The following is a 130,881-nucleotide window of genomic DNA, read 5'->3' on the forward strand; positions in this document are numbered from 1 at the left end:
GTTTTTCGTTTCGCTTGGGGTTTTTCTCCCCCAAAGAAAAACATCTGTAGGCTGCAAACGCGTTTTTCCCCCCTGGGCTTAGGCCGTGCGTGTGGCAGCTCTGCGTCCCCGCCGGTTTCTGGGCAGCTCCCTGCGGCCTGGCAGCGCGGGGAGCAGCGGCCCGCTCCCTCCAAAAGCCAGAGAGGCGGGGACAAAGCTGGCCTTGGTGTCAGCAACCTCTGCTATTCCAGCCAAAACGCCACGTCGGAAGACAAACAGCATTAGGACAGAGCAAACAAAGTACTGAGAAATCATGTGCTGAGGCTGCTGGAGCGGGCAAAAATTTGGGTTTGGTGTGCGTGTTGCTGGGCTACGTCATGCATCAGTTCCATTAGCAAGCGCACAGCCCTTAGAAACTGGGCTTGGGAAAAGGTATGTCACTGATTTTTGTCCTGAGATAGAATACTGAGACGGCTTTTTGTTGGTTAATGTCTACGTGGGTCTACATTTCATTATCAACAACTTCAGGAGTATATTTTCCAGCTTTCTGTATGACGCATCTCGCAAGCGATCCGTGGTGCGGGGCGAGAGCCGTGGTGTCCGGCGGTGGGCTGGGTGTGGCGTCCCCGCCGAAGGCAGCCGGGCGCCGGCGGGCGTTCCACACATTCTGCCTGCCCAGCGTGGCACTGCCTCGGTACGTAACAAATCCCCAAACGCTGGGCTGAAGGAAGTGCTCCTTCGGTTCTGGAGAAAACAGCTGCAGTTCATGAACATCACGCAGATTCATAGACTTCCTCTCTTACCAAATTTTGAGGGGAATTTAATAATTTGATCACTTGAAAGTAAATATTTCTGAAGAACAAAATTAGATTAAATTCTTGAATCTTTGTTTGTGAAACACCAACAGTAGTAACCCAGCAATACCTGTAAATATACAATGTAAAAAAAACCCTGTTACAAAGTAGCTACGGTTTCTCTTACTCTAAAATAAAGTTCATGATAGTTGTCATGTGTTACATTGCAACACCTTAAAATGCCATTTTGCCATCCTGTCTTTCGAAACAATTTGCATTCCTTTAAATACACATACTGGGAAATACCTGTGTAAGAGTTTCAGAGCAAGATGTAAAACCATTCCAGAATGCTTTTGGTTGGGAAAAGTGGCAGACGAGCCAGCAGCGGCTGTGCCGCTCGTGGTGCTGACTGCTGTGCCAGTGGGAAGCTGCGAGTCCCGAGGGGTCTGCCTGGCCTCTGTCCCTGCGGGGGTCAGGTCCTGCCCCCTCCGACAGCCCCGTCGCAGCGCCCACAGGCTGGGTTAGGAACAGCATCTCGGGCAAAGTAGCATGCATAAAAACAAAACGATCAGTACTTCTCTGACAGTGCACTCACTGTGCACAAGTAACGCATCTACCTCCAGCAGATCAATTCACAATTACATTATCTGCATTACCTCTGGGCCCAAGTAAAGGAAAATCCCAGTGCCACCTCCTCTAAACCGATCTTAGGTAAGTGGTTAAGCTTTCAACCCCAATAAATACTTTTGATTTTCAGGCTGGAATCTATGTAAAGCCAAGCCTTTTACTGCACCTTTCGGAACTGTTATCCTGATGTGTAAGGATACAGTCAAACAAGAAAGGTATAAACACATATGATGGCATTTTTTTTTTGTTCATCTCATAGTCAAATGTTGAAACAGGTTGCCCAGAAAAGCTGTGGAAACTCCATCTTGGAGATGCTGAAAACTTGGCTGGCCCTGGGGACGCTCACCTATGCGGCTCCCGCTCTGCATCAGAGCTGAGCAGAGGACCTCCAGAGGTCCCGTCTACCCTAAATTGCTCTCCCAATTCTAAACCTTTCCTTGTATTGGAGCTGCCATCCTTCCTAACTGAGAAACGGCTGGGGTAGAAGGAATGAAGTCCAGCTGAGCAGAACACTAGCAGTAAAATTTACCAGCAGCAAAATTCTGCATGGGCACTACAGCTCAACTGCACTGACCTTACTGATGCTATCGGGAGGTCAGCTGTGCCACCAGCAAACGCGCATCTAAAGCATGGGGCGTGCATCTGAAATCTGGGAGAGGGGATCTGCCCCATTAAAAAGCACTGAAAAGTTGCAACCATTTCAAACTGAGCAAACAAAAGAATTCTACACCTACCTTGACTGTCATCGTCATACCTGCAGATTTCCCATCTGTTCTAATGGGAAATCAGATTCCTCCTGCCTACCCATGCCTCAGATTGTCTGCATTAATTCCCTGATGAACAACTTACTGCACTTAAAGTAACTGTTCGTAATTTTTAGCAAGTTCCGCTTATTTAAGTGGGATTCTTATAAATTTTTATTACTTGGGCATTTCCTTTTAGCAGTTAAAAACAATACTAGCAGAAAGTAGGTACTAGCCAGAGCAAGGACCAAGTCCTGCAAAGAACTGGAGTACTGACATTTGGTGTGCAGTACTGCCTTCTCTCATGAGCATTGGCTATGGAAACAAAAGAAAGTTCAACATTATTGTGTTTTCTCTGCTGCTTCACATAGCATTGTCTTCATCCTCTGCATGGTTTTAAATGTTAGTTTAAGCATTTAGATTATTCCTCTATGCAATAGGCACACAGGAAATAGCTCGGTGAAAAGCTGCCAATAGCTGAGTCTATAAACACCATTTGATCTGTATCTTAGAAAATTGTTTCCATTCCAAACTGTGGTTACAAAGCACATTTTCTTGTTGGCAGCTGGATTTTTTTTTTAAGTCCCTATGCATCCTGTATTTGCCCAACAGAGTTGGCATTGATCACACACAAAAAAACCCTGCAGATAAAATAACATTAAGGATCTGGCTGGAACTAACTTGAGCCAGCGGAGTAAGAGTCAAAGCTGAGCTTTTGTTTTCAGCTCAGCCTGTTTTGTTCAGGAGCTGCGAAGCGCACAGTGCTGGACATGAGTCCTTTTACTCTGCCATCTACAGAAAGTAAAAGCTACATCAAGAGGATGGGTCTGGAGCTTGCAGTGACTTGAAGAGGCTTCTTATTAGGAGACAGGCAAATATTATTTAGGACTGGTTAAACAGTGTGACTTTAAGCAAATAGAAAGCAGTATTCTTCTGAAGGTACAAAGAGAAATGTTTTTAAGGTTTTTTTCATTAACAGACTGAGGTTTCGCCAATTACTTAATCTTTTTTGAGTTGATGACATGAGAATTGTAGATGATTGCACAAGCAAAAAAGTCCAATTTAAGTTGGAAAAAAAAAGGATTGGTGAGAAGGATGTCCCTGGTGAAGAAGCTGATGCACAGGTGGCAATGTTTGGGCACAGATATAGCTGAATGATGAAACTACACAGATAAATAGCTCCTAATAAAAGACTGACAAATAACCTTTACAGCCTTGCTGGCTGTTTCAGAGATCAGCTCTGCCTCGGCAGTTACATGGGAGAAGCTGTGCTTTCCGAAGTACGCAGGCATTCGTTTCTGTATAAACTCAGGGACTGGTTTTGAGCTACATTGGTCTGAGTTTGGAAAATTCCATCCCTCACAGCATCCAAGGCCCGCTGCTGTACCTGAAATAAAAGTCACATATTAATTTAGGGTGTAGCAGTGTAAAGATACACTGTATTTTACTTCAGTGCGATTCGTTCATGGGAGTAAAACCAAAAGTGTCTGGCAAGGTGAGTGAGTCTCCTTTTCATTAAAGCTTCGAAATCGGTATCTTTCTTCTCCCAAGACCTGTCGCAGACAGGGGGATAAAGTGACAGCTATATGACTAAAGTGGAGCTGATGACAGCTGGGAACTGGAAGCATTTGAATGCCCCAATAAAATCTATGAGCGCTCTTTTTATTGAAAATGTCTGCCTTCCTGACATCGAAATGGGCTGAAATAAGAGTCTCCTGAAACCCTATCAGACAGCTAACAGCCGCGTGCATTATCCCTAGCCTGCCAAGCGACTGATCTCTCTCAGATGCAGGCACCGCTGCAGTTACCCATACCTTTGTTACCCCCAGACCCTATTTTGAACTGGCCAGCCAAGGCACCCCAGAGGCCCACGGGGTCCAGAACACAGCTGCTTATCTGCTTAGGGAGGCAAACCAATGGGAGAATACACTATTTATATTCTAAACCTGAGGAGGTTTCTAGGCAACAGGCTGGACGAAGCTGAAGGTGTTTGTTACCAGCACGGCTCCACCACCTGCTCCTTGGTCCACGGAACCATTTGCAGTTGGGGCTGCGCTTTTTAAAAGCAAATTTTAGAGACTCCAAGAGCAGTCAAGCATTTGGCTCAGACCACTGAGTCCCTTCTAGAGCGCGTCCTTGCCAGAAACCTCCTTAACCCAAGACTGCTTTAAGAGGCACTGCTGTCAAGATCTTACGCCCACTGCACCACATCTGCATCGGTGTTGCTTGGCCATGTCCAACCAAACTTGGTGCTTTCTCACAAGGAGCTAACAGACCTCTGAGAAGCCACTGCCACCATCAGTTCTCCTCTGACTCTTGTGGCATGGGCCACCTGGGCTCTGGCGTTGTGGCTTGTAGCGTCAGGATGGTGGCTACCCTGCCTGTATGTGAAGTGCTGAGCCCATTGCTCCCAGTGTCATGGTCTACTTGTCTTGTTAAGCTGTAATTAAAATGAAGCAGGGAAGGATGTGAAGAGCCATGTAAGGTTAGCCTAGAGTCGAACGAGCAGTGTGATGGAAATACTTCTGTTCATAGCTGTCAGCGAAGTTAAGCAGCAGGAGCGTTCACGGCTCTGCCTTATGTGTGGTAATTCATGCTCCTCTTAGTATCTTGCACTTATTTTTTAAGTTTGTAGTTGTCTTTTTAAAGAATGCAAGCTAACATCCCTATGAGCTTTTCAAACATGTCCTTGAAGTTCAGGGCTGTCATTACCACCTCTGACTGCAATCTTAACAGCATGCCAGTACTATTGTAGGATGCCAGTCTCACTGAAGATATGCTAAAAATACCGAAGTATTCTGGATATTAAGAAGCCAAAGCATTACCCATACAGTAAAAATAGTCGGTATCATGACCATCATCACCATCACCTTCTCCTAACATGGAGACAAAACCAGCAGATTGGTGCCACTCCACCTTGGTCGAACTGAAAGTAAACACCAACAAAGAGTGTAATATGTTAGAGCAAAAGAAAGACTCAAATTTATGCTCAAAACACTAGAAGATCCTCTGCGAAGGAACTGAGATCACTCAATAAGCATTTCTCTGTGTCTTTTCTCCTATCTCTTTAGGCCAGGGATCAACTCTGTGGTCCTGCTGTTTCTGCCCCAGGAGGGCAGGGAAAAAGCAGAGCTCTCGCCCACCTCCACCTATGGTCTGTCTTCCCCTCGGCCTCGTGCCTTCACAAAGTCTCTGTCATCATTCGGTCTCTCACAGTATTTGACTATTCATCCAAATTTAGATCAAATGTAACATTTGTGAATCTCATCCCCTAACTAGCCGGAGCCGTAAGGTTTTTGAGCTGTGTCTGGTAGCAGCCCCTGTTAATATTGTAGGGGGGTGCTGTACCGGCTCACAGATACTTAGCACAGCCCGGCGTCTGCCAGCCCACACAACAGAGTCCAGGAGATGCTGCAAGGTACATCTGCCATAGATCCCATTATGCACAGGGTCCTAAAACCTGCTGCGTGTGCAAAATTTGTTTATTAAAAATCCTGCAAAGTTTAACGCTGTAAGAAGAATATCTTGAATGGCCTCAAATTACCTAACAACAGCCAACAAAATGCCAGAATGGGGGAACACATTTAATGAACATGTTCTTAGGGGAATCCACTTTCTTAAAGTTCCTTTCTCCAACTTCTACCATTAGAAATAGCAATATGTTTTTTTTTTCATCAGACTCAAAACTGAGTTTCAAGTCAGAGTAAAGTATAGAGGACTTCTAAATGCTGTAAAAGGAAAGACAGTATTTAAAAAAAGAAGTGGAAAGGTCCTTAAACTGGCAGACCAGTCCTTTTTAAGAACTGTATATAGTGTGCTGTTCTCAAAGTACTTGGCTTAAGACAATCACAAGGATGCCTTAAAGATATGTTCTTATAATCTTAAATTTGAAGCAACAGATGTTTTTTCTGTAGGCAATATCTGCCCATGACTTTCACATGTTGAAAGGATCTAGTCTATTTTTCTCTTTTATGTAAGCTAAATAATTTTATTACTCGAACAACTTTATATGTGTGCATATATGACCATTTCATGATAGTCATCCTGTATGTTACAAAGCCAAAAAAATGGAAAAAAACCCCAGAGAAACCCAGCATATCACCTCGGGCTGCTGAGAGATCCGTGGAATTTCATATGTGAAATATTCGCTTCTTTCTCTCTGTTGTGTGTGCGTCAAACAGGGCAATCAGAGAAGCGAATGCTAAGAAACTATGACAATGAAGTCTGTGCATGCCATCAGCGTGCTCATACTCGGCTTCTTTGCAGAGTCTGAACAACGCTGCTTCACTACAGTGGCTGCAAAGTAGAAAAACAGTCTTGCACAGCTACACAGGTGAGCCCTGGAGTTTCTTTTGTGTCTCCTGGAGTGCACCTAGCAAGTAGAACAGAGAAAAACTGTGTTTCACAGGGAAAGAAAGTTTTGTTTAGGCCTGGCACTATGAAGGACGTGTTTTGACCTAATGGGCTTCCTTAAAATGTGAGGAAAGATGCAGCAAGGAGAAGACGAGTACTTGATGCTGCTGGCTCCAGCAGGGAAAGTCCCTCATTTGCAAACCTGCCAGGGTTGCTGCCTACTGCCTGCCGACAGTTTGCTCCCAACACTCACTTATTCCTGTGATAACAAGGAATGAAAAAAGTGCAGCAGCTAGTGGAACGGTAGTATAGACAAGCTGCTCTTAATTATTAATGTCCTTTAATAATATTTAGTCACCCCTGGAAGACACAACAGAATCCAAGAAAATGGAAGTGAAAAAATGTATTTATAATCTCCTGTGTGCTCCTTTAACCACACATCTCCTTGTTTGTTCATATTCAGACCAATCTCATTCTAAATATCTCAAGTTATATGGCCCTGCTATTACCCCAACGGTCTAACCAGTCACGTGGTTAGGAAGTATTTCCAAACATTTAACCCAAATGTTAGTCAGCTATTCTATCTAGTCGTGTCTCATGTGATGTGTCAGTGTGATGTCCTGCTAGTCTTCCATGCTTGCTCAGACGCTGGCGAGTGGTCCTGGGCAGCATCTCTTCCCACCCAGCCGGCAGACCGCACAGCTGGCGGCAGCCCAACGGGCAGAGGCAACACTAGCCGCCGGCACAGAGGCTGTCAGCCTGTCCAGCATGGGTTCCTCCGACTTTCCAGGAATATTACCGGGACAATAAGATGTATATTTAAATGCATTTAATCTTTCACATAATTTACAATAAATTTGCTTTTCACTTGGAAATATTTTCTGAGTGGGAGTGGAAAGTCCCTGTATCTCAGCTGATTACAAAGGCTACAAAGGCTTCTGTGCTTTCTCTAGTGGGCCCTCACAGTAAGGGCACTCTTCAGGTGAGATTTGTTATTGAGAAGTGTGAGCTACTGAAAATATTCAAAATATTTACATTCTTTAGTGGATAGAAGCACTACTTTATCCTAATCTCTTCTCTAATTACTTGAGTTTCCAGCCATGCCACAGCATAATCTGTGTAATGCCCACAACAAAGACCCACAGCACTTTAATACAACAAATTTCAGATGGATATCTCAACACTGGGGATTCTGAAAGCCCAGGTATATTTACTAGATTACATCCCTATTTCAAATTAGATTTTTCTTTGTTTAACGTCCCCACACACCTTCCTTCTCATTGCTAAAACTTGTTTCCTAAATGCCGTATTCTTCTCCAGAATAAAAAGACTCAACAGTATGTAAAAATCAAGTATTTAAAGTTAAACTTCTGGTTTTTTTTACATTGAGCTGTAAGATCTAAAATGATTTTTTTTTAATCTGTTTTTGGATGGCTTCAATTTTGTGTGTTTCCAAACACCGATTTCTTCTCTGAAACATCATCGGGAAGACATTTTCAATGTTGTTCCACTTTTGTCTGGCAAATCCCCCTTTATTTATATAGAAAAGAAAAACAGCTAAACAGGATATACCGAATGCAAAAACAGAATTTGCATGGGAGGGACAAGGGCAGAAGGAAGTCTGAAACTAAAATTACTCCAACCGGCTTTTTGAAACTGTGTTTCCAAGGTGACAGAAACCCCTTTATTGCAAGGTTGCTCATTTATCTTGAACAGTTGCCAGGATTTTGATCTAATTTTCAGTTCTGAAGAACTAAAATTATCCTCCTCCTTCTCAAAATAAAACTCAACCAACCAAATGCAGCAAAACAGATTTTAACCACATAGTGGCTTCCATCTTTATGACCAACAACAAAGTAAAATCAGGTCAAATTGTAAAGCTGCCAATTTGAGCATCCCTTTGGGAAGATATTTTCCCAAATAGCATATTCTAATTAGGCATATAGTTCACCAAGTATCACAGGCTAAATTATGCGCAAAGACCCCATTTCAAGTTTTCAGCTCTTCTGAGCTGACATGTTGTGCCCTTCTGGGACAGACAGGACCCTTCCTGGGCAATGGTTGGCAGGTCAAGCCTGCAGGCTGAGAAAGGAAAACCTTGGGGACGCACACACACACACAGAGTGAATGGGTTTCTCCAGATCTTCATATTTAGGGGAAAAAAAAACACCCTAAGAAAACACCAAAGGCTGCCTCCTGTGCTGCTCTTCAAAACAGCCGCAAACCTGACAGTTCATTTCAGCAACATGACCAATGCAGTGAAGCCAATGCTTTGTTAACTACAGTATCAAGTCTCAGAGTTTTAACACCTAGAAATTGCCAGCATTCAGAGCCCCCTTTTGCACAGCATGTTTTCCTTCTTTAAGGACAAAAACTGTAACATTCAATGAGTTAATAGTCTAAACCAGCATTTTTTATCTTGTTAAACAGCAAATGGGCTTAATGAAGACCCTTAGGTATTTACCTGCTTTGCCTGAACAACCCCAGAGAATGACACCCCCAGTTTACCTCCTCTTTTCCCCTCAGCGCATCCTTACCCTCTCTTACTCTGGCACAGCTGAGAATACTGCAGGGTTTTGGGACAAGTACCATGACAGAGCTCCATAGAAAACTGATTTGCCTGCGGTGGGACCTTACCAGCTCTAGATCTCACATCCACTGCAGTCCTCACACACCTTTTCCTTTGGCCTTGGAAAGGCCCTGAGCTTTGCCACCACGCAGGAGCAGGGCCGTCTCTCTCTGTTTGCTCTTGGGTGGGTGAGGTGCAAGCTGCAGCGCTGCTATTCTTGCCTTCCCTCGTCCCCATTTCGACAGAAGCCCGTGTCGCCAGGAGATAGCATGCACAAGGAGGCAACGCACAACTGGTCCCACTGACTGCCTCCACCTCCTCTGCCCACCCACTGAAAACCAGCTCGTGACTCACAGAAGCATCCCAGTCTCCAGTGGCGTTTCTGGTTCCACACATCGTTTGAGAAGGACCACAGCTGTTATGGATGGATGTTAGGAAGGACTGCTTCCCAAGGAGGCATTTCCTTTGCCACCATTACTGCCCATGCTCAGCGCCGTGGCTGCTGCTGCCATAGAGACCAGCACCAGCTGAAGAAGAATCTGTTCTTTCCAGGTATCAGGGCCTCCTACAGAACTGGTTGATGCTCGGCTTTTTCACTATTCAGAAGTCCTCATGTTGTAGTTGTTAGAGACTACTGGCAGGCACAAGAGCCAATATCAAAGCAAGCATCGATTTCTCACGCAGAGGCAAGCCATAGTGGTAGTGACCATAGCTGCCAATACTGGAGTCCTGCTTGTGCTCTGCTGGGAAGCAAGACAGAGTGCACAGCAAGCAGGGTGCGAATACACAATCGCTCTCTCCGACTGGCTCTCTTCTCAGGTAACATGCAAGACACCAGCTCTCCCTGCTTCCGCAATTCAGGGTACCCCCCCAGAAGCCCGAATCAAACTACTTGTTGTTCTCTGTGCCAAGTCTTGCCAGCAGTTAGCATGCAATATTTAGGAATCCCATCAGGAAATTGTACTCAAAGCATCAAAGGTGAATGATGTATTTTTATATGTCCGACTCAGCAAGCACGTCTGAGCTATTTGTCTGCTGTGAAGCACGCTGAATATGGCCTCTGTATTTCTGTGTGAAAAATACACCCATCTCCTCTGCTTGTCCGTAGGCGATACAGAGAGGGAAGCTCCAAAGGCTTTTAGCCCAGTCAGCAGGGGCAAGCCCTATCTTACTAATGCAGCTATGACAATGCAAATCTATGCATCTCAGGCACTTGTAAGATGCCTGTCATACTGGCTTGCACTCTCCCTGTCAGATTTGCATACAAAGTATATATTTTTGAAATACATTCACAAATGTTCACCTGAAGCAGAATTTTTCTTTGCCTGTCAGCAAAGAGCATCTGGAAATGATCAATCTCTCTCTCCACTTTGCCCAAATGTCCTCAGGGACAAATTCGTCTTTTAAGACAACTATACTGAAATGAAAAAAATGCTTTTGTAAGCTTTCTAAATTCAGATGCTAGAAAGTTTTCCTGAGAAGAAAGCATAGGGAGGGAAAAGGGATCCATTCTTTCTCATCCGTATATTATGTGAATATACAGCTTCACATACAACAGACTTTCCATTGCCTGTAGTGGGATTCATAGGTCGCCAAGCTTCATACACATGTAGAGGTTCTTGCAGGAATGAATGCAGCATCTCTAAGGAGAGTTATTACTGGTCTGGAAACAGTGGATAAGCAGTGATCAGTGCTGCAATTCACTCTCCCTCTCATTCTCCACCACCCCTTGTACTTAATATAAGAACCAGTGAATCAACTAACAGAAAAAAAAATCTAAGGTGATGAAGAAGCTGCATTTAGCAGGCAATACTGGCATGCTACCAAGAGCACAGCCCTTGAATCCAGTTCACACACAGTTGTGTTTTTCCCAGCGAGGCGTGTTTTGGGCGTGCAGGCGCGTCCCGGGGACAGTCGGGCTTTGTGCGTGCAGTGCCCTGTGCACAGGCAGGGTGTGACTGCAGAAGTATTTTGGTTTGGATCAGGAGGTTGCTCTTGAAGTGACTCTCCCTATCAGCCCGGCAGACTCTGCTTGGGTTTTCAGAGTGCACCAGCTGGATTCCTCTCAGGTGACAGGCAAACCAGAAGGTGCACTCCGGGAGGGCACTGAATGCACTTGGGCTGCTGCTGGGCATAGAGTCTGTGGGAGCAAAGCAGAGCTTGCCCACAGCACGGACTAGTTCACATTACAGTCACACTCCTATTGTGCTAAATGACTTATTAACGTAAACGTAGCCACAAATTAAAAAGTATCCTGTAGTACGGTATCAGAAATAGGATTAAAGGGGTTATATTACATAGAGCTTCGCAACAACCCCATAGCATTAACCAGGAGGGTCAGTAAACCTGCTTATTCTGCAATAAAAACAGAAGAACTACTTATTTAACAAATAAAACCCATATGCAATATAACTGAGAAAACCAAACAAATGTTCAAGATGGAACTGACTTTCTGAAATGGATCTCTCCCAAGTACCAGGAGAGCCAATTTCCCAACAGCTTTTATTTCTGGTTCTTAATGCTCAGGTGTATATGCACAGTCATCTGGGATATAAACACAGCACTGGTGGAAAACCCTATAGAGTTCCCTGGGAATTAGTGCTGTTACTATATGTGACAGCTTTTCAGGTTAACTTCTGCAAAATGCTATTAAAATCTACGGAACATCTGCAGAAGTAGTAAAAGCAAAAAACAGGGTCTACAAAATATTCCCAGTGTAAAAATGACCGCTTTGTTCAAGTCCCTTCATGTTACTTACTAAACTCTGCATTTCAGAGCAAACAACGAAGACAACTGCGTAGCCCCCAGCATTACTGCTTCGCAGCAGACAGAGCAGGCATCAAGTGAAGTTTCCACCTACCATGGGGCGTATTCAGCCCCTGGCAACATTTGCCCTTTAAACACACCACATTAGGTATTTCCACAGTGAACAAGACAATAAACTTTCAGCTTGGTATGTTGCCAGAATCCTGTGAAAAATTAAATGAGGTCTTTTAATTAAAAGCCTAAAAACATATAGTGGGTCAGTTCCATCTCTAGGACCCCCATTTTTTCTCTCAAGTGTAATGGCAGTTTTTCTTCATTCCTTCTGAAGGGTCTTGAGGAAAAAGTTGGGTTTAAGGGCTAATTCAACCTTTGAGTGAGCTGTAGGGCCTGACTGCTAATTCCTGTCCAGAGTTACCCCAGTGCAGCAGCTACACAATCCACAGCAGAAGTCTGCTCCAAGGAAACTTGGACTCAGTGCATTGAAGCAGTTCTCAGACAAACTGTCCTCAGAAATTATGTCTTTTGTTATAATTCCATCATTTTCTTTAGAATTAATTTTTTACAAAATACTATAAAATTATTTTTCCCTTGATTATGCCAGAACCAGAGAACCAAGGCAAATCCTGAAATAAATTACATTCCATGACTCCGAATATGTCATCTTAAGCCATTTACACCCGTATTTACACAGGAGCCCTTGCACCATACAAACACAAAACTACAAACCACAGAGTGGCTCGAGAAGGTTATATGCTTCCCTGAAATGGAGAAGAAAGTTATAAACTCTCTTGTTCAGCCACATGGTTTTTGCTGATTTCTACTGATTCATTAATGCACTAAGTTGCCAACACCAGAAGAAAGGCTGGCGGTGCTCGTTGCGTTGCTGTCTTCCCTTTGAGCATCCCAGCCTTATTTTTGTAAATTTCTATGAAAGAAGCTTATGAGTCCAAATTAGATAAATGCAACTTTTCAAAGATAATTATTCTTCAGTTTCTTATTTTGCAGAAATCAGGTTTTTTTGAATGTTCTTAAATTTAAACCAACCATTACTCTTTCAGTCACATGATGATAAAATGTTGTTCTTGGGCTTTTCTCTAGTAAGTTAAAAACTTTGAAATGCCATAATTAGTTTGGCCTAAAGAGAAATTTAGCATGACTTTTAACCATTTATTATTTTGATACTGGTTTTCCCTGCTTTCTTGCAGACAAATACACCCAACTAAAACTGTGTTTGCCAAATAATTTTTTTGTTGTGATCCATCAATGTAGGAATTATTTTTGAAAGAGAAAAGATTACAGTAACTCTCCCCAGACAGCATTCAAAAAATATTTGAATTTTACAGTGAAAAACAATTTAAAAAGCTGTTGTGCTACTAAGAAAATCTAGAGCAAGATACCAAGAAAGTGACCAAAATAGATGTATACTGTTTCAAGAGACACTTAATCAAGTATTAGAAAGAAAATCAGAAGAAAATCAGGGTCTATAGTTTAAAGCAGCACTGAAAATTCTGACAGAGATTATGCCAGCAGTTCACGAAACCACACTCTACGGGAGTCGCACAGCTGAAAAGCCAGCAAGTGTAGACTAGGAGAGCTGAATTATCACAGGGCTTCATTTGCCCAGTGGTCTGCAGGATGATTCTGCCGATGGCGCAGTGAAGGTTTCTGCTGCCTACGCGATACCTTACTGACTCAACAGCTGTCCCAAAAAGGCTGAAAAAAGCCATGGAAATATGGGATCCCCAGCTGGAGGATGGGGACGATACACACCTGGGATCCTCACAAGGTCAGACCACAATTTATTTGCTGCTGCTCTCGACCATTCAAGAAGCCCTGAATTTAGATATATAGTCTATAAGGTAAGTAAGTCTCCCTGTTTCATCTGCCTTGGCATCCCTTAATGACATGGATTCTACTTATTTTCCTATTGCAAACTTGAGGTGTCCATTATGCTTCTGTGGGGAAATAATACAAGGAATCTATTAATGTCATAATAATATAATAAATCTATAGCATGTAATTCTGTGTGTTGCCTTATATAAGTTTATGCACTGCTTTATATAGACATAAGTTTGTAAGATGGAAGCAGTATTTCATTACTACATCAAAGATCATAGTGACATGGCTTATTTAAACTGTCAGAGAGATATAACTTATTTACAGCTATCCAAGAGGCATGCACAAACGCTCCCGTGAGAACAAAGTCATTTGACATGTCACTAATGGTAAGCAAAACTTTAGATCCTATATAAAAATCAGTGTTCCTAGTAAAACAGAATGTTTTCAAACAAGCCTTTACCATTGCCAGCCTTGTAATGACATTAAATAATACAACTCTTGAAAAATTTCAGACAACATTTAAGCCCTTAGTCTCACAAAATGTCATTTAATCAGTCCTAAGGAAGGGATTTCTGCATTTCTCTTAAGCATCTTCTCATTACAACAGAAAGTCACACTTTTTCTAGACCAGAAGCCTAACAGAGATGTGGTTTTTTGTAAACCTTTTTTTAGATTTGTATTAAGTAGCTGTGATCCTTCCTATGAAAGAAGTTAAATTAGTCTCTCACATTACCTGGTCTTGTTCCTCCAGGCATCCCTCACCACCCGGTGTCAGAGAAGTTACTTGTTTAACAAAACTGGGCCATGTTCTGCTGCTTCCCATCAGCCAGCCTCCCCAATTACTTTTGCTGGCAGCCTGCTGCTGGGGCGGTGTTGGTTGGTTGGGCTGGGCTGGTCTGAAAGAGTACGTTAATCCTCTCCTGATAAGTCCTGTGGTTTAGGTTTAACTCCCCATTACACTTTCTTGGGGTTATCTTGTATTAATCCATTCTGTATTTCTTTTCATATCAGTCCATCTACAGCAAGAAACAGATAGTGGGAGAAGTTCAGAAAAGGGATGGGAAAATCAATGTGTGCTCCAAAGAATAGGTTCACCTTGTTAGAAGGCAGCAAAACACAGAGTGCTTGCATTGTTGCTTGCAGCTATGGAGAAGCAAAGATGTGATTTATCTTTTGAAGCTACCAAGACGAAAGCATTCTAAAGATGAAGAGCACTTCATCTTCTAAATGAAGAGTACTGATAAAATTATTTGATAAGGACCAAAAATGCTTATCTCCATTCATTGAATTCACTGCATTCTTCTGTCAATCCAGCTCCACAGGTCCTGGCTTCCCTGAAAATTCCTGCTTTTTTCAGAAGTGCCCTGAAGAAAATAGTTCAAAGGAACCAGCAGCACAAGCCCATTCCAATCTCTGGTGTGACTCCGCCTTCCAGGTCCAACTGCTCTTTGCACATTTCTATCACCAACACAAATTCTGCAGACTCCTCTGAGGACGACATTGCTCCCTTCGGTCTATGATACTCTACAGAGGAAGAACTACCTCACTGGTATCTCTGTCCCTATGTTATTCCCGTTTTCTTGGATTATGAGAATTACAAGCATTTAGAAATCAGCACACTGCTACTAACACATTTGTCTCAGGAACAGAACCATTGCCTGAGATTCCCATGTCCCACGGGAAGCCTCCTGTGCAAAGAAAACACTGTATTTCTTTCAGCGATTTTCTGTATTTTGCCAACATTTTGCTCTACAGAAATCCTGCTTTTGCTTCAGTCTTGACATTTTGAGACAGCTGCAGACTGCCTAGCTAATTGCCACCTCTTGTTGCATCGTTCTTTAAGCATCACCTTCATCAATGCATCCAGAAAACGCCCGTGGCAGTAATGGAATCAAATTTCTTAGCAAGGTGCCTCCATTTGCTCAAGGGTTTTCTAAACACATCCCATGCTAGTCTTCTTTTTGAGACGTTTTTTCATCTGCAACATTTGTCCTCCTGTGAATGATAAAGAGAGGAGACAGTGTCCCCTCCTGAGCACACCTGGGCAGCCATTTCCACTCAGCTGCTGCTATGGCAATTAGCCTCTCCACGAGCTCACCTCCACAGGGCACCGGTACAGCCATGCTTGTGCCAAGGCTCGATGGTGCTGGGATTTTTCCAGCTATTTGGAAACCGGCCTTTCAGAATGTTCTGGTCTAATGAGTAATTGTGGTTGTCCTTACACATTTTCTCTCAAAATGGAAATGCTGCACAGCTGTAGGCATTGCCAGGGGTCCCTTTCAACTCTGAAGAACGCATGCTTCAGCCGTAGTCAGCTTCCACACTTTTAATACAGTCCTGCATCATTCTCGCGTCAAACCCACACCCAAAGCAAAAGCACAAACATCTGTGACCAGTAGTCAAAGGGGTATGGAAAAAAAAATCGGCAAGCTAAGACAGAAACCGGCACAAGAGCCTTTCAAGCCTAACAAGAAAACCCAAATTGTACTCTGCTGGTGACTGAAAGCATTGCGTGTTTTTATCCAAATTCTGCCATGATTCTGCAAGATTAGCAAACAGGCAAATGAGCTTCCTCTCACCAGAGAAAGTAAGAGCCAGCCAGTGCCACACAGTTGCTGTTCCTCTCCGCTGATAAACAAATCCTCCTCCTGCGCTGATTACAGGTTCACGATAAATTACCCTTTGTGGAACACACTGCATGTCCCTGGGTTCAATTTCGGAGTGGCAGCCTTAAGCTTATCACAAACCATTGTAAATGAATCAGCTCTTCACTGGAATCAGCATGCATCGAGCTGTGGCACAGGCACAGCAAGCTGATAGGATGCCTTGCAACCACCTCTCCAGCAGCATTCCTGGGATGAAGCGCTGCCTGCCATGAAGGCCACGATCCTCAACAGCTGTACTTTTATGCTGATATGAATTCTTCTTTTCCAGCTCATCCTGACTTTCTTGGAAATCTACATTATGTAGCTGCTATTGTGTTGCCGCCAGATGTTGGCACCAACTGTTCATTGCTAATTAATTGCCTTTCAGGCACCGTTTTTCTAATCTTGATAAGTTTTTAAGAGAATTTTCTCACATCAGACTTGTAGACATTTCTTACTGCCTTTTTTTCACATTACACATAATGAGCATCATCACGTTTGATTCATCACAAAAACAGCGGTGAGTTAATAGAGGGCTAATTTCCAGAGCCAATCTTCGCCATTTGTCACCGGGGGTGTCTGTTCACTGTCACCGTCTCCTCTTGAACAACAATCCAGGACAAACTGTTCTCTAGTTAGATTTTTTTTTTGAACATCTGAGCTATCAGTTTAAGTTTAGTTGTTCACTCACACATTTCACAGATCCTGATGCACAGAGCAGCCAATGTTTCATTATTGGCTGCCCAAACGTGAAGAAAGCCTACAAGTCTGTTTCTTGTTCCATCAAGCTTTGTCCTTCAGCTTCTTCAGTCTTTTCCTCGTCTACTTTCGAAACAAATAAGAAAATCTTATAATTGTTCATTCCTTCACACTTACCTGATCTGCTTCCTTTAAGCCCTGCATTATTATCAATTTTTCTTGTTTTGTAAATGTGTCGCTTCTCCTAATCATCCAAACAGGGCACGGAGAAGACTAGAATCCCCTTTTCCACTGTGCCTGTTGGATAGACCCCTATGACTGCAAGGCTTATCATGACCACACCTTTCCTGGTAGTACTCTCTCCAGCGAGTTATCGAGGAACTCGAACTATGGCTGGTAATTTTACAGCTCCGTAGCTATGAATGCCATGGATGTGTTAGCAGTAATCTTGATCTAGAAGCCCAACGCCAGATGAGCATTTACAATTTAGCTGATTGCCCAGTTTTCTTAGAAGATTTTTTATGGTAGCTGAATACGACCTTACAGATCCTTGGTGAGGTCAGTGGGCTTTCTCTGCTTTTCTTCCTCTCCTGGCTAGCAGCGACATTCTATCCTCTAGCTCAGTCCAGCTGTTCTCAAACAGCCTCTTTGTACCAGCCATAGATACCTGTGGGTTTTTTCCCCGCAGAAGCAAGTACTGCTCAGTAAGTACCATACTGTCAAAGCTGATCGCTAGGAACGTTTTCTGTCTTTGCAGCCATTTTCTCACCACAGTGGGCCATCATGAGGCACAAACGAGGAGTACTGCAAGTATCCTGTTCTAAGTTCTCCTCTAACCCAGTTCCATGTGTAAGCAGAAGATGGTGCACATCACCCTATAACCGCTAAACTCTCCTCGTGCTTTCTTAAGGAGATAGCTCAGCTGCAATTGCTCTCCGTGAGAAACCACAGCTAGTCAAGCTCTTTCTGGTTTCACTTATTTTGGGAGAAGTTGCGTATTCATGACAATTCAGCCGCTGGTTACCTACTGACCAGTTCTGCACCTGAGCGCAGAGGCGAGACGTGAGCATCCAACCAGCAGTTACTGGTTCAGGGGCAGGATTCGGTGCACGTCCCCTTGCAGAGAAGGGGCTGCGTGACTGTGCAGTGCCAGGGAGTCCCACGACCTCTTCGACTACAAGGCCAGGCAGTCCTAGCAAGGACACTCGATGCAAGCTTTCTGCACTGCAGCCCCACACAATTTTCTTACATCTGAATCTCATTCTTTTCTTACATCAGAATTTCTCTTTAGGACCCTAGCATTTTTTCCTACTGCGGTGAGTTCTGTAGTTGTTTGCATTACAAGCCACTGATGATAAAAGCGTAACATTTACTTTATGCAATCTCATTTACTTACAATAAAATACACATGCTGTCAGTTATCTCTGAACTCTGAAAGGGCAGTCCCCTCCCTGCTCTGGGCGTTTTTCTGTGCCCTGTATGCCAAGAAATCTGACTTGCTTCAGAAGCTGCAACACTCTCTCATCATCTTCTCCTGAAGATGATGGACTGAAGCATCCCTGCCAAAAAAACTTCCAGCAGCAGAACCAGTCCACCCAGACAGCCTTTCTGAAGCTGAGTTTTCTCATAGCCTTGTGTCAAATGTCTTACTAAAGAAAAAGAAGCACAGTTGCTGTCACCGTTTCTCCTGAATAGGGAAGCTGCCATGGTCACCGCTTACAATGAAGATTTCCTCAACCTGTACATAACACAAGTCGTCATTCTTCTCCCAGACTAGCCACGCTGGTTTTCCCCTTGGAAACTGAGTATCCGATGGTGTTAACTTCAAGACAACTGGACACCACGTATATCGTATTACCTGAAAACAAAAGGAGTGATTAGCATGGGGACTTCCTGAGCCGCCCTGTAGAACAGCAGAGCAAACAATACAAGGACAAAAGCCTCCTTGGTCACGGCAGTCATGGGAATGCGTCTTATTTCCAGACCTGGTGACACTAACCTCCAGCTGTAAAGCTCTTCATGGAGCACTTCAGTAGCAAACAGAACTATTGCAAGACTTGATCATTAGGCAGTACATTGACCCGTGGACTTCACTTCAAATCCCTCCAATGTCAAGAAATTGGACCATTCACCCCACATAACCCTGGAATAAATTCTGTACATACAGGACAGCAGAGGCAGATTTCTCAACAAGTGCCTTGCTAGACATACCGTGATCTGCAGTTTGCTTCCTGGACACAAACAGCACCCTTGGGCGACTGACCTGCATCTGACTTTCGTATTGGAACAGGAGCTTGCTGCTATTGCCTACCCTCAGCTCTCTATGCCAGCTGCAGTATAAACACATTCCTGTTAAAAAAAGGAGCAAAAGCAGTCTTCTACCACACTGTCTGAAGATTAGCACCTTCAACCTAGCTATGTTAGGACAGCAGATACAGAAAAAACCCACATTAGAGTGAGCCTTTTGATGCAGAGACTCCACGTTCAGCACTTCAAGAAAGCCATCCTTCATTTCTTTGTAAGCAAAGCTCACAGCAACCATTTCATCCCAGACAACCAAGACCTAGAGGCCAGCTACCTGAGCAGCCTGTGACAATCCACATCCCGAAGCGGATGATGTAACGCTGCATTACCTGCGTGGAGACAGCTATTCCTGCAAGAGAACCCATCTGTGTTAGTGGAAGTTTCACACACTGCTACTAGAACAAGGGAGGATTTAGATCAGCATACTGGGCAAAGCGAAGTATGGGCATGTATAGTCTCTCAACTCCACAACACGCAGACAGCCACAGCTCCTGAGCTGTCGCGCTACGCTGGCTGTCCACCTGGCAAAAGCTCCATTTCAGCAAGCAGTCGTCCTTGGCTGCTGCGAAGGGCGCTTCATCCACCTGAGCTCAGCAGTCATCACCAAGTGCGTGGATGTTTCCCCTTGCGACCCCGAGGCCAGCTCTGCTCTGCTCCCTGCGAGACACGTCCCCGCTCCAGCCCAGCCCTCGCAGTCTCAGGCAAAGGGGTATTTGGAGCAGCCGTACACAGATCCGGCACCGCACCAGCTCTGCCTGCAACACCGTCCCTCGCCTTGGATCTGGCTACGATAGCACCAAGTATTTGGGTCTGCGCGAGGGGAGCTGGTGCATGGGGAACCCTCAGCCATGTACAAGTACCATTTTTTGAATCGCTTCCAGACTGGCAGCACAGAAAGGGTGGATTATATCACAGATTTGGCCCAACAGCCTGTGAAATCGGCAAGGAACAGCTGCGGAGTCTGCAGCTAGAGAAGGATCCAGAGAAAGCATTATCACACACCAAGGCTAGAATTGCCTAACTTGTTGCTGACTTCATATACTCACATTTTTCTATGTATTTGAGGTTCAAGAGATTTTTTTTCAAAAAGCACTTTAAAAAATATTAACATCATATTAGCACATATGCACACAGAATCGGTTCTGCCAAATTAAAGCTTGTCCAAAACAGAAGGAAAATAAAAATTATGAATGTTTACATTAATAGTTTAATTACATAAACTTCTATCGATATGCCTAGTCTCACTGCGGATTTCCTAAGGCACAGAAGTCTTACCTGAAAACAAAGCTAGAGCAACCCTCCCTCCAACCCAGTTGTGCTGGTAATTTTTCATATATAGACCCAAAAATCCATGCAGCAGAGTATCACAAATGCAACATATATTGACTAGCACTTTGAGAAGACTACCAACTCTTTGCACTGACATAAACAGGATTTGGCAGTAAAGGCTCTATTGCAGCTTTGTCATAATTTTTTTTCCACATAAATATCCAGATTCTATTTTCAATTTCAGGAAGAATACACTAAATGCTTCAATTCTTCCTGCATCGGTTAGTCTCCTGTTTCACTGATGTGGACCACATAACATCAAAAATAATAATCAAATATTAAACTCCATTATTAGGTCCATTTTTTTTTTCAGTTTGCAGTAGTGTATTTATTACAAACAAAACCCTGAGGAATCTGTTGCATCATTAGAAATACATCACTGAAATGCATACAGTACAGAATTCACCCCTCCTGTTCAGCAAGCATGCAATGCAGTATTTATACCACAGGTGTTTCCAATGTAGCTTTATTCCAGTGACCTATCTGCAGTCTTGACATACAATTCAAAACAACATTATGCAAACATATCACAGGACAGTACTTAAAGAATCTTTAGTATACACTCCTTTATAAAAGGTTTTGACACAACGAAAAAGTCAGTCCAGAAAAGCTCACGTTACCAGGTTTCTTCATAAACAAAATACCATGAAGCCCTGTAACCTGCACGAGCACAAGCATCAGCCAGAACGGGTCCCTCTCCCAAATCCCTCTTTTAAATAAACAGGTTTAAATTTTGTTCAGTAGACGAGTTTCTATCACAACACCGTGCATTTAATTTTGTGCTTTCCAAAAGGCAAGCATACTACAGAAATAAAATTCCCTACCCGACAGGAGAGAAAAATTCAGTAAACATGTATTTGTCTCCCATTCCAGCAAAGGGATCCATGTTCATTGAAATTCTCATGACGGCTAAAGCCAGAACATCCTGCCTATAACTTCTTCTTCTTTGTCTGCTCCCCAGAGTCCAGTTTACGTTTCTTAGCGGAAGCTGGTTCGTCATCTTTTTCACCATCTTTAAATAAAAGACAAGAGTTAATAAAGTCAGCACAGCCAGTATTTTTGCCTTAAACACCACCCTCTTCTCAGTGGAACTGACTTCACCACATCTGAGATGCCTGGATAAAAGACACGTTAGCATTAACTGGCAACATCCTCATTTTTGGAATCCAGATAATATGCGGACAGAACAGGAATGATTGCTTGTTATTACTACTACAGAATGTTGAGGGTAAGTAAGAAGAGACTTTGTTATGCTGTACAGTACCTGTTCTAAAAAAATTACTTAAATAGGTAAGACAAAAAGGTGGAAAATGACATTTTAGAAGCAGTAAGTAATGCCAAGGTCAATTAACAGTTTATCTTTTTAGTCTTTGGATAAAGGCTAAGAGAAATCAGGGGGGTGAGGGCAGAGGAGAAAGCGTACAGAATGAATAGACCAAGACAGAGACACAAACACTGCCACTGGGGAAGGAACACCCAGAACCTAAAAAGAAGCAAGACAGAAAGAAACCTCTTCCTTTACAAAAGGTTTGCTGACAACTTTACTGGTGAACCAAAACATCGTGTTCTGAAAGCCCAGAATTTCTTCTCCTGGTTTTGTTTTCTTGGTTGTTACTGGCTATTCTCTTTCTCCAGCAAAAAATAATTCCTCCCTCCTGTCAAATACTTGCTAGATCACCACTACAGCTTGTTCCGTGATGAAAAGTGGACAGGAAGTATTTTCTTCAGCAATCTGTCACATGGATACACACCAACTGAACCCCGGGGTGTACCCAAAGCAGTGTGGCCAGCAGGGCGAGGGAGGAGATTCTGCCCCTCTGCTCCGCTCTGGAGCCCTCAGCACAGGACAGACAAGGACTTGTTGGAGTGGGACCAGAGGAGACCACAAGAATGATCCGAGGTCTGGAACCCCTCTGCTGTGAGGAAAGGCTGGGAGAGTTGGGGCTGTTCAGCCCGGAGAAGAGAAGGCTCTGGGGAGACCTTACAGCAGCCTTCAGTACCTGAAGGGGCCTACAAGAGAGCTGGAGAGGGACTTTTGACAAGGGCCTGCAGGGACAGGACAAGGGGCAATGGCTTTAAACTGAAAGAGGGTAGATTTGGACTGGATCTGAGCAAGGAATCCTTCACTGTGAGGGCGGTGAGGCCCCGGCACACGTTTCCCCGAGAAGCTGTGGCTGCCCTGTCCCTGGCAGTGCTCCAGGCCAGGCTGGACGGGGCTCTGAGCAGCCTGGTCTGGCGGAAGGTTAAACCCCCCCGTCCCAGCGGTACCCGAGGAACCCGTCAGCGCCGCTCACCACAGCTCTGCGGACTCCTCACTGCTTCCCCGTTTCCCCTAAGGGCCGCGGACAGGGGAGCGGAGCCATTCCCGGCCTTGCCCCGCCAGCCCCGGCCCGGCCCCACCGCCCCGGCCCGGCCCCGGCCCGCGCCTCACCCGAGCCGCGCGGGTCCGGCTCCTGGCCCGGCGGACTCCGGGCCTTGCCGGGCTGCCGCGGCGCGTCCTCGCCGTTGTCCTCGTACATGCTGGACCACTTTATGGCCATGTCGAGGCCGGGGGGCGGCGGGGGCTTCTTCTCGGGCGCGCTGTAGCTCTCCGGCGGGGGCACGGCGTTGCTCTTCCACACCCTGAACTCCCTGGGGGGCTGAGGGAGAGAGCGGGGCACCCGTCACACCAGGCCCCGGCGGCAAGGCCCCCCCCGCCCCCGGCCCCCCGCACCTCCTCGGGCGGCCGCAGGACGCGGCTCTCCCAGTCGATCTGCTTGTTGAGCGGGTTGTAGAGGAAGGCGGGCGGCTGCGACACCCGACGGAAGAGCTCCTCGGGCGGAGGCAGCCGCGGCCGCCGCCCCGGGCTGCCCCCCGCCGCCGCGCCGCCCCCGGCCTGGCGCTCGGCGGGCGGCGGCTCGTCGGCCTCCGAGTCGGAGCTGGAGCTGCCGTAGGCCGCGAAGTAGCCCAGCGGGTCCTCTCCCTCCGCCGCCATGGCGGGGCCTGCCGCCGCGACACCGCCCGCGCGGAAACCGGCGCCCGCGCCGAGGGTTCCGCCTGCCGCCGCGCCGGCAGCCCCCGGGGGGCGAAACCCGCGTCGGGGTCCCGTCTCGGGCCTGGCGGGCGGGGCGCCCGGGGAACGCGGGGCCGGACCCAGCAGCTGGGGGGGCTCGGGGCGGGGACGGGCAGGGAAGGCCGGACGCGCACCCGAGCCGAGCTCCATTTCTGCCTTTCCCCCGGCGCGCAGGCCTCGCCGCGGGCAGCCGGCCCCGGAGGGAGCTCCGAGCGCCCCGGCAGCGCGGCCCGGTCCCTGAGGCTGCGCGGGCGGGCGGCGGGGCGGGGGGGCTGTGGTTATGATATCAATTATTGTCGTAAAGACACGGAACGGGGCCGGCTGATCGCTCAGCATCAACGCTGCCATCCGGCCCCCCCCGACGTTCGCTGAAGACAGCCGCCGAAGCGAGCCTTTGCAAACCCTTTTCTGAGTCACACTCCTCAGCGCTCAAAGGTTTTGTTTCTCCCCCGCTATTAATAAAAATAAAAATCTTAAATTAAGACCGAAGCCAACATCTGCGCGGCTGGAAGCAGCGCTCCTGGCGCCTCCAGCAAGCCGAGCGCCCGAGCCCGGGGAAGGGCAGCAGCACCAGGCTGGCAGCACCGGTCGGGCCCCGCAACGCTGGGGTGGCAGGCCCAGGCGCGTGCCCTCCCTGCGCCCTGTCCCTCTTCCACCCAGACCCATCTCCCTGCCAACAGAATGGGAACGAACGCCTCCCGCACACACAGAGCCAACGCCACGCAGCCAGATACCGGCACGGATCCCTCTTACAACCCACACACCTTAATAACGAGAGGCAGGCAGGAAAATACGCAATTATACAAAAGAATTTATTCCAAAAATTGGGACAAAAATGTTTCAGATTTAAAAAACCCCGCCCTTCCAACCACTCGGTAAGATGACACCTTCATGTCAGGGCCTAGGCTGCGGGCTCCCTCCCGCGGGGCGCGCTGCGGCCACAGACAGCTGGGCTGCGCGGGGACTCAGTCTGCGCACTGTCCTCAGCCCCGGCCGACGCGCTGCTTCAGTCACGGCCCAGCCTGCTCGCTCTCTTCCAGTCACAAGAACCCAAGAAGGGACCGAAACCTCAGCACAGCTCTGTCAGTGGCTGCAGGGGAATTCAGACACATCGATCTTCGGACACCCTGAGTACGTGCAACTACAGTTCACGTTAATGGAAGACAGGGATTTAAGCCGACCCTTAACTTCACGTTAGAGAGCAAAATTTTGCCTGCGTATTTATTTCACTCCCAGAGCACCTTCCGAACTGAGCAGTTTGGCTGAAATGCACTTTCACCGTTCTGACAGTCCGTGACCCCAGATGCGTACAATGAACCCAAGGATCTTCACAAACACCCGGCGGAAGCCCCCGTCTCCACAGAACGCAAGGCATTCACCTACTAAGCATGGAGTGTACCTGAACAGTGCAGTTTGTTTTAACCTACTTCCAAAACCAGAGAAAACACAAACAAAAATTTCGAGACTGTGCTGTGGTCCTGCAGAGGGTCTGTCTCCACTGAAGGAGAACACAGCTGAGGAGTATTACCCAGGTTGGAATCTGAGTGGAACTACACAGCCGTTGTACTGTATGAGCTCCAAAATAATTTAAAGCCTGAAATACAAACCTACCCCTTGATACACTGAAAACATCCCATCACTGTAGTACTGCAGAACACAACGGCGCACATTTCCAAGTAAGAGTTTGTCTTTGCCCAGTAATTGTAAAGCAATTATAGGCCAACTTCATGAAAAGTAGATTACAACCCAAGAGTAGAGTACGAAAGGAATACAGCTTGGTACATTGTGTCAAGAAATGAGAACCTTCCCATGCTGAAATAGTTTAAAATGCATTTGACTAAATCTGAAGTGTAAACTCATCTGTCTGCTGTGAAGAGTCGGCACCTGCAGTGCAACATTTCCAAGAGTCCTTGGGGCGCGGGTATTTGCTTGCTACAGGACTCCTCCTCCGCCTACCTACTGGGACAGAACACGCCAGCTTGGCTCCTTAACGGCACTACACAGCAACATTTCCGTACAGCCCACACGATGCTGCTACAGCAGTTTACATTCCTTTTCCAGTACTAATGAGAATTTATACTTAAAGTGCACCTCAAATCAGAAATTTCCAACTAATATACAAGAATAATATGCTAAGGCTTGCGGAAGGAGATCTGCTGACTCCAGTCACTGTGACATGAGTAAATTAAAAGGCACTCAGTAGGACAGAACACAAAGTTTAGACAATTAAGAGACTTCTTGCAAATAAGCATAGCTACAGATTTGGCCAGATTTGGGGTTTTTTTGCAAATGGAGCTGTATACAAGTACAGAGAGGGCAGAATTTATCCTACAGAGAAACATTTAACATGGTAAATGAGTTTAAGCTTTTTGGTAAGTAAGCTTACGCATTTAGTTCAGGAAGTTATTTTTCAATATTCAATACTTCTCCTAACCATCTTTCCCAATTCACCTGTCACAAAACCATTACGAAAAGAAGATTTGTTAGTTTCTGTAGGAAAAAAAAACCCATTTATTTTATAACTGCAGCTTAAATAGCGGCAACTAAACATGAAATCTTAAATACATTGGTTTAAAAAAACCAAACGTTTGCTGGTATAATACCATGTTCTTTTGGAAAAAAGCTCCTAAAGAACATAAAATCAAGCGGGTCCAGTGTTTGCCAAATTATAAAAAAACCCTACTCCTTGAAAACAGTAAATAGCATAGATTGTTTCCTCTGATTTTGCTAGTTAACAGCTTGAAAACATTTTTTAACCTTTCTAAGACATCACACAAAGTTTCAGTACCATTTGGATGAACAGACAAAAGTCACTACGTTCACTGTGGTTGAAGAGAGCGCGATCTTAAAGGCAAAAAGCAATTGTCACTTGAACTAGTACATGGCTCTTGCTGCTCTGACTGGAGCTCTGCGGGGAGAGGGGGTGCGCCGGGGTCTCCGGGCCCTGGGAGGGTGGCTGAGAAAACGGTGCTCTCCGCATTTCCCATCTCCGCGATCGGTAAATTCATCGAATGGAGAGAGACAGCAGACATAAACGCAGCGGTGCTATAGTCTTCTTCTGGATGATGTATCTGGCTGGATTCTTTGTCTTTTGTTTTATCAAAAAAATTAGATTCATCAGAGTATGATCTAGAAAGATTATTCGTTCCTCCATACAGTGAGGTCATACAGGTGCTGCAGCTTAGACCTAAGGCAAAAAACAGAGACTGGATTTAATTACAGTATGGTGCATTCTTGAAACTGTGCTCTGATTTAACATCAGAAAGATTGTCCAAGATCAGTTGTCTGCATTTTTAACAGACCGAACTCTTCATCTCACCTATGACAATATTCCTCACATTGAAAAACACATGGAGGTTACCTAGGCTGATATGAACGATTTCTCTGTGTCTCTGTATCAGCTACTGTTTGACAGTGATGCACTGTATCTTAAGCTTTGTTTTAGGAAGTCACTTTAGCCCTTTGACTAACTTTCGACAGATTTTTCTCGCTGTGTTCTTTAAACAGCTTCAGCTACATGGTTCTACGCCAAAGCCAGCGGCATTTGAAGGCTGTTTTACCCGAAGCCAGAGAAAACTTCAGGCCTTTCATCTCCAGGGTTAAAATGTACTTCTTCCTCCTTTATTTTGCCTTTGATGGGCGTGGAAGGCGAAATCAGCTTTTTGGTTTAGAAGGCTTATACTTTCTTTATCTGCCTTAAAATATGAGTACATATAGTCACTTCAAGCTTTGTGTGCCAACAAAACCTCTCTGCCTGTACAAAACAACACATGCATACATTCACAGTGTCAAATTTTAAGTTTTGGCATTGAAGGCATACAGCAGAATTCTCCTCAGGCTGCATTTGCTGGCGTATCTTCTGCAAAGTTTAACAAAACCAGAGCATCCTGCCACTGCAGTAAGCAGCTTCAAGAGAAATGCGAGATGGAAGATAATTACCTATTTAGAGCTCTGAATTAGAACCTCACAGAAAGCAAAACTGAAATGTGAAGACAAACTTAACCATCACAACGACCCATGACAGACTTTTTTCCAATTTGTTATTTATGATGTGTTTAGATAACGAAAAGGCAAAGCCAGGATACATGCACTAGGCTCTTAAACACAAACTGGCAGTATTTCCAAGAGTGTTGTCCCAAACACTAGAGGAAAGAAAAAAAAAAAATTCTGTACTAAGAAACGTGATTTAAAGAATTACTGGAGTTTAATTTTGCAGACCCTCAAAATAAAACTTAGGTAGGTCTTACAAAATATTACCATAAACTTCTCACCTTTGAGAGCTTCAAGTTTTTCATTTTTGACTTTCAACACTACGTCAGTGATCTTTTGTAAGAGGAAGTTTTGTGTTCTTTCTCGCCTGATAGATTCAATCAGAGCATCCAGTCCCTTTGGGTTTTCGGCTAAGTAGTCCAATAACTTCCCAGTCTTTTTCCTGCTGGAAGATCGAGATGAAATTTCTTCTGTGTCCTCTCTAGTGAGTATTTTCTTTGAACGTAGGTAATCAAAGTGTCTCTCAGCTATGATTTTATCACACAGGTAAGGACGCATCCTTTCTAAAGCCTGAAAAACAAAACAAACAAGTATTAGCCAATCTTTCAATTTATTTAGAAGCCTGTATTTGAAACCTAGCCAATTCTGATACAGATTAATGAGACAGTTTTTAAAGCTGCCACCATCTTACCTGGCAGAGATTTTTCCTCAGTGCAAAATTAAAAAACGTTATCTAATTTACTTATCCCTTTCATTAGATTTCTTTGAGTGAACTCAGGAGTTTTAATGCATGTTGAGTAACAAGGTGAATACTTACTGAAAATGTTAATTACATCAAGTCTCTGGTTATTACATTTCAGAACAGTCACCAAGTAAAAATTAAAAGAAATTATACCAACAAGACACAACAGCACCTACTCACTTTGTGCCTGCAGACACATTCTCATTAACTACCCAGTTGCCACATTTCCCTACTATTTGTATCCATGAGGCACAACTCCAAGTACTGCAGTTACTGACGTTTTCTGTACATTGAGTAAAAGCAGTCTCAGAGCAACAGCATGAATATACTCACTGCTTAAAAGGTTTGTTAAATAAACAACACTATTTACAAATTCAACAGATGACTGGCATCCAAAATACATGCACTTTCATCCACAGATTTACCTACTCTCAACAACTTTACTAGCTGCTTTTTCTCTTCCTCAGACTGCCTTCTTTTGGTTTAAGATTTTTTGTTAAACACTTCAAGCAACCTGCACAGCCCTAACACGCTGCATAGACCACTGAGCTTTGGTGTAACTCTGATGACTCTGACAAAAGCAGAATGACTCTGCCCTCGGCAGTGCAGCTCCAGCTTAGCAGTGTAAAGCGGTTAAATCCTCTCTACACCCAGCAAGAAGAAAGAGGTGGGACAACCTGCCCACATGAGGGGACTCCATCCACCACCTAAAGACCCAACATGCCGTCCACTAACACCGGGTACGATGAAGTGGAGACGTCTGCCCTAAGCACTTCCGCAGCAAGTGCCACTTCGCAGCTCCAGGAACTGTAACGCCTAGTAGCAGATCACACTCACTCTTCCTGGGGAAACAGGCTGTCTTTCGTAACCATATTCAATTCTCACCTGACCACCAATTTATTTTGGACGTAGTTTTATAGGAGCAATGTCTGAACTGAAGATCCTGTGTCACCACTTTCGTTTCCTCCTCAGAACATCCAGTGTCCTCTCATATAGTGACCAATTTATTTCTACAGTCATCAAAACAAAAAACAATCTTCCTCCACCTTATTCATGGGGTATATATAAGCACAAACATCACCAAAATGTAACTGATATTCATCATATTTTAATCTGTACATTAACAAGCCTGCTTGATACCAACATCAAAACAGAATTAATGTATGTAATCACAACTCTGGTTTCAGTATCTACTGCTCTGTGAAGATGAGTCATAAATGACATCTCTGGCAATTTTGTAGTATTATATAAAACAAGAGCTTGTTTTTCAAGTACAATTTCCCCACCAACATTTTTCACTGTGCTGAATTACATAGGAAGTCAGACACCCACTAGCTGAATATCACTGATGTGAAAAGACTAACACCCCCCCAGTCTCACCTGATTCAAAAAAAGAAAAAAAAATACGTTTGAAAGCCAGAAGGGAAAACACCTTTATATACAACACATGTGAAGAAATGGAAAGAAGCAAAACTTCTTTCCTGAATAAAGCTTTCAAATATCCTCCTGCTTTGTGAGATTAGGTTCCACAACTGCAGCATTTAAAAATTAAACTTTGAAGATGACTGTTTGCCTTACAGCCATTTACTAGCTTAGTAAGTAGCAGCAGAGGAAAAGCTAGATATAAGGACGCACCTTCAGGCAGACAGTTTCAAACAGCAAAGTACCATCTGGCATACTGGTGCCTGGGAAAGCACCAATAACTCTTACCGAAAAAACTTCCTGAGCAGGCACATTGGCACTAGGGTGGCCTAACAGCTACGATGAGAGCAGAAAAGAGCACCAGCACAGCTTATCCAGTTCAGGTGGCTCTGAATATGTCTCAAGTGTCCAGCTGCAACTAGCCCATGCCGAATGGCTATACAGGCATGCAGCAGGCAATACAGATTTCTTCAGCTCTCATGGAACTCTCATCCTACCACCAGAAGGATCAACCAACAAACTCTGAAACATAAGGCTCAGTCAATGTTTCAACACTGGAAGAATAGAGCGAGTTGTTATTGAACAGAAAGGCTACTGTGTTTTGACTGACATCTTCCTGTAAAGAGCCTTTCACTGCATGAAGCGTATCAGCTCTGAACGCCTCTCCGCACTGTCCTCATGGGTTAACAATTTGTGAGGGACAGAAAGAATAAACACATTAAAATAGAAACTTTAAATATACAAATTTAGATATAAATATACAATTTAGATTTAGATATAAATATTAGTAATACTAAATTATTATTAATTATATAAATATTATTATAAATATACTATTAGATTAATTTAGATATAAATATACAAATTTAGACATAAATACACAGCATTATCTGTATCAATAATGTTGTGTGGCTCACTGCCTCCTTCCCAGCTCTCGAACGCAAGACTCCAACCTTCATAATTCCTCCTCAGGAGAAGTTCACCCAGCCCAAGCTGTCCTCGCAGGCTGGCTTTCCGAGGTACGCTGCCCCGTAACGTTCACGGAGCTTCTGGTGATGCAGGGCTCCTGCAACAGCCCCGGAACAGCTACGCGAGCTCACAGGGAACCAGCGCTTTGCGTCACGAGGCCGCAACGTCTAAAGCCGGAGAGCAGCAGCTCCGGAGTCGGATTTACTGGGCTGCATTTTGATGACAAAACCGCTGCCGTTTCGTGGTACGCGTCAGGTTTCCACCGGGCCCTCCCAGCGCTGCCGGACCCGGGCCTTCGGCGCGGTGCGGCCGCCAGCCCCGCCGCCGGCCCAGGCAAGGGGCACCCGCCGCGCCGGGGCACGGCCCGACGGCAGCCGCTGCGGAGTCACCCCGTGGCCCCGCGCCAGCGAGCAACCGCTGGAAAAACACGGCCCGCAGAGCTGCGACACGGCACTCAAAGAAAACGACGCCGGCACGCAGCCGGCGAGAGGCCGGCCCGGGCTCCCCGCTTCGCTGCGAAGGAGCGGGGAAGCCCGGCGAGCCAGGCGCGGACGGCCGCGCGACGGCCCACAGATCACTGGCGCGCCGCGAGCCGTTAAACCTCGAACTCACCGACCGCTCGCTGAGGTCGGGCAGCGCGCCGGGGCCGGGCCTCCTCCGAGGCGGCGGCGGGGAATTCCGGGCGGCGCTCGGCCCGGCCCTCCCGCCTCCGCGCCGCGCCCCGCCGGGACGACCGCTCCGACAGGGCCTCGCCTTCCGCCTCCCCCGCCCGGCCCGGGCCCAGCCCCCCACGGCGCGGCCCTCCACTTACGTCTTTCTTCACCTCGGCCATCTCGTCCTCCGTCAGCAGCCGCCCCGCGGCGCCAGAGCCAGAGCCCGACCCCGGGCCCGGGCCCGGGCCCGGCCCCTCCATAGCGTAGACCCCGGCGCCGGCGCCGCCGCCGCGGGAAACCACTCCCGCAGCGCTTCCGGCCTGGGCCCCGCCCACCAACCAACCAACCAACCAACCAATGGGCCCCCAGGGAAGGCGCTCCGCCCCCGCGGCCCCGCCCAGCAGCGCATGCGCGGAGGAAGCCTGGGCCGCGGCGAGAACGCGGCCCTGCGCCTGAGGCGGGCTGGGCCGGGCCGCGGCGGGGCCGCCGTGGCGCGTCAAACCCTGCCCTTCCTCGCAGCTGCCCCCCGTCAGCTGAGGTGTTTGGAGCGGGGGGGGCGACGGGCGCTGCGCTGTGCCGAGAGGCTGCGGCCGCGTCCCGGGCTCCGCAGCAGGGCTTAGGGACCGGCTGCTGGGCAGGCTCCGCCCCGGCGGCCGCGGCTCCGAGGAGGAGCCGAGCTGCGGCGGGCAGCAGCCCCCCCCGGTGCCGCTGCCGAGCCTCCCGGCCCGCCCTGCCCCGCCGGACTCTGAGGGCAGAAGGCGCGGCTTCGTTCACCGGTGTTGTTCCAGCTGTCAGAGGCAGAACTCGGGCTGCCGCTGAGTCTCGAGAACTGCGTTTCTGCGGTGAAACGTGAGAGCGTGCGGAGCAGGAGCAGTCAGTGCTGGGTGTGGCGGCCAGGGAGGCAAAGCCGCCGGTTTTACGGCATTGTGCAGAGTCCGTTGCTTGATACGCCTCATTAATGCAGCCATGCTTTAGGTATGAACGGCCACAACGCTGGCGTTCTTGGCTTTTCAGTAAGCACATTGGATAGCAAATGTCCTGCCCTGAATGTCTGAAAAATAAAGGACTAGTCACCGTTCTTACCTGCTGACGGGCTGCTTGCTCTAGAGCCGGCTGTTAACTCACCGCCAGTCCCCGGGCTGGCTGCCAGAAAGCACCCGCCCAGCTCTGCGCCCCTCGCTGTGGTCAGGGACGCTCTGCCCAGCAAAAGCCCCTCCAGGCCGCCCTCACCACCCCGCCCTGCAGAGCCCATCGGTGGTACCCGGCAGCACGCCTCTGCCCACGGCCCAGCCCTGCTGTGGTGGTATTCCTGCCCCAAGGCGCCTTGGTTTGCTGCAGCACGCTTAGATTTCTCGAAGCTGTCTGTGTATCTGTGGATTAAACACCCAAAACACAAAGCAAACGAGTGGTTATCTCCTGTTCTCCTGCTCAGAGGGCTGCAGGGCAGGCCACTGTTCTGAAGCCCGAGTCCCTGCGTTGCTCCTCCCTAATGTGTGCCCGGCACCCAAAGACACGGAAAGGTTTCAGATTCTCTGATGCTTACAGCGAGCTGATGGCGGCACTTCTGAGGCAGAGCCAGGCGTCTTCCCGGCCTGACTCCCATCCTTGGTCGTTAAACCTAATGCCTTCCAGCTCCCCCCCTTCAAGGTGAATTACACTGTAGACTTTGCTGGCCCTGTACAATGCTGCCGATAAAAATAGCGCTCGTGTATTCTGGATTTAGAGCATTTGTTAATAACCTTGCTCAGTGAGAGGCGCAGCTCAAAGCCACGCGATGTCTGCAGGGTTGGGCTTCTGGATTCCGGAGCCGTGTACGAGACAAACTGAAACGAAATAATTTCAGCAGTCAGGAAATGAGCATGTGGTTAGAGCATACAAGAACAGAGTATATTCTAGCAGACTTAATGCCAATAGACCCTAACAGGATTTAATGGTCCACGCAGCTGGAAGATGACTACTCTCAGCAGGAAACTCCTTTCAGGAGGTGAGCATCAGTTCGGTATTAATAAATGAGCCTCAGTGAGGAGCAAGCTACAGATAATTTCTTTCAAGGGAGCTGGGAAGAGTTTGGACGCCGCACTGGTTTTATGAGTACAGACATATGTATTCTCCACCTAGAATAAACTTCTGAGCCAAAGGAGTTTCGGAGCCTGCTTACAACCCAGCGCTGTTCAAATCTTCCACAATATCGGTCCTCGAAAATGTCGTAACACTGTCACGGTTTGTGAGAAGCGGTCGGGCGGCTTTTCAGAGCTGTGCCTGGCTCCAGGTTTTCTCCCCACCCTGTCCCCAGCGATTGTCCCCTCTCCAGGCAGCCTGGCCTTACCGCAGAGCAGGGCCCTCCACCTGCGAGCTGCTCCTGTCCCCTTCTGCCTCCCGGTCCTTACTCAAGGGTCTGGGTCCTGCTCCAGCACAAACCCTTTTCGGGGCTGGCAGGACCCCCCCACCACGAGACCGACGGGGCTTTACACCCACCCTTCCCTCAGCAAGCACTCCATGACAAGCCCCAGCAACCAGTCTAGGGCTGCCGAATTTCTGGGGGCGAGGCTGGTGAGAGCATCGCGACGCTGGGAGTTTACGAGGCAGCAGACTGTGCCTCGTGCTTTCGGCAGGATGTGCTTACAGTGGAGAGTGAATTCGTATACCCAAGGGCAGAAGTCTCTACTTGCTGAAGGAACATTCTACAGCTAGATTTTGCAAAGGGCTCTCCTTTTTAAATGACTACTATGCTTTTGCTGTGCAGGTTTTGGTATTTTATGAAGAACTTCCTAATGTGGCGAGCAGGAGTGGCTTGTATAGCTTTTGTTGTTTTTAATTATTGCCATTTCGAAACAAATTCAAGTGAATTGGTACCAACACTCTCCTGTAGATACAGGTACACAAAGATGCAGGTAAATGCAGCAGTTTACTATATTAACTGCACCAAGCTAAATGCATCCACTTTAGACATAGCACTGATTTAAATCTATTAGTATAAAAATCATACTTTTAACCAGTGTAGTTAAATTAGTACAAAGGCTGCATTTACATCAGCCCCAATGAAACCTTTCCTCGCCCCTGCTTCTCCAGCAAGAAGGGTATGAGATTATGCTTTATTTAAATTCCTGCTACTAGCAGAGTCGTACGGTTTGGAAGCGATGTAATTCTTTTGCTGCGGTGCTGTTCACTTACGTTTGGTTTCCTAAGAAGTGGAAGCAGCGCTCTGGAGGCCTGGAACGATTGCTTCGTGGGTTCCCACAAGGTGGCACTGATGGCCCACGAGCACTTCCACGTCCACGGAGCCCGGAGGGGCTGCCCTGCCTTCCGAGACCGTGAATCCACCCTACCCCTACCCCTACCCCTACCCCTCCTTGCAGCACACAACCAGCAGCGTGTAGGCACAAAACGTGCCCCCGCCTGTCGTGCTGCCACAGAGCGACGTCTGCCAGGCAGTCACCTCTCCTGGCGTCCTGCGGGAGAACAGGCACGAGAGCTGTGGGAAGAATTTAACCGTACCGGTCATGCCACTAAACCTTTGTAGTTCCACCTTTTGTAACTTACAGGAAATCATAATTTGTTTCTAAAGACTCAAGATTTCTTCTAGCAGGCTTAAAGGTTTTAGCACTAGTGTCTATAACTGGCTTTATTTCTAGGCATGTAGCAAGCTTCCAAATAAAAGATGGCATAACAGTATTAAAATAAATGCACATGCTTTCAGTTTCAAAACAAGAGGCAAAAATTACACAGTGCACAGTACAACTGACACTTTATTCCTTCATGATGGGGATATATAGTATTGAAACTGCAAGAGTCACAAAAAAAAATCAAAGTGCAAACCTCTAATAGAACAGATCATGGAATGCATTGATGTTTTTGGCACAGAAAGTGGGGAACTATACACTGCAACAAGATCTTAATTTTAATGAAATGTAACACTTCTGTGTTCAGTAGTCATATTTGTGCACTGCAGAACAATACAATGTAAACCAGTGACTAACACGATTCACATGCAACTCTATACATAAAGTTACATCATACGTCCAGTTAAAACTTTCCTGAAAATACATGAGGTCCAATGATACTTTGTTCACAATCACTTAAACAAATACTATTCTGTAAGTGGTCTTATCTTTTCAGCTTCCTTATTGATAAAAGCAAAAATATAGAATCTTAAATAGTAAATTATTTTCCCCAGATGGTTCCATGTGAATGTTGACGTTTTCTATCAAAGTAATTTGGCTCTGACTTCATTGATATAATGTATAAGAAGCTGAATAAAATCAAAAGCTCATTTTTTTTTCCATATTTCACCCCCAATTTGCTGTGAACAAACAGCACTCTGTGCACTGACTTTGTTTTTAAAACTGGACATAGTGTCGCCTATGAGCTCTGTACCTACCACATGGAAATCACCGAAAAAATCAGAGCACCGTTTCACACAGTGGCATCTATTTAAGACAGAAAAAGAGTCTCTTAGCATGGAAATGACAAAAATGCAGAAATGGAAGAATTCAAGTTTATCGTATAAGGTACAGTATGCATTCACATTTTTGTCGCAGAGAGAGACACTGTATTCACATTCTGGTGAAGAAAGAAACCTGCGTATCACAGCTCTCCCTAACCTCTTAGCAAAGAGAACATCCGTGAAAGATCTATAATGCACATTGGAGCTCCTTCATTTGGACTGAGCTAAACTGATTGCTCAAAGGAAAAAAAGCCTTTGATGAGTAATTCAAGCCCCACTTCTGAGCTATGAACCACAAGCACTTCTGCACTGGCCTGCTATGTCATGCAGCCTGACAGTTGTTATCAAGCGTACTACGTGGGCAGCTACTAGTGTTCAGTGTCTCATCTCCTTTTTTGGTTTGGGATTTTATTTTATTGTTTATATTAATCAAGGCTGATGATTTGTATCAGGCACCCGAGAAAGGTTCAGGTGACAAGATGTACAGGATGCCCATTAGATGCATATGTATCACAGCAGAAATGTCCTCACAACTGAATTCTTCGTTTGGGCAACAGAAAATACAGCAAGAACAAGAAGCATCTGGCATGATTTTAGTTCTTAGTACCATACTGCAAATGCACAAACTGAAGTGCTCTTCATGTTTTTGCTTTATAATGCCAGAATAAAGAATAACGCTAGAAGCAGAGAGGTGGAGGCAATCCCTCTAAGCAGCTTAGGTAACTTCTGGCATTGGGCTAAGATGTAATTTAGAGTGTCTGTGTTAGAAGGGCATGATACCGACTGAGACTGACAGAGAGAAAGCACGTGTGATTTAGAGCACCTAAATTCTATGCCTGAAGTTAGTTTGAACGCAACTTGAAATCACCACCTGAAGGAATTTGGGTCCCTCAGCCACTCCCTTGCTCTTTCTGTGTACCAAAATGCAGCCTTGAAGGCAAGGAAATCTAAATGGCAACAGGTGAAAGAGCAACCTCTCTGTAAATGCAGGTGTTTCTCAGCTCTGAGATCCCAACTCACCTTCTCCCTCCCCTGGGGAATGAGGGGAATTCACTGTCACCTATTTCTTTCAGACACACAAAACATCAACAATGTCCACCACAAATGTTTCTCTTTTCTGGAGCAATGCTAAAGAAGAGGAGTCACCCTTGTCACTCTCTGTACCTACAGCTCCTGTTGACAGTCATCCTTCCAGCTCAAAAGAAGTTGCTCAGAGCCAAAGTGGACCCCTCAGTTTCTCCTCCCTCCTGGCACCTGCTCAAGGAGGGAGTGAGCTTAGGATAGTCGACTGTGGGTTGGGACACTTTGGAGTGAACAGCGAAGAGGGAGAATTACATAAAAAGAAGACTCAAGTAGGAGAACTGAGGCAACAGAAGGCAAAATCATTTGGGCTTAAAAAAGCTTTGCACGACAGCTCCCACGGCTGCACAGGTTCTTAACGGAGTACACCTTGCCTCTGGAAGCTCACAGCTAAATACTGCAGGGTCACTGTCTGGCACAAAATCTTTCTTCAATGTCAAGTCATTCTAAAATGCAAGATGCTTTATCAGAGTCCTGGGTTCAGCTGTAAGCAGGACAATCAGATATTTAGAAAGTACCAAGGGAAGGCAGAAAAAGAGATTCCCCACTGCAATGCTTACATCATTGGGCTGATGCATGATGGTGCATGGGAATGGTGGAAACAAAGGGGAAGCATTAGGAGAACCCTTTGGGACAGCACCCAGCCATAAAAACAGCACTTGCTGTTTGGCTGGCTAAAGAGCTTCCTTTGGGACATGCTCTCTTTTCACAGACATTATATTCACTTGTCATTGCTCTCTCCCTCGTGATACCTTGTGTCATCACAACATGCAGTGCACCCACAGAGCATCGGATGTGTGCTGGTCGATGCCGGGAGGTTTCCTCCTCATTAGCCACTGAGATGAAGTGAGAGATAGGCTGAGGAGCACCTACGGATATGAGCACTTGTGTTTCCTCCCTTATGACTGCACAAAAGAGCACGCAGGTTTCCAAAGGATATCCAAGTGTGCGCTCGGTTAATGCTGTTTGCTTTCCTGCAGACCACATTGCCCGGGCTCCCCCTGCTCGCTTCCTACTGTACCGTAGCAACGCACCACAAGTGGTTCAGGAAAGGTGGAGGAGATGTCTAGGAAGCTGATAACATGTTCAGACTATTTGTCAGCCTCTGGAGAGTTCCCACTGCTGCCTCTGTTTGGGAATTTCTCCATCCTTAGTTTACAAACGATTGAGCAAGAAGCGTGTGAATACAAGGGGGTATGCTTCACTTTACTGTGGTGAAAAAAAGCATGACTCAGTGGGTAAACATGTTGTGGAATTTGCTACAAAAAATACATTTGTTTTAACTGAATACCACAGTAAATATTCATGCAATTAAAAAAAAGAAGATGGTTATTGTTCCAAGGAAAACTGCCCCAAGGGCAGATAAAGTACAAATACCAATCTTTCAGGAAAAAATAGCTTCCCTTATTCATGAGCATAACCCAGTAATAGCTGTCCTTCAACTCCTTCTATCACCCTTTTCTTTTGAATTTTGCTAGTAAGTAGCCTCCAAAAGAGGAGAAAACAGAAAGGAGAGACAGAAATAAATAAAAGTGAACAAAGAGAATTAAAACTCCCTGTATTTTAGATTACTTTTGTAGGTTTAACTTTTCTAAAAGCATCTCAGTCTTTCATTTTTGTGGTCTGGGTGCTCCCTGGGATCTGGCCTTTTTAAAAACTCCTCTTCTGTTCTCACCAAATTGAAAGTCACGGCATTAGCAGCAAAGTGGGACCTGAACTTGCAGTATGTATCTTGTGTGGCTGCTCTGCTCCCTCTTTTTCTGTCACTCAAGTTTCCCAGGCTGACATCGCCCTCCAACACTCCTGTCAGAGGAAGCTTCTTTCAAAGTTGCTACCTGGCGTCTGAAGCTGATTCCCGCCACAACTCTGCCCAGCAGCAGCGACGTGACATGGCCGAGACAGCGAGCACATCCCTTGCCCACTGTTCTAGTGTACGGAAAGCTTCCCTACCACACAAGATAGCAAGTTCATGAGCCCACTGAGTTTTCTTCAGTCCTCTCAACACCTTGCATCACTGAAAGTAAAGAGGACCGAGGAAGGAAAAAAGATGCAGAACAAGGAAGCAAGAGCAAAAAGACAGGAGAAGGGAACAGAGTAAAGACAACAGAGGTGCTTGAAATGTTGAGAATTAGTTGGTTTTCATAAAATTTTCACACAGATATGTTAAATCACTAAAGCTAGGGGTTAGCCATTATATTTGTCTTCTGCTAGCCCATGAGACTAACATACTTCAGAGTTATGTGCCCCCCAACACATCGTACATCCACCTTAAATACCATCTGCAAGGACATAATAAAAATACACAAAGCAAAAAATTTGTAAACAAGGGTTAGTAGCACAGTGGTACAGTAGATTGTCAATAAAAACAATAAAAGTGTGGATACAGATTCGTCTACCTTGTGTGTAACATTATTGCCAGGTACAAGGGAGGGACTCTGTAAACTCATAATTCCGAAGTTTTGTTAATAAGCACAGAGCAACAGGTGAGTGCCCCGTCTACTTTCTCCAGTTCTGTGTTGGCTATTGGGATGAGCATATGGTCCTTCAGTTTTTCAAATACCTGTTTAGGAAAGAAAATGGAACAGAAATCATTACATTTTACATCTCTCTATTTTCCCTTTTCTCTGAGTATTTACAGAATGAACAGGCACGGATTCACCCGCGGGCGCTAAGCCGGCTTGTCATTTGTAATCCGCACTAACATTTACAGTGTACGCGGCCTTCTGGCTTTGGGATTCACACACATCAGCACCGCAGTGAGGAGAACTGCTGCTGCGCCCAGTGCTGCAGAAGAAGCACCAGTGGCACAAGGGACACAGTAATTAAATCAGTAGCGGAGATGAGTACAGAGCCCAGGCCTCCCACCCCTCGCCATCTGGTATTTCCATGATGGGATACAACAGCCCATGCTGGAAAGCACCTGACTTCAACTCCCACCGACTCCCCGGCGTGGCCGGGATGCTGAAGCTCTCCCAGGCATGCTCGGCGCAGCTCTCACCTTTGCACTTTCCGGGTACTCCTCAGGGGCTCGGTGCAGCAGGACGTGGCCTTTGCCGGGAATGTTTAAGTAGATGCAGTTTGCTGCGGCATCATCGGGCACCGTCAGCTTGTCGTAGCGGTGGTCACTCATCTGTTGCATGGTCTGCCGGGAGACACAAAGCGCAGCTACTCAGACCAAACACCTTAGCAGCCCCACACAAATGGGAAAAGAGAGTCCTCAAAAAACAGCTAATGACGATTCCCAAGTCAGCCAGGAGCTGCTTTGCTGTGCAGCAAGTAAGGAGATCTCTTTTCATCTCTGTCCTTCAGCAAACAATCTACTAACCCGCACTGAAATGAGCAGTAGAAAACCTTTGTGAAATGGTTCCTGCAAGCGGCAGGATTAAGCCGGGCACTCAGTAAACATCGTCCATGGGGTCTTTTCCTTCAGGAATGTGCATTGGCTATGCAAAACTTCTGCTCACAGCGATGGAAACTGTAGGTGCTCAGCACCTTCAAAACAAGCAGCCATCACTCAGTATTTATAAAATGAGTGTGAATTAACACAAACAGGACAGGAACAGTTCCTAGCTTGGATATCAGCCCAATCTTCGTTCTTCTCAAGGACCTCCGTTCTGCTTTCCAAGCAATTACTCTTTCACTAAGCACCTGTGCCGGGGAGCGAGAAGGCACGTCGGCGCTAATCCTCGTTCCCAAGGGGACAACACAATAAGCTCCTCAGAACAGGAGACCTGGTGGGTTTCAGAAGTTTGATTTATAATATAGGCTCATACACAAATTTGGATCCTGGCTGGAATTTCGGAGACAGAGACTCTCAGCACACGAGAAGCCTGAGATCCCATGTTTTGGATCAAGTCCAACTTTTTAATAAAGATGGGAAAAGCCTGGAGACAAGATGCCTGACTCCCCATTGTACCGTTCCAGCTTTACATCAGCTTCACCCTGATACAGACCGAGAATAACACAGAAGTGAACACAGCTCAGAGTCAAAAACTTTAGTCCTACTGAAAGCCTAAGCAAACATGTTTCAGTTTCCCTCCTAGCTCCCTGTTCTCACATGTTTTGCAAAGATGCAAATAGAAAGAAAAGGCTTTTCTTCAGCTTAAAAATACTCGCACTAATATTATCTTAAAAATAAACCAGTATTCTGTTAACAAAATCTCTTGACTAAATTCCCTTCTCAGGGAAACCCCACAGATTTACATCGCATAGCAGAGAGCAGACTGATTTTAGACACAGTTATGGTTAAATTATTTGCAAGGTCATTCATTTCTACTACTTCTCATTCATTACAAAAATACTATATAGAACTGAATTATAATGAGGATCTACAACACAGCAACAAAAGCTACAGTAAGTAATTCCTTTATAGGTCTGGATGCATTTTTCACGTTGTAGCCTGCGTCATCCACATCCCGCGGAGAACATGAAACTCACAACGACGAATGCCGTGCATTCTTGAGGAAGTGTTATCAGACTGTCATTTCTTGTTCCTTCTGAAGTTACGAAACTCTGACAAGTTCCCAAGGTCACATCTACCTCCAAAAAAGGTTAATGTGTTTTTCTGGGGAAAAATCCTTGCACCTTTACTTCACCGGATGTATTTTTATTACTGTGCTTATCATGGTTGACTTCCCTATTTATAACTTTGTTTCTGCTGTGTTGCCAAGCTGTATTTGATTCTCCTTTCCTTGATGTTGCAGACATCTAGCAGCAGGCGACACGCTTGCACCCTGTGCAACTCTGCTCCCTGGTAACCAGAGCCAGCAGACTCATCCTCTACCTGCAGCTCCTCTTTCCTCCCCTGTATAATCTTTTAAAGTCTGGATTAAGGAAACATACTTATTAAATCTGGACTGAAATCCACATATCAGTAAAGGAAAAGCCACCACGCCTGGATTTCACTCGGCTCCCAAACAGCTGTGCTTTCTCCAGTCCTTGATGGAAACAGAATGACGATATTGTAGGTTTTCTGTAGGAACAGCTCGTTCATCAGAAATATATTGTGAATCACTGTGAAACATTTCCATATGAAATTCCGAATGAATTCTTAAGCAGAAGAGTACAGACATTTCCCATTCATTTGCTTCTGCAAAATGCTGAAGTGAGAACAGCAGCAGCAAGCAGAAGTGAAGAACAAGTGGCAGGTCTGTAGCAGTGCCTCAGGAACCAGCTTCGGGGAGCTGGGGACGTGATGGCGAGGGCATGTTAGGAGGATTGTTTTCAAGATTAAAAAGCACAGAGGTAGTGGCTGAATTAATTCAGAAACAAATAAGAAAAAATGAGTGGGAAAGCGAGATGAAGCAGCACGGGAGTTTGAGTGCACAGCTGTGACAGTGGGAATGGGATCTCAGCGAGCTCAAACAACACCGCAAGAAAGCATTTGTTAGTAACTGGGGGTTTGACAATACAAGATTACGCTCTTCCTTGGTCTTAAGATAAGAAGGAAATCATATTTGCAAGGCTTCATCGTTGTTACAACTATGCCTGCATGTTGAGGTAAAATTTCAAAACCCACTTTCCTGAGAGAGCACCCAGGCATTAACACCCCAAACCTGCCCCATGGGGAGGCTCTGGATGCAGCAGAAATGCACCGATACGATGCAGTCAGATTATTTTAAAGACCCACAAGGTTTTCCAGATTTGTGTTATGTAAAGTCATTGAACAACATGTGCCTGGCCAGACAGGACTCCAGGGCAGAGAAAGAGACAAAAGCAAGGTCCTTTGATTGTATTTTCTATCAGATACACCCCAAAAATATAAATTTTTTTTTTTAATGACACGTTTACAAAGGCCACAGTGCTTGCACAATGCGTTTGCGGAGGGCTGGCTTTCTGCCCACAAAGGTTGTACGACCAGCTACCATAAGAGCCAGGCATTTCCCGCATGCCTCGTTTTTCTGGGAATTTTCTTCAGCCTGAAAAGGGTAATTTTCATTGCACATTCTCTCAGCCCTTAGTCATGCTTTCCTTATGTTGAAGTCATTCGCATAGCCTAAAATGCCTTTTCTATAGTTTTTTTTACAGTGTGTCCTCAGACAACTGAGGTAATGGATAAGCTAAATAATCCTAAATAGGAAGCAGCATTATGCATGAAGGAAAAATGCATATGTGTTTAGGGCCTGTTATCACTGACAGGGTTAAGATGACCACATGCACTTTAAAAATGGGCCAAGCCTAGTTATGAATTCTCTCCTCCAGGATGAAGGCCCCAGCCCGAGCCCTGCTGCCATCTGGGCCCTCCTGGCACCCAGACTGCTGCAGGACAGACAGCGACCAAACCCACCACAGCTGCAACGCGCCTTCCTACCTCCAGCACCCCGCAAGCAAAACCAAACGCACAGTCAGTGCTCCGCTTGCTAACATGGCAATGAACCCTGCACTTAAAAATGCCCGTGTCATGCTGACAGAGAAGCAGGAGCACAGATTTTCAGGGTCTGATTTTTGTTTTCATTAGCCCCTGCTCCCCTGGCCCCCAGCATTTAAAAGAAAAATCAGAGCGAAGCCCAAGTCAAATGACTGTAACCCTGCACCCACAGGATCATTCCCTCACCGGGTTTCAGCTACCCTTTCCCAAATCCTTCATGCCACAGTATTCTTACAAGAAAACTATTCACTTCAAACTATTTAAGGTATTTTTTCCATCCCATCTCTTTTCCTTCTTTCCAAGCACTTTGCCATTTAGCCTGTTTTACACTGATTCTTAAGTAACGTTTGGCCTGCGGTACAGAGCAAATTGGAATATTCTAATCCAAGAGATTGAAAATTGTGATAACAGATGAAGCTACATCAAAATTTTGCCTGCAGCAATGAAAATGAAGTATTTCTCTGGTGCAGGGCAACCAACACTGACGAGAAGAGTAACTCAGCAATATGCAGCCACACCCTCCCAGGTTGGCTGGGAGTTTGGAAGGACAGTGTGCTTCTCTTCTGCTTGGAGGAAGGACCACTTGTCAGGGAACAATGTCAGGCTCATGCCCTTACACCCTTAGGGCAAAAGATGAGGACAGGCACCTGGCCAGCACATTGCTCTCTAGAGAGAGGACTCAGAGAGAAAGGTAAAATATTGCTTGCTACCTGGAAAATACTGCTGATTACCAAACCTGCCGTTTTTCAATGCCTACAGAACCTGAAAGAGCTTCTTTCTTAGTGCTGCATGACTGGGGTCTCCAGCCCTACGTGAGAGGTGACGATAACCCACTTCTGGATCCTAAGACAGGGCGTGGAGGCGACTGAGATTTGGTGCATGGTTACTGGGAACCTCAGCCCACCAGCCGTCGTACAGAGCGACAACACCTACAGCACTGCCCCAGGAGTCTGTCCAGCTCACTTTCAAACCTGTAGCAAGGCAGCTTCAGAGTTCAGACACATACTGTGTGAGCAAGCATCTTCTTTCCCTTTCTTTTTTGAACTTGGCCCTTGCCTTTAGAGACGCCCTTGTTCTTTCACTGGAAGAGACAGGGAACTCTCCAGTCGCCTTTTCCTCATCCTTCTCAATTTTACAGGCACCTATGATCCCATCTTAGTTGTCTCTTTTTCAGGTTATAGTCATAGCTCGCTCAGTTTGTCTCCTTAGGCAAGCTGTTCCAGGTATCTGTCCATCCTTATTGCACTTTTCTGAATCTTTCCAGCTCTACTCTGCCTTGTTTGGAACGAAGGGATCGTACATGCAAAGTGCACACAACAGCCAACACGCAGGTGAACCACAGCTTTAATCAGTGGCCTAACGCTGGTCCCCATTTGGTTTTCAGCTGAGCTGGCAATTTCAACAAGACCAGGATCTTATTTCTGTGGTAACGATCAGTCAGAGCACATTATTTTGTATGTGATGTTCACATTGTCACTCTCCCTGTCCCCGCTGCACATCACTTTACACTCGTCCACACTGAATTTCATTCATTGTTGTATTTGCCCTGTCTCTGTCTATTAAGTTCCTTCCTCGCTTCTTCATATTTGGAGAAACAATTGGCACTGGAGGGAGAAAGCAGCAGCCTTCGGGTTCAACACCAGAAAGCGCAGGACAGAGTGGGGCTGGCGAGCTATGCCACAGCGCTACGCGCCCGGGTGCCGGGACTCAGCCTGCCATACAAACCATGCTACGCAACAGCTTCTCAGAGTCTCCTTGCAATGCAGCAGTGCCAACAGTGACCACGAACGGTTGGCCAGGCTGACCAGAGGGGACAGAGGAGCAGAGCTGGAAAAGCCACCCATCTTGCTCGAATGTCAAGATGGATCAGAAGTGTCACCCCCAAAATGCAGACAGGCAGGAGAGAGAACAGCGGGGTAGACTCAGTAGCAAGGGGACAAGAGAGCCCCTTTGAGCAGCATAAATCACAGCAGAATGATCTAAGGCTTCTTGTCAGGTACCGAAAAGTCTGCTAGAGACATAGGATAGGATAGCACAGACCCTATGGATGAAAACTGCATTCGAGATCTATTTGAAACCAGCAGTGCCCCAGTCTGCCACAGTCAATACGCCACATCTCTTAGTCCATACAGAGCCAGAGCGTTACTTCAGCTTCCACCTACCACCCACGCTCCCAGCAGCTGGGCCTTGGGCTTCTCCTCCCTGCTGCGCCCTCTCAGTCATGTTTTCCAGAAAGCAGAGCTCTTTCAGCAACCTCTCCCACCCCGCTCCCCAGCACTGGACACCTTCTGCATCACCGCAGATGTGACGGGCACCGCGTGCCGCCTGCCCGCCTGCGCTGCTCTGAACCACGCGCGTCACCGCCACACGTCACCTGCCTGCCCGCTCTGCCCAGGGCAACCACGACCGGGGCGGGGGGGGGCAGGGAATCAGCTTAGGCCTGTGCTTGCTTTCAGAGGATGAACACGCTGTCTTTTGGAACAAGAACCCAGGGAAAGAACAGTCAAAGAAAAAAAAGAAGCAGAGGAATAGAAACATCAGTCCCCATTCACGCAAGCCAAATGACATCTCAGTCAGCCCCAACCCAGCTCCTGCGGCTGACAGCCTTGCTGGTGATGACAAACATGTATTGAAAGGGACACTCTCCTCGCCCTTAAAAAAAATAAAACAAAATACACTAATACAACAGTCTATTCTGTAAAAATACACTTTTGGGTCTGTATCTTCCAAAAGACTAGATGCTCCTGCATATACGCAGACTGAGCAGCAGCGACACTCATTTAAGCACAGTATGTTTATTACAGCATCCAATTAAAAGAAAACCACAACTAATTGCCTTTTTAAAGCAGCAGGTCATCTGTACTCAGTGAAGACCTGCGTCCTCTGAGATGCTGTACACCCCTAATTCATACAGTAATGGAAAATCTGAAGGAACTAAAGGAAAGTGCAAAGAATTTTATAAATTGACTAATTTTTCCTATCTGTAAGGCTGAGACCAGCAAAGTCATTTTTTAATTTCTATTTTTAGGTGTAAGTTGTCAATTTTTCTCTGGATTTCGCTAACCTTTCCTTGTTGCTGCATTACAGAAAAGTCAGCATTCATCTGCACTTTCTGCTAATTCCCTACCTGATGTCATCCTCTTCAGTTTATTAATATTAGTAATCATTTCCACAGCAACCCATTGTGATATCGTAAATAGAGGATTATGACTTCATGTGGGGAATAAGCAGACGCACAAATGATGATGAATTCATAAGGAAGAGGAGATAATGTTTTCATGCAAACTTGTGCATCACTAGAAAAGACAGACACTGCACAGACAACAGGAAGAGCAGCTTCGAGCCTTGTCGTGCTGCCCGGGGGTACGGGCTGCTTTCTAAGAGCACGAGACAGAGGAAGTTTCCCCTCAGGTGCCCGTTCTCGAGGGGCTTCTGTGGCAGAGCTGGGAACCCCTCAGCTTTACGCAGGCACCGTAACTCTGTGCTCATGCAGGGAAACAGTACTCGGCTTTCTAAAGCTGGCACACTGCAGAGACTTCAGTTGGACAAGATAGAGTAAGAACAAAAGGCATTTAATCACAGGAATGGGGGCAACTGCCAGTGCTAGAACCACTCCTTGCACCCAAGTCTGTAAAAGCACTGCTCTGCTCGTAGCTTTGGATACAGACCAAGAGGCCAGTTGCCCAGAAGAGACTCCTTTGTATTTTATCCTTAAGATATGGTTTGATAAGCCTCCCTTCATCTCTGTTATAACAGCTGCATTTGCAATAGCATCCTTCAGGAAATAATTTAGGGGATGAATGAGCAGCTCCACTCCCAACAGAAGATATTGAATGGGAGAGGCAAGAACAAGGCAGAGCAGTCATGTGCAACTTCTCATCTACAGCAGGAAAAAAAATAAAGGTATTTGCTGAAGTCATGGTATTGCACTGCTGTACATATTCCGATACGCTCCTGACCATAACGAAATCCCATCGATTAATGAGGTCGGAGCCTGGGGTGCCAAGGACGAGCTCAAAAGTGCAGATGTCACCACCGCTCCGGGTCCTGCTGGGGCAGGTCTGTCCAGGGGACACGAGGGGTGACAAGCTCAGTTGTGCTACCTGCTCTGCCTTGCACCCTGCCTGGCAATGCCACTCAGCCCTGACATCCGCCATGGCCACGCTGCCTCTGCAGTGAGCATCCGCTCCTCTGAAACGACCAGCTGAAGTCCCAGATGTTTCACATGCAGCACCGTTATCCCAGATCTCGGAGGCAATACCCCAGACATAGCTGGCCACAGGGACTAAGCTCAGGCCATATGGTGCGATGAGTGTTCTCCAAGTTGCAGCCCTCACCCCTAGGCACCATGACGGGTTTCCTGCCTTCCTTCCAGGTCCTCTGCTCCCTTCCGAGATCCATCAGCAACCACCAGGCACCCGGCATTACCCCAGAGCTGCGGGTTCACACCAAGGCTTTCCACCAGTCCCGTGGGGAGACCCTGGGGCTAGTCCTTTGGAGAGTGCCCGACATCAGAGCCTACCCAAAGGACAACCTCATTTCCTGATGGGTCAGAGCACAACTTCATTAGCAGGAACTTGCTACAAATACAACACGTACTGCTTGCAAGGGAACAGCTGAGCTTGCCAAAGCTGGGAACAACACGTGTAACCTTCAGATCCTTTGGGATTACTACTGAGTTATTCAAAGGGTGTCAGAGAATGGTTTGACCATAGACTTAGCTGCTTAAATCAAGGACTGTGTCCACCATCTGTCACAGAAAGTGGAGGGGAATTGTGCTCTGAACCAACCAACACAAACAGCCCAAGGACAGAAATGCGGCTTTTCAAGATTTAGTACAGAGCGAGAGAGTACAGAAAGGCGTCCGTAACAGATGTTGCGTCATGGTTCCTACTGTCATCTTGCTTAGAGTTTGCCTTTGCTGCTGGAACCTGAACTGGATTATGTCCCGGGCCAGCTCCTGCTCTTCTGCTGTCCCAGCAAGACCCCAGGGCTGTGTCTCTTCCTGTGGAAAAAGCGGTGCAGAGCATTTGCCCGCAGCGCTGCCCTGTCAGCCCCCTACGCTGGGGCCAGCACCATCACAGACCAAATTCGTCCTCATTCACACTCACAGTAAAGGTCAGCGACTCCACAGTGCAGGACCAGAGCCCAAAGGTGACAGGTTTGGAGGAAATCCTGGCCTCACTGAGGGAACAGAAAAATAATCCCAGGCTTTACCAGCTCAACAGCCATGGCCAATGTTCAACTATGGAATTACGCATACAGAATTATGAATGGGTTTAACTACAAGAAGGAATTAAATGCATGCTGAACACAGCAGAGGGAAATTAAAACTGATAGCCACTACAGGCTCCAGTATTTTCTGCAGTTAATTTGTCTCTTTCTTTCACCCAGTTTCCTTGAGTGCCACTTCTAAACTGCAGCCCAAATAAATATTCTCTACTTGCCAGGGCCTGAAGAGGATTTCATTTTTAAAATGTCACTTCTGATTTATGATCTGCTTCTAGCATGTGCTCTATAATCCTAAACTCTGTGCACTCATTTCCATTTACATTACACACACCGCACTAAACTCACGATCAATTGCACTCCGCCATATGTGAGCACCAGATGCAATTTCTTTTTCTATTTTTAAAGCGTTGTAAGGATACATGAGTTGCACCAGTAAGAAAATCCAGAAAAATTTCTCTTTCAAACAAGATTGGTAGTAGGAAGATAAATCCTATTTTAAATATAAAAAGTTAGCATAGCACGATGTAGCCGTTCACTTGTTGCCTAACAAGACATGCTACAGAATGAAAGCAACTCAGCTACCAGAGATGGTTAAAGACAGCTTAATCATCTCGCTTGTATGATTGCATTTCCAGACATGAAAAATGGCAACAACAAAGGAGAGGTTTAAAATAACAGGCTATCACAATAAAGGAGTGGCATGCTGGGCTGTGCCAGGCAAATGACTCGGCAGAAGCTCAGGGGACCGTACTGCCACACAGACTGCGACGGGTGACGAGAGGAGCAGCTGACAGCACTGTTATAGCTCAGCTGATCTGGTGAAATCTGGGGAGCAGCTTTTAACTCCAAGTATCAGTGTCTCGTAGAGATCCTCATGCAACTGCATTTCCACAAGACCGCAAGAAGCTGATTACCAAATGAAATTTTTTTCTTCGGAGGCAAGTGAACAAACACAGAGAAATCACCGAGGTCAAAAAGCAAGAATTCAAATGTCAAAGGAAGGTAGTGATAAGCAGCACTGCCAACCGCGCCATTTCCGAGATGGACACTTTTACCTATTTGTTCTCCGATAACTTCTCTGCAGAGATTTAGACTCCTGGAGGAACAGCCAAAGGTTCCCCAGGATGAGAGCGAGTTGGATTCAATGCACTGAGCAAGAAACACAGTCTGGGTAACTTCGTGTGTTGCTCTGACTGCGACGTGGCTGCCGGACGTAACCTGTCAGCTCGCTGGGAGCGTGCGAAGGGCATGTGCTACGGCACAACACTGCTGCTCCAGGCCAGAGTCCCGAACCTCTGCTGGCAAACCACGAGCAAACACGACTGTCACACACACGTAAACGTGCTGCTGAATGTCCAACGCACAGACACACCGAAAAGTGACACAGTTGATTTATTTTTTAAAAGATACCCACCAACAATCAAAGACTGCTAGATTATCTTGCTAATTACTGTTTTCTTTTAAAAATGTATCTGCTTTTTACTGTACCTTGATTAATGCTGGTGTTTACTTGACAGCTAGTTACCAGTGACATTTAATCAGCTTACCTAAAAAATATTTTTGGCTACAATAGCTAAATTGATGCACTGCAACAGGACTCGCCAAGCTGCGCAAAAGGCTTTAATCAAACTGATGAGTTCTCAGATTAGTCCTGGCTCAAGTTCAAATTGCAGCTCTGAGCAACCACTAGTGTACTTGAATTTTGCTCATGTTTATAAACACTCTATACAGGAGTAGGGCTGTCTCGATATCTGCAAACTTCATCAGGCCGCTGCTCACGAGGCGTTTCGAGTTGGAGCCTGAATATTTGGGATAGTGCGTATTTCCCAGGGAAAGATGCAGGGCACTTTCCATCCCAGACTAAATCAACCTCACAGCATCAGGACCATCAGACCTTTCCAACCAAAACCACTCGTCATAAGTTTCTCAGGGGAGAAGACAAGGGTGATAAGCTGAGAATGTGCTCCCAGAGCTTCACGTAGTGATTTCTAACAAGAGAGTAACTTTGACAGCTTATTGAAATGAATGAGTAAGCTTCAAGCCACTTCAAACTACGCGGGAAGTCGAGGGACTGTTCTGTTTAAGAGCTCCCCTAAGCTCACAGGGAGCAATCAGGCTGCTGTCCTATTCCCTTCACTGCTGCCAGGCTGCACATCTAGGCCAGCAAGGACTGCAATTCCCTGGCCTTCATAATTCAGGCCATGTCCAGCAGGGGAGATTCTGAGATTTGAAATGTTGGTTTCATCTTAGCTGGGGACTGAGCCATTTTAAATCTTGAACTGTCACAAGATAAAAAAACCCAAACCCCCACCGAATCTCTGCTAAGCTCTGATAGTAAAAATGATGCTGCTGGGAAATAAAAAGTCATAGGATTATGCCCATGAGGAAAATATGTAAGATTTGAAAAGCAATGAAATGTCGCAGCATGGCAGTAAGGACAAGAAGTCTCTCAGGCCTCCATCTTGCAAATATTTAAGGGTGTTTTAAAGTAATAAATATCACTAGCTTACCAAAGCCGAGGAGGTGTGCAAGACATGCAGGATGGCTTCCTAAGCTCTTTGGGGGCCAGGGATGTTGATTTCAGAGTTATATACTATTTCTGTTGTAAATGTTCTGCCTGGCACAGATTCAGATCAGTAGCCTTGGGCACCAATAGCGGTGCTGTTCTTAAAAATAATTCATGCTTTAGAATCAGGGCAAGAGACACAAGTTGGGCTGTGTAAGTTGCATTTAAACTGACTGGATTTCAGAGAGCTTTCTCACTAGTACAGCAGAGCTACCTCTACCCCTCCTTGTTTACTGTAAGGGACACACAGCTGGCTTCCTCCATGTGGTAGTGATCATGTTGCAACAAGGAGGCTTCTGCAAAGCTAAAGAGCAAAGCCTGCACTTAGGTTCTTATTTATTGGCAAAAGAATCAGTATAATCATAAGCTGAAAAATTAGGACTCGCTGCCACCACTGAAAAGTAAATTTTGGTTTAACCTCTGAAAGCAAGTCCTGATAAAAATGTGTAAGACACTTAGCTGTAATGCTTTCAGATGTGCTCTGGCTTACCTGCATCACAAACCAAAGTGTGCAGGGTGGTAAGTCCTAATTTATCAAGAGAGACAAACTCCCTCAATCTTTGCTTCAGGTAAAGTTTCAGTCGCACTTTGCTCTTTTGGTGTCCCAGCTCAAGTTTCTTGCGAAGTGTCAGTGCCTGCAGCTGTGCTACCATGCAGCAGCAGAGATGCTGGTCTCTTGGGTGGGCTGTCTCATTGCCCACGTGCAGAATGAGATTCCTGGCCTGAGCTGTCTCCGTGCCTGCATCTTCAAAAAAGCTGAATTTGGTAGATTTGCTCTGAATACACCCAGCAGGCAGGAAAGCTGCCGAGCCCAGTGCAAACCACTGAGGATGATGGTGGTAGTACAGGGCTGACCTGCTACACAACGGATTGCTGGTTTGGAAGTCTGCCAGTGAAGGGAGACCCAGATTCACGAGGCCCCTTAGCCCAAGGGTTCAAACCCACACCTCCCGCTCTAAAGGAAAATGTTCAGACACTCAAATTATCAGTGAGGCTGGGGTGAGACTACTCTTCCTCCTTTCTGCTGAAGCCACGCTGTTCTAAGACCCTCATGGGACCAGAGGGGAAAAAGCATGACCAGGAAGGAACTAGACTTTGCAGCCAGGCGATGGAGGAAGGAGGGACAAGAAGTCCTGGACTCTGGTCCCTGAGGCTGGAGTTACTGACTGATTTTATCCAGAAAGCCTACACTGCAAAATGCGTACACAAGTCATCTTTGCAACAGGGATCAGACCCCTCTCTCCTTCTTCATGCCTAAACTTTTGCTTTCCCTCTGGCAATTTTAAAAGCCCACGTTTCTTCATGGCAACATCTGAAGTGAACATCTCCTACTGCTCTGATGATGTCTCCTTCCTCCCTCCTATTACCAAATTATCACCTTCTTAGTCAACAGAGCTGTAAATAATAACCTGCATAATCCATTTGAACCTGTATAATCCATTTATTTCCTAAAGGTAGCTAAAGCTAAATTAACATTCCTGTTGTCTTGCCTGATTTAAACATTCTTTATGGTTTGCACATACAGGAGATCCTGAGAAGTACCCATTTCCTCTTTCATTGATCTATATCTGTTTTAAAATTCCAGCATCCTTGAGCAGAGATTAAAAATGAAAAACCCACGTTTGTTGTTTTGAAAATTTCCATATGTGCTTTACCTTAAGGGCTTTCTGTGCAGCTTCACTTGATCCAATTGCAATCAAGTTTGGTCCAGCCATGCTGCAAAAGCTCTTCAGATGCAAAGAATCATGAACAGGGACTGTGGAGACAGCATAGTCCTGTATGGGAGCAAAGAATAGTTGCTGTAAGTATTTTTAAATTGTCCTAGCTCCATAATTACATTGAGACATTCCACAATTAATTTTACTCTCTGCAAATTAACAATAGCAACATATCTCAGGGCACAGTGTCAACTGCTTAGGTATGACATACCCCTCTGGACCATCTTGTCTTGTCTGGTGCACTGGAGTAAAATCCAGAACATGTTTCAAATGTTACTATTGTTGCAACTGTAAAGAAATACATTAAAATGTATGTATGTACCTAAAACCTCTCCAGGGACCATCAGCAAAAACACATTGTCAATACATGAGAACATTAAGAATGTAAATGTTGATACGTTCTCAAATAATAAGAGCCTCCCACTATCCAAGTTACTTTCATGCAGCGATCTCACATTTCAGATCCGACTTCAGCATCTGTCACTTTACAGAATGCTCAAACCTTTCCAGTAACTTGTATCTTTTTTTTAAGTCCTAAATAAAGCACTTGAGTACGACAAACGTCTTGGCCAGTGTAATTTTTAAATTGGTTCAGGGGATGACAGCTTATATTTCCTGTGGCATGAATGAATCTACAAACCTTGAATGTGTCAGCCAGAATTTCTGCACCACGTTGATTTGTCCGCCTGGAAAGACCCACAAAAAATTCTCTGCCTGGAATGAAAAAATGAAGGGCAAAACAATTACAGCTTTTTTTTTGTAAGCCATCCAAAAAAACCACCGCATCAGCTTCTTCATCAGCACACACACATTTAAAAACAGGCCAGCTTTAGAGTCTTTCTGAAGCAATCTTCATGGGTATAATTTTCTATCTTTCTTTTCTCAAGCTGAATAGTAAAGCTGAAAACTCAGCTTAGAAGAATGCAACCTGCAATTGTGAGCTGATAATTTAAAGCAATTATCTTTTTCCAGAAGACACTTTTCACCAGAAGCATAAATAGCTTCCTCTTCCAAAGCTCTGCAATGGTCATGGAGTCAGGAAAGAGGACAGCTGGGCTGGATTAGTACGGCACTGATCGACCATTTCCCTCTCCCTCTGAGACTTCCTCTGGTCTCGAAGGCAGCTCTGCAGCCACCGGCATCCTCCAGCTCCAGAGGAAATCAGCACGGGATCTGCACTGCATTAGCAAGGCCTCCCTTCCCGGTCTGCCTCTTCTGAGCCCCCTCTTCCCCCGGTGAACTGAGGCAAGCAGCCAGACTACTGTGATGCTGATCAAAACAAACAGGCTCATTCAGCACAAGCAGGGAGCGAGCATGTGCGCAGCCGATGTGAGAAAATGCCTAATGGGTTTAATGACATAAAAAACACAGTCAGTATCTTCATCTTTGAAGTCAACCATGCATATAAGGTGTCTAGCACACGACATCTGGCAGGCAACTCCACCAATTTCTCCATAAACTAAAACTGCATTTTTTGCATTTGTTTCATTCAACTAGTGACAACTGCCTGCATCAAGCCTTTACAAGTCCTGAAAATGAGTCTGCTGAACGTGGCTGCTTGTAATAAGAAATCGGAAACAACTGCAGGCAGTTGACTACTGAAAGCATTTTTCTTATTGGTACTTTACAAGCTAAAATAAAATTTGTATGCACAGTGCTGCTCTTTGTGCTGTGTGTACTGCTGCTTCATTTATTCAGGCATTAGGCAGGGCATCAAGGGTTGCATTGAAAATTCATCTCTCACCTACCTTCGTGACATTTAGTAAACAACTGATTTAACAAACCGCACGAACAACATTTTATTACGCAGATGACAGATAACACGCAGTCTTCACGGCAGTCAGAGAATGTAAACAGCAAATTCACTACCACTATACCTGTAAATAAGACGTCTCCGCCATCCAAGGTTGCATTTTCATCTACCATCTCTACTATATTGAGGTTGAGACTTTCAAGTACTTTCTTCATGGCTTCAACCTGTTTAAAAGAAAGGTGTTTAGAATGTGTTATACCATTGAAAAACAAAGAACTACCAGAAATACGTATTGTTAATAAGAATTAAAGTCCTTTAATGTGCCTTCGGCAACATGGACGGCAGGGTCCTTTGCGTCCCTGCCCACTGCAGTTCCCCAGCTCTCTCCAGAGGTCTTTGTGGTCTGGAGGAGATGGAGTGTCAAGTGGCAATGATTGGGCTCTTGCTTTTCCATGGGAACCACACAGCATCCAGGGGAGACAGACGAGGGGTCCAAAATGCATGTTAAGTCTGGTCCCTCTGCACAGGAACACCCTTTCTTGCAAATCCTGTCCCTTGGATTTGAGCAGGAACAGGTACCAGCAGAGGAGTGACTTTCTCTTCTTCCGCACTGCTCAGATACAAGACGTGGCTCTACCAGCCATGGAGGTGGCAGATCTACCCCAGGCCTCTCTTCAGTCAGGGGGAAAAACAAAAGTCCCCCAAATAGTAAACGTTCACTTTCTTTCTAGTTTTGCACCTTTGCTGAGCACTAGTTCTCCTTGCATTTTTGAGCTACCCTGCTATAGAACTACAAGACACTTCATGCGTATGTGCTGTGCGGCTGGCTGCTCGCCGCGAGAGCCGCACGTGTCGCAGGGAGCCTGGGGCTGCCAGGCCCGTTTCCTGCTGAAAGGAGCTCGTCCCTGGGGCGGGGAAGGCAGCTTCAGGAGGTTTCCTCATTCCCATTGAGGGCTGCTGAGGATGCTTAGAGCAGAACCTGCTTCTACAGAGGCTCAATCATCGGCCATCCATAAGAGGGGCTAACGCTCGCTACACTCAAGCACCATCGTCTTGGTGCCTTGGCAGCCAAAAGAAGCACCTACATGTGGCCAACCAAAAGTTAAAGGCTACAGCTTGCAGAATGGCAATATAAATATGAGTTCATCCATAGAAACCTGTGAACCTGATCCCACACCGCAGCTTCTTTGTGTTCGGTGAAACCTCCTCACTGTGGTTAACCAGAGGTGCCCTGCAAGCATTAATGAACATGGAAGATGCAGTGAAGACCTGTCAGACAGCTCTGATTTTTGCATGTCCTACAGGTCTTTTATCTGTTTCATGTGACAAATTAAACATTTCTAGAAGAAACACAGGAAGCTAAAGAAGGTGACACAGTACTTGTCTTCCAGCACCATATACTAACTGGAGCTACTCTAGCAGCCCTACTCTTGGGCTCTGCCAAACTATACCTGTCATGGCAGAGAAAGAAGATGTGATGGTGACAAGTCCTTCACCCTCACGGCAGCAGCCTCAGAGCAACAGCAGCACATGCTTTGGCTGTCATACCTTTCTAAGAGCAGTGCTGGCTTCAGGGAATAAGGGAGAGGGCAGATGTGATCCACCTAAGCCCCCTTTTCCTGCTTACTTTCCATGACTCGGCTATGTGGCATTTGTGAGTGATCTCATCAACCCCAAAGCCCAGGCCCAAAAGGCAAGAGGTCTCCATGGGCTGCCGGGACAGGTGACGTAGGTTTATAAGAGATACACTGGGGGCATCATCTTATCCAAGACTGATCTGCTCTCTGGAGGTTCCTCTTTGCCTCTAGCACATCCTCGCTCTGCAGTCACCTTAATGAAAAAACCTTGGACAAGCACACTGTTAAAGTAGGTGCCTCAGTTTAAAGTCAAATGGAACGAAGGCAGGTCTTTGTGCCACCTCGAGAACACTGATGGGTTGTGCTGCAACACAGAACTGTACCTGAGAGCTTCCTGAGATCCTCCCCACACAAAATCCTATCAAAGGCTTTGGCACACAGCCTGGAGCGAGCCTGCAGCATGCCCTTTACAATTATTAACATTTCTTTTAGCTCCTCTGTCTTTCAGTTGATGCTAAAATGACTTCAGGCTGAAGCTTGGCACTCAAGAGTCTCCGGCCTAGTAGTAAGGCTTCATCCTTCTTAGTCTTGTTGCTGTATCTCCAGTGATCTTTAAAATTAGATTTATAAGGAGGACTGGACCCATTTAAAAATAAATGGTAAACAGCTGAGTTAATATTGGAAAACCGACTGTTGCACAAACACAGTAACATTTTGTAACATCCATGTGTGATAGCAGAAGGGTTTCTTTTGCCTGGGAAGCCCGGTGGTTTTTACTGTGCAAGTGCTACGTGCTTCAGAGCCATAAGACGCCAGAGAAGAAAATCATTGCTTAACACGGGTAACAGATTTGTGGCATTATATAAGAAGGTTCGCAATCCAAGAGCACGTAGACTCACTGTTTTGTGCTGACACGAAACAGGCAAGCGAACTCACGGCTGGGACGTCCTGATGCACAAGTACACCAGCCACATGCAATTAGAATAAATAAATATACCCATCAGATGGGGTTATTTAAGGCAGACGGCCAAACCACAGGAAAAAACAGGATCCCCCAGTCTGTTGTGTGGTCACCTGTCTCCAGCTAATCCACCACCTCCAGCAGCTTCCAAAACTGAAACACAGAGAAAGTCCTTTCAGCATACGTGCTGCTGATCGGGTGCTCCCAGCAGAAGCTCTCTGGGCTTTCAGAGAAAGCCAAGACAGCGGCTGCCCTCGCCAAGCACCCACTCCCCATGCTGGTCCTGTCTTCCTCCCTGATACCATGTCCCCACCAGTCTGGAGCACCAGCAGAGCTGCAGATGCTGCTGCAGCAGAGGACCGTCCTACCTGCTTTCTGTGGTGAGAGCCAAAAGCAGAAGCTTCTCTGGACCACAGAAGAACACCTGAGAGAGTGAAGAGGTGTAAAACTTGGACAGCCTGCAGAGAAGACATGAAGGTGCCTCATGTGCTGCAAGGCTGCCTGCAGACCTAACAGGGCCAAGAACTGTGCAACAAGCATCACAAGCCAGCAAGCTAGGCACGCTGGCTGGAAATTTGTGGCTGTTAACGGGTTAATAAACTTCCTCATACGATCATCAAAGTTGGAAAAGATCTCCAAGATCATCAAGTCCAACCATCAACCCAAAACCACCATGCCTACCAAACCATATCCCAAAGTGCCACATCTACATGGTTTTTGGACATCTCCAGGGATGGTGACTCCACCACCTCCCTGGGCAGCCTGTTCTAACGCCTGACCACTCTTTCAGTAAAGAAATTTTTCCTAATATCCAATCTAAACCTCCCCTGATGGAACTTGAGGCCATTTTCTCTTGTCCTATCATTAGTTACTTGGGAGGAGAGACCAACACCTGCCTCACTACAACCTCCTTTCAGGTAGTTGTAGAGAGTGATAAGGTCACCCCTCAGCCTCCTCTTCTCCAGACTAAATAGCCCCAGCTCCCTCAGCCACTCCTCGTAAGACTTGTTCTCCAGACCCTTTACCAGCTTCATTGCCCTTCTCTGGACACGCCTCAGCACCTCAATGTCCCCCTTGTAGTGAGGGGCCCAAAACTGAACACTGTACTCCAGGTGCAGCCTCACCAGTGCTGAGTACTGGGCCACGATCACCTCCCTGCTCCTGCTGGCCACGCTATTCCTGATACAAGCCAGGATGCCGTTGGCCTTTGTGGCCACCTGGGCACTCTGCTGGCTCATGTTCAGCTGGCTGTCAACCAACACCCCCAGGTCCTTTGCCACCAGGCACCTTTCCAGTCACTCCTCCCCAAGCCTGTAGTGTTGAACGGGGTTGCTGTGACCCAAGTGCAGGACCCAGCACTTGGCCTTGTTGAACCTTATACAATTGACCTCAGCCCATCAATCCAGTCTGTCCAGATGCCTCCGCAGAGCCTTCCTACCCTCAAGCAGATCAACACTCCCACCCAACTTGGTGTCATCTGCAAACTTACTGAGAGAGCACTCAATCCCCTCACGCAGATCATTGATAGAGATGTTAAACGAGACTGTCCCCAAAACTGAGCCCTGGGGAGCATCGCTGGTGACTGGATTTAACTCCATTCACCACAACTCTCTGGGCTCAGCCATCCAGCCAGTTCTTTACCCAGTGAACCTACACCTGTCTGAGCCATGAGCTGCCAGCTTCTCTAGCAGAATGCTGTAGGAGACAGTATCAAAGGCTTTACTAAAGTCCAGGTAGAGATAGCATCCACAGCCTTTCCCTCATCCACAGAGGAGATCATGCTGGTGAAGCGGGACCTGCCTTTCATGAGCCCATGCTGGCTGGGCCTGATCCCTTGGTTGTCCTTCACATGCCCAGTCAGCACACTCAGGATGAATCGCTCCATAATCTTGCCCGGCACTGGACCTCCCCTGTTAGCCAGGACTGCTGACAGATGATGGAGAGTGGCTTGGCCAGCTCCTCCGCCAGCTCCCTCAGCACTCTCGGGTGGATCCCATCCGGCCCCATGGACTTGTGGGTGTCCAGGTGGCACAGCAGGTCATTAACTGCTTCCTCCTGGATTATGGGGGTTTGTTCTGCTCTCCATCCCCGTCTCCCAGCTCAGGGGGCTGAATACCCTGGGAGTAACTGGTCTGACTTTTAAAGACCTAGGCAAAGAAGGAGGCAGATTATCAAGGGGAGAAGAAACACAGCAGGCACCTTGGCTACGTGAGGGAGGCGGGGGGGGGGGGGTACAAAAGCCCGAAGGCAGATCTGCCTGCAAGAAGATGCGCCTGCGACCAGAGCAAACGAGCACCAGTCACCGAGGTGGGAGTGGGCTCTCTCTGGCAGGTGGGAAACTTACTTTCTACCTGAACATCGCACCCACGCAAAATGCTTGCACTGTCCAGAGAAGCAGCTCCGACGCAGTTGGGAAAGCACCGCACAGCTTCCCGGGGAGAGGCAGCAGCACCTCACAGCCCTGGGCCAGAATGGCCAACTAACAACACTTGTGCTAGAATACTAATTAAGTAAAGTGCCTAGCTACTGAGAACAGTGGAAGGTAAATGCTGACTTTGGATTTGTGATTTGAGTAATACGTATGTTTTAATCACCAGCTGCTGATTCCATTTAGCCACAGGGATATGTCAAGAGATGCCTTGAATTGTTTCTTTATTTAATTTACAGGGGTTAATGCAGCTGTAGCACAGACATTAAGGAAAGTTATCAGAACTAAAAGTTGTCTAAAATCACAGAAAACTAGTTTAATTTGCTTCGTGATTGTTTCAGGCTTTGAAGATATTTATAAGATGCTCAAAATGCTTTTCCCCAGCAGTTGAGCTCATTTTAGTTTATGAAACCAAATTTAAATAAATGACTGCCATATAAATAGCTGGATCTTTTTTCCATGATAGGTGTTAATGGATTTAAGTCTACAGTTCAATGTTTTGCAGAGTTTTTAAGCAACCAGTAGAAATTCCTAGAGTTTTAATTGGAAAGTGCTGTTCACACGTCTGGTGACATATGCTGGGAACATCTTTCAATATTCGTTGCTTGTGTAAAATAGAAGTCTCAAGTTACTGTTTGTTTTCTATGGGCAATACCCATTCAGCAGAAGCAGAAATGAAAAGAGGAGCACAAACTGAGATGGAGATGATCAGAGGGAAGACTTCACCTTACTAAAAAGGCAACTGGAAAAGAAGAACTTACAAATACAGGATTCTGGAAAAACAAAAGCAAAATGAATAGCCCATCTGTTTTTGCATCTAGCTGATTTTCCTGCACAAGGGACGGCACAGACTTGCATTACCCCACCACATCACCTTTAACGTCAGCCTGCAGCAGTCCTGAGTAGGGTCTCCAATGCAGCGTGCCCATAGTATGTGTTTGACATATGACCATCTTGGAAACAGAGTACTCCATCATTCAGCGTTTGGGTTAGTATGTGCCAGAGTCCACGCAAGTAGCTTGAGTAGGTATCCATCAGTGCAAAAGGGAATCGAGAGCGTGGCTCCATCCTTAAGCCTCCCCACATCACGAAGGATTGTGCCACTTTCCCACAGAGCTCCGACCTCAGAGAGGAAACGACACAACCTCTCGCTAAGGAGGGACAAATGATTGTTATCCTCAGGTAAGAAGTTAAAAATGGGGATGCATCAAAGGGGTTTGATTTTACAAAGCGCTCTACCCTCCTCACATTTTATCCTCCCCAAATAACTCATCTCCATTTTCCTGAAGTGTGGAGTCTTAACATATATTGGTGAGATTTTACAATGAATGAAAGACTAATTCACAGAGCTAGCTTTGATGTATGAACAAATAACCACCTCTTTTTTTTCCAAGAGAGAACTGAAAAAAGGTGGATGGAGAAAGTCCTCTGTGAAGCCACAGTTACCCAGGAGACCCCAGTAAAATACACAAAGTATTTGGACATGTCTCGATTACAAGCATATTCACTATGAAGGCAGCTTATTGCTTGCTTTTCTCATATGTAGCCAAGAGGAAAAGTCACCTTCCCTCACTTTATCTCCTTTATTTGAAAACTAAAATCCCAGGTAGTCAGAACTGTAGCACACAAAGAAAACACTCATCTGTATCTGTTAACATTTCTGCATCGCATTATCCCAGGTCAGCTTAAGGTTTGTAACACGATATTGGGTTTTATTGTACACATACCCATTAGTACGTCGGCTGAGTGTTAAAGCTTGTATGCTTTGTGTAGATGTTTTTTCTAATAAGCACATTCCTGGTGTGAGACGGGATGTGTCTAATCCATAGCAAAGCTGACTGAAAGACAATGGGCTCCAGCCAGCTCAGCTCTGTTTCAAGGAAAGAGGACAATAACTGCGTTTGACATTTATAAGAATCTAATTTCCTTGTGCTTTAAAAATGGAGCTCATTACCCTCCGGACTGGTGCCTTCCACCAATTACTGTAACTGACGTGCGGGGATTTTTCCTTCTCTATATTAGTATTTGATGCACTCTAAACGGAGGCTGCTTCCTAAATTATTTACTGGTCTTCTGTGCACTAACCACGTTATGAGACCTACGCTATTGACAGTAAGAAGGAAATTACCTTTTCAAAAGACAGCGGAAATGGGAAAATGATTTGGCGAGCAGGGGCCCATCCCTGCCAAGAGCAGGGCAGCTTTTCCCTGGGGTGCCAGGGCTGGGCCATGGGCACCACCACAGGTCCCAAACACCTCATGGGCAGGGCCACGGCTGGGGCTCAGCAGAAGTTGTGGACGGTACCAAATCAAGCGTTCCCCTGATGACTGCAATTACCCACCCGCCTTCGCCTCCGAGCTCTTGCTGAAAGGGGGAAGACGTCTGCAGACCTGTTTCGAACAAAAGGATACAGAGACACTCGGAGAGCAGAATACCATCCAGTAAGACAGAGATTAAATGAGGTTTCTACACCAGCAGAGCTCAGCTCTAAGTGCTAACGGCTCGGTTCTCCCGAGGCGGACTGCAGCCCTAACAAAAAGGACTCTCAGCCCCAGACACACTACCCCACTGTCTCCTGAAATTTTACATCCACCACCAATTTCTCTGGCGCGGTAAATCCCAATTATTTGGTTTCAGTCTCCACTTCATTGTGTTTTAAACTGTCATTTATAGCTGTGCAAAGCAAATGTCAGATTTAATATATGCAGAAGTTAGACTGTATCTCCGAGGTGACTATTTCTGGAGCCATTAGCTCTGAGTTCACAAGTGCTACTGTCAATATATGATGCATTTTTCAGCAAGGCTCCGAGTGAAGGCTATAAATAGAGATAGACAAATCTGGGGCCAGGAAAGGGTAAGACTTCAGTTTTGCAAAACTAGATACCAGTGTTGGTCACAACCCAGGTTCTTGCCTGTCTGAATCTGCCCCATTTGGAGATGAGGGAAGTCTGTCTGTTGGTGATAAGCATTGCCATTCGGGGCTTGCAGAGGCTTCAAAGAAAATAAAGCAGCTCTGTGATAGTTTTGAGGTTTTTGAGAAGAAAAACCCACTACTGGTTGTTTTCTTGTTTTAAGTAGGTCAGATACACACCCTCGTGTATATTGATCTAGGAAATTTGTGGGATGTGGGTCGTGGCAGAGTTTCCGACTCCTGCTCCCAGTTTTGATACCAGAAAGGGCCCTGGCTCTTGAGATGTCAGCAGGGAAGTGGTGGAAGAACAAGACGCTCCAGCACTGCTATTCGATGCAGATCACGCTGTAAGAATGCATTAAGTGCAAGACAAGTAAGGTCAGCTCTGTCTCAGATGGTGACAAACAAACAAACAGGTGCCAGAACAGCCTGGTAAGGATGCCCTGTACCTGCCGTTCCCACCCCTGCCAGCTGACAGATCGCAGTTTGCTTTGGCAATCGATCCCCCTGTCCACCCACGCAGGGCCTTTGTGTCCATCCCACTGCCTCTTTTGGGAAGGGCAGAGAAGGTGAGGACCAGCCACAGTCTGGCCCCGAAGCACGCTGCTGGATGGCGCGGGTGGCTGTGCTGCTCCCAGGGCACCCGGACAAACCGCATCCAGACTGCTCAGTTCAGAGCGATCCGAGCATTCCGAGCATGACTTCATCAAACTCGGCTGCGCATCACGACACCCACAAAACCCTTTTTGGGAGTCTCAGTTGATCCTACCCTGCAGCTCTCTGCTGACACGGAGCTCCAAGGCCAGGTCCTTACCCCAACGGTGGGGCTGCTGCGCCGCAGCAGCAGTGAGACTCGCAGTGCTGCAGGGGCTGTGCTGGCAGGCGCAGTGCTCCTTCCACCTGCCCAGCCAGACATGCCGTCCAGCCCGTACACAGCACGGCTCGTCCTCAACCATTTTTCATCCAACGAGGCCATGGGAGGGCCGAGAAGGAACATCAAGGTACTCCCAAGTTAACTTAGAAGATAACTTAGTTGTTCCTGATACACAGAGCCCACACCAATGCTTTCAGGTTGCAGCTCTGAGGCAGTTTCACCCTTACCCAAAGCTTGCACCCAGCAGGTGCAGCTTTTGGCAGAGTTTGGGTGGTTTATAAACCACGGAGTTCAGAAAGGGCCACACAGGTAGGCACCGCATTCGTTATTGCCCACAGACTGCTAATTATGGATCCAAACCCACGTACTGCCCTACTACGGAAATAGGCACAGACTGTGTGCCTAGAGCTGACGCACTGGGTGCCAAACGTCCACTGCCCCTAGAGATCGACCCAAGGTTGGGGCGAGTACAGCACCAGTAGGGATTAATGGGGAAGGGGAAACATGTAAAGAGCAGCACAGATAGGGACTGGCATACGGAGGAGGAGCAGAAAGTGGCAGGTGGCTGCTGGGGCTTCTTGTCCCAGAAAAGCTTCTCGGCCACGCAGAAGGGGAGCTCCAGCCTGGCAGGTCTCGGGAGGTCAAGCGGCAACTTCCTCCAGGCACACGCAGTTGAAAAACACAATTAATCTGGATGTCCTTGGAGGTATGTTGTGTTTTAATGGCTAAGCAGAACGGAAGCGCATGGAACAACTCTACATGGCTCACCAGCATCAAACCATGCCTGGGTTCCCCCTTCCTCTCATCTGTTGCTTCGCATTTAAAATGCAGGGTCACTGTTTCCCGCAAAACAGGAGCCAGCAACCTGTTCACTTGCTACAAAAAGTTCGGCTGAAATTTCAACCCACAGTAAGTGGAAATAATTTCAATCAATCAGGTATAAAAAATTCACAGGAAAAAGAGGATGCTTAAAAAGATCAAGATTTAAAGTTGCTAGAAGAAAAGGCTCACTCAGATCCACTAAGCATAAAATCAGGTAAGTGGAAAAGTTTAAGTGACATGAATGCATTATTACAGAAAAACAGAGGAGATCTTGCTGGATAAAGACGATGACATGAAATTTAAGTCGTATGCAGGCATGCTGAGAAAGTAACGTTCTAAATACTTTCTGCTTACAATTACAAAATGATCAATTGTTAAGTCTTGGACAGAAAAATATATTCCATTCTGCCTGGACATGCACAGCGGGCCAAGAATGCACCTGGATAAGCCAAGCATTCATTATCTCCCAGACACTCAATATCCCATAATACCCCCAGCGGCTGCCAGCTCCTTGTCCACCCTTGACCATACGCCATGTGCCCCATTTCACAGCTGAAAAGTATTTAAAATTCATGAAGCCTGTTGAAAGCTCAACTGTCACATTCTGCTCATTCCACAGGGTATGGGAAAACCGCGCAGAAGGGACATTTCAACCGGGGCTATTATGGCTCTTGAATAACCAATATTCCATTAAATTGCTAATAAACCTACTTGAAGATAAGTTGATCACAATCGAACCATACAGTAGCATTCCTTTCCTTTAACACCAAGTTGTCAGGTTTCACTCTGTACTGTACTACTGTTTCTGTGCCGTTTGTTCGTGCCTTGACACAGAGCATTCAAGATACTCACTTTGTCCCCAGTCCTCTAAATGCCCTATTCTAAAGAGGCTGAAAGATCTTTGGCAAGGATAATACTCCGCTTATTTTAAGGTAGGGAACTCTTTTCAAAGGAAAATCTACGCCAAAGAAGTGCAAAATAATTCTACTTCAACCGGGATATTTGGGAGTTTGTAACTTCTTGAACAGGGTGCTCACACTTGAATGTAGTGCTAAATGGTACAAGCACCTCCCGACGTCCTCAGCTTGGTCTGCTCTGAATTTTCATTTGAGTTTGCAGTTCAGCAACAGATTTCCTCCTCCCTCCACCAAATCTTAGTTTTATCAACCAAAAGAAATATAAAAAACTTCTGGAAAAAAACTTCAGGAGTGTTTGTTTTGCATTAAAATGGATTTTGTTAGCTTTCCCTGCAGTTAATTGTCAAGCTGCTGGCATGCCTGCTGTTGCCTTCTGATCTTGCTGTGTGCATATGTCATTGTGCCAAGAGGACTCCAAATTTTGTAATTTCTAACACTGAGAAGCATTTCAGTCTCCTTCTTGGAAGCGGATTTAGAAGCTTTAATTTTACATTAACTAACCCGACACTGCTGAAAAGCAGCTCCCACCCAGCTCCATCCCAGCAGGGAACCATCATCACCACCTAGCTCTGATCTCCTCCCATTGCCTCTCCGACACATGTGGGAACCAGCCTGCAGGTTTCAGCTGCACAAATAGCCCAGGATCATCATCGGGAAGACTGGGTCTCACCTAGTCTGTCTGGTGGGGAGCCACAAACAAGATCAGTGGTTGCCACCAGGTCCCCATTGCCACATACCGAGGACAGGCAGGGAGGACAAGCAATTGCTCCAGTGGGCGCCTGCCCAGACCCTCTCGGAGCCAGCTCAGCTCGAGGAGCAATGATCAAACTCACAGGCAAAAAGAATATGTTTCTTCACATCGAATTCACTCAATAACTGGCCTTTCGCTGAGGAGCATCCGGTTGCTCCCATGTTATTTTACAACAAGGGCCCCACGGGCAGAGGTTATACTAACCCAGCATTTTTTCCCTTCTAATAATAGGTTTCATCCATGCTTTCAGAGAAGTTGACTTGTCTGTCTTTCTTTAGCTATGCTAGCACATCCTGCAAGAGTGCCCTGAAGTGTCTAGACATATATAACAACAATAATGGCAGAAAATTTAAACCTTGACCGTTTGTCATCTGCCAACTAGATCCAATAAAGTTTCCACTGCCAGCTGAGAAAAGCGTCATCCCAGTAGGATTACAGAAGTTTGCTGGTATACATGAAATGGGATTAAATCCTTGAAAACACACCAACAGTTTTAAGTAGTCAAAAATACACCTCAATACAAATAAGCAAACTGGAAGTCATCTGCTGAACAAACTGGCCATCACAGTGCGAGGTGGGACATTTCAACCTGAAAATAACATTTAGCAGTCTAATACTATACTGACAAGTTTTAATAAATTATTAAGCTTTAAAGAAAAGGATGCAATAAGTATAAGCAATTATGCATCTTTGGCTACTGTTCCTTGAACTCAAACTGACAAAGGCAAAAAAAGAACCAGGTTTGCAAGTCCTGCTTCCGCACCGACTTCCCACTGGAGGCTTACAGTCGTCAGGAGGAAAGGAGAATACAGCAGCAAGCACTGAAACACACAGAGCACAGGAAGGATAAGACACTTCTGCCTATGCAGTGTCCTGCCCTGCCCACCAGCTCGCCAAGTGCCCGGGCAGCTGCCGGTCCCCGGGGACGCCTGCCGCACGCCCTGCGGATGCAGAGCGGGACAGGACGATGCCGCCTCTCGGGCTGCCTCGCCGGACCCCCCTCGCCCTCCTGTGCCTCCTCTGGTGACAGACGGATTGCAGCACACGCTCTCTTCTCGCCTTCGGCATTTTTAAGCCATGAAACTCGCAGGCAGTATTTCATTTAGAAACATTAACAACTGTAGGCAGACTACCGTCATTGTAACGTACGTGACATTAACGTGACACTAATAAAACACAGCTCCTACTTTCAAACCAGCCTGCTCACGCCCTGCCTCCCCTCCGTCCCTTGCTAACACCTCGGGGCACTCAAGACACTGTTACTCGGTAAAATTACAAGATTGGAGAGTTATAGAACGCAAAGTTTATGGCAATTCAACCTCTTTACGTGACAGCATGAGGTCCTACCACCCAAGAGGGTACGCTGACCCACAGACACAGAACTATGCCCTTGGCCCTCAGGAGGGAGCACGGGAGCCTTCCCAAAGCCGCTCCAAACCCCTAAACCTCGCCATCAGAGCTGCTGTGAGAGGTGCCCGTCCACCCTGCAGCCAAGCACCAAATTCAGATATAGGTGATACATCACCAAAAGTCCTGAAAAATTGTGAATTTCTTCCTTCTGACAGACATGTAACTGCTTGGAAAAAGGAAAGAGCCACCTGCCTTTCATGCAGTGATGTTTCACCCAGGCAAAAGGGGCACACGTACAAACTCTGATCTACAAAGCCCTGATATGCAACAAATATTAACAAAGTACAAGCCAAAGGAACTATTTAAGGCCTCCCTAGATTTAATTACCTTGAAGTCTATGTGAGTTTGAGTACATTGACATTGACACAACCCCCTCCAAACAATTTCTGCAATATAGGCACAGGGACAGAGAATTTAAAACATTTTGTAAAGATGCAACACAGCAACACACATCGTTTTACTACTCAGCAATGGATGAGTATTGATACAAGTTCAAAACCAAGACCTAGATTAGAATGCTACTCTTTAAAAAAAAAAGAAACCCCAAACAACCAACTGAAATCGCTTAGGTGTTTATTTCTAAGTTTAAGCCATAGTCATTTCAAATCTCAGAGGACACTGCTGGTTTGATCACCTGAAAGCATCACCAACACAACTCCACGCAGATATGCCAGGAGAGCATTTAGCTGCAGGTGGGAATTACGAGGGTCAAACCTGAACGCAGGACCTAAGCTCTAGGCAGGCAGCAGAGGATGAAATCCTGGCCCCACTGAAGCCAGAATCCCCCCGCCCAGATGTCCCTTTACATTTTATACAATAACTGCAGCAATGCAAATGCCAGGATGCCTGTACGGCAACAGCTCTCGGAGCACCAACAGGTGCTACGTGGTTCATTGTTTTGCTCCTTTTCCTGCCAAACAAGCTGATACACACTTTTACATATCCCGAGACCGTATTCTTTTAATAGAGCTAAATATTGTGTTCAGCTAAAAAGTACAGTGAAATCGGGGGTGGTGGTGTTAAATTTTCAAAAGAAATAGATTTCCTTGACATGTCTGCAACTGTGTTACTACTGCACTTTGCTACTGTATAAATATCTTCCACTTGTACATGCATAAAATATGAGTGGATTTAAATAAAGGGAAACCAAAGGGAAACTTGTAATGCACAGGGACAGGGAGAAAAAGGAAGAACAGCAACATAACAGCTAAGTAAAAAGTAACTGTTCAAAGATTCAATTTAACCAAAGCTCTTCTAGCAGCAAGGTCCTTTAGCTGAGACTCCTACTCACGCTCCCTTAGCTAGGCGTGCTTTTGCAAACAGCCGTCTCCACTCACCCGCCGATCCCACCTGTCGGGCACTTTGCTGGAGACGCAGCCGCTTCGGCATCTCACCACTTCATCTGGCAGACAGCTACTCTGGGAGGGGAAATCTCTCTCCGCAGGCTTTTAAATGCACCTTAGTAATCAGGGTTTCACTTAAGGTATTATTTAATAAGAGCTGCTCTGAAGGAGGAGTAAATCCAGTAGGAACTCTTTCTTTTTGCAGCTACACTGCACGGGGCTAATTGAATGTGACGACCTCCATTTCCCGATTATGCCGCTGGTACCCGAGGCGGCAGACGCCCGTGTTTGACCACTCCAAGCCAGTGCCCTGCGCAGAGCAGCAGTGATGCTCCCGAGGGGTTACGTACTGGAGCACCCGTGCTCTGCTCCCCAGGCATCGCTCTGGGAGAGCTCCACGAGAGCAGGTCCCCCGCTCGGAGTGACCCCTGCCTGGCAGCAGCCTGGCCCAAACCCACCGCCGCAAGGAGCCAGCGGCAGCAGCACGACCGACGGGCGCAGGGCAACAGCAGCCTGTTTCCAGACTGGCGTGGGAATAGGGAGCGCGCCTGCTGGAGTAACAGCCAGGAGTCGATGATACAGCAGACTCCAGTATTACTTTATAGTCAGCCTAATGGCTTTTCCTTTCTCCACACAGCACTCCGTAACTTGACTGCCATACAGAAATAAAGGGAAATACTCAAATTTATAAAATTATAACTAAAAGGAAACTATTACCTCACCAGATGCTATCAACACCATCAGAGGTGTAGAAGTAACCTGACAGTGTGTAACCGCAGCTCTCCCAGACAAAGGCGATGCCAGAGCCCGCAGGCACCTGCAGGACCTGCTGCAAATAGAAGGCAAGCCCTGGGCTGGAGCAGGGGTCATTCCTGCAAAAGTTCAGTGAAAACGACTTCATGTACTCCTCCTGCCATTGAGGAGCTGGACGGTGCATCTCCTTGGCAGCTGGTTTTGGTTCAGCTGCTGGGGGCTCCTGCTGCATGCAGCGGGGAGGACGTCCCTGCTGCGTAGGATGGCTGAGCCTCCTGAGGACCACTGTCGCAGGCAGGAAAGTCCCAGCTCCACTGAGAGGGCTCAGCTGCGGCCGTGACATGTTGTCCAGCCTGGGAGGAGGGAAATGACACCCACACCATGTACCAAGCATTGGGTGAACTGCTAGGAGCACCTGGCCTGAGAACAACTGCCCTTGGCTACAGCATCGAGCCCTTAGTGAATCGCCTGCAAGCATCCTGGAGAAAATGAAGATGCCCTAAAACTTGCTAGTTAGATACCTCCATGTAAAGAAGACAGCTCAAGAGCTCCTCACCATCACTGGGTTACATTTAGGATGACCAGAGACAAGCATATGCTGTACAACAAGTTTTTTAGCTTCTTCAGTAGGATGGGTCTTCTGCTGGCTGGTGTAACTCTACGCTGTACACACAGATCTGTGGGCCAAGCAATAAAGTGGAAACCTGGGAAAACAATGACTGCTATATTCTTTGTAGGTGTTAGTGTTGTTTTTAAAATTTCTCTCTACTGCTAATGCTTTTGATGTCCAACAAGTTGTAAGGGCTCAAGGGGAAAGGTAGAAAGTCTGTTTTCCTACCTGCTCAGGCTGGTGAAGGAAAGCTGTAAGTGTAGTTACACGACAGTGAAAAGAAGCTGCAGAAATGAATACAGTCTGCAAGATCAGAGAAGAAGGAATATGATACTTTGTTTGGCCTGTTCCACATTCATCTTCCACTTCAGCAGAGTAACAGGTTGAAAAGCGGACGAAGGTAGGAAGCAAGTCTCCAATGCACTGGAATACACCAATTCTCCGAAGTGCTCACGTTGCTCTAAGGGGAGAAATACAGCTTCTCCTTCAGAGACCACTCACTACAGTGACCAGAAGGATGACGCTCCTGAAAAACCTAATGCACAGTTACTGAATATTGATTTATAAAGGCACAATAATTTGTTCAGAATACAGATAACACTCCGTGCTATTTCAGTTACAGATAAAGTGGCAAAGCTAAAATGCACCGAAAAAGTGACAGATTTCATAGACAAGATGGATGTCCCTAATAAGTAAAAGCAGTTACACAATGAACACACAGAATTAATAATTTTCAAAACCTTATTTTCACAAAGCTGCAATAGTTGAGCCAGATCATTAAGCAGCTAATTCACATGCTAAAAATAAGCAAAGCCCAGGAGCAGTTTTAAGAAAATGTCATTACATGTCCAGAAAGCCTGCTCTCACATGTGAGAAAGAACACTGTATTAGATTAAGGATCAAAGATAATGAATAAGTTAATTGGTGTAGAAGGGAAATTAAATCAGATACAAAAGCCCAAACAATTATAACAAGCTGAGAGAGCTGGGGCTGTTCAGCCTGGAGAAGAGAAGGCTCTGGGGAGACCTTACAGCAGCCTTCCAGTACCCGAAGGGGCCTGCAAGAGAGCTGGAAAGGGACTTTTGACAAGGGCATGCAGGGACAGGACAAGGGGTAATGGCTTTAAACTGAAAGAGGGTAGATTTGGACTGGATATAAGTAAGAAATTCTTTACTATAAGGGTGGTGAGGCACTGGCACAGGTTTCCCCGAGAAGCTGTGGCCATCCCTCCCTGGCAGTGTTCAAGGCCAGGTTGGACGGGGCGTTGAGCAACCTGGTCTGGCAGAAGGTTTCCCTGCCCATGGCACGGGGGTTGGAACTAGGCGGTCTTTAAGGTCCCTTCCAACCCAAACCTTTCTATGATTCTATGATTTAGTGCAATATATCAGAAATTAAGAGAACGTATATAAGAACCAAGTGAAAATCTCTGGATGGCAGAATCAAGATTCACAAGGGCATTTTTTTTTCTCCTTCGCTTCCCTACCTTAGAAACAACAGGAATAGCACCAGGGGTGTAGATTCATTATTACCTGGAAAGGATGAAATTTTCAATATTCACACCAAAAATGCAGAAGTGCCAAATAAATATTTTTGGTCTGCATAAGGAAAAAATCCAGTAAAATATTCAGATTACATTATACAGAGTAATTTTCATCCCAGTCGTAACATGGGAGGACATTAAGCAGCAGTTATTAAAAAGTACTTTTAAAACAGCCAGTCAGGATGATTTCCACTAAAGGAGGAGTTCTGTAGGGTTCAAAATCCTTCACAGCCTAATGGGGATGCCAGAAAACTTTGCAAATTGACTAACAGGGGAGTAATAAGGAATTGAAGGATAAAATAATGCCACTCAGCATGCATTTACAGAAATTTAATCTTTTCTAGTTTGATACAGCTTCAGATGAAAGGATAACTCCAGTCAATAGCAGTGGTAGTGTTGATGCAGCAGGTTAAGGTGTATACAAGTGGGTACTGCTGCTGGTACGCAAATAAAGCGTTATCACACACGTCTCGGGATGCAGTGAGAATGGGCACCATTGCCAAGTAAGTGTGTTTCAAACAGAACCCATCCGTGCGAGGTCAACCAAGTTTCACAGAAGCAGCCCGAGAGCACACAATCATCACTGGTCAACAACTGAAGGAGCGTCAAACCATAAGCAAACCAGACCACAGGCAGGCAGGACGGCACAAGAGGTGCCAGCGACCAACGCACACGGCCATATGGCCTGTGTGGCTGGCACGAGGACCTCGTGCCACGGCCAGAGGATGGACCATCTGTTCTGTTTTGTAAACTGACGATCACAGAGCATCATCGTCCGCACGTGGGCTCTGACTGAGACCCTGGAACCAAAGAGACGCCTTCGGACGGACAAGCAGGGGAACACCGCGTAGGAGCAGAGAGATCCACCATCCTGGCACATGCCACTGCCAGAGCTGCTCTCCAGTACCGCACCCACCACACGGAGAACGTCCAGCAGTCACAGGGCTCAGAGAGGAGCCACCAGGAGGAAGGCATCAGTTCCAAAACCTCAATCAAAGCAGCCTTCATGGAGCTCAATCTGTTTCGCTGATCAAAGCGGATTATAAAGGCCTTCAGTCATGTCTAAAGACCTATACAAGGAACAGAAATTCAGTTACAAGCTCTGACAAAACACAGCGCCCAGCAGCTGAATCCAAACCCGGAGCCATGGCTGACGCAAGGATAGTGTTTTTATTTTTAAAAGGAAGATAATTTATCATTCAGATAACTATGCAAGGATTGTGTTAAACGCTTTCCCTTCTTTGCAGCCTGAGCAGAGGGCACCCGCGGCTTGGCGGCGAGCAGCCCACCGTCCACGCGGACAGAGTGGGGCTGGGAGCAGACGACGGGTGAAAGGCTGAACCCGTGAGCCTACTGCTAGCCCGGGCACCAGACAGCACGGACGGACAAACCGCGGCTTCATGACTTTTCCTCCTTGTTCAATGAAGGGGAAGCAGATACAGAGCCTGGTGAGAAACTAAGGCACTTTTCAGACAGTGCCTAATGCCAGTGCAAATGATGTAATTTTAGGAACAGATGAGTCTGAAAATCTTCACTAAAGAACTTTTTTCTTTTACCCTGTTTGTTATTTTTTAATTGCTGCCACACATCCCTGTGCCAGCAGGCGTACACTCACAGAAACAGATGACGTACTTGGTTTACTACCAACAAACGGATCAATTTTCTCTTTGCAGGTAGTAAAAGGCCTCCCTGGACAAGCTTGTGGCTAGTTAGGACAGACAGGGTGGTTGAAGATATGTTACAGTACCACTTACTTGCCACTTCTGCTGGTGTACTTAGCAAACAGGAACTTTAAACAGTACGATCTTGAACGAAAGCACACAGCATCTGCAATATGTACTGCAGCACGTCCGAGCGACGGGAGAACCGTGAGGAGCGGTGTGAACGGCAGAGTTCACTTGGGAGGGGGCGGGGGCAAGGCGGCTTGGGAAACACTGACGTATTGTCTTTCCATTACCCAAAATTACACTTTGTGAAATAGCATTAGATCATTTTAAGAGGTTTATACAAGGACACTGAAAAACAAGTCCTTTTGCAAATTCTATTTTTTTAACGTCTCCCTCCCCTTTCTATTTCTACTATGCATCAGGTTGTGAAAATCCAACATGCAATAAGTCTAGCGTTCCCAGACAGAGGAGACCAACCTCGACCCAAGTTAAATCTTCCAGCTGTTCCCAGCTCCTTGTCTTCTCTCCATCAGACAGGCTCATAGCAGTGCCTTAATTACTTGTTTAGGAAGGATGTGACATGTTCCAATTTAATACATTTAGCCCTTCTTAGAGCAAATGTAGAATTAAGCCTCAGTATGCACTTGACAGATCTCTTAGCAACTAGAGTGCAATCAGCCAACAATGGGTGATTCACAGTTTTAGCAAGAGTGTGCAGAACTGCCTGCCAAAAGTCTGAATAAACTCACATTGCTAGACACTATGGTAAAATGTACCCTGATCTCTTTTAAACTATTATATCATAAAGGAAAGTTAAACTGCATGCATTCCAGCAGCTTGGCTGAGTCTGGAAATACAATTGAAGCGCAGCATCTCGATTTTATGATAACTGAGACTTTTCGGTGGTTATTTTCACTTAATTAGGATAATGGTGTCTTTCAAGGGAAACTGCTAAAATCCATCAGTTTGTGTAAATAAGGGATGACTTCTTCCGTTTCCATGGCTCTGAAATGAGAAGAGTCTGGAGGACGCTAATGGGGGTAGTCTATCCAGAGTCACATTGATTAAAAGATGGGCTTAATCTCGCACCTACTGCTGTGGTGCCCACTGGCATTTAAAATATTTAGAGATCTCTGTGCAACCCGTGAGTCAGAGGGGAATAGTGGGAAGCAGCACGAGAGTGCAAATATCCATCCTGTAGCACTGCTATGCTCTCTTTATCGCCCTCCAAAACCCAGTTGAGGACCAGGCTGCCACAACAGATTGTTCGCACTTCTACAGCCAAATTCGGCCTTCATTGACCAGTTTCACTCCAAGCTTCAGATTTTGCTTTGGAAGTTTCCTCTACGCTTTCCATGTAGGTATCTTCCTACACAAAAACAGACTCAAGCAAATCCTTTACGAAATACTATTGAAAAAATAAACAAAATCAGAAAAGCATTGCTGGGATTAGTCCCATGCAGCGAGAGCACCAAGTGACAGAGGATAAGTCCCAGACCCTTCCCTTTCAGCTACAACCATGAATCATGACAAGAGCTTTTCCTGTGGCACACCGGACAGCAGAGTGAAACCCCTCATGAGTAACAGGGTCTGGCCCCAGGAGACGGGGAGAGTCCTCCTCAGCATCCCAGCCGCATCTTAATGTCATTGTGGTGAAGAGTCCTTTCGGATCTCTGGCACAAAATTCAGCTCCGGGGGTCTGAAAAGCTTTTCACTCTATTTTATGGCAATTCATCCATTGCATCTGCTCCTGTCTCACATTTTGGACTCTGTTTTTCATCATCCCTTCCCCATCAATACTCACAGCAGAAGAGAGCTGACACTGTTGTCATTTCTGCTTTAACTGCCTCAAGCCACCGCTCAGTTGGTACCCAGCTGAACAAAACCCCATTTAAACACACAGACATCTTAGCCACCTTTCTTTGCCATCTTCCCAGCAGGTCTTGTCTTCCAGCTCTCTCTTGAGGTGGGAGACCCACCCTTGGCTCCATGCAGACACCACGCAAGGGCTCTGACCCCACATGGCTCCCAGGAAGGAACATCGTGCTCCTTACAAACCGGGCGCAGACCCAAGACGACAAAAATCTGCACCATGCTAAATCTGTTCACCATTTTGGCACCGCGCTGCGGCAGCCTCGCGCCGCCCCAGCCACCACCCAGGTGGGATCGCTCCCACCACCGGCGGGAGCCCTGCTCGGCAGCCTCGGGCAGCCCTTTTCCAGGTAAGGCAGATACACTTGGCTACAGGAGGAGCTTTCTTTGGCACGGAAGAGCAGGGCGCCCGAGCCGGCTGGCAGACCTCACCTCTGAAAACAGGGTTGTGGTCACGGAAAGGAATTTGAACACACTGTGCTCCCCGCTGCCCTTAACACTAGGATAGTCACAGGTTTCCGCTCCTACGGGCTGACGACTCTTCAAAGCAAAACAAAGGCAGCAGGGGACGTACAGCGAGTGTGGGGAAGATGCATTAAGCGCAAAAATACCACAGCTGAGTTTCTGTAAATGCATAAGGACAAAAATTAGGCAGCTAAAGAGAAGGGCAAGTACAAAGTAGAAGGTGCTTACACATTTACAGCTTTTGTAAAGAGAGGCTTCCTATTGACAGCACTCCCAATAGACAAACCAGAGCCTAGGAGATTTTTCCATGCATTTCCGCAAGGATTAGATCAAAGGGTTGAAAAGAATGTGAGCAGCAGGGCTGCAGGGAGCTGGGGCACAGGCGCCTTGGTCGGAGGGAGCTATGGGCAGGAGGGGGATCCGGCGTTTAACTTCAGCCAAGCAGCGTCTGATCTGTGCCGTGTACCATCAGCATCAGCGCATACCACCAGCTAAAAAAAGCGCCGTTGTATCTAGAAACGAAATACACTGGGGACTGATTTTGCCTCCGCTCTGAGCGGGCTATGCTTTGCCTGGATGGAGCAGATGGGATGTCATTTTTTCCATCCCCGCGTTGCTCTGCTGCAGCTCTTTTGGGAGCTCTGCTACGGCCTCGGCCACGGAGCGCGTGCAGTGGTATTTCTGCTTCGGGGAACTTGATGTTACTCAACGGCTGACGTGAATCCCCGCGTTGTACGAGGCAGCAGAGCAGAATTCCCTCACTCCCCATTTTACCCTATAAGGGCATTCGATGATGGCGCTGCGAACCTGCGCCTTCACACAGATTTTCTACAGCTGCTGCAGCACGGCGAAGCCAAGCCCAAGTTTGGATTTTTGTGTGTTGTGATAATCAGCTGGGGTTCGGAAAACCCTTCAAAAAATCTAATGTTCTGGCAACTTAACAAGGCTTCTGAAAAAATAACAGTTTAACATCTGGAACAAAAATACTCCGAGGAAGTCCAAGACCAACACAGCACAGAACATTTTTCCCCCGTAACTGTTACTGTACAGCACTTCCTTGTCCCCAGCTCAGTGAAACTGGAATATTTGCATCAAGATGCAGAAACATTTCATTGCAAGTCATGCAGAAAGGTGGAAAGATAAAGGGCTATTCATACACTTGAACATTTTTAAATTTTCTGGGTTTTGTTTATTTTTATTCCTGTCCCATGAATTTCCTCAGTCTTCTAATGCATCTTAACCTTCATCAATATTTAACTCTGCAGCAGAAATACTGCATACTTTGTTTTCCCATTTAACTTGAGAGTGGAAGGGGGGAAAATAATCTATGGAAAGAAGAAAACCAGCCAGTTCTAAAGGAAATGACTTTTCCTTTTTCCACAAGACGTCCTGGAACAGAGTCGGGGAGAAGGATGAAAGAGAAAGGTGGGCAGCAAGAACACCATGTTATTTCAGAGTTAGCTAGGGTCATCATTTAGGACACTCTTCTTCCTACCTCTGGGTCCCAGGTTTAAGACCTGCCTAATTTAGGTTGGATATTAAATTGGATTGTTTGGACTGGTTTAGATTGGATAAAAAATCTTTTACTGAAAGAGGGGTCAAGCATTGGAACAGGCTGCCCAGGGAATTGGTGGAGTCATCATCCCTGGAGGTGTTGAAAAAAACGTGTAGATGTGGCACTTCAGGACATGGTTTAGCAGGTACGGTGGTGTTGGGGTGACGGTTGGACTTGATGATCTTAGAGGTCTTTTCCAGCCTTAATGATTCTATGATTCTAAGACCAAGACCGAAAATATTTCTCAGTGATGGACTTAACTCCCAGCAGACGTTGCCACGTGAAAGCAGTTCCCCGCAGTAACAAAAAAATGCAGTATAGTTCACAATGAACAAGTAACCATATATATAACCACACACACTATGTATATATACACACACATCTACACATACATGTATGTGATCCTTTCAACTGCGGACGGGAATGTTTAGTGAACTTTCGCAAGCTAAGGGAGATCTCCCATAATTTTCAGTATTTCCTGTAACAGCAATTTCCCTCGCGCGCAACAGATGGGTCTGTAAAACTGCCCAGCACAGAGCAGAACTGATGTAACCTCGTGCTAGCAGAGGTGCTCCACAGGAACTGCCTGGCTTATTGTACTACACCAGAGCCTCCAACAGAAAAACACTATTTTTGCATTTCCTTTGCCTCTTACTGAAATCTGTAAGTTCAGATCACATCCTGAAAAGTCTCAGATACCTAATTTTCCACCTGTCTGCTCTGCCATGGACTAGTGCCCAGAGCAGTGCTTGTGCCTGGGACACCAGCAGTCTCCATCCATCTGGTTAAAAATAAAATGACGAACACCTCAGTTAAAATGGATGGAGGGTTAAGCTTTCCAGCACAGTATTTTCAGTGCTGGCTATGAAATGTTACATGTTTTTCCCTTGAAAAAAGAGTTGCTGTGTTTGGACAAGCTCATGCTCTGCCCTCGATCAGAGTTACTAGGGCTCATGCCACAGCAATTCAGACCCCACGCACCAACTACTGCAGCATTAAAAGCAGCGTGGAGCCCCCTGCACACTGTCACCCACCAGCATCCAAAAGATCCTAAGGCCCCTGAAGAACCTGCGCACACCCCCAGCTCAGCCAAGGAAACTGGGGATAAACAGAACTGCTCTAGACCTTGGATCCAACAGGAAGCAAACTCAAATCCAGAATATATTTTTATTTCTATGTATTGCACAGAGGATTTATACACTTTAATCCTGGCGCATCAAGCTCTCCTACAAAGAGGACTTGGACCTAGCAGCGAGCAGGAGCTCAGCACTTTTATCATCCCTCCACATGTTTATTTCTAAGGAACCTTGCTAATGTAACAAGACAGCAGAAAGGCGGGCTGTAGTGTTTGGGTTTGCAAACATGTCTGGACACAGTCTGGCTCAGCAGAGGGGGACGATGCCACGCACAGCCCTGCGGCGCAGGAAGCCACACAGACTACAGAGCCTTGGGACTCCTCTGGATTAACTGCAAAAACAGACAAATCAACCCAGTAAATCTCATGTGCAGGTACACCTCCCAAAAATTTGGAAATACTGAGAAGAGAGGAGCCCTGATAAAGCCATCTGTGGAAGGCTCAGATTACAGAACCAACATGTAATTGCATCTCTTCATTCCCACATGCGGCTAAAATCTAGAGTCACATCAACAAACACTTGTCACATAAACCAGCAGCTTTCAAGTGCTCTTACAGAAATTAATGACTCCTTCCCACACCTCTGCAGCTCAGGGGGTTCATTATCTGCTGTGTACGGACAGAAAAGGGTGCGTCTCTGCCCAGCCAGCTCAGACAAGGGAAGCTGCGGGTGCTCCTGGGAGCCCCTTTGAGAGCAGGGGAGCTCCCCACCAGTGCTGTGCCACTGCCTGGGGTCCCAGCACATGGCATGGCAGTGCTGGGGTACAGCTCTGCTTGAGCAGAGCTGCCAACGGAGAGCCTGGCCACCAACCGGTGGCTGCGGTGAGCAGAGAACCAAAAGAGAGCTTCAAACTCCAAGGAACCAAGTGAGAGACACAAAACTCATGCTATAGAAGAACCTGCACCTGCCATTTTGTTGCTCTGAATACAGAAAACCCTACCCAATCAAACAAAAAGTGAACCTGAACAGACAGAAGAACTTGGACCAGAAGAAAGAAGCGCTGGTTTTCAGTAGGCTCCTCAGAACGGGTGGTCTGACCAGCGATGCTAGGCTTTCTGATGGTATTTGTTCATTTGAGATTTTCCCTCTTCATCAGAGCAAACAAGATCAACAGGCACTTCAGGAAAAGTACAAACAAGCTTTTTAAAATGTAGCCTGGGACTTTTTCTAGACTTATGAGATTTATACTGAAATAGCCCTCTCCACATAAGCTATTCCTCTTTTCAAATATGAATTTCAAATACAAGTAAGACCCATCGAATCCCCTCTCATTTCAAACAAAACCAACCCTAAACCCCCCCAAACCCTGACACACAACTCCTCATCCCTGCCTCGAATCAGAAGCTGGATCCTCAGCTCCACGGTAGGCATGGATGCTCCAGGGGCACCGCTGCACTACCCGGGGGAATCGCACAAAGCCTGCTCCAGCGCAGAGTCGACTGCCACCAAGGACCCTGGCAGAAAAGGTTTTCAGTGCGTCTTTGGAAGTCTTCGTTGCTGAACAGCTGCTTGAGAAACCACTCCTCTCCCCATACACACACATGGTTGTCATACAGGGACAAAAGCTAAGCCAAGCAATCAGGGTACAACCAGTGCTCCTGTCTCAAACTCATTTTATGGATTTCCATTCTCCGTCTTCTGGGTTGCAGTTTCCTCATTCTCTATCTAGCAAGACCCGTATAACTGCAAACCACACAGGCTTTGCAAAAGGCTGCAAGAGTCCATCACCTACGTTTAGTGCTGTCTGCAGTAAGCCTTCTCAGAGGGCAGCAGAGGACAGCGAGAGGTCTGCCCTCCTCCACCCAGGCAGGATAAGTGCATCCCACAGATGCACCCCTACCCCCTCTCCAGGGCTGGAAAGCCCCCAGACACACACAACACCTATTCTAACACTTCACTATCCCTCCCGTTTTCCTCCCAGTGTCAAACCTCTATCTTGCTCACTGCATTTTAATCCCACAACTTCCTACCCTGTCTGCCATAGTCAATCCCTCCCTTTCAGCAGCTGGCTGCCCAGGGGACACTTCTGCATTTTCACTCTTACACTATACCGAATGTAATGAATCTTTAATTAAATGGGCTTGATGAGGAAAGTCATTCAAATCAGGCTTCATCAGCAAGACAAAACCCCAGCTGTCTTTCCTAAAGGATATAACGAAGCACAGTTTAAAATACCTGGAATCCAGTTTTAGCACTGCAGAACAACAGTTAACAAAACCAGAATTTGCTAGGTAAGCAGGGAACATCTGAAAGAGAAAAATCTCCAAGATCTTAAGCAAATCAGACACATTTTAAGCCTCGCAGCTCTTACGGCAATTCCTTCATAAACAAGGAGCTTCTAACAACCTAACAGGCTTAATGCAACCAGTAGCAAGGTTGCAACTGGTTTCACAGGGGCTGTCATTTGCATGTCCAATGCATTAGAGAAAAACGGTGCAAGCGCCCTGGAAAAGGCACCTCTGGGAAGTTTGTTGTAGCTGCAGGGGAATGGAGTAAATATAGCATGCATCATCAGCACGTCTTCAACATGCTTCTCATCCCTTTAGGATGAGAGCAACGCTTGGAGCTTTTCTTGTTTGATCTGCATGAGAGGATTCATGCACTCGGTGCTGAATGACTCTACACATTGACTTCAGTGTGAATAAGCTACCCTGGATTTCAGAGGAAAAAAATAGCACTAACAGAAAGTTAATGAGGTACAAACCAGGTTATGAATGGACCAAAGAAAAATTTCTCCTAAAGCTATTTCCTGCCCTGCTGTGATTGAATACATGCCTTTTAAGGCCCCACCTTACCCCCCCTTCTTTCTTTAGGCAATGCTTTATTGTACCCTGAGACTTTCTCCACTTTTCTAATCAGTTTCCATTATGTCCTTTTCCTTTAAAGTTTCCTACTGTTACAAGTCCACCAGGAGCAATAATGTTGAAAACCGCAGCATAGACTGGCTACAGCTTTTTAAATAGTCTTGAAACGGAGCCAAGGTGGAATAAGTCTACTGGACAGGGGGGTTAAAGCATCAAGGCTCTCACTGCAGCACCCGCATCCCTGCTCCTGCCAAGGCAGCTCTGCACACGACAACACGGAAAGTGTTAGGGCAGAGTCTAGCCTAGGGTAAGAACAAATTTCTGACCGACAAGTTTTAAATAGCATGTGATGAACCAGGGGGCTGGATCTGGCTCCCTTCAAACCAGAGGAAGACCTAAAGGCAGAGCACAGAGGCAGACCAGCTCTGGCAGAGGAGGCTCAACCCATACAGGGAGTTTTCCCTATTTCCTCCTCCGCTGGAAGAAGGAGGGTGATGCAAGTTTGCTTTGGCCATTCATTTGCTTTCGTGTTCAAAAGAGAAAACCACCACCACGCCTCTCACACACGCTCTGCTATCACTTTTAATGAACCATTTTACCCACCTTCAGATGTTTCTCTCTGAAACACACTCCCACTCGCCCAGCTCACACTCGCAACGAGCAAGCGGCAAGGCTCAGAGCTGGCTGGCAATCTCATGAGACAGGCTCTCACAAGAATTTCCTGCTTCTGGTTCGGCCAGACATACTGCAACAACAGACGCTCTCGCGGTATTTTGGCACCTCCACTCCTTGTTCAGGCCAAGACCCAGGAATGCAAGCGAAAAAAATACTTTTTAATTTTCAGAATTTTAAAATAACTCAGCTCTTCCCTCTGCTGCTGTGGGTGTCTGGTTGGCTTCCACGCTAAAAGACTGCTTCCACCAAGATTAACTGAATTTGGAAACTACACTGCTGAAGGTATCACTGAAAAATTTGCTTCCCAGAAGCGCGTTGGTAAGACACCACCACCACAGCAGGGCATCGGAGCAGTTTACTGCAGAGAAGCAAGTGTTATGGAAAAAACAAATGACTGACCCTCCGAGTACACGGAACTAAGTTTTCCACAAGTCCTGGGGTATTTCCAGCAAGCACAACTATCAAGATGACCTAGCTGGTGAAAACTCTGTGTAGGAGCCGCGGGCAAGACCTACAGATCCTTCATGCATGCTCTTAAAAGTGCAACTCACAACGGACTGGGGACGCCAGAGTTTCCACGTTTTCTGGTCTCTTCAATTGAATTACCATGCAAGCCTGCACTTCAGCTGGACAAGGCCATTTTCAGTGTCTCACGGTAAATACTCATGGTAAATACTCCAGATACCTGCAGGCTGCTACAGCTCACACCGGTACTTCAGGGAGCATCTTTCTAGGCATCACTGCTAGGCCAATACAATTTTCCTGAGCTGATCTGTCAGTGAGAACACCTTGCTGGAAATTCAGTACTTGGGCCACGGACAAATGCACTCAGACAAATCCCCTCTCCTCATGCCGTGTCTTACCTTGTAGGACAGCCTGAAAGCATGCCCATGCTGCTGGCGTGAAGGACCAGCTGGATGCTGTGGAGGGGCGACCCTCAGACATTCTTTGTAGTCGTTCACTGGAAATGCAGCTTCCTACAGCCCGTGCTATGACCAGCTGCAGTCGTAGCTTAAGATACTTTCAGACACACCTGGCCTACCTCCTGCATGCAACAGCACGCTCCTCTGCCTTATGCCTAGCTTTCTTACAGCAGAAAAAGCAGGGGAAGTGCGGGCAAGAACAGCTTTTGTGAAAAACAAAAACCCCACTCCTAGTGTATAGGCAGCTCAAGTTATAAGGATGAGTTTAGAAACAAAGCCCAAACTTCTCAGAACAAGTGCCTGTAGCTGAGCTGGGCTCCTAAATCACATGTAGGCTCAGGAGGCAAGAGCCTGCCTTTCAGAAACGCTGCGCCTGTACTTCCCATTCAGGGCTTTGGCCAGGGGTCGGAGGACACGTACCACAGTGTGAGCAGTTATTCAGGCATGTTAAAATACTTAACAAAGATTCTGCTGCTGATCTCATCTGCAGGAGTTATCACCTACGCCGCTGTCTATGCGGGGCTGGGGGTAAAGCCTTGCACCAGACAGAGTACCCATGACACGGAAAGCTGGCGCTGACTGCAGCCACCTCCTCATCCTCAGCTCCTCTAGAGTACCTTCCCAAAAAGCTAAACAAACACATCGATTTTCTACTTGGTGTAAAGGGGCAAACCTACAGAAATCTCATTACTAGAGCAGTCGCACATATGGGAGGCATGTCAGATTCTTTATGCATCTACAACGAAGAGGCAGCTTTCCCATCCCTGGAGGATCACGCAGAAAGCAAGGCACAAAGATTCGGTGTTCTCTAATGATCCATGCTCCACATGGATTTAGCTTGTTCTTAAAACAAGGATATATTTAATATCACTACATGCTGTATGTAATATTACTATACATGCAAGTTCTATTATGTTATTAACCACATACCTTTGCAGGCACCACACTACAGTCTCCAATGTGCTAGTTAATATTTAAGGCTAAGAAATACTTTAAAGTTAAAGCCATGTCATCTTGATAAATGTTACATTACGTCAGACTTTCCACTATTGAAAAACATGATCTTGACATCAGCTCAGAGAGATGGCAACTAAGCAGATACAGGGCAGGAAAGAGTTTAAGTGCTTTAAACTAAGAAGACTGATTACAGGCTCTGTGTCAAGCGCTGGCACCTTACAGGACTGAGCCCCAGCTACTTGTATACTTGCGTCACAGGCACAAGCCTTGAAGTTAAAAGAAAATGTCCCTCTCCTTGAATTCTAACATAACATATGCACAGCAATTGCCTGCCCTTATCGTTTCACTCCTTCCTAGACCAAAACCGTCAGCTAGATCTACCTCCCACTATCCCCAACTCCTCCCTGCTCCAAGTCCCACCAGATTCCGAGCAGGCAGCCAGCGACTGCACTTCTCTGACGGACGCCTCTAGGCCATTTCCCATACTGGAAGCCTCCTGTTAATACCAAGGCTGCAGTCCGTTCCATGTATTTAAGTATTTAACATGAGTGTCAATCTGTATTTTGTAAAGATAATAAAATTAAACTGGGTTTTCAGTACTCTTCATACCACTCCCGAGAAGTCCAATCTGTTACCAGTGTAGCACTTCATGGCAGATGTAGTTATGTGGTGAATCTGCTTTCAGGAATGCAAAACAGGGCACTATTTTCAAATGTGGCCTCAGGATCTATATAAATCTGAATAAGACCTTACACACTGTTTTATTAGCAGCCCTTTGTTTACATTCCATTCTGGAGAAATACAAACCCATTTCTTAAATAGTTTTAGGAATACTGCTGCGCATTGGAGGGCTGGCAGACCTTCAGGAGCTCCCATTAGGCTTCTGGTTCTGTGTAGCAATCTCGTAAAGGGGGTAAGGAAGCTAAGCAAAGTGAAAACTGGGTTAAAATCAGTGAAGCCTGGTGCAGAATTACAAGCAGTGCCTTTAGTCCTGAAGATGAAGTATGGACAGCGCACATTTCAACCGCACAAAAGCTTTTGGCGGTTTCTGGTGCCTGGTGACATCTGTGCCAAGGTTCCCCTAAGGACAGAGAAATGAGAAAGATAAAGCCATGCTTGGGAAATATCAAAGCCAGGACATGAAACAGCAAGCCCCGGGAGGCACAGGACACGCTCGCGGCAGGATTATTTTCCCACCGGTACCACAAACCCAGCTGACTTTGTCAGAGCCCGGATAGCAGCTGCCCTTCTTTGTGCTAGTTTCACCTTCGCTGGCATTCAGCTTTGCTACTCTTCGGTCATCCTGCACGTCCAGGACGCGGTGCCACAGCCATCCGGGCTGCAGGGGAGCCACGGCTCCAGCTGCCAGCTCAGGCAAACCCACTGGAGTTACTGCAGCCAAGCGACCGGCACCAGCGCAAACGGAGATGCAGCACAGGAGCCCTCCTTCCCTGCCCAGCCGGCTGCAACACCCACAGCCCCTGTTCGATCAGGGCATCGCCCACACCATGGGTCCACGCAAAGCACTGACAGCTGCCAGGACTTTCGGAAACAGGGTCACAGAAGTGTGCTCACTGTCCAACCCCAGCCACACCAGTTCTAGTCCTGCTCCTGTAAAAGCTCTCCAGTCAGCCCCGCGTGACGCACGGCTGGCTTGATGCGCTCCTGTCAGAAATGGCTTTCAGGCTGCTCGTGGCATTATCTCTGATAACAAGATGGATCCACTGCTGGCAGCCTGCCATTCATCAAACCCACCTCGAAACGCCTCCCGTGTCTGCCATTTGCAGGCATAAAGAGACCAGCAGTTCTGCTTTGCAAATTTTCAGTGATTCAATTAGCTGTGAAGAAGGGGCATAAGGGCAGAAAAGAGCAGTGCTTTTTCCAAAAGGTTTCTTGTGCTCTGAAAATGAACAACTATTTCCTATCACCAATGTTGGTACTTTCAGGCTCACTCGATCCATACCAGGCTATCCAGGAAAAGCCTGTCCATCACCTCCACAGTTGCCAGCTGCTGTTGGCTGCCTCACGACAACAGAGATCCCCGGGCCCATGCAAGACCATCCTCCTCATGGCACCTTTCTGCAAAGGCTCTTCTAGGACACTGTCTTCCATAATGTTAAGCCTGGCTCTCAATATCAAACCTCTGTATGCCAAGTATTCATTGCTAGGCCTTTCTAAGAATCATTTTGCAAAGCTTGGATGGCAACATGTTTTCACAGCTGATGTGGAAAAGCCAGAAACAACATTTCCCAATGAGAAACCTCTGCTTTACAAAGTGTGCACTGTTTCTTAGGGTTAATCTCACCTGCTGGGGGGGGTGGTGGGGGAATCCTTTTATACTGTTTAGATAAAATATCTCTGACTGTCTTAACGGTGGCATCATTCCGTCTTCTGCTATCTGTACTAGGATGGATATACTGAGGCAGGGAAGAAAAAATAAACATCTGACCTCAGATCACCCATTTCTGGTGCCAGTGATGGTCCATCTCATGCCATCAGACACCTTGATTAGGCCTGAAGACAGGTTCCCCTTGCCTGGTGGGACAGAAACACCGGCAACATCTCTGCAGGGTTAAGGCAGGGCAGCTGCCTCCCCAACAGCAGTCCTTGGACAAGTCATGACCTTCAGTATCACAGCACATGACTCATTATGAGTCTGCTAAACAGCTGTCAGCATCACAGCTTATTCATAATACATGAACAGCTTAAGTGGGTCACAGAGACCTGTATATCCAAATAGCCTGACTCCAACAGCAGTTGGTACTGGAAGCTTAAGGAAAGAATAACAGAAAGATGACAAGTATAGAGTGCTGCTGTCGCCAGTACATTTTCCCCAGCTTATTGTAAGAGGCAGTGTACATATTTCCAAAGCCAGATATTGCATCTGGATCAAAGTGTTAAACAGCTATTGACGGACCTCTCTTTCATTAGTTGACACCCAGCTGCACTTTTGTCCCCTGCAACATCCTGGCAACGAACCTGACAGTTCAGTTGTGCATTGCATGACAAAGTACTTCCTTCTGCTTGAATTCGCTGCATGGGTATTTCTCTGGATGTCATCAAGTTTCATACTGCCATTCCCAGTTCATTTTCTCTGTCCCATTTGAGATATTGTGGAGCTCTCCTATTTTTCCCCTCCACTGCCCAATATAACTTGGAGCTGAAGGCATTTATCAAATTAGCATCCCTTCATATAGAAACAGTCCTACACTGCAGTGAGGCCTTCTCATCCACTCCTACCTTTTCTGCTTGCACTGGATTTCCAGGATGTGTGTGGTTCTGGTTACCCAGCATTTCAGGTCCAGACCAAAAAAAAAAGTCCTTTCAGCAATACTGGAGCCATACAGCATTTAAAAGAGTTTTGGAAATAGTCATCCAGAAGGGACTGTCCTAATCCAGAGCCCTGCAGTCAATGCAAGCTGGTTGTTTTACTGTGTGACAATAAGGTCGCATCCCAGAACAAGAGGAGGATTAACAGAAACATTTGCTTTAAGGGTCATAAAAATAAGAGACTGCTGTATGGCAGTACTGAAGCTCCATTTCATTTGGATTCAGGCTTCACAGTTGGACTTGCAAGCATCAGTGAAGACATGGCATCCAGCACGATGCTTACTGCTGACAAAGGCTTTCCCCTACACAGACCGTCAGGTCATCCCCCCTCCTTTTCTTCATACCAGCTTTGACAGTGTGTCTCTTTTACCTCGACTTCTGCCCTGACTACATTTCCTGCATTGGTGGGGTTTTACCTTTCAGACAGTTTCCTTCCTTAAAACCAGTTCAGATCAGTCAAAAGGGTCAAGAATTATTGGACAAAGATCAGTCAGGCCGACAGCAGAGTCGTATCTGCCTGACTTCTAGAAACTACACTAAAAACAGTTCTTCTCTGCATACATTTTGAGCTGCCACAGCCAGGAGGAATGTGGAAGAGGGTCTATCACAACGGTGTGCCTCCTCCTCTAACATCCTCTGCTCCAGCAAAGCACCACATCTGGAAGTTTCTGCATACGCGTGGCTACAAAGTCACCCCAGCTCACCTTGCAAAAAGCAGGCAAACTCGTAGAGGACTTCAGTGTTTTCTGGAAAAATACAGGTATCCAATTCGTATCACCAGTATCTATTGTTTCTCTCAGTATCTAGTGGCCTCTCAACAGCACTGCTCACTTCAGCTCTTGCTAGCATAGGCACTCGCATTCCTGTCAGAGGTTTCTAACAGATACCGAGCCATGACCTAGGAACTTCAGTGAATACCCAACGACTAGCAATAGCCACACCATCTCTCCTCTGTACAGTGTTGGAAGAACATGAGATACTTGAGATTCATTACTTTTACTGTTTTAAGCACAGTGACGACAGGCACAGTCAGCTATCTGGTAGGTGAAACTCTCCAAAGCACTTGCACTGTTTGCAAAATTAGCTCCTGCAGGACTGGTAAATCTCTCTCACCTTTACAGAGAGGCATGGTCTGGAGTTTACTGCTAAACATTTAAAGTATCTTAAAAAAACACAGCTTGCTATTTCTGGACAGCAGGCCAAAAAACTAGCTCCACCTCTAAAACACTTGTCTTTCTAGCTTGGGTTTGTGTGGAGATGACCACCTCCATGGCTGCTGGTCTGCGACTCAAAGGACATCAAGCATACTGAAGTGCAGAAATGTATGCAGAAGCAAGATCCTTGTCCTGGAAGATCACCCCCCTTCTATGAGGTATGGGATTTAGCTTCCCTGACAGCTCTTACATTAAGCATCAGAAAAAAGAAAAGAGAAATCCAAAATCAATCACAACACTGCCAACAGCGTCCAATTACATGGCAGTCTTGTTTCAGTTTGCTTCAGTGGCCAGCTGGGACTGAGCTGAGACAGACGATTTCATCTTGCCAGAGAACTTCAGCTGGCATCCAGAAATGGACATGGATAGCCAGTTCCTTTACTATTAACATAAATAAACCTTCTAGAAACAAATTATCACAATTATGTTTTAAAGATAGTGCCACATACTGAATCTCTACTGAAATGCAAATGAGTTCTGCAAGCCTTGAACAAGCTATTTTTGAAATACTTGTTTGGTTTTGCTATTGACTCAAATGACAGAAAAATGGCACATTACAGTGTGGTCAGTTGCCTTGCATGAATGCAAGATGTGACTCAGGTATATCTCAGCCATAAAACACCTCATTTCATTTTTCCTGAAAGAAAAATTCCTAATACTGCTACAAAAGAAGCAGCAAGAAAAGATATTGTCAACTGACACTGTAGGTGTATCATTTATCTTCACCCTAGAACTGTGAGTACCCAGATCTGATACCAAAAACAAAGCTCTTTTGCACCATAAACTTGATTGATTAGACACATGCTCCTGTAAAAAAAAAACAACTTTTTTTTTTTTTAAAAAAAGCAATTAATGATTAGTAATTACTGACAGTAATTTCTGTCTTGGTAGGAACACATTGCCTGCAGCCACCAACCTCTGCAAGCCTGCCATAAGCAATGACTTCTGCACAGAAGTCTCTAGGTACTGGGATAATTATGGGCAATGAAGACTGGTTTGTATAGGTAACTTGTGTTTCAGGTCAGACATTTAATAATCAGGTCTACATTTTTGATCCAGGAGACTTTTGACAAAGATGTTCTCTGAAAACTGAAAAACACAGAAGCACGGACACCATCTGTATGGGCTAATCTGAGCTGCTAAGCTCACAAATTACTCAGTATGAGTGGAACATTGCAAGTTAAAGCTTGCTACAAGGTCAATTCCCACAGCATCATCGGTGGAGTCATGCTGTGTCTGCAGTGGAGGCCACATACCTGTCCCAGAGTCACTCCGGAGAAACTGGTGAGGGAAGAATAATGAGTAATATTGGTAGAAATTAAAGTCTGTATGTGTTTATTTTCACAAAAAAAGTCAGTGCTTAGACCAGTCATGCTTGCTGAAAAGTTGCATGCCCTGGTGACCTCACCAAGAGGGACAATTGGAGGCAGTGAGTTTAAGGACACAACTGGCCTTGTTGATCAAATGTGGTTTGGGAGAAATAATAACAAACCAGAGGTTCTTGTGTCTGCCCCATTTATGTATCTACATCAGAAGTATAATTTACAATAAACCAGCCTGTCCACTGCCAGAGCTGAGACTCATGTTCTTGAATGAGCATCAAGGGAATCACACTGGTTTATATGCAGCATTAGGAGTTTTGCATAAAATAATCAGGACCCTAGAACTGGAGGAAGCTTGGCAAGATGCAGCACTGGGGCAACAACAGAGCACAAGGAACTTGGCACCAGAACATGGAAAGTATTGTTCTTATAAAGCTAACTGCCAGAAGGGCCTACAAAGACAGACAAACATTTAAAAGATAATGGGAATAAAAGGTTAAGGAATATCTAAGGAACATCTGCTCCACTGCGTGATATACATAGGTAGACAAATAACGTTGTGTAAAAACATGAGACATGTCTCTTCCTAGAAAGCGGAGCAAAGGACCCTGAAATCAGCATCGTACATCTTGTCTCAAGACAGTGCCTTGCAACAGAAGCTCCATATCAGCCAAAAGACCTGAGAGGAAATGCTAGATTGCTATATAAACCTATAACGTGTTAGTTACTGAAAAGTTTAGTGGAAAGGGAAATTAATCAAGTTGAGAACTTTAATGAAATGACAGACAGGGACCTCCAGACACTATGACCCGCAAACAGCTGGACTTACCCTCGACCACAGCCCAGTCCTGCAGAGGTGCTGTCAGAGGTGTGCCCTGCCAGTGGAGATGCCATCCTAGCTCCTGTTCTTCCCATGGGAAGTACAGCACAGCCCTTCAGCCTGCAAATGAGCACGGCACACCAAGATCCTGGCTCAGGGGACCAGGATGCAGGGGCTACGGGAAGCCAGTCTGGAGACATGGAGGGCAAGAGGAGCACAGATGGAGAGACACAGAACTCGATGTCAGTTTGCAGATGGAATCACGTGGGATGCACAGTAGGGAAAATGAAGATATAGGCTACTTCTGTGCATGTGTGTCCCGGCACAGCGCTAGGAGTAGTTGCTGCCTGAGCCATGGGTACAGCACAGGAAACCTCAGCTGCAGACTTCGCTCTCCATGCTGGAGCATCTCAGAGGCCAACAGGCAGAAGCAGAGCATGCAGGAGCTCTACTCTGCCACTCTCCAGAGATCTGCCAGATCCCACAATGAGCAAGAGAGCACTGCAGTCCACATATCAACCCTCTCTTTGGCAAAGGCTGTAGGGTGTTGCAGGAAACAGGACAGGCAGGGGATCAGGCCCAGCCAGCATGGGCTCATGAAAGGCAGGTCCCGCTTCACCAGCATGATCTCCTCTGTGGATGAGGGAAAGCCTGTGGATGCTATCTCTACCTGGACTTTAATAAAGCCTTCGATACTGTCTCCCACAACATCCTCCTAGAGAAGCTGGCAGCTCATGGCTCAGACAGGTGTAAGTTCACTGGGTAAAGAACTGGCTGGATGGCTGAGCCCAGAGAGTTGTGGTGAATGGAGTTAAATCCAATCACCAGCAATGCTCCCCAGGGCTCAATTTTGGGGACAGTCTCGTTTAACATCTTTTATCAATGATCTGGACAAGGAGACTGAATGCTCCCTCAGTAAGTTTGCAGATGACACCAAGTTGGGTGGGAGTGTTGATCTGCTCGAGGGTAGGAAGGCTCTGCAGAGGAATCTGGACAGGCTGGATCGATGGGCTGAGGTCAATTGTATAAGGTTCAACAAGGCCAAGTGCTGGGTCCTGCACTTGGGTCACAGCAACCCCGTTCAACACTACAGGCTTGGGGAGGAGTGACTGGAAAGGTGCCTGGTGGCAAAGGACCTGGGGGTGTTGGTTGACAGCCAGCTGAACATGAGCCAGCAGAGTGCCCAGGTGGCCACAAAGGCCAACGGCATCCTGGCTTGTATCAGGAATAGCGTGGCCAGCAGGAGCAGGGAGGTGATCGTGGCCCAGTACTCAGCACTGGTGAGGCTGCACCTGGAGTACAGTGTTCAGTTTTGGGCCCCTCACTACAAGGGGGACATTGAGGTGCTGAGGCGTGTCCAGAGAAGGGCAATGAAGCTGGTAAAGGGTCTGGAGAACAAGTCTTACGAGGAGTGGCTGAGGGAGCTGGGGCTATTTAGTCTGGAGAAGAGGAGGCTGAGGGGTGACCTTATCACTCTCTACAACTACCTGAAAGGAGGTTGTAGTGAGGCAGGTGTTGGTCTCTCCTCCCAAGTAACTAATGATAGGACAAGAGGAAATGGCCTCAAGTTGCATCAGGGGAGGTTTAGACTATATAGTAGGAGAATTTTCTTTGCTGAAAGCATTGCAAAGCATTGGAACAGGCTGCCCAGGGAAGTGGTGGAGTCACCATCCTTGGAGTTGTTCAAAATTACATGTAGACGTGGCACTTCAGGACATGGTTTAGTAGACACAGTGGTGTTGGGTTGATGGTTGGACTTGATGATCTTAGAGGTCTTTTCCAACCTTAATGATTCAATGATTCTTGTAGGGAGCACAGGATTAAAAAAAAACAAAAACCTACCAGGCAACCTACACTGGGTATGTTACAAACCCACCTTTGAATCTCAGGACCAAAATTCCAGCAGTGACTGTGGTGAACTAGCTTTTACAATGCTTTTAAGTATGGCAGCTACTAAAGAAAGATTCAGGTTCAATTTGAAAGTCTGAGCAGAAATCTCTTGGGAAAGGAGCACAGTAGCTCCAAGCCATATGTGTAGGTCAGAGCAGCAGAAAAGGCTCTCTTCACTTGGAGTAAATGCTTACAGTTATTTGGAACCTTTAACCACTTAGCATTTGCACTGAACCGTAAGCTCACCAAGGGCTATTTATCACAGCTAAAGGAACAGTGATTAACAAGGTACAAAAGCTGACATCACACTTGCACAATAATAACCAGTGTCCACGGGAGACTGAAAAAACAAGCATTTAATTTGGGTTCTGCCTTTGTTAATCTTCTGGTCAGCAACTTGGATGTTCCTGAGAAACCCAACATTGCAATTTAATAACAAGGTCTAAATATTGCCTCTCTTAGGAAAGCATGAAACCCAATCTGCTCTGAGACTGTCCTTAAAGATTGTTTTACAGTTCTATAGATAGAAACCAATTACAATGAATACAGTCCACTTACATTGATCTGACTAGAAGCTACTTCCTAACATTTTCATTAAACCTATGATCACAGAAGCAAATTTGAAAACAAAAAAATACAGTTCTTGGCATAGCCAATTTGCCCAAAGTGTCAGCCCTGTTAATGTAGGATCAGAGCTACATCAGCAATGATCTTTCAAGACCAGAGAACCACCTACCCAAACCACGAGGCAGCACTCAAACTGCGAAGCAGACGGAAGTGGCAGAGCCACAGAAACAAGTCAAAGTGTTTGAAATAGTCTGCTACAGGAGGCTAAAATACCCCTTCTCATGTCTACTGATACTACCATTACGTAGGCTCCTGACACAATTTACCTGATACTGTCCGAAGGATTGTTTTTTAAACTTCTCAATACTATTTAAGAGCAAACTTAAGTACTGTTTAAGCAGCTCTTCTCTACCGAGTGCTTTTCAGTTAATTTATATGCCAATACCAAAGCAATGAAGATTAAAGCTAACAAAATATATTAAAGAAAACACTGATGCAGATTCTGACAAGGGTTACTTCATGTAGCCCAGGACAGCCATCACCCATTTGCTCCTGGAGAAAGCCTCCAAGTGACACATACTTTGTGGGAGATAATTGTATTTGGTTCTGCAAATTGTATGCTCTGCAAAAGACAACCAAAGACTCAGGTACACATTTTATCTGAAGTCTGACTCTCAACTTGTTTTCAGTATAACAGAACAACATGCTGACCGTATCTGACTTTCACTTTAATTTTGAGGTTAGACTGAGAAGGTGGTGAAAAGAATAGGCTAAAGGAGCACGTATATGGCTCAAGGTAGAATGGGAAAGGTATTCAAGAAAAAAGCAATCTGACAAGAGGGTGGAAAAGTACCTAGTGCCATTCCTAATTTTTTGTCAACCTTTGCATAAAGCTTCTGCCCATGTTTACTTACCTGCTGTTTTCAGCACTAAGCAATGACACAGTGGTAACCTCTGTGCTCGCTATCATAAGCCATCTAGGCAGAACACCAAAGTTAGTCTGTAACATCAAGGGTAAAGCACAAGGGCATGCAAAGGGGTCAACGCAAACATACAAGACCTCTACAATTTGCTATGACAGTCTGAAGAACTATGATTTATTTAAAGTAGTAATAAAATGTTTAACCTCTTGCCTCTAGTGATCAGCAAATGCTAATCTTCCATCGAAACGAGACAGAACTTTGCCAGTTGTGCAGAGTGATGCTGGTTTAGCTGACTATTCAGCAAATATAGGTTCTTTTTTATAGCACATGCTAGTACAATAAAAGCCCCATAACCTAATTAAGCTCAGGAGCTAGCAGAGCTTTGAATCTGTTTCTCCTGAGCCTAGCTTTTCTATCACTTTGCAACAGACATCATTATCCTACAGAACTGCCTAGGTCTACAGAGAGAGTGGAGAAAGTGTCTAGCATTTAGCAGTAGCTACACAGTACTACCTGAGTCTATGCAATACATACATAACAAACTCTTTTTGCCTTCGGTTTCCTCAGAAGCCTCCACCAGCTGGCCTGAGAATCATTCCTGCAAGCAGTAAGCTGCACCTGGGAGCTTACAGGGTGTAAGCCCCTGATCGCACATGGCTACGCAGCCCTGCAGAAGCTGCACGGGGTAGGAGGAGCGGGGCAGCTGAGCAGGCGAGAGTGCTCAGCCCTGAAGAGTAGGTTACCTGGTCCAGCACAGCTGGAAGCTCTGCAGAACACTGCTGTGGACAAAGCCCTGCCACCCAGCAAGCAGACTGGGGAAGATGTACCCAGAGATGCTCAAAAGGCAGTTAGGAGGCTTCTCCAATGTTTGAGCGAATGGGATTTGAGAAACACACTCCTTTGCTGCTCATCTCCTGCACTCGCTGCTGAAAAACCATCTATCTTCCTACGCCACAGGAATGTAGCCCCACAAGTTGTCCCCAGTGGGTCTTGGGGGAGTGGGGAGTAACGATTCCCTTTGGGTGGAAGTTTCCTCTCGACAAGCAAGGAAGGAATCACAGTGATCTCTTCTGCAGCAGCTCCTGAAGCTTTCCCAGTACCAGCTATTCTCCCTTCCATATGCAGCAGCTGAGAAGAGGCCAGATCACTGTGGGTGCATTTTGCTGAGCTTTTGGGTTTCCATCTGTCTGCATAAACACAGAAATGGTGGAAATGCTGTTTTGTGCTATCCCAAGCACATTAAGACAACTTAGGCAGTAAGAGCAATGTGCTGATGAGGGCTCTTCTCAGCAGCTAACCCTGATGTATTCAGAAGGTGACATGAAGAGTTTATACTAGAGGAATAAACAACTGAGAACATACTGCTGGAACAAAAGGTGCTGGAACTGGCAATCTGGTCAGCGATCACGTTTCCATTGGAGTTACTCAACTCGAGCATCAACCACACTGGTGACTGCACAGAGCTAAAAACACCAGCTTACCTGCATTAGCAATCTACTTCTGGCTTACTTTAAAAGTCTTTACCTTTCAGCCAAATCCAAAACTCCTCAGAAATCACAAATTTTAAAATAAGTTCAGAAGTTGATAACAGAAACGTAATGCCTTGAAGTAAGTCCGACTCTTGCAAACAAATCACTAAATGCATGACTGATTTTTCTACTTCACTAAAAAAATACTGGGCTCTCTCCCAGTGCTGACTGAACATGACCAAATTTAATTCAACCCTTTTCTCACTACAATAACTTGAAGCAAGAACAGACATAACCCCAGATTTTATTTTGGTTTGTTTTGTTCCAGACAGACAACCAGCAAAGAATCCAACGGTGCTGGAGGGGTAAGCAATAGTGTCTTTAAAGCCTGAAAGCTCAATCAATGCTAGCACAAACTACTGCAAAAATTTCCCCGCTGCATAAAGTGTTACAGTAATTGATGACAAGCCTTCTTAATAAGGAGCCTAGTCAGTGAAAGAACATGCTGCATCAGTTCTGAAATATCACATTATGGGTTTTCAGTAGCATGAGACAGGGGAGATCAAGACAGCACTGCTCAGTTCATGCATCTGGCAGACAGTTTACCAGGAGGCACAACACACCCGAAACAGCACTGCTCCAGCTGCATATTCAGCCAGGCTGCTGTCTCTGGGATGCACTTCGGCAGCCCCCACACCCTTCAGCTTTCACTGGTCTGATCAGGCTTCCGAGCCTGACCTACCACATGCCTCTCAGCAGGTTACCTGGACACAAGACCTCTCTCTATTAATTCTTTGCAGAAATGGTACCCCACAACCCTGTCTTCCTCCTTCCTTCCTTCCTCCACTGCTCCTGTCTGCTCTGTACAGAAGTCCATTAAACTGCTAAGAGATCAGCAAGACAAGCCTGGCTGAGTCCTGCCTTACAGGGAGGCTCAGGTCAGGGGTGCATGCTCAGGAGTTGGGCCTCACGTTAACTGGGTTAAGCCAAGCGTACGCCAAGTGTATTGCTAAAATATTTATGGGTTTGCACTTACATTACATAAAAAGAGCAAAAGATTGCACTTTGAGAAACTGGTGCAGTACACAGACTGCATCTACCCTCTTTCCCTCTCTGGCACACAGCTGACTGTACAAGTAACAATGCACTACAAAGCCTTGGTTCACCTTCACACCAGGCTGACCAAGCCAGCTGAGGCAGGAGTACAGTCTTCCAGACGCAGCATGAAGAAACTGGTTTCACAGGGCTTCATCCTTCTGATTTTCTAGCAGTGGATCCACCAGACGAGAAGCCATCCAGATTTCATGACTGTCCGCTGTCTCAACAACGAAGATTTCATGACAGTTCAACTGCCTTTCATGTATCCTAACATACAACAGGTTTCATGCTCACAGAATAATTCAGGTTGAAAGTGACCTCAGGAGGTTTCTAGGCCAAGCTCCCACTCAAGGCAAGGCGAGCTGTGAGAACAGACGAGGTTGCTCAGGGCTTTATCCAGCTGGGTCTTGAAAACCTTCAAGGATGATGACTGCACAGCTTCTCCAGGCCCTTGTTCCACTGCTTGGCTGTCCCTGCTGAAAAGCCTTCTCCTTATACCCCATTAAAACCTCTTGCTTCAATATACATCTGTTGGCCCTTGCCCTCCTGCCACACAACTAAACAGTGTGGCTCCATGTTCTCGACAAGATGCGGTCTGCAAGTGCCAAGCAAAGAGGGCAGTCACTGCCATCGGTCTGCTGGTTCTGCTCTTGTGAATATAGCCCAGCACCCTGGCAGCCACCTTTACCGCATGGACACACTGCTGGCTCACAGCCACTGTGATGCCCACCAGAACCCTCCCCAGGAGTTTCTCTGCAGAGCTGTCCCTCACCCACTCAGTCCCACCTAGGGATCCTTCCTTTGCTGGGGCAGGACTTTACATTTGTCCCTGTTCAACTCCATAAGGTCCCCTTACCTCAGCCTGGCAGCGTCCCTCTGGACAGCAGCCCAGATCCCATGGGTGTTGTCTCTCACCCTTGCCCCAGTCTGGGGCTTTTCACAGCTCAATACAGATGCCCCCATCTCCTCCAGGTCACCAGTAAAGACATTTAACAGGGCAGACGCTAGGGCAGACCTCACAGCAACTTCATCTGCCACCATTTTCAGGGAGTTATCTCAATGGGAATTCAGAGGCTGAACATAAACCTCAAAAAAGACCTTGGTAGGCTGCTGCCAGCCACCTGCCAGGATGAACAGGAGGGCCAGGACCAAGCACTGGGCTCCCTCAGCTCAGAGCAGCCACAGACCTCAGTGCCTGGACTGCCCAAGGCCTGCAGCTGGTACCTCCACAGCCAGGGCTGGGGGCAGCAAGAGCAGAGAAGCTCTGGCTACAGTAGGAAACACCTTCTCAGGAAGCTACAAGAAACACTGCAACTTCTTGGGGGGCTCTTCGTGAAAGTAAGGTTATCATAGATGTTTGCCAAAATGTCCAAGGCACACGCCAAGCCACCCACCACAGCACGCAGAGCTTTAGGTGAAGCAGTTATGTACACACTTCTGCTTTCTAAAGCCTTGACCATCTTGCTGTTTTCAAGATGACTTCCTGGTCACTAACTACTCAAAGCAGACTCACCAGCTAAACCCAACTGACCCACAGTCACCATGCCAGGGAGGGGAAGCTGCCCCAGGGGATGCCTTGGAGGGGAGAGGGACCAGGAGCAGCCAGGCATCGTCTGGCAGAAACGAGCATCTTCCCCGCTCTGCAAAGCACTGCTGTAAATGATGCTCCCAGGAGGAAGAACTGCTGTAAATAATTAAGAGTTACATGTTCAGACAAGCACTACACTGCAGTGTCATGCATTGTTATAGTTTTAAAAGGATGTTTGTTCAATTATTTTTTCTTTTTTTACTTCAGAGAAAATCAAGGAAGGGATCGCTCCATCATCCAAGAAAACTAATAAGGTTCCAATTACACTTTGGAGCTTTTTCTCTCTCCTCTTGATTCATGACTCTGCCCGGACAAGTCACCCATGGAAAGAAGTAAATACGTTCTGCTGTTTCTAGTGAAAATTTATTATGTTCAGACTTTACTTCCAATCACTTCTGAAATACTACTTCACGCAAAATAGGGAGTGCTGATCAATAAGAAACCTGGTCTCAGGGCCAGCAGGCATGGACCAAGCAAAAAACCCCAGAATATAAGCAGAATAGATTTTGTATCATTCTCAAGCCAACACTAGACTGTGTAATTCAACGATAAATTGTTACCATACACATACCCTGCAGCACAATTCTTTTAATTTTTATGGATGCCAGGAAATAACATCTGATTATGGTTTAAAACAATTTAGCATATTTAGGATTACTAAAGTAAATGTGACATCTTGTTGTTTTTTGTTAAAAGAAAAAAAAAGCTTTGCTTTACCTGACTGGTAGTTGTAACAGGCAAGATACAACTAATTTGGTGCTTAATTTGCTGGTTTTGCTCCTGTGGGTTTGCCCCAGGAGAGGGGCTAATGCTATCAGGTACTCACACCCAACACTGTTCTGGCTCAAGGGTCTAGCAAATCCCTTCTCTCTGCCTCACACATCACTAACTCTCCTCCATTACTCCTGCAACCTTGGGTTATGCGTCTTTGTCCACTACCTTTGCTGAGGCAGAACAACCAGCGACACTGAAGGGAGGAGGAACAGAAATTAATCTGCTTCTTTGTACAGAGTAAAAAGTACCTCACATCTTTGCTTCCTCATTTCATGCTTTTAATTTCCTTATGGCACCTCAGATGGTACAGCAAATAGTTACAGTCCCTCTCATGTCCAGCTCTGCTGCCGTATTTTGTCTGTTGTAACTCACCATGCATTGGCAAAAGTTTAGACCTCAAAATGGAAAAAAAACATATTGAGCCAGAGCTGATTCCACACACACACTTGTGAATTTGCACAATTTCCCCTTTAGGAGAGATATCTCAGTTAGTTATTACACTTTGTATAAATTCAATAACTGAGATATTTCTCCTAAAGGGGAAACTGTGCAAATGGCAATGGGAATCACATAGCTACATACCAGTGAGTCATGAGAAGGACCAGTGAAAACTCACTTGGACTCTGGCTGAGAAATGGTTGCTTCTGAGAGCAGCATGTAGCAAGCATACTTTACTCTGGCGCTGACACCTTTAAGAGCATTCAGATGTGCTCCACAGAGTGAGCACGCACACAGGAGCGCACGTGTACAAGATCTGCACAGTATCTCCGGCTGTTGCACTGCCAGACAACATTCAAGTCAGCTTTGTTATTGCTAACAGAAGGGCACTGCATCAAAAACACCGAGGGGAGACACCCATCCACTGCACTCAGGGGCCACGAGCGGCTACCGGCATGCTACGGCTGGTGGCCAGCCCCATCCCACGGGCACAGCACCATGCGCTTGGGTCACCAGGCCCGCTATGGCACCACGGGGAAGATGGGACCTGGACAAGGGTTACGGTGACACACGCTTGCAGGAAGGCAGCTTCAAAGAGGGTAAGGTTTGTTTGATTTGCTACTCAGCTCACTGGGGAGGAGGTAACCGCATGGCACTTCAACGCACGCTCCACCTGACGAGCCAGTTTATGGATGGGCTGAGCTCGTTAGAGGAAGTCCCAGGGATACCTCCCGCCAGGCTGGCCTGGCTGCGCATCCCTCGCCCCTCTCGGAGGGGACAGGCTGCGTCGCCGGCACACCCGCACGCCTCCGGCCCACCGGGCCCGCACGGGGCAGGCGACACCAGGCACGAACACAGCGGAGCAGCCACCGCTCCCGGCCCAGGCCCGGCGGGCACCCTGCCGCGGGTCGCGCCCGCAGCGGGGGCCGGGGCTGAGCAGCGCGGCAGCGCGGACACGGACCCGCCCCGTGGCACCGAGCGGGGCAAGGCTGCTGCCAGGGGAACGCCGCTCCCCGCCGGACCCCAGCGCGGAGCCGGGCCCAGCGAGGAGCGCGGCCGCCCCGCCAGCCGCCCCCGGCGACATGCCCGACGGCGCGGCCGCCCCGCGCCCACCTGCGCGGCGGGGAACACCGCTCCCCCGGCCCGCCCCGCCCCGCACCTCCTTCCTGCGGCTGGGCGCGCCCGGGCGGGTCAGGAGCGCCGTCTCCTCGCAGACCACGGCCGCGTCCTCCACGAAGACGCAGTCGGGCAGGCTCTCGTCGGCCGGCAGCTCTAGCACCTGCAGCCCCAGCTTGCCCCGCAGCACGCCCACGTACAGCTGGTGCTCCCGCTCTGCGCGGGCGAAGTCCACCTCGGGGCCCGCTGCGCTGCGCAGCGCCTGCCGGCACAGCGACTCGGGCAGCGCCCGCACCACGGCGTGCGTGCAGCGCCCAAAGGCGCCGGGGCCGCCGCCCAGCCCGGCCATGCTGCGCGGCGGGGACGGTGGGGCGCGGCGGCGGCAGGCGGAGGGAGGGAGGGATGGGCGGCAGCGACCGCCGCCGCCGGCCCTGGCAGCTGATAAAGCGCCGCCCGCGGCCCGGCCGCGCCCCATTGGCTCCCCACCAGGCACATTTCCATGGGGCCGCCGCCAAGCGCGCTCCCATTGGCTGGCGGCGGCGGCCGGGCCGCGCCATTGGCTGCTCCCCGCAGGGCGTCGCTTACCTGTGCGGCGGGCGGAAGCGTTGGCGCCGCCCGCGCAGCCCTGCGGGGCCGAGCCGAGCCGAGCCTCCCCGGGGCAGCGCGGCCCACCCGGACCGAGGCGGTGCGGCCTCGGTGCTTGCCCCAGGCCTTGCCCCAGGCCTTGCCCCGGGGCGGGGCCGGGCCGGGCCGGGCGTTGCGGCTGCCCGTGCCTGCCGTGGGGCTCCGGTAACACACCGTGGCTGGAGGGGCGGCATCGTTTCACACCGTAGTGTCACGTATCAACGCGTGACTGTGCTGGCCGAGTTAAAGCACCGGCGCCTGCCCGCGCTGCAGGTGGGCGGGGGCGCACGCTGCTTGCCCCTCCCGCTCAAGAGCCCGGCGGGCCGGCTGCTGCCCGCCCTGTGCGGGGGTAGGGGCCGGGCTGTTCACCCGCGCGGCCTGAGGAAAGCATAGCCCATGGCGAAGGCGGTTCCTCACAGGAGCCCCGAGGAAATCAGTCGTTTCCCAGCCCCTCGTCTTGGCTCTCCACGGGGACGCTCGCCGGCAGACGCCGTCTTCCCCTCCTTCACGCTGCCAGAGTTCCCACCTCTGCGAGGCAGAAGGCACACCGGCGCCTGGCTCCACCTCTGCCTCGGGGCCTGATAACAGTGGGCATTTTCCACCCTTACCCCTAAAAGCCCTTGCTTCCCGCCGTTTCGTTCCCCCCGGCTATCCCGGACTAGGGCCGGCGCTTTGGGCGTACGCCGCTGGCTGCCCGGCCGGAGGCGAGCGAGGTGTGGGCCAGACCCCGCGCCACGGGCCACCTCCACAGCCCGGGCCGGGCCGCGCTGCTCCCGCTGGCGCCCCAGCGCCCTGAGGCCTCTCCTCACCGGAGCAGGCGGGGAGAGGAGGAACGCGGGTTTTCCTCACGGCTCTTCTTTTACTGGCAAGGCTCTCTCGAGTGTTCCTCCGGTCGCGCAGGGGACCGCGCCAGCATGCGGCTCCGCATTCCCCCTCCGGCGCGCAGACAGCGCCCGGGCAGCTGCCTTGGCTGTGCTGTCACAGACACTGGCACGCGGTCAGCATCTGGGAACGTGCTTAATGAGCACCACGAAAGAGATACCAACGTCTGTTTCCAAAATGGCAGCTGACTAGATTTTCATCTGCATTTTCCACACGTTCTCCAAGGCTGTAAAGGCTGCCTTTACCTAACGTGCATAGGTGCTGGTATTTCAATAACTGTCATTCACTGAATAATGTGCAAATATTCTCCTTAAACAAGTTGACAGGTTATTGAGTTGCTATCATGTAGGACATACAAAATTCTTGAGAAACCACTGCAAATGGTATTACACCATCTCTGATATAATGTGTGATCCTCCCACAGTTGTTACAGCCTATTTTTACTTATTACAGATTTGGGATATGGCCATTGGCATGCTTTGGTTTGCTTTTTGTTAGTATGACTTTCAGCCAGAAGAAAAAGTGCTACTATCCTTCTGTAATTTAAAAAAAATGCCAGGGTTCCTATCTGAAAAGTATTGAAAATAGTTGCTCTTGCAGCCAACAGATTGGAAAGTTCTAGTCGGTACAGATTTTTTTGACATCCATAAATGCCTTGTGGATTTATAAGCAATGGCAATTTTTAGATCTCACTGAGATTACAGGAATATGAGGTATGAGGTGATGTCACACAGTCATCTCATACACACATGGTACGCTAGGACAGTGAGGTTTGCCCCCGAGGCATTGTCACTGGCCCAGGCTGACCTCAGGTGGCCACGGCTGCTGCCCGGGAGCTGGCCAGGTATCGCTTCTGACAGCTTCTCAATACGCTTCCACGTTACGGGAGACAAGGCTGGAGGAAGGAGGATCTCTTTAGGAGATGCAGTGGTATGAGATGGTGGTATGCTATGAATATAATATGTTTTGTAAAAAGAAAACGTGAGCTATTTAGACACGGTTACAGAAGTAATGACTACAGTAAAAAAAAGTCATCTGTGTTTCCATAAATGTATAAACTGGTGCAGTTTAAAAACAAATGAAGATCTGTTTACTGTTTGTGATTGTTCTATTATTTATGTTGAACAGAAAGGCATCATTAACAATCTAGGAACAGATGCAGCCAGAGCAAAATTGTGCGTATTTATAATAAGATTAACAAAATACCAGTTTACTCACAAATTAACATTACATAATAGAATGTGTTCACACAGTCTTGTGGGAGTGATGTTAAAATTCATCGTGCAGTGTCACAAAATGGGTCAGCTACAGTCATCGACACAGTATTTGTTATCTACCTTGCTCTGTATCCGGTATTTTCCTGTGATTTTTGTCCTGCTGGAGAGCCTAGTGTAAAAGAGCAAAGCTGCCCCCCAACAAGGAGAAAAGCTGTGTCACACTACGGAATTCGTGCAGAATGATGAAAACTATGCTTGTAACAGAAGATGGGCTGCAGATCGCTTAACCAGTATCACAGAAATCTGTATTTAGAAAGGAGAAAATGCTTCATACAGAAGAGGATGCAAATCCAGGTGTTATGTGACTGACACTACACAGAGTCATCTGCTGACAGTGAGAAGAAAATTGCTGTGCAAAATGTACTTGAGGATGCATATGTGAATAGCGCATTAACTTTCGGGAGAAAGGAATAGATATTGAAACAGGAGATATGGTTTAAAAGTTATGACAGAATAGTCATTGACACACAGGGTGAAATTTCATCCATTTGACAAAATCACTAGCAGCATATCAATAAGATTTCTTCTTTTTATAGCCATGACTTGAGAACAGTCTGCAGCTATGTAAAAAGCTGCCACAAAGATGAAGGGAATAATTTCCACAAGGCAGAAGGCAAGCGACAGACTTTATTGCAAGGAAAAGTATGGAGAACTTTCTGACAAAAAGGAGCAGAGGAAAAAATTGCCTGGGGAGAATGTGTAGCCTCTATACCAGCTGTTTATAAGAAGACTTTTAAGAAACATCTGCCAGGAGCAGAAAGCCAGAGCTGGGGGAGAAGGATGGATGAGGAGAGGTCCCTTCCAGTCCTATGATTCCATTATCGTTCTTACACTGAAAATTATTTTTTTAGTGAAAACGGGTACATAATGGTGAGTCTAATGTCCCCAGTAGCAAATGCGCAGGCTTTATGCTCACCACGAGGCGACTGAAGGTCACAGCAGGTCACTGTTGTTGAGCAGCTTGTGGGACCATGACAAAGGAGAATCTGGATCGCTGCTGAACACGAACACATACCGCACAGGCTGACTGCGCGGGTGTGCTAGCCGGCTGCCAAGTCTGAACACACTTCCCATCACTTGCAGAGGCTGGCTCAACACCGCTGGCTCTGGAGCCGTAATGGACATCTCTCACGCTATTAATGAAATGCTACATGAAACTCGAGACAGTAAAGAGCGAGGACAAGACAGCAACTGAGCCGTTCATGTCCCCAGCACGTCCCGCTATGGCAGTGGGAGTCTGTATCAGGAAGATGGAGAGATAGTGAATTTTGCTTTTTAGAAGGAATACAGGTTTAAGTGATTTCTTCAGCTCAGTAGAAAACCATGCAACTACTGCACAGCCAAATGCCATTATTAATAGCAGCAAACACTGCTCTGCAGGAGAAGTTCCCATTATGATCAATGGATCATTCTCTTAGTAAAAGTACGGGATCAGGTCTTACTTACAGCCATAGAAGAGAAAAAATGTTACTTTAATCATACTTTAGGTTTGTGAAAAATAACTCAAAGTGGTTTTCACCCAGATAATTGACAGAAGTTTTCAATTTCTGCTCTACTACTGTAGTACAAAAAAAAAAAAGTGATTCAGTGAAGCAGTATTTTTACTGAATAATTAAGTGTCTGGTCTCCTCATTTAGACGAGCTAAAGACATTAAGCAACAAGTCACTTCACTTAGCCTCACCCCACTACACGGACAAGCTCCCGTGTGTTTTTCTTTTTTCCAAATGCTGAACAGATTTAGCTTGCCACCTATTCTTTATGTAACAGATCTCTGCTGGAAGAGGAGACCGTCCCCTACTGGGTGGTGTAAATCAGCAGTGCATCTGCCAGCCTGTAGAGACATCCTTTCGGGGAGCAGCATTTTCCCTTGCCTGAGTTGAACCCGAGCTATCTCACAGATCTCACCCCTTACCAAGGTCAGATTAATTCTATATATAGTTGGTTCAGGGAAAACATAATATTTGTTTGTCTGCTATGGGATGATGAACTGGGCGTTTCCTCAGCTGGCATTTTGCATCTTCCAGGGGAGGAAGAATTCCCATGAGCTGACAGCTTTGCAGTTGTTGGGAGACAAAGCTGTCAAAGGGTGATTCTTTAAAAAGGGTGATTCTTTAAAAGTCAGCTTTGGCAATATTGTTGCCATGACACATGGCACCAGGGAGCCTGGACAACACGCAGAGGCGCAGGGCATTCCTCACATTTATAGTCTTCCCACATGTTTTGTTACAGTAGGTTGCAACAGAACAACCAGCATCAGCTTTTGGATTCACTGGGCTGAGCAAACAGATCGTTGCGGGGACAGCTGCGGGACTCGGACTGTTTACCTCCTGTGCTCCTATCTCCTCACCTTCACCATGCCTTGTGTCCATTTCTGCTCTTCTTTCTCTGCAGGGGAAAGGTCACTTGTTGAGTTTTAAGAAAAACATGGGTTGGGTGCCACAGGTTCAGATGGCCATGACTGAAAAATGAGAATTTCTCTGTGGAAATTTATGCTGAATTACAATAGTTGACATCTCTCTTACAGAAAAGAATAGAAAGACACCATTTGTCTCCCTGCTGGGCATACTTCCCAGAAATATGCCAGCAATGTGCTCTCGCAGCCCGTAACGCCAACTGTACCCTGGGCTGCACCCAAAACAGCGTGGCCAGCAGGGCGAGGGAGGGGATTCTGCCCCTCTGCTCCACTCTGGGGAGACCCCACCTGAAGCCCTGCGTCCAGCTCTGGAGCCCTCAGCACAGGACAGACAAGGACTTGTTGGAGCAGGGCCAGAGGAGGCCACAAAAATGATCAGAGGGGTGGAACACCTCTGCTGTGCGGAAAGGCTGGGAGAGCAGGGGCTGTTCAGCCTGGAGAAGAGAAGGCTCTGGGGGGACCTTACAGCAGCCTTCCAGTACCTGAATGGGGCCTACAAGAAAGCTGGAAAGGGACTTCTGACAAGGGCATGTTGTGATGGGACAAGGGGTAATGGCTTTAAACTGAAAGAGAGTGGATTTAGATTAGATCCAAGAAAGAAATTCTTTACTCTGAGGATGATGAGGCACTGGAACAGGTTGCCCAGAGAGGTTGTAGGTCCCCCTTCCCTGGAAGTGTTCAAGGCCAGGTTGGATGGGGCTTTGAGCAACCTGGTCTGGTGGAAGACGTCCCTGCCCATGGCGGGGGGGTTGGAACTAGGAGGTCTTTAAGGTCCCTACCAGCCCAAACCTTTCTATGATTCTATGAAATACTGTGCCAGCCAGGGAAGAAGGAGGAGACAGGGAGAGGAGACAGAGCTAGGATAAGTGCTTTGTAAATTGTTCTTGTGGCTGTCCTGGGAAAATTAGACAATATGACTTTCCCTGTTATCAGAGAGCATTTTTAATAAAGTATGGTATTTTATCAGCTTGGCAAGAAAGCTCCAGCAGTAGAAGGGAGGCTGGCTCCTGCCATTCACATTTACACAGCTGTGGTTCAGTGGGTCTCACAAATCCAAAACCAGTTGCTGTGAGGTGCTGCTGTTGCCCCCGTGGGCAGCACAAAAAGGCTCCCTGAGGGAGCGGGGGCATAAAGTCTTTCATAAATCATGGCTGCTAAACTGGGCTGTACTGATACAAGAGGAATAATGCACATGCTGGGATTTTATCTCCCCTTCAAGTCTTCCACCAAAGCTATACCTTTATTCTCTAAAAAAGCAAAAGCTTAAAAATGCTGATTGATGCAGGTTAATGTTTTCTAAAGGACCCAAGCCCTTTGCAGTGTAACTTGAGTTGCTTTTTAATGTTTATACTAAGTCTCCATTTCTGTTTTCTGTGGAGCCAGCTGACGAGTTGGCAGCATCCCGCAGGTGTGGCCGGCTGTCCTTCCCTTTCATTGCCTGAAAAGCCCTTGCAAGCTCAGCAGTAAGATGCAGTGACATTTGGCTGTAGCATTTCTTGATATTCTTAGTTTGCATTTCCCATTCCTTCCAGGAGCCAGCTGCCCGAGAATGAATTCCCAGCCTTTCTTATCACTTAGGCATCTTTTGCCTTGATTTGTAAATGCTTGGTGCATTTTTGGTGTTGACCTTGTCAATAACTTGCAAATGCAATGATGAAACTGTATATTTACATGAAACTTGTTGAAGTGGAATTAGCTTTTGTATCCAGAAGAAAGACAATATGGAGAGAGAGAGAGATATATATACACACATATGTATATGTATATGTATATGTATATGTATATGTATATGTATATGTATATGTATATGTATGCAACAAATTTGTGGTTTCCCTTGTGTGCTTGCAAAGGGCAAGCAGTTCTTTTGCCAGCTTCCTTGGCGCTGAGATTAGTGCTAGAGACAAACAGAGAGATTAATACATCACAAATTAAGCTAAGAAAGTGAAAGATTTCCAATAGGCTTTATTATTGAGCTTATTAATATGCTGTCCTAAGTGTCAGAGTTGAGAAGCTGTAAAACATGAAAAGATACACAGATTAGCTCCAGTATTAATGTATCCAGGCTGGTGGCAATAACTCTTGCTGTAATTCATCACAGAATAGACATGAAATGATCTTTTCTTCTTCAAAGAGAAATGTTTGATAGCTGTTTGCCCCTCCATAGGGGAACAATGTGTAGGTGCTTCCATAGGAAGCAGGTAGTATGGAGGGAGTGACACTGGTCGGAAGGCTTGAGGACGCAGCGGGGGGTCAGTTTATTCTATTTGAACTTGCACTGTTCTTTATCACTTAACCAAGAAGTTTCTGAATGCCTCTAACTCATCAGCTGATAAAGAACAGAGAAATGGAGCAGTGAAGATGCAGTTCAGAAAGGGACAGAACTCCTGCTCCCCACAATTTCCCTGACAAGCAGTGCCATGGCCCACGACAGGGACCAGCAGCAGCACCAGGGCCCTGCCTTCAGCAGATGAACTAGCAGGAGATGAGGCACCCTTGGTACCACCTAACATTTGATTCTGAGGGAACACTGAGCTGAAGCATCCATGGGATTTCAAGGTCTGTTTTCCAAATGTCAGTAAGAAGATCAGAGCCTGTCTCTGTGCATTTGGTGTTAGGATCATGTACCCTCGTAGTACAAAAGCCTTTCCTCATGTCCAAGTCAAACCTCTCAATGCACAGCTTCTGCCTGATTTATCCTCTACATCTATTGAAAAGAATTTGGCTCCGTTATGTTTGTAATACAAACTTTCAAGTACTCATAGTTTGCTACTAGTTCCCTCTTAGACTTCTCTTTTCCAAACCAAACAAGCCTAGCTCCCTAAAGCTCTCCTTCCATGCCACGTACGTCAGACGCCCTATTACCTTGATAGTCCTCTGCAGGGCAATCTCCAGTTTCTCAATCTCTCTCGCGACTGGGGAGCCCCAGACTGGACACAGTATTCCAGATACGGCCTCACCAGTGTCAAGTAGAGGGCAATAATAATTTCTCTCCATTTACTGGCCAAGACCCTCCTAGAACAGCCCAACACACTATTTGTATATTTAGAGACTGTAAACCTGGAGCCCACAGTAACCACCAGATCCTTTTCAGCAGGGCTCCTGGTCGGTTGGTTCCTATTTTGTACAGATCCACCCATTTGCAAATGTCTGCAGTTCTGCTTGTTGACCTTCATGAAGCGGCTGTTAGCCCCGTGCTCAGGTTTTGCAGGGTCCCTCTGGATTCTGCTGCAGATCGGCACGACTCAAAATGAAGATTTCCACCTCAGCGTATTCCAAACACAAAAAGAAAGGTAAATCAAACTGAATTACTGCTGTTAAAAAAAACACTAACCTTCTACAGATAATACAAACTCTCCTATCCTTTCGCTTGCTTGGCAGGATTTCTACCAAAAGCCAGCTAGTCCCATTCGGGTCTATGGAAATCACACGTCTGTGTATTCAGCTCCAGGGAGTTACGCCTAGTTACACCAGTAAAAGATCTCATTCATCTTTTCTTGTGTTGTCTTGAAGCTGATGGTTACAATGTGGTTTTTTTCCCCTGAAATCCTGAGGTCTTGTGATGACCTGGAAATTACTGTTTGCTGCGTGCTGCAGATGTTCTGCACTGATGCTCACACTTCTGTCTGATCTGTTGCTATTTCAAAACCTCTATCCTTCTACATTTGATAGCAACTTAATATTCTGTGGAAACAGAACTGCTTTAATTTTAGGCAGATGTACAAACACTGCCAGCCACGTTGTTGGAAAGGAATGAACGTTGTCTTAATAAACTGCTGGGAGAAGTCAGTTCGCATAGTGATGCCGTGAAAAGCCAGAATTGAAGACTCAATAGTCGGCAGACTATTAAGCAGGTATTCTTTATTACGGCGCCGGGCACACGGGGGATCTCTCTTCCAAACGTGTGCCCCGAAAGGACACACTTACTAGGTATTTATGCTATGTGAACGTACACTTTCATTACATTTGCAAGAAATGCTTATCATAGTTTTACCGAGAACACATTAGTATATGGTAATGTCCGTCACGCATGTTTATTTGGCGTCTCATCTCTTGGTGATCGGTGATCGGTGGGGTCTTCAGATTATCCTGCAGCCTCCTGATCTCTGTAGTTTGCATACCTGCACTCCCAAGGCCCAGCCACCTAAAGGGATTATTCAGGAGTCCCTTATCTTGCAACTGTCCCAATTATTCACAAAGAACCAAGACTTGTTTTGGTTGTGCAATGATTCTGACCACCTGAAGTGATAACATCCCCTACATGGTACATTTGTTACATTCACAGTTATCAATAGGGAATATGCTTGCCAATAGCTTTGCTGACCACATAAATTCAGTTCTGTTTGAAACGTGTTTGTGGAATCAAGTGAAGAGGACCAGTTACGCCTTTCACAATCTAACTGCACAGACAAAAGCAGCACTGAAAGCAGATAGCTCTCATATTGATTTCTCTGAAAGCAGCAACAGAAAAGTAGATTTCATGCATTCTGGCAGTTCTACTCCTTACTGCTACAAATACATATAAACTAGTGCCTCATATTCTTACTGCATTCAGGATCAGAGTAGAAATACCATATGGTAATAGGCACAGTAAGTGGGGATGGAAGAAATTTTATTGTGCATCTAGATAAAATGTAATTATTTAATGGTTATGGTCATAGATTTATAGGATAGATAGATCTAAAGTATAATTATCTGCTCACTTTAACAGATGTTTTAATGGCAGGAATGGGACTATATACTTATTTATTTCTTTCAACTACAAGTAATTTAAAAGAACTTTTTTTGATAGCAGAGGGAAAAGCATTCTTTTATTTATTTTTTTACAAGCGAAAGACTTATTTTTAAAGATAACAAATGGTTTCAGGCACTTCCACTTACCATTACTCTCCTTTCAAGACCTGAAAGTCAAAGGCTTGGGGAAGCACCTCGGAAAAAGCAACATCTAAAGTACCTTAAGTAGGGCACACCACACCATGAGTCATTTCTCAGAATCTCTCCAGAAACAGTGAAGATGACAAGACAGTGCCATGTGGGAAGTATTTTGTTACAAACAGTAGAACTGCTCTGCGTATAAAACAAGGCTATAATCCAACACTGAGTAGCAAAGGAGCTATATCAATAACTGTTGTATTTTAAAAGCTGTCTGAGGTACCAGGTGACTTTTGCTGCATATATTGCCATCTCCTGATTAGAAAGGGAGATGTGTATACACACATATGAAAGCAACACAGCAGTGACATCATGATTTAAAAATACTCTGATAGCACAAGATGGAATTCAAGATGTAACCAACCAACAGAAAATGCATCATTTTCCTATTTTAAATTTGGCAAGTATGAAAAAAAGCCTTGCCTTTTTTATCTCTACTATCTTGTCCACGTATAAGGTTTGCTTTCCACTACAGGCTATTTTAATGGGATTGGTTATTAAAGTCAACGGGAAATAAATCACTGTTTCCAAGAGGTCCTGTTCGAATTTGGAATTTTTTTTTTTCCTACTGCATCAAGTTAAATCTTTCTTAAACAAAGACAAACAAAAAGATCAAGATATGACTTGTCAATGACTATATTAATCCATGTCAGGCATTTCTTTCCTGGCAAGTCAGAAAAAGCCATTTTTAAAATGTAAAACTTATTAGACAGTCACTTTTTAGACATTAGTCAAGTACGGCTTTCATTTTAATTTATAAGCCATCACTTCACTTTACCACACTTACTCAATATATAGATATCTGGAGACCGATTCTGCCCTATCATTGCTGTCAGTGCAGAGACATTCTAGTGAAGTCACTCCAGATCAAAAAACAATCAAAAGTAAAACCAACCCTGTATGTGTCTATGTTTCTTCCTATTTGGTGTACAAATAATTTTGCTAGAATTGGGTACATCTAACAATTTCTACTCTTGCCAATTAACTATTGATTATTTTTACTGTACAGTGACTAATGCATCTGGGGCATTATATAATGGAATTTCCTACAGGAATAAGTTGCATCTGCTGAATATTACCATTTGACTCATTATCCATTCCTCAACAGAAAGGAATTCATTATTCTAACCTTTGTTTTTTTTTAATTTCAGAAAAACATACACACATTTACCCTGCACAGGCACACCAATCTCCTTTACATTCACAATGTTAGATTGATTAGGTGTATAAAGGTCTGTTTGTGCCTAATGGTGCTATTTGCATATTGTAAATTGCAGCAAGTCTGTTTTTTTGATAATTTTGCAAAAGTAATTCTACTTCTTTCTCTCTTCTCAACCTTTTCCCCCCAAATACCACTTAATTTATTTTTTCTGATTAAATTGCTACACTTTGTGTTTACGTATGAGTTTTTTCATTGCATCTCCATTTCAAGACCATGACCTGCACCAGATATGTGCCCCTGGAACAACGAAACTGTCAACGCCAGGGCAAAAATGTGGCATTTAGCCCGTGAAATTTGGAAGCCACCCCCAAAACAGATCATGTTGACTATGGACATCTGCCCCTTCAAAGTGAAATGCAAAATCCACTTCTTTGATCTAGTCCTCTGCTCAGTAACACCACATTTATAAACAAACATGCATCACATAAAATAAACATTGCCTTGCTCCTGTTGAGCAGAGAGAGAAGAAGGTTCCTTCTGTGCCCATTTTATTTTTGGGAGGCAACTGGACGCTACAGCAAAGAGACGCTTTATATCAGGACCTAGAGATGTGGAGATTTTCCAAAACTAACAGTACATTGTGCACCGGCAGTGTGGTAAGTGAAGCGGTTTTTACCATTAACGCCTTGCAATCCTAGCCACATATTCAGCTGAACCCCCACCTGAAATCTGCCAATGAAAGCAGCTTTAGCTTGCACACAGCAGTGACAGGGAATGAAGATACGCATCAGGCTGATGAGCACTAAGAAGTAAATTGTTTGCCCAGATGGAAATCAATAGCTCTCTTCACTCCCTTCATTCTTTGGCAGGATCGGGAGCTTCAGATGGCAATTAAAGCTTGCCCAGCTGCCAAGTGTCCTAATTGCGCACACACAAAATCCCACATTTCTCCTGCTACCTGAAACACCCCTTGCACCACATTCATTTAGCTCATTACAGTCAGGCCTCCTGCTTTTGCTAGCACTGATGTATTTTTTTAACAAAAAACCCCAAATGCTTGCTTGCCCCTGGCTCCACCAGTGAGCCATCCTCCCAAAGCCCCATGGATGCTCCACGATGGCCACCAGCCCCTGTGCCGCACAGGGATTTTCACAAGACCCTTCCAGGAAGTGTCTTCCCTCTTCCACTTCACTTTGGGTTTCACCTCCCACTGAATTTCGCAGCCCACGCTCCCCTGCCCAGGGCATCTTCCATTAGTTATTGCCTTCCCACCTACTCGTTCATCGGCCACTTGTTCCTTTTACTCACGCCGAACTTCCCTGCATCCTCCCTAGCCATCACCATGGCTGCTTGGGCTCTGCGTTGCTGGCTGCATTCGGAGCAGCGTTCAGAGGCAGCGAGCAGCAGCACGGGCGGTGGCCGAGATGCAACGCTGCCCAGGCTGCCTTTGAACGCTTCACTGCTCGAGTAGGTAACCGGTTTTCTAGGCAGGCTCAGCATCAGCTGCATACAGCACCGAGAGAGTTCAAAACAGCGGAGAGCGGCTTCATGCTGACATCCATGGGCTTGTCTGATTCTCCTGGGACTGAAGCCCTATCTTTTATGTATTTTGCCACTACAGTGTTCATCCGTCCTTTGTGAACTGAGGCACATCAGGATTCTAAGAGGAAAGAGCAGATTTTATTTCCCTTGTCAGGAACAATATAGCAAAAATTTCTCATAGAACTTTATAATCTCTTTAATTTTCCTGGCACATTTTTTGGTGCTGCATAAACAAGAGTAACTAATGGACAGCTGAGCTCGAGCAGTGTGAACAGCTTCCAGGAACTCCTCCTAATAGTCCTTGACCAAAATATGCGTTTTTTCAGAAGCCTTCAATAATTTAGGTCTGAATCTAATGCAATTAGTGAAGCTGTGCAAAGCATACTGAAGAAAAAAACACTAAAAGCTCAAGCCTCTTATTTTATCATCATGATTATCACTTTATTATGAAGTGGGAAAACCCATTAAGTACCTGTGGATCCAAGAGCAAAATCTCTAAAAAGCTCTAAAAGACAAAGGTAAAATAGCATCCCACTTAGCCTGACAGCTCAAGACCACAATGCCCCAGACATTGTGCTGTATAAATCACCTTATGTTTGCACGGAATGGATAGATTATCTTAATTAAACCACAAGATTAGCTGAACAGGGTTCAACTATATTCACCAAAGAACAAATAAGCAATCAGATACATCAAGTGAGAGAAGAAAGGGTAAGAAGGGATCTGTCATTCACCTCGAGCCATCCATAACCTTCCCATTTACGTGTGAACTTCTAAAGATGAGGAAGGTTAAAAAGAGTATTACGAACATTAAAGTGTATTAACTTGTGTTATGATTTTTTCTGGTCCCTTTAATAGCACTTTGATTCTCATTTATCCTCAGCCTCTGCTGCACTGCTCTGGAAGGGCAAAGAGGCCTTAAAGGCAGTTATAAATGAATCTGCACTGCCAAAGCAGCACGTGGGGTCCTTAGAGCTAATGAAAATGATCTCCATAATCGAAGAAAGAAAAAACATTGAACAGCCGGCACTGTTGTTTATGCAAGATATAGTTAAAAATTTCCCTTCATTGTGATGTATTATAGTTCACCAAAAAACACCATATTCATTCTCTTTTAATACAAATATTTCATAGGCACATACACTATTGCAAATAAAGCCTGATGGGAATTCTCCTTGAAGGAGAAAACGGCCATCTGTCCTTCCTCAGCCAGGCACAAAAGGGATGCCTTGCTGTCTTACGCAAGCTGCCAGTCAGCCCTAAGTGTGGGACCATCTATCACAATAGGCAGCGTGCCATCTCCCACACTGGTGAAGCGCTGTGTAATTTGCAGCGCTGTGAACACTGGTTGTAATTATATTTGATAGGGCCACAGGACATAAATTACATAGTTTTTACCGCAAATTCTTGCCTGGCACTAGCTCCTAGGCATTTTCAGTAAGGATAGGGAGGAAGAGGGGGAAAAAGACATCTTCCAAACTTTTTAAAAGACTTTATTTTTAAAAAAAGAGTCTTAGGAAAAAAATCAATAGTATCTGTGCAGGAATTTTTTATTATTATTATTATTGTTTTGTTGCCAGTTCGGTTGGATAACATCCCAATAGGACTAGCAAGAGAAGAAAAAAGTAACAATTTTTTAAAATATATTTTTTCTTTTTTAAAGTCCAGGGCTGGCAGTATCTGTCTAGGTATGTCACAGCAAGACCAGTTTTCTTCTCTTATTTGCAATGATTTGTAAGCACAGCTGTTGGGCAATATTCTGGTCTGGAAACCAGCTTCGTAAAAAGGACAGCTTGTAAGCTGTTACGTATATATCGGGTGCAATACTTGGTCGCACTTGCTGACTATCGTGACAGATACTGTCCAGGTCACAAAGCAAGAAGGCCCCTCCTGCAGAGACCTTAACAATGGAATCTGAGGAGACAGATCCTAATTGTAGCACAAGTGTACAGACTCTGTGATTCCCTGGGGTTTACTGTCATTAAGGAACCAGTGGCTGAAACGGCAGCACAGCGAGGCCATCCTCAAACACGGATCCCAGGGAAACGCTGGATGGTTGAAGATTAGCAACTATTTAATCCATTTTGGCCTGAAAATAATTTAAGAAGAATGAGAAGCTTGAAGCAAGACTTGAGTAAGCCTGAAGCTATCCTCACATATTTGTGAGCTAAATTCCCTCCCGACACTTTTCTATTATTTTCGTTCCTGGATCCTCATTCTTTGCATGCTGGGACCAACAATGGCTTTTATTGTAGCCTGCCCCATTTTCCTCTTGCACACAAAGGGAAAGCTCCCTTGGCGAATGCCAGAGGCAAATACTGCTTTCTCAAAAAGTTACATGGGAGAAGTATGCTTCGGCTTTTGTTTGTGTACTGTAATCTTCAGCTGCACTGAAAGCAAGCTGAGTCATTCATAAATATGGCCTTTGGACTTTAAAGGTCAGCTGTGCTTTCCATAATAAAAACCTGTTCACACAGAACCATCCCGGCAAACCCAAACATCAGTTTTAAGTAAGGTATCACAAACAACCCACCACGATAAACACTCCACCCATAACCTGCTATTCTCCAGTCTACAACAAGCAGTACCAAAACAAGAAAAAGTGATGGAGGTAGGAAGGTCTTGGAAAGGTCTAGGAAAATCTGTGATGTTTTTCACATACCATAGCTTGGCGCAGGAGTGTACAGAAATGCCTGACACAGCTGAAGACGAGAATACATCAACTTCTGAAACAGCAGGCCAGCTTAGGAAAGAAGCAGCAACATGCAAAGGATCAGGTTGTGAATGAGAAGCCTTGCAGCAAAATGACGAGGGCCAGTTGTAAATAAGAGAATAACACTTCAGACACAAAAAGAAGCACAACCTATTTCCAAACATAATGAAAAATTCAAACTCTTTCAGGGGCTTAAGAGTATTTAAATGTAAATGAGCTTAGTTCACCCAGCCCAGAATCAAGAGCTGCTTAGAAATTGTTGCATTATTTTCTGTTGAGTAGTCATAATTCTGAGCATCCAGCATACTCCCGGACAAAGAGCTGGAAGCAATGAGGCCGTTCGTGTCAGCAGTCTCGCTATCTCTCCTTCCAGTCAAGCACCTGGAGTCAGATAACTTCTAACTCCTCCACATCCTTACCACTTCTGTCCTCCCAAAACGTGTCTAGGCTCCAATATTTCTTTCTCTACAACTCTACTGAGAAGCCTGGGCTGACCTGGTCATGACTGAAGTATGGTGTCCCTTCTGCTACCCTGGCACTTGGCCACCTCACCCCGCTGGCTTATAGTGTTGCTTTGAAGTCGCCCAACTCTGGGATCCTTCAAAACTGTAGCTCCTCACGCTCCTCTGTCAGGTTTGGTTTTCTCAGAGCAAGTCCAAAACTGGTGGAAGCCACCCTATGTCCCTCTGACTTCAGTATAAATGTTTTTATGATCTGCAGATATGCTCCTTGCTCCTCCCTTGAAAATCCAGCCCTGGTCTCATCAGACTCTAATACCATCTCTCATATACGCATCCCTGGTGCTCCTTTCAGGCTCATCCAGGCTGATGTTTTCTTCTCTTTCTTCTGCACTACCTCTCCATATGGAAATGTTTTGCTAATTCTGCTCAGCTTGCCACATCTTGTCTTTTAAATCCCTCCTCAAACTCCCTTTCACCAGCCTGCTCACAATGCAAACAAAGTAATGCCCGGTTATTTGCATTAGCTTCTCAAGAGTTATGTCACATTGCAGTTTAACTTCACCCTTCTCCTGGGCACTCGCAGGAGGGGCTGCCGAAGGAGCTGGCGGGGGGACGGGACAGGTTCCTGCACACATGGGAAGGCTGTGGAGGAACAAAACACGTTCCTCAGCTGCCCTGCTCAGACCTTGCCCACCACAACCTCCACTCAGAGCCGGTGCCCGGGCCCCAAAGCTGTTGCCAGTGGCTCTGGCCCCTGCTCTCCATCCCCACATCTGCAGGAAAAACTCAGCTCTTGGTCTTGCTTAAATTGGAATTATTAAGCTCTCTGGCCAGGAAACTTGTGCCGTCTCCAGTAAGAGAATTTCCCTTAAAGCACCGAGAAAAATTCTGGGCACTGCCAATTTACCACAGGGAAGGCCATTTCTATTTCCAAACAGTAGGAAAATGAATGGATGTGGCAATATTTATTTCTAGTACTTGATAAATATTTACTCGTGCTGATTAGAAAGACACTATTCCTTTGCCGAGTTAATTCCGCAGAGCGCGATTAGCAGCATGTATCATTTCAACTGGCTGACTCTTGGGCCAAGTTAAAAAGCCAAAGCTGGAAGCCTTCAAGTGAGCATGTAAAGACGGAAAATAAAACAAGAAACTGTACACATTTTAAAATATTTGGATTGCTGGATTTTTACTGCAGATATGTAAATACTGAAATGCCTCACACCATACTGCTACCCTGTTTCTACATCCAAACAGGCACTAGAGCTATTGTCACTGTTTCTGCAAATGAGAGCTTGTTAAAGTTTGCTCTCATAACTTCTGCAGGTGATAAAAAGGCCTATCCCTAGTGAAATATGTATTTAAAGTGTATTTAAAGTAATTTTTGGAAACTAGACCCAGACTTGTTTTATACAGAAGAGTGCAAAGGCTTACGGCTGACGTTTTCCTAAGCTTCAGGTTGTCCTTCAGTGAGCTAAGATCTTATTTTAACTTGCCTATAAGGATTTCTGTTGGTAAGTGGCTGTAGTGTGCTCTTTTATTTGCAGTTAATGTCTTGAAAAACAAGGTATCGAAGATAGCCATTGCAGAGCCTGTTTGCTCCTCTGGTGTCGGGGCAGTGGTGAGGAGCCGTGCCAGTGACACCCGAGTGCATTTATGGGACAAACTGTCATGAAGATGGAAAATGGGGGCAGGAGCATCAGCGGAAGGAAGGTGAGCAAGGCAGTGCGGGAAGAGTGCTCAGCGTCCACACCAGCCACGCCATCGGCTAGCTCCGGCGAGGGCACTGTGAGACATGTATCACCTCAGTACCGAAGAACAAGACGAATACCCAACCAGGCAGCAAATGAGGTAAAAATGGATAACAACAACTAGAAGCAAATAGAATTTATAAAAGCATGCTGTAAAGCTAAGCAGAGAGGTACTGATACCATTTAGAGACCCGGTCTAGGTAATCTGACCCAGACTAGAGTCTCCTCTGAAAGCACAGGTCTGTCTTTGTATTTCAATACACCAAAGAAAAGCTCTGATCTAGGCAGTTACCTAAGCGCATATGCTTGTATCTTCAAGCAATATTTTAAACTTGCAAAGCAAGGGTAATAGCCCAAGGATATGTCATTCCCCACAGAGAAAACCGAGCGGATCACCTTTCTGCCTGGAGCCTACACAGCCTGGCGCGTGCGGGCTCCGGGGTGTGAACCAAGGGAGGCTTTCCTAGGAGGAACCGAGAAGGAAGGGGAGGGTGAAGTGACAGGCGGAGGAAAAGCTGCGGGGAAAGGGTAGGTATGTTTTGGATGCCAGTAGGAGAAGTGGCTTAGGGATGGGTAGCTTCTCAAGTGTTAGTATCTCTGCAAGAATCTGACCTGAAACGCAGAGCTCAGCATCACACGAATGCATTTTCTGCGTGTCTGAGTCTAGGGAGGAAAGAAGTCAAATCCATTTCTGCAAACAGAGGCAGGGTCTTCAGCTGGGCCAGCCTTGCCCCCACTCCCGCCCCGTGCCCAGGCAGTCACCTCACGGCTCAGCACATGCAGGGGCAGAATGGAACTTGTTTTTAAAAGTCAGATGTCAAACGGACACCTTTTTTTCCTCCTAAAATGGAAAACTCCTTGTGCTGGAATCAAATAATTGAAAAGTTGCTGAAACAAGAGAGTAACAGTTAATCCTGCCCAAAGGGTAGATCTAAATTCTCCCTGGAAAGGCTACTGCATGTGGGATTATATACAGTGGTTAACCAAATATTCAAGGGACATTAGTAATTACCATAACATCCCACCACTTACCCTGTCAAATGCACAATTTATGCAACAAGCCCACAACTTCAAAAGGAATTTGTTTATTTTAAAAATAGTTGGAAATACATTTCCAACCCACAGTTTTTTCCCCAATACCTTCCTGTTCCCACCTCAAAAAATGCCTGAAAGGCTTCTAGGTGTTTTGTGCAAACACCTTTCCCAGTGAAATTTCCCTCAGCGCCGTTCATTTTGAGCATGTGCTGTGCCAGGGCACACAGCTCCTTCATTTCCCTGCTCTCCTGACAGGGATGCGAGCTGGCTGCCAGCGTGAGAAGGCTGCTCCCAATGCCAGCCCCCAGGTCCGGAGCCCTCCTGCTGCCCCACGGACCCGCCTTGGGGATCCCCCATCGGCTGTCACACTCATGGGAGCAAGGAAAAGGGTCACAGAGAAGGTTGCTGCACAGAGAGCAACCTTTATGCTGCAATTTCTAAAAATCTGAGATTTAGTACAAATGCACCTCTGGCAGCAGAAATAGAATCACAGAAGCATAGAATGCTTTGGATTGGAAGGGACCTTTAGAGGTCATCTAGTCCAACCTCCCTGCAATGAGCAGTAACATCTTCAAACACATCAGGTTGCTCAGAGCCCCTTCCAACCTGGCCGTGAATGTTTCCAGGGATGGGGCCTCCACTACACCAGGGAGATGTTAGATGGGTGTCAGAGGCCAACAGTTCCCACCACTCTGCAACACCAGCACCATCACCCTGGGCACCAGAGGTGCACCGGGATGGGGGAGAGCTCACGCTCTCCCCGCAGCTGCTTTGGTCCCAACTCGAAGGGAGCGGCAGCCCCTGCCCGCGGGGAGCAGCCAGCTCTTCTGCCCGGAGCCAGCAGCTGGCAATGGGAGACCTCCCAGCCGCTGTCGTTCCAGGCTGCACTGAGTTAGGACCCTAAAAATAAGAGCCGCCTGTGCTCTTTGATCTCCCGGCCCTAACGCTGTGCTAACCCACAGCTTCTGGAGCACTTTGGCAGCCGGGCCGGTGGTCTGCCTAGACTTGTTGTAACCTGTGGCCCCATCATTTCAGTGATATGTCAGTTGAAAGCTTACTCTTTAAACCTGATACACGTTGTGGTAACTTGCTTCTTTCCCACCTATGCCCTGGGAGCACCAGATGCTTTTAGGTACAAGGGATCAGGATGGACCCCGAATAATGCTGTGTTTTTATAGCAGCACTTCAGTTTCTGATGGGATTTATTTAAGACTGTGGAATATTTATAGTTAAATGGAACTGAGCAATGGAATAGACTTTATAAGTTAAGCTCATACTATTAACTGACTCAGTACTGGCAACCAAGAAAGAAGCGGTGCTTGGTAGTACAATTTTGCCTGACCAGCCTAGCTCAATAAATAGGTTGAGCTGAACTTCACCGGTCTTCTGAGCTTGTGCTCACTGCCTTCACCTGGACTTCGAATGCGGTTCGCACTCCCTGCCTTTCCCCTGCGTGGGCACGGAGCTAGCGGCTCCCCACAGCGTGGCACGCTGGCAGGAGGGGAGCTCGGCAGCCCAGAGGGCAGCTCCATGCCTGTCCCCCAGCCCGTCCCTGGGCATGCTGGCACTCGCAAAGCTCTCCTGGCCACCCCTCTCTCTCCCTGCCTTCCGCCTGGTTGTGCCTCCGACCTCACCGGCTTTGCAGCTGAGCCTGTGCTGGCAGAGGCTCATTACTGTGCTGTACACAGTTATTCTAAAAAAACCCAATCTTGCAAAGATATGGGAACCGAAAGATCCACTTTGTTCATATTTGTCTTCCTTTGGCTGTGTGCATGCCAAAGGGCTATCATCTTGCTTCCTGGCTGAAATAGAAATTCAGTAATGCATACTTGGGGAGTTCTGTCACTGCAGTAATAATTTAATAGTGACAAATAAGCCAGGGAATAAAACAAACAGATGGAAAATGGTCATCCCCATCCATGGACACCTGCTCTGGGATGCAGTCCGTAATGATCTATATACACTTCAGAGACAAAATTACTTTACCACATGTTGGAGAGTATCTCTTCAGATCTGGGAATGAGCTACAGGAAAGACATAATGGGTACCAAAAATGGCATCTAATCAACAGGCTAAAAAGTACCTAGTTGTAGTTTTGAAAATAACAGATTATCTCATTCACAAAAAAGCTCTTGATTGGGAAACAAAACAAGGGTAAAAATATCCCTTAAAGAAAACCAATACAGCCCCAGCACTGTTCACCCCTAGGATGAGTCACCGGCACCCTAAGCTTCCAGGGCTTTTTCAGATGTGGCTTTCCGAACCTGATATTGTTCATAAGAGGCATTCCTCTGACTAGGAGCAAGGTGAAGCCTTCCATGCATTTCATTTCCAGGCTCAGGCCTTAAGGCATTTAAGCAGAAGTTAAGAATTTTAAAGATCACAGAATCACAGAATGGTAGGGGTTGGAAGGGACCTCTGTGGGTCATCTAGTCCAACCCTCCTGCCGAAGCAGAGTCACCTACAGTAGGCTGTAGAGGACCTCGTCTAGGCGGGTCTTGAATATCTCCAGAGAAGGAGACTCCACAACCTCCCTGGGCAGCCTGTTCCAGTGCTCCGTCACCCTCAGAGGGAAGAAGTTCTTCCTCGTGTTCAGACGGAACTTCCTGTGCCTCAGTTTGTGCCCATTGCCCCTTGTCCTGTCGCTGGGCACCACTGAAAAGAGTTTGGCCCCATCCTCTTGACACCCACCCTTCAGGTATTTGTAAGCATTTATAAGGTCCCCTCTCAGCCTTCTCTTCTTCAGGCTGAACAAGCCCAGATTATTAAGGCTTCTGAAGTCCAGACTGAATCTGGGAAACCTACATGCTCTAAACTTCCAAAAGGTAAGGCCAACCTGACTGTATGCCTAAACAGGACTATAGGAGCACAATACTGGCAAGCATCCCAGTCTGGGTATGATTCAGAGTAAAAAAGAAGAAACTATGCAAGAAGACCTTGTATCTGTTGCCTCAGCAAAATTAGCTTTGTTTATTTGACTTTTTTCAAGAAGCAGAGAAACGATGCAAAGAAAACATGCCTCTGTTCAACAGCACCCTCTCAGCAGCAGTTCCAGTCTCCATCCTTCTGCCAGAACGTATTTTCATTCCTGCGTTTTGAAAGCACCTCAGAATGCAGATAGCCAGAGAACCCTTATGCAATAATGATGTGGCCTCATGCTATAAAGTCACTATCTGCTAAAATTTCAGCTGTTTCAGTACATAAGTATTTTAAGACTGGGATTGCTGGTCTTTATTTGTAGGAAGGCCAGGTTTGGGTTTCCACAAAACTGAGTAGCAAGAATCCTCTTCCCCCGCTCTACCCCTCCCCTCTTGGGCTTAAGAGGAAGCAGAGTAAGTCCTAAATATACATTCATTCATTACATTGTCTTTCTGAGTGCATATAAATATGCCAAAATAGCTCACTAGCTTTCCCCCTCAGAAAAAAAGTCACCGTAGATGACATAATGTGACAATTAACTTACTAAGACTCTAACACTTTTGCACAAACAGCACAGATACTATTGCAGCTCTGGACTGTGAATTAAATCCTTGATGTCCAACAATGTGTTGAAAAACTTGATAATGGGAAGCAAACAAAAGCAGATGTAAACATGGAAAGAAAATTGAAAGCAAGCGATCGAATTTTCATGGCAATTACATATAACAAGTGTGCGCACACAGAACATACATAAAAGCCTTATTGCATGCTTCAACATCAATTATAAACAATCATTCCAAAAATAACTTTCCCAGGAAAGAAAACATATCCACAGGAGGAACAGAAGACTGTTATGCAAAGGGAATCAGGGTCAAAAAAGAAGGTCCAGGAACAGTGATCTATTCACAAACCCTGAATTACTTCACCTCGTTCATGGAAAAATGCAGGGCAAGTGTAGGCTTTCTTGCTTCATGTGGTTACAACTATAAATACATCTTCTGCTGAGCTGCAGGTATTTACTGATGCCAGGCAGACTAAAGGGGAACTCTTGCCAGCCTTTTGCTCCTTTTTGTGACAGCAGGTACATGTTCACAGCCCTCAGCCACAGCATGGTTCAAAAATTGCTTTGGGACTCTTACCAGTGAGGGTGGCTATTTTTGTAATCCACTTGTCTAGATCTGTGGGATTTTCCCCATTAGATAATTGCTATTTTAAGATAAAGTTCTCATCCAACACAAGCCAGAAAGATGAGATCCAAACTTTGCACTGTTTGTATCACCATCTTGAGTCAGTAATGGGTAATGCTGTAAAACAACTCATTTTAGGCATCTGAGGCACGTCAGCAACCTTTGGCCAAAGCAGCACTATGAGTAGGCCTGGCCCAAATGGAAAACCATTCAGCGTGTCTCACATGCTGCCCACTGTGATTTGGCGGCGAAACCTAATTAACCCTGTATCAAGATGCAGACAATTTGGCTCCTAACCCACTGTACCAGCCGCAGGGTCATCGGGAGCTTGGCAGCACACCGCTCCGCTTACCTTTGCTTGCAGGAGCGTCGCGACAGACGAACGTCCCTGCTGCTGCTGCTGGCCATTACTTGAGCTCTGAGCAATGCAGATTGTGAAAGAGTTCAGCTGTATGGGAAATAAATTGTTATTTTTCTTCCTGCATAGAAAGGAATGGATTCAGCATGTGCCAGACTTGCCTCTTTTTCTTTTTTTTGACAACTTGCAGCCCATTGTTTATCAAATGGCACCCTGAATCTTCTGCATCATATTTTCTTTGACTTAAATACTTTAACTAACACAATGTGCATGATGGCAAACAAACAAATAAATTTAAAAAAGCAGGACCGCTGTGGAAACAAAGTTCACCATTTCCCACACAGATTAGATGCTGATTTTCCTAATGAAATGAAACACTTGCATATAATTCTGCTCCTCTGTACTCCAGCTGAACTCAGAGCCTACACTGGATCTTTTCCGCGTGACAGCTGATTACAAACATGTTGTACTCACCTCACCTTCTTACCTTTTTGGATTTTTGGTTTTTTTTTTTGAGACAGAGCATCTACGTTTCTGTTTCCATCTGGTTTCTGACCTTTTTTGTTTCCTCCAGCTGGAACAAAACTGTTTCAAAAAATACCCTTGCCACCCTCCCCGTCGGGGAGTTTTGGGGCAAGCCGACGCGGCCGAGGCAGGTGAGCGGCGTCCCTGGCCCACAGCGGGGTGATGCTGTGCCACACACGTTCCTGTGCCATCACCAAGCAGGGAACCTGCCAGCGACTCACTGAGAACGAGCGGGTTTGGTCTGGACCCCGACACATTCCAGGATGGCAACTCCTACAATTTGTCAACCGCTTGAATAATTTAGAGCAGCCTTAGCACTGCTCCAGATCACTCTGGGGCTGCTTAACCCTCCCTGCAGCACCGTTGTTGCGGCTGTCGGAACCCATCTCCTCAGCCCTCTCCCGTGAAGCTGTTTTAACTTCTGCCTTCAAACAGGAGAAGTAAACAAGAAGTTCCACATGTGGTTTGTGAAGGCAGCTGCCTTCCCTGCATCCCTCTTGCCCCTCCATTCATCCCCATTTGAAAAACAAAACAAAAAGGAACACCTGACAAACCCCCCCACAAGCCAACCCCTAAAATCGATCAGACTATCCCGTGGGGGTTCAGATGGCTGCAGACCTTCTAGGCCAACGGCTTTGCTGTAAAGGATGAATGCCCCAAGGGCTTCAAATGCTGCTGAGCATCGTGGAATGAGGCCAGGAGACACACAGAGGGTGCTAGGGCTGGTACAATCATTTAGCATTTTTAAATGGTGCCATCTTCTCCTAATGACAATATTAATTTTTTTTTTTTAATATGTTCTTCTGAACTTACAATTTTCTTTGGAGATTTTTTTCTTCAGGCAGCCAGGTGATCTGTACTTACAAAATGTCTACAGTCGTCTTGCTTTGGGTTTGTTTTTTTTTTAAGCAAGCTACAGTTGTAAATAAAACCTTTGCTGACTAAAATGGTGCGAAGTCAATGTGTAAAGCTTTCTCAGGCTGTTTATTAGAACATCTGAGAAAGCCTGGTTCATTTTTTCCTCTGCACAGGCAAGTTTCCTCTGCCTCCGTGTACAGCAACAGAGGAGAGTAAAACACTGGGAAGATGCCGGAAAATATGGTAGCAAAACTGCAAACCCTGACAGGTGGTCTCAGGGGAGGCAAATCTCTCCATCGTTTTGTTTTTAACGGTCTAGATTTGATATCGAAGTGCTGCCTTCCGCTCCCATTTAGGAAGGAGCCTGTTTAGAGAGGCAGGAGAAAGGATGTGGGGCAGGAGCATGAAAGGACAGTGTTGACATTTCACTCAGATTCCTCCGAGCTCTGCGAATTCCCTCCCGTCATCTTTGCTCGCCGGCCTCCCCAGCCCTCCTCCCCAGGGAGCGCGGGGACCCCTCCCGCAGGCAGGGGAGAGCTGGCTCAGCCCTGGGACGTGCCGGGCTCACCCCCGGGGAGCAGCTCAAATGCCATTTCCAGATGTGAGGTTTTTGGGCTGCAGCTGGCTGCCCAGCTGCTGGCTTCTGCTGGGCACCGCACGCGGGCTGGCAGCGAGGTGGCCGGCCGGAGAGGATGGCTCGGGCAGCGCGTCGATGGCATGGCTCCTGCCCCGTCTGTTGGGCGATGCGGTGTTTGTGGCAGCGGGCAGCTCCCCGCCGGCCCAGCCAGGGCTGCACCCACAGCCTCGCCGCTCACCCACGCTGCCGCCGGCCGCACAGGGCCACCGGCAAAGCGAGCAGCGCAGTTTCTTGCTAGGAACGGTTTGAAAGCAATTCCGGAGAGATGCATCGCGTTTGGAAAACCGTGTGTCAGAGGGCAGCTGCGTTTGGGGACGGGGAGATGGGCGGTGGAGGCGCAGCGTCGCACGGGCAGGAGGAGCAGGCTTGGCAGCGCTTTCGGCTCGGCAGAACCCGAGCTGCCGTCCGCACGGACCGAACAGCGCTGCCCAAGCATGCAGGTAATTGTTGCCTAGTGATGCTCTTGAAGGGGTAACTTTTTTCCTGTTAAACCGTGTGTTGTGCCGCAGAGCCTCGCCCAGGTGCTGCGTTACCACCTCCCGTCGCTCCCCTCGCGACAGCGTGACGCAGCGGCAGCAAACCCCCCAACGGGACCCCAGCCCCAAGGGGCAGCCCCAGCCCTAGGCAGCCCCACCAACCCTCTCCCCTGCCCAGCCCTGCTGCCTCTGCTCCTGGTCCGAGCATGCTCCCTCCCGCCCAAACACCCCCCACAGTGGCTTTGAACCACAAATAAGCTGCAAAGCTGCCAGCAAGGCATGAGGACAGGATGTCCCATCAGGTTCCCAGCCCCTCTCCTCTGGCAGCACCCGTCACTCGCCCAGGGTGGCTAAGGCAGCAGCAGGGGCTCACCCAGGGGTGGTGGGAGACATCGGGAGCAGATCTGGCCACGTCTCCATGCCCGGGCTGCACAGCCAAGGTAACCAGCTGGAGTGTGGAGGAACAAGGACTGTTCAGTGGTTTTAAAAAGGGAAATTATTTTTCTGCCAGACCATCCCAGGCTTCCAGCACTCCCCACACCATCTGACCATGGGCTACATCTAAAACATGCTCTCTGGCTCTTTCTTACCGAGGAGAGGATATGAATAACAAGCTGGTACAGCCTTCTTCTACTGCCACAGTTCTCTGGTTAGTAAAATCTCTGGCAAAAACACAAAGAAGATCCAGATGGATTTCAGCGTGCCAGCAGACCAGACGCAGGCTGGATGCCTGTACGACGACGGGCAGCTGGACATCACCTCCTCCGGCAGTGCCCTGGCCCGTGAAGCACCCCGACCCTGGGGAGGTGGAAAGGCAGGGTGACTCAGGGAAGATGGCTGCCCAGTTTCCAGTAGCCCTTCGACCAAACCAAGCGCTTGGAAGTGCTGGTGGAGCCATGAGCAAGCTGTGGACAGTGGAACTAATGAGACCTCATTTCCTATGGATTTCTGTCTTGCAGTAGGACTTGCCAGTGTCTGAAGAACACGGGAGCGCCAAGGAGGCACCTTCTGTGGTCAGGATGTTCACGGCCTCTCCCTCTGCCTCCCCACCACGGATTCTTCCTCCAGCCTCCAACCGGAGCTGTGCTCAGGCCGCCAGCTCTCCCAGGGCATCGGCAGGGTCTCCCTCCTCCCGCCGGCTGCTCGCCTTCCTGGGCTCTGCCCGCGGTTTAATCTCTCGGGAACAAATACTTTCTTTTCATGGTCGGTTGAAACTGATCCAATGGACTCAAAAAATAGAGGTAGAACTAGCAGGCAAAAGTGACTTAAAAAAGGCATTTAATATGAAAATCAGCATAACAAATGTTACAAAAACATTTATAGTATAGAGCAGAGGCAGCCCACAGCCTAGAGTCTGCCAGCCGCAGCCTTCTGCAGGCCCTGGGCACGTACTGCGCACGGCTGGGAGCAGAGGACAGGGAGGGAGGCAGCGAGCCGTGACATGGCTCCCCGTTACCTCCTCGGGCACCAGCACAGTGACCTCCCCGGGCTGCGTCCCTGGCAAGCCCAGCAGCACAGCCCCTGCTCCCCCACCTCCTGTCGCGGGCGCGGGACAGGTGCAGCCCGGTGGCCGCACAGCCCTGCCACAGCCCACCCAGCACAGCTGCCATGGGCCGGCGGGAGGAAGCGGGTGAACTGCTCTGGTGCACAGGGGCAGGCGCACGCTGCACCTCCCACCTTAAAAGCGGGTCTGACCTGCGCATGTGGTCACCCCCAGCAGCACCGGCAAGGGATGCCTTCGGGCTTTGCTGACCTGCGTGTGGTTCAGTGCCATGGGCCAGCCGTTGCTGCGACCCACACTGCTTCACATGTAGCTTCTGCAAGAGCAGTAAAGGCAGGTGTTTCTCCATGAAGATACACGACCGAACAAATGGAACAAACCACAGGCAAAAATGAGAGGCTACCCAGCTCAATTTATGATGCTGGAGGTGTCACATGCCCTAAAGCTACGCCATTTTTAAAAAAGACCCCAAGCAAAGGCAATCACATTCCAGCGACCATGGAGTTTGCTGTCGCAGGCAGCGGCAGGACCGCAGTGCAGCCATCACTGTGCCCATTGAAGGGAACCAACACACCTCCCTGCTGCTCTCGTGGCTGCGATCGGGGTGAGGAGCAATGGAGACCAGGCTCCCTGCGTGTGCACCGGGCACGAGCCCACAGCGAAGACAGCCATCAGATGGCTGGGCTGAGGGAAGGGGGCTTGGCCACCCTGGGATGGGGAGGCTCCGGGGGATCCCAGAGCAGCCCCCGGCACCTCCGGAGTGGTTCTCCAGAAGGCAGAGCCAGGCTGCTCATGGTAGCGTGCACAGGAGAGACACTGGGCATAAATGAGACCGAGAGAGGTTCAGACTGGGTTCTGAATTCCCGCCTGAATTATCTTATATTTTCCCTGCGCCTTGGCTTCCCCTGTGTAAAATGCAAAGGCACATACAGACAGCATTTCCCGCTGACGGTAGTTTCGTGAGAACACATGCGCTAAGGCTGTATGGCTCCAGAGACCACAGAGGTTTAAAAATAAATACCTTTTTAAGACAATGAAGAATAAATACCCATCACATGAACAAGTGCAAAATTAGCTGGGAGCACGTTGTCTGTGGGACAGGAATTCACTTTGCTGTCAAGCCGGTTTGCGGCAGAGCTGACGGGCGGCAGGCTGCGATCCGGCAGCACATCCCCTGCTGCAGGAGAGGAGCAGGACGGCGGGACTCAGCCTTGGTCTGTATTTACAGCTTAGCCCATGCATCCCACGCCTTCTTTCTTTGCATGATAATCTGCTGCTCAAAATATTTTCCTTCCTAAAACTAACATGAAAATGAGAGCAGAAGAAACATAGCCTCAAACTGCTGTTTGAATAGCACTGAGTTGCTAAAAAAAGAAAAGAAAAAAAAAAAAAGAAAAAAGCTGAGGATACCATCATCTGGAATAGAAGAGACTGACAGGCAGCAAGAGGCTTCCAGATACACTGAGGGAAAGATGGCTTTCATTCACATCAACAGCAAAGTCCCACTCAGCATCTGGATCAGGACCCCTCCGCACTGGAAATCAGCTTTCGGATGGGGGGCGACCACTCTTTTGTATTGACTTGTCTGTGCCACAGTGACACTGCTGCTAGCACTTAATTTATTTTGACCATTTAGGAGACATCTAGTTATCTCAGTTATTTAACAATGTGTAAAATTACAAACATATTCAACTACAATATGTTCCTCTTGCGTAAACCTCTCTTCTTGGCCACATACATAATGAAAACCCTGTTGAGTCAGTAATAAAACCCAGAAAGCTTTCAAGTCTCAGAACTGAATGTTCAAATTTTGTAGCTCACTTCCTTTTCTAACCAGACAGCAGGGCTGCCAAGAGAATATCTGGGCGTTCAGCCCCTTTTGATATACACATACATACATACACAACACAAATATATATAGCACTCTACCGGGGCTGGCAGAGAGCAGGCACTAATTGTTTTTAACCCAGTTATGAACAACTGCATTTTAAAAAGAAATAAGAATACTACTTGTTTTCATCTGACGGAACAGACAGCTCAGAGCTGGACAGGGAAAACGATCAGCTCCAGCTATGTCAATAAATAAATATTTGCATTTCACTCCAGCAGAGGAAAAATGCAGCACTGATTTTAGGAACCAACCTCAAAAATTTGTGTGTGGAAATACCAAGGTTCTTTATGTAAACGGGCCAGTTGCAGATGCAAATGCCTGATTGCACGAATAACAGTGCTATATGCAGGTACAGATCAGGCATATGACCTAGCACACCACATCTTTGGAGGCTAAACCTCACTCCCGTGCGGAGCAGAGCATCCTCATCCTGCACTGCGGCCAAACGGTGATGAGTGAACTGGGCCAACCGCAACGGGGACGACTTCAACAGCTAAATACGAGAGCCTTGAGATTATATTACACAGAACACTTGTGATTCCTGCCCAAAAGACTAAATGGCTTCTAAATCCTTTGCACTATTTATAACAACAACCACCACCACAATTACATTTCTTTCTCTTCAGAAGCTCTGTCTGCTTTTGTATTTATACTGTAAGCAGCATATTAAAAAGGGCACCAAACAGATTTTACATATGTCAATGCAATACAAGAGCAGGCAGCAGCCACGTGAAGGGAAGGACAAACATTCAACGAGTTTCATATGGCATGGAAACACAAAGCCAAGTTCAAGCCGGAGAGTTTTCCCACACTTCGGCTAAGTACATTACCACGAGCCGCTCTGGGCCATTCTATGGGCGCGGGGCGATACAGGGCACGACACAGCCTCCCCCTGCGGCACGCAGGTACTCCTGCTGCTGGGGGAATGAAGAACAACTGAGCGGTCTTAAATGCCCGTGAGATAAATTCGCAAATAAACTTTGGCTGAGGAGTTGGACCCTGTGGCTCTTCACTTGACAGGCGGAGCAAGGTCATCCTAACCTACCCCCTGCTCTAAAACGGGAGATCTTTGTATCGCTTTCATGATGAAATCTTTCCACTGCCAGTGGGCAATGAGTCAGAACAGGAGAGGGATGCTGTTTACTGAAGAGCTCTTGGAACTAGAGGGAGGAAAAGGGAAATACACAGGAGAGGCTAAGGACGGGTTCCAAAAACAAGATAAGAAAAATAAAACGCAGACAACATGTGGGAGAGAGGATGGAGGTGGAGGCAGAAATACCGAAGGGAAGGCAGAAGGGGATACACGTGCTTGAAGAACCTGGACAGAAAGCTGAATACAGGTAAGAAACAGCAGAAGGAAGAGCAAAAGGGTGCAAATGGGAGCGAGAGAGATGAAAACTGGGGGGACAAAAGGCAGCAGGTTCTCAGGGTGTGTGCTGTTGATGTGCACATGCCCTATTTTTAAGTGAATGCATAGCCAAAATGACCCTAATACCATCAGGACACCAGTGACCCCATCAGGACAGCCAGCTTGCACCAGCTGAGGGTATAAAATAAAGGCATCCGAGCCGGGAGAGTCACTGCCAGTGACCAAAATGACTGGG

General features: G+C 46.7%; 3 protein-coding genes across 4 annotated transcripts; all 3 read right to left on the reverse strand.

The window, feature by feature from the left end:
* Positions 1-21,097: 21,097 nt before the first annotated feature.
* Positions 21,098-23,637, reverse strand: C6H1orf52 (chromosome 6 C1orf52 homolog). Its single transcript, XM_075424841.1, has 3 exons — positions 23,361-23,637; positions 23,079-23,286; positions 21,098-21,659 (listed from the first exon to the last, which is right to left on the reverse strand). Exons 1-3 carry the CDS (start codon positions 23,619-23,621, stop codon positions 21,577-21,579), a joined length of 552 nt encoding a protein of 183 aa, XP_075280956.1. The 5' UTR covers positions 23,622-23,637; the 3' UTR covers positions 21,098-21,576.
* Positions 23,638-24,490: 853 nt separating this feature from the next.
* On the reverse strand, positions 24,491-31,891 carry BCL10 (BCL10 immune signaling adaptor). 2 transcript variants are annotated; one of them, XM_075424842.1, is made up of 3 exons: positions 31,634-31,891; positions 27,971-28,259; positions 24,491-26,886 (listed from the first exon to the last, which is right to left on the reverse strand). In XM_075424842.1, exons 1-3 carry the CDS (start codon positions 31,733-31,735, stop codon positions 26,519-26,521), a joined length of 759 nt encoding a protein of 252 aa, XP_075280957.1. In that variant the 5' UTR covers positions 31,736-31,891; the 3' UTR covers positions 24,491-26,518. The 2 variants fall into 2 exon arrangements, with proteins under 2 accessions (XP_075280957.1, XP_075280958.1); XM_075424843.1 differs by lacking the exon at positions 31,634-31,891 and adding an exon at positions 30,807-31,110.
* A 3,312-nt stretch (positions 31,892-35,203) lies between these two features.
* DDAH1 (dimethylarginine dimethylaminohydrolase 1) lies at positions 35,204-100,494 on the reverse strand. The gene is made up of 6 exons (XM_075424845.1): positions 100,179-100,494; positions 54,760-54,859; positions 53,523-53,596; positions 52,820-52,939; positions 39,998-40,141; positions 35,204-39,559 (listed from the first exon to the last, which is right to left on the reverse strand). The coding sequence occupies exons 1-6, from the start codon at positions 100,482-100,484 to the stop codon at positions 39,443-39,445; spliced, it is 861 nt and encodes a 286-aa protein (XP_075280960.1). The 5' UTR covers positions 100,485-100,494; the 3' UTR covers positions 35,204-39,442.
* Positions 100,495-130,881: the final 30,387 nt, after the last annotated feature.

The sequence above is a fragment of the Opisthocomus hoazin genome, chromosome 6, assembly GCF_030867145.1.
Source record: "Opisthocomus hoazin isolate bOpiHoa1 chromosome 6, bOpiHoa1.hap1, whole genome shotgun sequence".
NCBI lineage: Eukaryota > Metazoa > Chordata > Aves > Opisthocomiformes > Opisthocomidae > Opisthocomus > Opisthocomus hoazin.

Excerpts from the sequence above, each read along its gene's own strand:
- C6H1orf52 (XM_075424841.1), bottom strand. The coding sequence starts at position 23,621 with ATGGCGGCGGAGGGAGAGGACCCGCTGGGCTACTTCGCGGCCTACGGC. Across the intron at positions 23,287-23,360 it reads TCCTGCGGCCGCCCGAGGAG|CCCCCCAGGGAGTTCAGGGT; the intron begins GTGCGGGGGGCC and ends TCTCTCCCTCAG. Across the intron at positions 21,660-23,078 it reads GCCGGACCCGCGCGGCTCGG|ATGGTGAAAAAGATGACGAA; the intron begins GTGAGGCGCGGG and ends TTTTATTTAAAG.
- BCL10 (XM_075424842.1), bottom strand. The coding sequence starts at position 31,735 with ATGGAGGGGCCGGGCCCGGGCCCGGGCCCGGGGTCGGGCTCTGGCTCT. Across the intron at positions 28,260-31,633 it reads TGGCCGAGGTGAAGAAAGAC|GCTTTAGAAAGGATGCGTCC; the intron begins GTAAGTGGAGGG and ends TTTGTTTTTCAG. Across the intron at positions 26,887-27,970 it reads AAAACTTGAAGCTCTCAAAG|GTCTAAGCTGCAGCACCTGT; the intron begins GTGAGAAGTTTA and ends TTTTTGCCTTAG.
- DDAH1 (XM_075424845.1), bottom strand. The coding sequence starts at position 100,484 with ATGGCCGGGCTGGGCGGCGGCCCCGGCGCCTTTGGGCGCTGCACGCAC. Across the intron at positions 54,860-100,178 it reads CGCCCAGCCGCAGGAAGGAG|GTTGAAGCCATGAAGAAAGT; the intron begins GTGCGGGGCGGG and ends TCTTTTAAACAG. Across the intron at positions 52,940-53,522 it reads TTCTGGCTGACACATTCAAG|GACTATGCTGTCTCCACAGT; the intron begins GTTTGTAGATTC and ends GCTCCCATACAG.